This window comes from Nyctereutes procyonoides, unplaced genomic scaffold (assembly GCF_905146905.1).
Source record: "Nyctereutes procyonoides isolate TBG_1078 unplaced genomic scaffold, NYPRO_anot_genome, whole genome shotgun sequence".
Taxonomy (NCBI): domain Eukaryota; kingdom Metazoa; phylum Chordata; class Mammalia; order Carnivora; family Canidae; genus Nyctereutes; species Nyctereutes procyonoides.
Window position 1 is genome coordinate 53193685 of NW_026575126.1, and position 103116 is coordinate 53296800.

At 39.8% G+C, this 103116-nt stretch overlaps 2 protein-coding genes across 10 annotated transcripts; one reads left to right on the top strand and one right to left on the bottom strand.

The window, feature by feature from the left end:
* Positions 1 to 26487: 26487 nt before the first annotated feature.
* On the top strand, positions 26488 to 91034 carry LOC129519982 (acyl-coenzyme A synthetase ACSM4, mitochondrial). Of its 9 annotated transcripts, XM_055340833.1 has the most exons (17): positions 26488 to 26652; positions 35077 to 35259; positions 58542 to 58665; positions 62203 to 62419; positions 66430 to 66676; positions 70119 to 70329; positions 74336 to 74543; positions 79998 to 80141; positions 80936 to 81092; positions 83083 to 83162; positions 85094 to 85217; positions 85962 to 86042; positions 86169 to 86270; positions 86944 to 87071; positions 87168 to 87267; positions 89165 to 89284; positions 90610 to 91034. In XM_055340833.1, the coding sequence occupies exons 5-17, from the start codon at positions 66479 to 66481 to the stop codon at positions 90694 to 90696; spliced, it is 1740 nt and encodes a 579-aa protein (XP_055196808.1). In that variant the 5' UTR covers positions 26488 to 26652; positions 35077 to 35259; positions 58542 to 58665; positions 62203 to 62419; positions 66430 to 66478; the 3' UTR covers positions 90697 to 91034. The 9 variants fall into 9 exon arrangements, with proteins under 9 accessions (XP_055196808.1, XP_055196812.1, XP_055196813.1 ...); XM_055340837.1 differs by lacking the exon at positions 58542 to 58665; XM_055340838.1 differs by lacking the exon at positions 58542 to 58665 and having other exon boundaries at positions 62238 to 62419.
* A 230-nt stretch (positions 91035 to 91264) lies between these two features.
* On the bottom strand, positions 91265 to 100517 carry THUMPD1 (THUMP domain containing 1). Its single transcript, XM_055340842.1, has 4 exons — positions 100038 to 100517; positions 97768 to 97942; positions 96365 to 96613; positions 91265 to 95399 (listed from the first exon to the last, which is right to left on the bottom strand). The coding sequence occupies exons 1-4, from the start codon at positions 100266 to 100268 to the stop codon at positions 94972 to 94974; spliced, it is 1083 nt and encodes a 360-aa protein (XP_055196817.1). The 5' UTR covers positions 100269 to 100517; the 3' UTR covers positions 91265 to 94971.
* Positions 100518 to 103116: the final 2599 nt, after the last annotated feature.

The following is a 103116-nucleotide window of genomic DNA, read 5'->3' on the forward strand; positions in this document are numbered from 1 at the left end:
CATGCATTCTTTCCTCGGGCCACAGGTTGATGGTTCAATCTTTCAGTTTACAGATGAGATCTAGAATATGTGACTGGCCATATGTAAATATTTAAGAAAAGAAATGTACTTAGTCATGGCATAAATGTGAGCAAAGAAAAAATAGGTGGACTGAGCAGTAAAGCTATGGCATTATACTGATATACTGATAATATAATACTGATAATTATACTTTATAATTCATAAAACTACATGTAATTAATGTAATTACATTACATGAAATTCATACAATTACATGAATTTCAATGATGAATGTAGTACTGTAGATTTCAAATAAAAATAAAGGAATCTCCATAAAGAGTAAATAAATGCCTTTTTATTAAGTCTTTTTTTAAGTCGTCACCACTGAGTGGGTGAAGGAAGGAAGCTCAGGCCCACGACCCCTCCAGGCTCATCAATTCCAGAGAGGGGTGGAAAGGATGAGGGGGTGGGAGGGTCTGCAGTCAGGGGAGGGGCAGGAACTCCAACTGTCATGGGGACAGGTGCCCTGGCTGCCTGGGGGCACCTGAGGAATACACCCTCCTGTCACCCTTTCAAACAACCTGCTGTCCTTAGGTAGCTCTTGTGATTCTCTCCACGACACACAGTGATCACCCACAGGAACTGGAAGGATGCTGTGTAGTTTCATAGCAGCAATTGGGCTGCTGCACTTCACAACGTGCCCCCTACCTCTCCCTGGAGGGTTCTGCATCCCAGGTCTTCCCGGTATCAGTACCTGCCTCCTGTGTCTCTCAGGCAGCATCTTTCCTTCCAGTATGCCCAGTCTTGAACAGATAATGGATATCTATAAGAATCACAACACCACCAACTCTCCTGACACTAAACAGCATAGCCGTCCTCCCACAAACACCCGTGACAACACCCATCAACCTCCCATACCTGTGTTTCAAGTAGGCTTTCTCCCTGCTTTACTGCGCTATCTCCCTCTCCCAAATCCAAGCCTTGACCTGGGGGAGAAAAACACCTCCTTCAGTTGTGCCAGACTGTGCACCAAAGAGGACAAAAAAAGCAACCACTTACCCAGTTGTCTTGAGCATCCTTCTCATGAACTGCAATCTGAAAAAGCCAGCACACCAAAAGCCCGTGGTTAAGGACTTGATGAGCCACTGCTGTCCCCTGCAGGAGATTCCAAGGGTTCAGCATGGTGGGCAGAGCTCAGATTACCTGGTGTCTGAAGGTCAGCTCTTGGACTTGTTGCCTGTGAGTTACAATAGCTTTCATCAGATAAAGCCCATTATTGGGTAGGATTTTAAATAACCCGCCCATGTGGCTATCCTCCTCTTATCTGTCCCCCTCATCCAATTTATCCTGACACAGGAAACACTTGTCACATGATTACAAATGTATAGTTGGATCAAAGTTATTGTTACATCCTTCCCTTACTCACTTTCCCACACTTGCAGGGTTCAGAGTTGATATAATTTCCTTACCTGTCTTCAATCATTCCCTAATTTATCCTGTGGCAAGTGTCTTTTGTCATAAAGCTCTTCTCTCCTTTAAGTTCTATCCTTACCATGTTTCCCAGGGTGGCAAAGACCAGGGCCATCAGATGGCATTACTGTGTTTTGGGTATGATTCAACCTACAACAAATGCTTTCCTAAAATGAGGACAATTTACGTCACCCTCAGGGACACTGGTGTGGATGAATTTTCCACAGAATCAGGTCAGCACTATGGATCAGGACATTTAGTAATGTATTGTGCTGTTCTTTCCAAAACTTCTATTTTTTGTATCTGTTAATTCTCTCTGGATAAATCTATGAATTTTTGTTTCCATTACTTGTTAACTGAGCCTAAACATTGTACAAAGGTTAAAAATAAAAAGTGGACAGGGGTTTCAGGAGCTGGTAGTATTTAATAACTGAACTCACTTGTGCTTTTCTCTTTCTTCTGTGGCTACTTTTAAAAATTCCTTTGCAGCTGACAGCTGATTCTTCTTTGCCACCAATTCAGAGTGTCTTTTCCAGTTTCCTAAGATGGGAAAGGTATTTACATAGTCCAGTAACCAAGACCCACAAGTTCTGCAGTTTTCCCTCTCAGCACTCTTGATGGCCTAGATTTGAATGTCCCTTCTTCCCTCCCCCATAAAGACACAGACTGACAACACAATCAGAGAAATTAATTGAAGGCCCCATTTAGGGTTAAAGAAAACGAAACTCTGGCTGCTGCCAAGTCCCCTGCAATCAGATCTGTCTTTACATTCTCTACTTCAATTTATTCATTATCAAGTCTTCAAATAACATTACACTTTGTGCTCTCTTAGAGTTAGTTGGTCTTTTGTTTGAGACAGTAAAGGCTCATTTCAGTTCAAAGTGAAAAGCCATGTCTGACCAACTATACCCTTTAGGATGAAGTGGGGGATCATCGTTAGTCCTACACCTTGGGGAGCCCTGATTCTCAGGCCAAGGATGAGCCTGGACAGACAATCAGCCCAAAAGAAAGCCTTTCAGAATATGGCTTCATCAGTATTGCAACTCACTCCCAGACATCTCTAGGGTTTAGAAGTACAATCCCTGCTTTCCTCCACTGAAGATCCCAGAAGAAAAGGCCAATCTTTGTGCCAGAAATATGTACTGATACATAAAATATGTACTGATACATATGTACTGATACAGAAATATGTACTGATGCATACATCATAATGATATGAACTGTCACATAGTTAAGGTGTTAACTCCTGGAAATAGATTTCAGGTAGAAAACTATCAACTGCATGGAGTCAACCTACTTTCAGAAGACGAGTTCATTGATAGTGAAGGTAGCAAAGGGCAATGCTTCTGTTAGAAAGGCTGGTTGGCTGTGTCGCCCTTACATTTTTTTGTTCATCATGTTGATTTTAAAGAATTCAACCTGACACTTGATTTACTCAAGAATCACATGCAAAAAGAAACTTAGAAACTGAGGCAAAACTCTAGACAGAGAAATACACATGCATTTGCGTCTGGTCTCTCAGGCAATCCTTCAGTAGAAGTTTTCTGGAATGGCTGTAATGTAGTTACTTGGTTTAAGGTGTTGAAGAAAGGTAGTCCGAATACTGTACCTTACCCCAAAAAGAACTTACCGATAAACAAACAAAAATGCCAGTGAGACAGAGCACCCCGTACCCCTGCTGTGTGAAGGAATAACACAAAGCTGAGTCTCCAGGGAAGAGAATGAATAATTTTACTTTTCAATATGAATGAAGGACTCTAAGGTCCTGATCTCCTCTGAGAAAAAAAATAAAAGGAAATACTGGGCAAAAGAGGAAACTTGGGAGTGAATGCACCAAATTTCTAACTAGCACATGAAGAATAGGAGAACAAGATGAAGAAGGCAGTCTTAGAGATGCCAGCCTGATAGTTGGAGCGACTCTCCCCATGGTAAGGTGTGACTGCTACCCTCATCAGTAGTTCTGGACTCATCACTGAATTCCGGAATAGGCAAGTGAACTGCAAAGAAGCTGAACAACTTTATGGGCACAAGCTTAGGAGGAAACAAGTGAAGTTCAGGGTCAGCCAACAAAGGTGAGCCCCTTTTTTTCCCCCCCTCTGGGTGAATTGTGGGGCCCTGGAAGTTTGCTCTTTCTAGCAAGTTGGGCCCGGTGGGAGGGGGTGGGGGCAGGCATCCAGCCGCCGGCGGCCCCCACCCCGCCCTCGCGTCCTTCCCAGTCTGCGGAGCCCCGGACCCTCCCGGAGCCCGGCCGCCAGGGTGGTCCCGGGTTGGAGCTGGGGATTCTCACCCGCAGGGCTGGGCGGGGGCGGGGAGGGGGGCTGTCCAGTGTCACTGGCAGGAGTTGGCGTCTACGCAGTCAGATCTGTGCCCTGTCCTGTCCTCCAATGGCTGAGCCAGGCCCACGTTTTATACAGTGTGAGGGACAAGTCATGATGGGGGCGGTGGGCTTCAGGTCTCACAAGAGCACTCTGCCTGAGATTCGCTGGGATTTGGAGTCTTCCTGTGGGGCGGGGTGAGGGGAGGGTGGGCAGCAACTTCCTTTCGGTTCTAACGAAGTACTTGGAATTACACTCAGCTCTTTGGTTACACTGCACACTTTGGTTGGTACCCAAGAGAGTGACACCTAAAAAATCAGGCGGACAGGAAATACCACAGCCTTTTTAGGGATAGAGCCTGCAATGAATGATCTCAACTGCACACTGAATGAAGGGATCCAGTACTGCGGGTGCCCCAACCTACTTTTCAGAAACAAACTCCAACAGTTTCTGCAGCAAGAGAATTCCATTTTTCTCTACACATTCTTGATCCAAGTCTTATACTGAACAACAAATTCAGGGCTGATAACTTGTAATGAGACTAAAACCTAAAGGACAATGTAGACAGGCCTAGAGGGGCTCCAAGTATCAAAGGGATTAATGCCAGTACATTCCTACTCCTATCCCAAATAAATCACATAACAACATTTGACAAGCAGTTAGAAGAGAAGGGAAAAGGCAGGTTCCAAAAATCAAGGTAGGAAGGGAAGACACAATTCTACTGAATACATTTGGCAAAAATACTCTAGATCCTATTCTAAAAGGAAGACAGTTTTCTATACTGGCCACCACATAAATTCATACAACAGTATTTGTGGAAAACCGTTTGGAGATTCCTCAAAGAGTTAAAAATAGATCTGCCCTATGACCCAGCAATTGCACTGCTGGGGATTTACCCCAAAGATACAGATGCAGTGAAACGCTGGGACACCTGCACCTCGATGTTTATAGCGGCAATGTCCACAATAGCCAAACTGTGGAAGGAGCCTCAGTGTCCATCGAAAGATGAATGGATAAAGAAGATGTTGTCTATGTATACAATGGAATATTACTCAGCCATTAGAAGCGACAAATACCCACCATTTGCTTCGACGTGGATGGAACTGGAGGGTGTTATGCTGAGTGAAATAAGTCAATCGGAGAAGGACAAGCATTATATGGTCTCATTCATTTGGGGAATATAAAAAATAGTGAAAGGGAATAAAGGGGAAAGGAGAAAAAATGAGTGGGAAATATCAGAAAGGGAAACAGAACATGAGAGACTCCTAACTCTGGGAAACAAACTAGGGGTAGTAGAAAGGGAGGTGGGTGGGGGGTGGGGGGTGACTGGGTTACGGGCACTGAGGGGGGCACTTGATGGGATGAGCACTGGGTGTTATTCTATATGTTGGAAAATTGAACAGCAATAAAAAATAAATTTATTTAAAAAATAGTATTTGTGACAATTAACACAGGAATATCTTACTTTTCTGCAGCCACTTTTCTCTGTTCATAGAATTCAACCAAGGTATCCACTTTCTTCCTCAGCTGTTTCAATTCTGCTTCCTTTGTTGTTTTCACAGAACTCAGTGTATTGCACTTGTCTTCCAGGAAGGACCTTTTTATTGTCTGCAAAGGATGCTTTTCTTCTGTGTGTGTGTGCACATGACTTGATAACTTGCTTGTGTTGGGGAAAGGGGAAGAGTGAGGACCTTGAGGGCAGGAAGGCATTCTTACTCTTCCTAATGCAAACTCATTAATCCCCACCACATGGGGATTTCTTCCCACAAAACAACATACCTTCCTGGTCACATTTCGTGGACCTCAAGTCTCTCAGCTCTGGTTCCTCGAATTTATCTTGCGACTTTAAGAGATATGAAAAAAGACATTCAAGCAATCGTGATCACAAAACAATGTGAGTGCACCTAATAGGACAGGATCATTCAATACAAGAAAGAAAGACCCTGAGCCATAAATGGAACGAGGAGAAAGTAAGGAAGGTGGAAAATAGTTCAAGTCAAAGAACTCATAAATGTCTTTCATAGTGAAAGATATATATATATAAAGATATATATGTATATAAGTGTGTACATATATGTAAGTATACACATATTTATATATATACATACATATGTATATACATATTTATCTTCCCCTATTCACATTGAAAATTCTGTGTTCATCATTAAGAGAGGAAGGGTCTGTATAATTTGGCTAGCTATCGCTAATAAATGGTTCTTTATTTCTTTATCTCTCAAATATCTTGTGGGATTTTCTATATATCTTGGAGGGTAGGGCTGAATGATGTGATAATTGCCTAGCTGTGAAAATAAACAGTCCTTGAAATAGCAAGACTCATCATGGTGGTCCTAAGTGAAATTCCAGCTCAGTGTTCAGTAGGAGTTTCAGTTCCCAGAAGCTCACTCTCTACAGTAGTAAACAGCAAGCAAATATGCTGTACTCACATCACCCAATGAACAAAAAGCCTCCCAAGCCACATTATGGTAAACTCAATAGTCAACTCATTTTTTAAAAAATTATTTTATTTAAATTCAATTAATTAATATATAGTGTATTATTAATTTCAGAGGTAGAATTCAGTGATTCATTAGTTCCATATCATACCCAGTGCTCATTACATCAGGTGCCCTCCTTACTGTCCATCACACAATTACCCCATCACCCAACCCAACTCCCCTCCAGCAAGACTCAATTTGTTTCCTAGAGTTAAGAGTCTCTTATGGTTTGTTTCCCTGAGTTCATCTTTTTTTATTTTTCCCTCCCTCCCCCTTTGATCTTCTATTTTGTTCCTAAATTCCACATATTACTGAAATCATATGATAATCTAGAGCAGAGTTTGGGAGTAGGTGGTGGAAGGGTGAGAGGGTAGCAGTCACACCTTACCCAAGAGGAACAAGCATAAGGACTACATTCCACCTCTTTTCATAAATCATGCATCAAGATATGATGATATGTTTAGTGTTAAAAGAAACATCAGACTAGAAACCTGTGGCAGTGAAATAATCCTTCAAAACACACTATAAAGTAAGAAAAACTGTCAGGGATAATGACGTGCATCACTTAAATGGTAAAAGGGTCAATTCTCCAAAAAGACATAATAATTTCTAATGTGCATGCATTAACAACAGCATCAAAATACATGAGGCAGAAACTGAAAGAATTGCTGATGAAAATAGACGAATCTATTATTACAGCTGGAAAACTCAAAATCCTCTCTCAGTCATTGACAGATCCAGCAGATACAGCAATTCCATAAGAACACAGGTGAACTGAACAGCATCATCAATCAACTGGATCCATTAACATCTATAGAACATTTCATCCAACAACAGAATATACATTCTTCTCAAGCTAACATGGAACATTCACTGATACAGGCTATATTCAGGGCCCTAAAATACATCTGAACAACCAAAGAAACAGAAATCACAGGAAGTATGTTCTCAGACCACAAATGACTCAAACTGGACATCGAGAACAGAAGGAGGGATGACTGGGTGGCTCAGAGGTTTGGCACCTGCCTTCGGCCCAGGGAGTGATCCTGGAGATCTAGGATCAAGTCCCACATAGGGCTCCCTGCACAGAGTCTGCTCTCTGTCTGTGTCTCAGCCTCTCTCTCTGTATCTCTCATGAATAAATAAATAAAATCCTTTAAAAAAAAAAAAAAGGACAAAAGGACAGGTGCAGAACAACCAAAAAGTGAATATTAAACAATACACTTCTAAAGAACACATGGGTTAGAGGGGAGATAGGTGGAGGGATGGGTGAAAGAGGTAAAGGGGATTAAGAGTACACTTATTGTAATGAGCACATGCTGAGTCACCATGTCCACCTGAAACTAATATTATACCATTTATCAATTATACTTGATTTAAAAACTGAATCACAGAAGGCACTTCAACACAACTTTTTAAATATTTCAATTTAAATGATAGTGGAAAATGAACATATTAGAGGGAAGTTGGTAGTATTGAATGCATATTAAAGATCCAGTGACTATAAAATTTTCTGCTTACTTATTATTACAAATATGTCTATCTATAAGGTATGTTATTATACTTACAGCAAGAATGGTTCTCCAGAGGTAAATTAGAAATGTACAAATTCCCAAGGAGGCAATTATAATGGTAAGGGTCCACAGAATCCGAACACCATCAGAGCCAAGAGGGAAATGGCCAGGCAAAATATGGACAAGCTGAAATAATATTTGAAATAATGAGGAATCTCAAAGACATTTACAATGTATCTGTCACAAAGAATCAACTTTACAAACCCTCAACCAGCCTCCAGGAGGTAAGCATACCTCTCAAATGCTTCCTTATGGAGGAGAAGGAGCACAGATGGATTATAAAGGAACAAGGGGAAATTGTTGGGAGTGAGAAGTATGTTTGCTTTCTTACTGTGGTGATGGTTTCATTGCTGCTTACCCATGTCAAATATCAACTAATTGTATTCCTGAAAAAGATGTTGTTATCATACATAAATTATATCACACTGAAGCTGTGGGAAACATCTAATTGGCAAATCTTAAGAGATTTTATTCTGCCTACAAACACATTGCAAATATTTTTTCTATAGTGAACAGAACTTAAGAATTTATAAGCCAACTTCAAATAAACAAAATAGTAAATGCAAACTTATAGTAGATAAGAAGTCAATGACTTCTATTGTACCTTCATGAAATATCTGGATAAACTCTGTTTGAACATTTCCAAAACTATGCCCAAAATTTATGGAAGAGTGAGAGAAAGCAAGAAGATGAAATGTACTAAAGATACAAATGAGAATGTTATATAGACAGATGTTTATACATAAGGACATAAATGAGAGAGATGGAAGGCTACTGTTATAACAATTTGGGATTATTGTTCCAACAAAAAATCATAATTATTATGTAATTTCTGAAAATATTGATGTTTCCTTTCAATGCTCACTTTGCTTCTGAATCACAACCCAAAAGATCAGATTTCTGAAGTACATGATAATTTGCATCATCAGGTGATCCTCTATATTTTGATGACACCTGTGAGATTTTAAGTTATTTGAACACCTATCTCCAAATAGCTAATGAAAGGAATTCATGTTCCTATTTCTTAGTATGGTACTTAAATCAATCAATAGCAACTATGAAATTTAATTTCTAAAAGAATACAAAATTCCTAAATATGGTCACCAAAACAAAGAACACATCTCCTTTAACAAAAACTAGAGTTAAAAGTATTTGAGGAGAAAAGACACTCACAATGCAATTCATCCTAATTCACATCAAGTTTGAATTTTGTGCAGACACACCTTTCTAGAAAGTAGACTCTGAAATCTATAACATTTTCATCTTCAGCTCTCACAGCTGAGGTCACCAGAATGTATGCTGGTGGGAAACACACACTGTCTTGGAATAGCCATGGACTGAAAGAGAGCAGGAGCTGTCAGCACAATGATTGATCATGGGAATCAAGTGCACAAAACAGCGCCCACCTTGTCACAAATGTAAAACACCCCCAGTCATAGGCACTCTTGTACATCTGGCAGCTCTCTGGATGCTGATATAAGTAGCTTACTCTTGATTAGATTACCTCCAATGGGGCCAATAACACTAGGCTCTCAGAGACCATGGCCATGAACAAGTGGAGGTGGGAAACACAAGATGAGTTAGTTTATGCAAGAGCTCAGAGATGAGGGGGAAGGGAGAACTGAACTGATCTATGAGATGCAGCCCAGGGAGACGGGAATAATTCCAATAATGCCTACCAAGGAGTTTCCTCCTTTGAAGATTCAAAAGAAACAGAATAGAGTCTGTTTTGACTGGATGTATTCATGTGGGATGATTCTGCCTCAATACAAGGGTTGTTCCTGACTACTGGGACTTTCCAGGTCCCTCTCTAAGAATCTGGTGGATGCCAATCTAAAGAATTCTACTTATTTCTATGGGTGTTCCCTATCTGGCTTTTTCTCTCTCTCCTGGAGGTACAGGTTTTGCTTTTTTTTTTTATTAAGATTTAATTTATTTATTTGATAGAGAGCGAGCAAGAAAGAGTGAGAGAGCAAAAGCAGGGCAGGGGACAGAGGAAGAAGGAGAAGCAGGCTCCCACTGAGCAGTGAGCCCGATGCTGGACTCAATTCCCAGGCCCTGAGCCAAAGGCAGACACTTAAGTGACTGAGCCACTCGGGTGCTCCCAGGTTTTCCTTTTTTATGATAGAGTAAAATATTCACACTGGGAATCAGATATTTCATCATATTTGGACACTCCTAAGAACATTCAGGCCCTTTTTGCTTGGGTAAATCAACAGTCTGCACTTATGGCCAAGGGAAAGACAACAATTCATTCACTTCCTGATCATGTCAAATGATTTTCCTATGGCAAATGTCCCAGCAGGATGTGGCCACTTAGTGTCTGCTGGGCTTCTCAGGGCTCTCATTGACCTGGCAGGACACAAAGTCCCTGGGGACAGCCTCCAAGAACAGAAGGAAAGGGCTGACTCAGAAGTTGTTTGACGTCAACAACCCAGGAAACATAGAGAACAAAGGACTTTTCACTTTTTAACACTCTAGTACCAACACCGATGCTTAAGATACCACTGTTCTCAGAGCTGCCATACTTAAGACAACATTTAAGATGATCTCTAGGGATCCCTGGGTGGCGCAGCAGTTTGGCGCCTGCCTTTGACCCGGGGCGCGATCCTGGAGACCCGGGATCGAATCCCACGTCGGGCTCCCGGTGCATGGAGCCTGCTTCTCCCTCTGCCTGTGTCTCTGCCTCTCTCTCTCTCTCTCTCTCTCTCTCTCTCTCTCTGTGCGTGTGACTATCATAAATAAATTTAAAAAAAAACATTTAAGATGATCTCTAAATCTACAAGACTTGAAGCAGGATTCTGACAGGACTTCCAGAAGTCTGTCTAATACAGTTCCTGTTACAGAAGAGTTTCTGGCAGTTTTTAAAACAATTTTAATGAGGGTGGCTCAGTCAATTAAGCGTCTGACTCTTGATTTCAGCTCAGGTCATGATCTCAGGTTCATGAGATCGAGCACCTGGTCAGGCTTTGCACTGAGCTGGAGTCTGCTTAAGATTCTGTCTGCCGCATATCAGATAGAGGGCTAGTTTCCAAGATCTATAAAGAACTTATTAAACTCAACACCAAAGAAACAAACAATCCAATCATCCAAACAATCCAAATGGGCAAAAGACATGAAGAGAAATCTCACAGAGGAAGACATAGACATGGCCAACATGCACATGAGAAAATGCTCCGCATCACTTGCCATCAGGGAAATACAAATCAAAACCACAATGAGATACCACCTTACACCAGTGAGAATGGGGAAAATTAACAAGGCAGGAAACCACAAATGTTGGAGAGGATGCGGAGAAAAGGGAAGCCTCTTACACTGTTGGTGGGAATGTGAACTGGTGCAGCCACTCTGGAAAACTGTGTGGAGGTTCCTCAAGAGTTAAAAATAGACTTGCCCTATGACCCAGCAATTGCACTGTTGGGGATTTACCCCAAAGATACAGATGCAATGAGATGCTGGGACACCTGCACCCCGATGTTTCTAGCAGCAATGTCCACAATAGCCAAACTGTGGAAGGAGCCTCGGTGTCCATCGAAAGATGAATGAATAAAGAAGATGTGGTCTATGTATACAATGGAATATTACTCAGCCATTAGAAACGACAAATACCCACCATTTGCTTCAATGTGGATGGAACTGGAGGGTATTATGCTGAGTGAAATAAGTCAATCGGAGAAGGACAAACATTATATGTTCTCATTCATTTGGGGAATATAAATAATAGTGAAAGGGAATAGAAGGGAAGGGAGAAGAAATGTGTGGGAAACATCAGAAAGAGAAACAGAACATAAAGACTGCTAACTCTGGGAAACGAACTAGGGGTGGTGGAAGGGGAGGAGGGCAGGGGGTGGGGGTGACTGGGTGACAGGCACTGAGGGGGACACTTGACGGGATGAGCACTGGGTGTTATTCTGTATGTTGGCAAATTGAACACCAATAAAAAATAAATTTGTTATTTTAAAAAAAGGCATAGAAGGCAGTAGGAGAATCTCTTACTGCAGAGATAAAATAACTAAAATCTAGTCAAGTCAAAATTAAAAATGCTATAACCAAGATGCAGTCCCAAGTCGAAGTCATAAAAACAAGAATAGATGAAGCAGAGGAGTGAATCAGTGATACAGAAGATAAAATTACAGAAAAAGAGGGAAACAAAGGTGATGGACCGACCACTAAGGTAGATTTCGGAAACTAAATGACTTAATAAAACGTATAACATTTGTAACATCGGAGTCCCAGAAGATGAAGAGAGAAATAAGGGAGGAGGTTTAGTCAAACAAATTAGAGCTGAAAAATTCCCTAATCTGGGGAAGGACACAGACATTAAAATCCAAGAAGCACAAAGAATTCCCAATCAATTCAACAAAAGCTGACCATCACAAAGGCACAACATAGCCAAATTCACAAAATATACAGACAAGGAAAGAATTCTGAAAGCAGCAAGGGAAAAAAGTCCTCAACTTACAAGAGAAGACAGATAAGACTCACAGTGGATCTGTCCACAGAGATTTGGCAGGCCAGAAAGAAATGGGAGATAATATTCAACTTGGGAATATTTTGGAAAAAATATATTGGGAAAATATATTGGGGGAAAAAAGTCAGCCAAGAATTCTTTATCCAACAAGGCTGTCATCCAGAATAGAAGGAGAGATAAAGAGTTTCCTCAATAAACAAAAACTAACGGAGTGCATGACCATTAAATCAGCCCTGCAAAAAATCTTAAGGGAGACTCTTTGAGGAGAGAAAAAAGACCACAAGCAACAAAGACTAGAAAGGACCAGAGAACATCACCAGAAACACCACCTCTACAAATAACACAATGACACTAAATTCTTATTGTTTAATAATCACTCTGAATGTAAATGGACTAAATGCACCAATCAAAAGACATAGGTAATCAAACTGGGGAAAAGGGGGGGATTCCTGGGTGTCTCAGTTGTTAAGCATCTTCCTTCAGCTCAGGTCATGATCCTGGAGTCCTAGGTGTGAGCTTTGTGTCAGTCTCCCTGCTCAGCCAAGAGTCGGCTTCACCACCTGCCTCTGATCCTCCTTCCCTGCTCACACCCTCACTCTCTCCCTCTCAAAGAATAAATAACATATCTTTAAAAAAAAAAAAAAGATGGAGGGGATCCCTGGGTGGCTCAGCGGTTTATCGCCTGCCTTTGGCCCAAGGCGTGATCCTGGAGTCCCGGGATCGAGTCCCGCATCGGGCTCCCGGCATGGAGCCTGCTTCTCCCTCCTCCTGTGTCTCTGCCTCTCTCTCTCTCTCTCTCTCTCTCTCTCTCTCTCTCTCTATGTCTATCATAAATAAATAAATCTTTAAAAAAAAGGATGGATTTAAAAAAAACAAGATCCATCTATATTCTGCCTACAAGAGACTTGTTTTAGACGAAACCTACAAACCACCAAAACTGAAACAGGAAAAAAACAAAAATTTCACAGATCCATAACCAGTAAAGAAATTGAATTAGTAATTCAAAATCTCCCAGTAAATAAAAGTCCTGGGCTGGATGGCTTCCCTGGAGAATTCTAGCAGACATTTATTTTTTTTTAATTTTTATTTATTTATGATAGTCAGAGAGAGAGAGAGGCAAAGACATAGGCAGAGGGAGAAGCAGGCTCCATGCACCGGGAGCCCGACGTGGGATTCGATCCTGGGTCTCCAGGATTGCGCCCTGGGCCAAAGGCAGGCGGTAAACCACTGCGCCACCCAGGGATCCCTCTAGCAGACATTTAAAGAAGATCTAATACCTATTCTCAAATTGTCCCAAAAAATAGAGATGGAAAAAAACTTCCAAACTCATTCTATGAAGCCAGCATTACCTTGATTTCAAAATCAGACTAAGACCCCACTAAAATAAAGAGAATTACAGGCCAATATCACCAATGAAAATGGACGCAAAAATTATCAATAAAATACTAGCAAATCGAATTAAGAGGACATTAAAAGCATTATTCACTACCATCAAGTGGCATTTATTCCTCGGATGGCTCAATATTCACAAATCAATCAACATGATACATCATATTAATAAAAGAAAGGATAAGAAGCACATGATCCTCTCAAGAGATGCAGAAAAAGCATCTGACCAAATACAGCATCCTTTCCCCATAAAAACCCTCAATAAAGTAGGGATAGAAGAAATATACCTCACCATCATAAAGGCCATAATTGAAAGACTGACAACTAATATCATGCTTAATGGGGAAAAACTGAGATCATTTTCCCTTCAGTCAGGAATGAGACAAGTATGTCCACCCTCACCATTACTATTTAACATAGTACTGAAAGTCTTAGCCTCAATAATCAGACAACAAAAATAAATAGAAAGCATCCAAATTGGCAAGGAAGAAGTCACACTTTCACCATTTGCAGATGACATGATACTCTATCAGAAAACATGAAAGATTCCACCAAAAAGTTGCTAGAACTCATACATGAATTCAGCAAAGTCACAGGATATAAAATCAATGTGCAGAAATGTGTTACATTTCTATATGCCAATAACAAAGCAGCAAAACAAAAAGAGAAATCAAAGAATAGATCCCACTTGCAACTGCACAAAAACACAATGATTCCTAGGAATAAATCTAACTTAAAAAATAAAATATCTGAAAAAAAAAGAAATAAAATGTCTGCACTCTGGAGAACTATTGAACATTTATGAAAGAAATTGAAGAAGACATAAAGAGATGGAAAAACGTTCCACACTTATGGATTGGGAGAACAAATATTATTAAAATATATCTATACTACCCAAGGCAATCTACACGTTTAATGCTGTCCCTATCAAAATACCCAGAATTTTTCATAGAGCTAGAACAAACAACCCTAAAATTTTTGTGGAACCACAAAACATCCCAAATAGCCAAACAACCCTGAAAAAGAAAACTAGAGGTATCACATTTCCAGATTTTAAGCTATATTAGAAAGCTGTAGTCATCAGGACAGTGTGGTACTGGCACAAAAACAGACACATAAATCAAGGGAACAGGGAACCAGAGATAGACCCACACTATATGGTAAACTAATCTTGTGGACAAAGCAGGAAAGAATATCCAATGGAAAATGACAGTTTGTTCAACAAATGGTGTAGGAAAACTGGACAACAACATGCAGAAGAATGAAACCAGACTACTTCCTTACACTAGACACAAAAATAAATTCAAAATGAAGAAAGACTTCAATGTGAGACAGGAAACAATCATCCTAGAGGAAAACCAAGCAGAAATGTCTTTGACCTCAGCCACAGCAACTTCTAATTAGACATATCATCAAAAGAAGCGACACAGAAGCAAAAATGAATTACCGGGACTTCATCAAGATAAAAAACTCATGCACAGCAAAGGAAACAATCCACAAAACTAAAAGCCAGTCAAATACCTGACAAAGGATTAGTATCTAAAACCTATAAAGAACTAATCAAACTCGGGGATCCGTGGGTGGCTCAGCGGTTTGGCGTCTGCCTTTGGCCCAGGGCGTGATCCTGGAGTACCAGGGTCAATTCCCACATCGGGCTCCCTGCATGGAGCCTGCTTCTCCCTCTGCCTGTGTCTCTGCCTCTGTGTGTGTGTGTGTGTGTGTGTGTGTGTGTGTGTCATGAATGAATAAATAAAATCTTTAAAAAAAAAAAAGAACTAATCAAACTCAACACCAGAAAAACAAATAATCCAGTTAAGAATTGGGCAGAAGATATGAATAGACACTTTCCCAAAGAAGACATCTGCATAGGTAACCCACACATGAAAAGATGCTCAAAAAAAAAAAAAAAGACAAGAGTCATATGATCCTCTTAATAGATGCAGAGAAAGCACTTGACAAAATACAGCATCCATTCCTGATTAAAACTCTTCAAAGTGTAGAGATAGAGGGAACATTTCTCAATATCTTAAAAGCCATTTATGAAAAGCCCATAGTGAATATCATTCTCAATGGGGAAAAATTGAGAGCCCTTCCCCTAAGATCAGGAACACGACAGGGATGTCCACTCTCACCATTGTTATTCAACACAGTATTAGAGTCCTAGCCTCAGCAATCAGACAACAAAAAGAAAGAAAAGGTGCTCAAATTGGCAAAGAAGAAGTCAAACTCTCCCTCTTCGCAGATGACATGATACTGTGTATAGAAAACCCAAAAGATTCCACCCCAAGATTGCTAGAACAGCGATTCAGCAATGTGGCAGGATACAAAATCAATGCACAGAAATGAGTAGCATTTCTATACAGTAACAGTGAGACTGAAGAAAGAGAAAATAATCAATCTCACTTACAATTGCACTCAAAAGCATAAGATACCCAGGAATAAACCTAACCAAAGAGATTAAGGATCTATACCCTAAAAACTACGGAACAATTCTGAAATAAATTGAGGAAGACACAAAGAGATGGAAAAACATTCCAGGCTCATGGATTGGAAGAATAAATATTGTGAAAATGTCCATGCTACCCAGGGAAATTTACATGTTCAGTGCAATCCCTATCAAAATATCATGGACTTTGTTCAGAGAGTTAGAACAAGTAATCTTAAGATTTGTATGCAATCAGAAAAGACCCCAAGTAGCCAGAGGAATATTGAAGAAGAAAACTAATGCTAGGGGCATCACAATGCTGGATTTCAAACTGTATTACAAAGCTGTGATTATCAAGACTGTGGTACTGGCACAAAAACAGACACATAGACCAATGAAGAGAATAGAGAACTCAGATATGGGCACTCGACTCTATGGTCAACTAATATAATATTCAACAGAGCAGGAAAGACTATCCACTGGAAAAACTACAGTCTCTTCATTAAATGGTGCTGGGAAAATTGGACAGCCACGTGCAGAAGAATGAAACTAGACCATTCTCTTACACCATACACAAAGATAAACTCAAGATGGTTGAAAGATCTAAATGTGAGACAAGAATCCATCAAAATCCTAGAGGAGAACACAGGCAACAACCTTTTCAAACTTGGCAACAGTAACTTCTTGCAAGGTACATCTATGAATGCAAGGGAAACAAAAGCAAAAATGAACTATTGGGACTTAATCAGGATAAAAAGTTTCTGCGCAGCAAAAGAAACAGTCAACAAAACTAAGAGACAACCTATAGAATGGGAGAAAATATTTGCAAATGACATATCAGATAAAGCTAGTATGCAAGATCTATAAAGAACTTATCAAGCTCAACATCTAATAAACAAACAATCCAATCATGAAATGGGCAAAAGACATGAACAGAAATTTCTCCAAAGAAGACATACACCTGGCAACAAGCATATGAGATAATGTTCCACATCACTTGCCATCAGGGAAATACAAATCAAAACCACAATGAAATACCAACTCATACCACTGAGTTTGGCAAAAATTAACAAGACAGGAAACAACAAATTTGAAGAAGATGTGGAGAAGGGGGAACCCTCTTGCACTGTTGGTAGGAATGCAAACTGGTGCAGCCACTCTGGAAAATAGTGCGGAGGTTTCTCAAGAAGTTAAAAATAGAGCCACCCTATGACCCAGCAATTGCACTACTGGGTATTTACCCCAAAGATACTGATGTAATGAAATGACAAGACACCTGCACCCCAATGTTCATAGCAGCAATGTCCACAATAGCCAAACTGTGGAAGGAGCCTCGATGTCCTTTGACAGATGAATGGATAAAGAAGATGTGGTATATGTATACAATGGAATATCACTCAGCCATTAGAAGGGAAGAATACCCACCATTTGTTTCAACATGGATGGAGGGTATTATGCTGAGTGAAGTAAGTCCATCTGAGAAGACAATCATCATATGGTTTCACTCATACGTGGAATATAAGAAATAGTGAACGGGATTATGAGGGAAAGGAGGGGAACTGAGTGGGAAAAATTAGAGAAGGAGACAAACCATGAGAGGCTTCTAACTCTAGGAAACAAACAAAGGGTTGCAGAAGGGGAGGCGGGCGGGGGGTGGTGGGATAACTGGGTGACAGGCACTGAGGAAGGTACTTGATGGGATGAGCACTGGATGCTATACTATATGTTGGCAAATTGAATATAAATTTAAAAAGTTAAAAAAATAAATTTAAAAAGTTATAAATACTAAAAAAAAAAAAGAAAAGATGCTCAACATCACTCATCATCAGGGAATACAAATCAAAACTGCAATGAGATACCACTTCTCACACCTGTCAGAATAGCTAAAATTAGCAACATAAGAAAGAACAGGAATTGGCAAAGACGTGCAGAAAGGAGAACCCTCTTGCCCTGTGGTGGGAAAGCAAAAGGGTACAGCCATGTGCAAACAATATGAAGGTTCCTCAAAAAGTTAAAACTAGAATGACCCTATGATCCAGCATTTCCACTACCAGATATTTACCCAAAGGATACAAAAATACAGATTCCAAGGGATACATGCACCTCAATGTTTATATCAGCATTATCAATATAGCCAAACTATAGAGAGGGCCCAGAAGTCTATCAAATGAGGAATGGATAAAGAAGATATGGTATAAATTACAATGGAAGGATGCCTGGGTGGCTCAATGGTTGAGTGTCTGCCTTCGGCCCAGGGTGTGATCCTGGGATCCTGGAATTGAGTCCCGCATTGGGCTCCCTGCATGGAGCCTGCTTCTTTCTCTGTCGTGTCTCTGCCTCTCTCTGTGTGTGTCTCTCATGAATAAATAAATAATATATTTTTAAAAATAAAATGGAATATTATTCAGCCATCAAAAAAATTAAATCTCGCCATTTGGAGCAACATGGATGGAGCTAGAGTGTATTTGGCTAAGTGAAATAAGCCAGTCAGAAAAACATAAATACCATATGATCACACGCATACATGGAATTTAAGAAGGAAAGAAAACAAACATATGGAAAGGACTGGGGGATATGAGCCATAAGAGACTCTTAATGATAGAGAAAAACTGAGGGTTGACAGAGGGAAGTGAGTGGGTGATGGGCTACATGGGTGATGGGTGTTAAAGAGGGGGCTTGTTGTGATGACCACTGGATGAATCACTAGAGCCTATTGCAGCAATCAATATTTCACTATATGTTAACTAACAAAATTTAAATTTAAAAAGGACAAACACCTCAATGGATTCTCATATCTTCACACAACCTTCCTTCTTGACATTATAAACCTAATATTTTCAGGTTTCCATCCTTGTCAATTCTACTCCATCCAGACCAGGCAGCACAGACAGGACCCAGAACTTGATGTGGACAACTGTGGCCACAAACCCCTTCAGGCTGACTGAGAAACCTGCCCTGTGGTCCTCAGTCTTCAGGAAGAATTGAAATTCTTATGAAGTTCCCATCAAGAACCCCATGAAAAAGCTATTATAAAACCACAATGTGAAATAACTCAGTAAGAAGGGAGACACCATTGATGTGCCATGTTTACTCACATTTGGGTTTGGGTAACCAGGACATAAAAATAAGAGGAGCCAGAAGAGCAGACTCTGTACCTCCATGTCCTAGTCTCTATAAAACTAATACATTTCCCCAACTCATTCAAGCCAAGACAGCTGAAAATCATTGCTCTAAAACTGACCACTTTTATTATTATGTAAATTTCTTATAAACAGGAATCATTCTAGCACTGCTAAATAAGAAAAAGCAATCTCTTTAACATAAACTTCAAAAATAAGGATAACAACAAGTGTTCAATTCTGTCTAGATGCTATTGCCTGCCTCAAGAGCCCCTGAGTGTTGCTGTCCTGATTATAGGAGATAACAGGGATGCCTGGGTGGCTCAGTGGTTGAGCATCTGCCTTCGGCTCAGGCATGATCCTGGGTCCTGGGACCAAGTCCTGGGATCGGGTTCCCCATGGGGAGCCTGCTTCTCCCTCTGCCTATGTCTCTGCCTCTCTTTCTGTGTCTCTCATGAATAAATAAATAAAATATTTAAAAAGGAGAAGAAGAAGAAGAAGACGACGACGACAACACCAGCTACAGAAGGGGTGGAGTCTAGCCCAAAAGTGAACGACAGAGAAGCCCAGTCTATAAGGGGGACTAGGGCATTCCAGGAAGGATGTCCAGGGTCACCCTAATTATAACTGGAGCAGGGACAGGGAAAGAAATAGCAGTGAACAGAGTTTGGGGCCCCCGAACAGGTGAGATTGCTCATGGGTGTGAGAAGTGTCCCCAAAGCCAGAGTCAGCCTCCTGTCTAGGGAACACCTCATGGCCCCTCCCTGGAGACAGGACCAGGAGCCTAGAGTTTGAGATCCAGCTGTGCTGCTTACAGCTGGGTGACCCTGGGCTGGTTTCCTTCTGTAAAATGGGAGTGTCCATACCTATGTCATAGGCAACTGTGCTGAAGACAAGAGGAAGCCATGTGCTGAGCACCCATGGACAATAGCATCATCATCTCCATGGGGCAAGTGTCTTCCTAGATCCAGTGCCTTAAAAGTGTCACAGCTGTTAATGAAAACACTGGTGCCAAGCCAGGTCACTCCTGTTTCAGGCCTGTGCTAAGCCTTGCCCTTTGTAGAAATCATCTCTTAGGCTCCAGATGGCAGGAGGAGGTCATAAGGTGTGGGGAGGGGTCTGGGCCCCTGGCAAGGCTGAGGCATTCCTGGGCCCTGGGAAGGGTGAGTGAGTGAGGACTCCTAGGGAGTACTGGGGAATGGAGCTCCTGGGCTCCTTCGAAGGAATGGGGGATTGGGCATCCCTGGAAAGGGCTGGAGAAGTCTTGCAGGATTCCTGGGTCCCCAAAGGGCAGATCCCTCCCACACCTATGCTGGTGCAGGCTGGGACCTGGAAGCAGCAGCAGCAGTAGCAGCAGCAACAGCAGCATTCAGAGGCAGCAGAGGCAGCAGAGGCAGCAGATCCGTGGGGCGGTGGATGGAGCAGTGAAGAATGCTCTGGCAGGCAAGTGGTCTCACCAGGCTGGGCTGCCCTTGGCCCCTTCCCCCTTCCCCAGCACCTCACTAGCTCTGGCCCTGGCCTCACCCTCCAGCAGGGCATGAGCAAGCCAGGCAGAGGTGGACCCCTGGGGCCAAGGAAGGGTCCCTCCCCAGACCTCTGTGTCCTGGTGGTTGAATGGACCCCTGGAATCAGGAGACAGACTCTGGCCCCAGAGTCCTATCTGATGGGGCTCAGGGAGAATCATGGAGGGACAGCACATAGCACCAGTTCATTCACAGAATAAAAGCACAACACAAGGTCCCCTTGGATGCTGATGTCAGTTTATTACCCCAGCCACATTCTGAGCACTCCTCGGGGACATGGAAGCAGGAGTGTAGCTGACATTAATTTGAAAGAACAAAGATGCAGGAACGTGGGCACTCCTGATGCTCTTACAAATCAACGCCCAACACTGCCCTCCTCACCCTTCTCAGAGTGGGGAAATTGAGGCAATCAGGGATTTGGCCAAGATGACACAGTGGTTTCTGAGGGTTTTGCTGATTACATCTGACCATATCCCTTTTTTCTGAAGTTCACTTCCTTTAATCTTGCAGTGATGGTTTTGGGCAGCTCTGGGACAAATTGCACCTGGTGAGGATAAAGCAAACCCTTCCTGACTTAGTCCTACTGTCATTTCCTACCGATGCTCCATGCCCCTCTTCTGCCCCTGTGCAGTTCCACAGATGGGCTGGAACCATGTGGTAGCCTCAGTAGGCTCCACCAAGCATGTCAGGGTGTCCTCTGATGAGGGAAGTTGGATGCAGCCCTGTGATGCGCTCTGACTGGTGAAATGTGAGTGCGTGTGAGGTGTGCCACCTCGAACAGAACAATGGAGGCTGGCCACCTCCTTTGGCCATCTCTCCCAGCTCCTGGAAGTTACCTATGGTGGGTTCTCTTTTATCCTGGTCCCGGGAAGACCATGTAGACATGTGGCAGGACAAGAAAGATACCTCCCTTATTAGAAGCTCCTAGGACGTGGGACTACTGGGTACTCACCGTAACATCTAGTCCATCCTAACTGGTATGCATCCTCTGTTCTGCTCTCTATGAGGCAGCACAGCCTAACATTCGAGCGTGAACTCTGTTGTCAGATACACATGTGTTTGAGTTCTAGCCCTGCCCTTTGATGCGCTCTTACTTCAGGCAATTTGGTTTGAGTCTTTGAACCTCCATTTCCACTCTGTAAAATAGATGGCTATAGGATCTCAGGTTGGGAGGGGATTACATGAAATAACAATACATGGAAATCTTTGAGTCCAGAGCCTGGAACAAACACACAGTAAATGTACAATAAATATTAGTTGTATACCTTTATGTCTTGACTGTAAGCATTCAGAAAATGCAATAATGTATTATTACAAAAGAAGGACATGTTACTTTTTGGCCTGTGTATCCCCTCAAATTTTGTTTTCAATAAATAGGATAATATATGTATATTCATTCATAGCCTTTTTTCTTAATAAGACACTGTGCTATTTTTATGTTACAAATAAAGATTTGCATATCTTTTTAAATTATACAATATCAAATACCATGAATAATTTAATCATTTCTCTATTGTTGGTCATTTTCATAGGTTGCATATGGTATTGAAAACAAGTGAAGTAGAATAAAAACTATACTAATGCATTGTAGGTTAGAATAAATGTTTTTTTAAAGATCGTATTTATTTGTTCATGAGACACAGAAAGAGAGAGGCAGACATAGGCAGAGGAAGAAGCAGGCTCCATGCAGGGAGCCCAATGTGGAACTTGATTCCAGGGATCAAGCCCTGAGCCAAAGGCAGACCTTCAACCACTCGGCAACCCAAATGTCCCTAGGCTAGAATAAATACTATTTTGTTGACTTTTGTTGATTATATATATATATATATATATATATATATATATATATATATATTGGGTTGCAATTTAGAATGTATTCCTTACTAGGACTAATGTTTGAAAAACCTGTGGCAATTGTTGACTTGAATTGTTTATTCAAATTTTGAAAGAAGACAAATAGCCTTCAGGGGCACCTAGAAGTTTATAGTCTTGAGTAGAAGGGAAGGCTCTGCCTTGGTTAGAATCTTAGCTCCTTCACTCATTAGCTGTGTGCCTGTCTCTGAGCCTCAACATGCTCAACTCCAAAATGGGGATGGTGATGAGATTTTGTACTGTGGGGCACTATTGCCTGAGGACAGAATGATTGATAAAGATCTCTGAAGCACACCTGACATAAAGCACTCCATAAACAAGACATCCTATCTTTTCTGACATTTTTTAGTTACTGCCTTTACATCTGGAATATCTTTCAGGACAAAGCCTAACCGTCGACTATGTCTCCTGATCTCCACCTTCCCCAAAAATATGCTGGTGCTCTTTCCAGTGCCGGCAAAAGCCTGGAGTTCATAATGTGTTGAGTTCAATTACTTTTTTGTTATAGATCAATATCCAGGCAATCCAGGACTCCAGAGTAGGGCGCATTACCTCTTGCAGTCCCCGGATTTAAATCAAAGCACAGAAGGACCTTCATTCATCCTCACATTCCCTCCTACTAATCAGAGGGGATCAGGAGAGATGGAGGACCCAAGGAACCCCTGACACCAGAAGGGTGAGAGTCTGGAGTCAAGACAGATCTTGGGGAATCCTGGGGAGCAGAAAAAGAGGAAGAGACACAGAAAGTGGGAACGGGGGAATGGGGGTTGAATAAGGGTGAGACTAGGACTGGAGATGAAGGACTGGTGGGCATATAGTCAAGAAGTACCCTTATGGATAAAACAGGAGTCAAAGAAAAACTTTCAAAGGATAGGACATGATACTTGAACTCAATAATAGTGCTACTGATAATGATCCTACAACAAATGTCTCCTTCCAGCCTGAGCATCCCATTTTGTGGGACAATCTTGTATAATCTCACTATTATCTATGTCACTCTATTACTTTGTATGCGTAGTTTTTAAATTTTGCACACAAATGGGGGGGAAAGTAACTTGATGCTCATGACTAATCTTGGGATCTCCCAAGAATGTGTATATTTTAAAATGTAGATTCTCTCCTGGGGCACAGAGGGACAACACCCACAACTCTTAGGAGTGGTGGGAGTTATGAGCGGATGGATCCCTCAGAAAGTGACTCTGGACAAGGATGTGAGTATAAGTAGTGTCTCTGAAAGGGTCTTCAGGAAGCAATGATAGGAGCTAAGGCTGTGAAGAAGGAAGGAGCCAACAGACAATACAAGATGTTAGTGAAGAGGTCACTGCTGTGGGCAATTCTGTCTCCATCCACTGGGAACATCCAGAAGACAGAACAGCCTTGCATCATCGTACTCAAGTGTGCAAAGACCTGCATGGGATGAGTGCTTCCTTCATGGACATTAGTTACCTGGCAGAAGTGCTCACTCGCATGGCCAAAGAAGCCAAGGAAGCCAATCAACCCTCAGGCAAAGAGCAGCAGGCAATTGCAGGAGGCAGCCACTGTGTGTACAAGATGGGGAGTGCCAGGGAAGACAGCAGGGCACTAACCCTTTCATCACATGTCTGTATTCAATATTATGACCCATGAGATCTGAAACACTAAGAAATTAGTGTAGGACCCCACATCGTAAGTAAAATGATTATCATGGTTCCTTAAATTTATTATCATTTATACTTTCAACACTGACACCTCTTTAACAAATAACTTCTGTCCCATGAATAACCCCAACCCCACCATTTCAGTCTTAGAAGTCTCAAGTCAAGCACACTTTCTTATAAGCACTCTTCAAAACTTGCCAAAGACAAAAGCATAGTTCAAGGGATAGAGTGCTACCAGGGTGTATACTTTGCACGTAGAACAGTGAACACTTTATTCCTCCACGAAAAATTTTCCCATTCCTTGGCATTTCAGAAGGCATGGGATCTGAAGTTTAGAGTGCTCCCTATCCTTGAAATCAGTGTTACAGAGTATAGTTTTCCAAGCTTAACAGCAACTGAATAATATGCTGCACTAGTGACAAAATAAACATCTACTCACATTCTCTTCCTATAAATATTAACAATTAACTGTGTGTCTTTAAATCAAATATATATTATATATAAGTATATATGTATTTATATATGTGTGTGTATGTGTGTGTGTGTATATATATATATATGTACATACATATACACATATATACATACATATATTGAGAGCAAGAGACAGGAGGGTGTCAGTTGTGGGGAGGGCCAGATAGAGAGGGAGACTCTTAAGCAGGCTCCATGCTAAGTGTGGAGCCCGATTTGGGGCTCAATCTCATGACCTGAGCCAAATGAAGAGTCAGATGCTTAGTTGATCAATCCACCCAGGCACCCTCAAATCAAGTATCTTTTATTTCCTCTAATAATCTCTGTATAGAATTTGTTGGTGTTATTCTATTATGATAATCATTATTTTTCTCTCCATGAATATTAATTGGCCACTAGAATGGTAGGCAACAACTTTATAGAACACCAAATGATAACACATCCATCGTAGTTCAGAAAACTACATTATCATATAATACATAATGTTATATATATGTGTGTGTGTTATCTTAATGTAAACTATGTAAAACAGATCTTTCTGTGACTTTTATATAATTGTGTATTATTCAATTACTGTAACATAAATGCTATTATTTAAATAAAACAACAGAACAGAGTATGTGTCAATGACTACTAGGACTAATTATGCAGCATTATGTGTTCACAAATAAAACAATGGCTACTAATAAACTTTCCATTTTATAATAGGTTTAGTTACCAATAGATCAAATAGGAAAAACAGTACAGAGCATTTCCATATACCTAATGCTTAGTTTGCCAACAGTTTTTCTTTTATTTTAATTCCAGTATAGTTATTAACATACAACATTACATTAGTTTTAGGTATACAATATAGTGATTCAACATTTCCATGCACTATCCAGCGCTCATCACCCATGCTCCCAACCATGGTTTCCCTCTGGAAATCATCACTTTGTTCTCTATGGCTAAGAGTCTGTTTCTCTGTTTGTCTCTCTCTTTCTCTTCTTCCCTTTACAACAGCCACATTATGGAAGTCCCCAAGTGTCCATCAATAGATGAATGGATAAGAAAATGTGGTAATACACTATACAATGGAATATTACCCAACCATAAAAAGGAATGAAATCTTGCCATTTAGAATGACAGGGACAGAGCTAGAGAGTAGAATGCTAAGCAAAATAAGTCAGATAAAGACAAATACCAGATTATTTCATTCATGTGGTAAATTCCAAACAAAACAAAGGAGCAGTCTGCCGAATATTCACATTGTATCAATCGGTGCATCTTCATAACTAATACCCAAAATTGATAGAGTATTATTAACTAAAATCAATAGTTTTACTCAGATTTGATTAGGTTGTAAACTTTTCTGTTCTAGGCTTATCCCAGCTGGCACACTACATTCAGTCATGTTATCTCCTTAGGCTCCCATTGACCATGACAATTCTCAGACTTTCCATATTTTTCACCATCTGGAAAATTTTGAGGAGTACGCTTCATGTAAATTGTGGAATGATCCTCAGTTTGTATCTAATGTTTTTTTCTCAAATGATTAGACTGCATTTCTTGTTTGGGAGTAGGAGGGAGATCACAGTGACGAAACATCCTTATCACTTCACATCAAGTATATTTACTCTCAAGATGATGTTTATCTTTGATCACCTGGCCAAGGCTGTGTTGCCAGATTTCTTCTCTGTCCATAAGATATAAGGTATGTTTCCTTTCTTTTTTTTAAGATTTTTTACTTATTTATTCATGAGAGACACAGAGAGAGAGGAAGAGACAGGCAGAAGGAAAAGCAGACTCACTGTGGGGAGTCTGATGCAGGACTCGACCCCTGGGCCCTGGGATCACATCCTGAGCCAAAGGCAGATGCTCAACCACTGAACCATCCAGGTGGTCCTTTCAGGTACGTTTCCTCTGGAGAAATCACTATACACACATCTCAAAGAGTGGGAAGTTATGTATCGCCTCTTTAAGACCTACGTATCTAAATAATGCAAATACTTTCTGCATAGAAAATATTGCTTGATTTATCAAAAAAAATGCTCATTTTTTTTGGTAAATCTAAGCCTATTTTGAATTAAAAGTTTATTAACAGTAACCATTTTATTTTTTCTAACACATAATTGCATAATTAGTTCTACTAGGATTACTAATAATTGACCATTATTGTTCTACAATTGTTTTATTTAAATAATAACATGCATGTCAGAGAAAACTGAATACACCATAATATATAAATCACAGAGATCTGTACCACATATTTTATGTTAAGATAATAACACATATATAACATTATGTAAATACACAGTTTTGTCATCATGAAGGAGTGTCATTGATTAACTCTGTATAAGGCCGGTCATCTTAGATAATGGGAAATATTTGGATTTACAGCATGTGATATTTCACACCATGGCTGAACCTGTTCAAAAAATGTACAAACGGGGCAGCCTTGGTGGCCCAGTGGTTTGGCGCTGCCTTCGGCCTGGGGTGTGATCCTGGAGACCCGGGATTGAGTCCCACGTGAGGCTCCCTGCACGGAGCCTGCTTCTCCTTCTGCCTGTGTCTCTGCCTGTCTCTCTCTCTCTCTCTCTCTTTCTCTCTCTCTCTCTCTTTCTCTCTCTCTCTCTCATAACTAATTTTTTTAAATATTTTTTAACAATGTAAAAATGGCCAGGTGATTCATTGTGGCTGGCTCACTTGTTCTAGGGAATCCTTGTTTTTATCTTCTTCCCATTCATCATCTTTAGCAATAATAGAACAAGCAAATTCACAAATTTAAAAAGACAAAGACTGACAGAATGTATAGTAAGTTCAATGAGTTTCAAGGTAAAGGAAAAAGATGTGACCATGGAGTGGCAATAAATGCAACAACCACTTTCTTTGGGCCACTGACAGGTTTCCAAGAGGGGAAGTCCATCACCGTATTAATTTTTCCAATACTGGGGACATTGAAGAGGGTGCTTATATGTCTGAGTGATGTCTTTCTGTAGCCTGGGTTGGGGATTCTCTGGATCAGAGACTTAGAAGGCCAGCAGTAGTTTAGGGTCTTTTAGAGCTGAAGAGTTGATCTTGATTGATTGATTGATTGATCTTACTTATGATTAGGAAATGTTTCACAGGATGTGAATATAAGGCAGGCAGTTAATGCCTAAAAAATCTACTCTTCAGGAGTATGTTTTTAAAAATTTGATGTGTAAACACTAATTCTGAGTTTGGCACCAGCAGCAAACTTGTGAGCTAATGGTACCAGCCTACCGATACACAGGGGCCATCTTTGGCTCATTGATATTACAGAATGGAAACAGAATTGGTTACAATGAAGATATAATATTTCATCATGATGTTCTTTAAAACAAAGGGGTTCAAAAATTACTCAAACTCATAATTTATTGCACTACACTTTGCAGCAAGTGAGAAAAAGATTTAAAAATGAAAGAATATTTTGGGAATGATTTAGATGTTAAGCTTTGTGCAATAAACCATTTACATCTTAGAGGATCACAAGAAAACATTGAAAGCCCAAACATGAGAAAGATTCTGAATTTATTTTATTTTTTTAAAGATTTTATTTATTTATTCATGAGAGACACAGAGAGAAAGAGAGAGAGAGAGAGAGAGGAAGAGACACAGGCAGAGGGAGAAGCAGGCTCCATGCAGGGAGCCTGACGTGGTATTTGATCCCAGGTGCCCAGGACCACACCCTCGGCTGAAGGCAGCACTAAACCACTGAGCTACCTGGGCTGCCCCAGATTCTGAATTTAGAGTATTACAGACTATTATAATGTCTATACACCTAATCATATAGGTATTAATAGATGAGATCTGGTCTCATTTACGTAATAAAATTAAAAAAGAATTTGTCACACTACTACGAAATTATGTTAGACCCAAAACACTATTGTGAATATTCAAAGAAAAATGCTTCCCCTTGGTTATTGATGGTAAAACAGATGTAGGGATGCCTGGGTGGCTCAGTGGTTAAGCATCTGTCTGCCTTCCGCTCAGGGAGTGATCCCGGAATCCCGAGATCGAGTCTCACATCAGGCTCCCTGCCTGGAGCCTGCTTCTCCCTCTGCCTAAGTCTCTGCCTCTCTCTCTCTGTTTCTCATGAATAAATAAAATATTTTAAATAAATAAATAAATAAATAAATAATAAATAAATAAAACCTTTAAAAAGAAAGAACTGTATCATAAGAACAAATGACAGGCTTGTTGATTTTCTTATGGAGAAGAAAAAGTGATGTTTAGTTCATGAAATTAATAAATTGGAGGGCAGCTCGGGTGGCTTGGCAGTTTAGCACCTGCCTTCAGCCCAGGGCATGATCCTGGAGAGCCGGGATCGAGTCCCACGTCGGGCTCCCTGCATGGAGCCTGCTTCTCCCTCTGCCTGTGTCACTGCCTCTCTCTCTGTGTCTCTCGTGAATAAATAAATAAAATCTTTAAAAATAAATAAATAAATAAATAAATAAAAGATAAATTGGAAAAACAAGATACTGTCATAAGTGTGCTCATATCCACACACTGCATGTAAACTAAGTAGAATTTTTTTTTAAGATTTTATTTATTTATTCATGAGAATACACAGAGAGGAGAGAGAGAGAGAGAGGCAGAGACACAGGCAGAGGGAGAAGCAGGGTCCATGCAGGGAGCCTGACGTGGGACTCCATTCCCGGTCTCCAGGATCACACCCTGAGCTGTAGGCGGCGCTAAACCGCTGAGCCACCGGGGCTGCCCCAAACTAAGTAGAATTTAAATAAAAATTTGAAAAGAAAAAATAATTGCTAATATCCAGATATATAATAATGGAGCAACTGTAGCATGTTTGTAAAAGAATAGAAAACATTGGGGATCCCTGGGTGGTGCAGCAGTTTAGCGCCTGCCTTTGGCCCAGGGCACGATCCTGGAGACCCGGGACCGAATCCCACGTCGGGCTCCTGGTGCATGGAGGCTGCTTCTCCCTCTGCCTATGTCTTTGCCTCTGTGTGTGTGTGTGTGTGTGTGTGTGACTATCAAAAATAAATTTTTAAAAATTACAAAAAAAGAATAGAAAACATTATTTCATCCCCCAAAATGATTATGTCCACTTGCATCTTTCTCAGGAAATATCCTTAAAAGGCAAATAATCTCTATTTCTGAATTCAAATATGCTAACCTTTAAAATTTCATACTTAGGGTGTGGGTGTGTCTGGGTGGCTCAGTCAGTTAAGCATCTCCCTTCACCTCAGGTCATGATCCTAGGGTATGGGTATTAAATCCCATGTCGGGGGCTCCCTGCTCAGTGGGGAATCTGCTTCTCCCTCTGCTACTTCCACTGCTAGTGCTATCTCATTCTCATGCTCTCTCTCAAGTAAGTAAATAAATAAAATCTAAAAGCATTCATACTTAGGATATATACTTTTTTTTTCAAATTCAATGAACTTTGGAGATATTTTCATGTTTTAGATATATACATAAAATATCAAATGAAATACACTGTCATGAAATGAAATCATATTGATGCAATACATTACATGGTTTATAACTTGTCCAAGTGGGGTGATATTTTTGAATGGGTGTGAAAAGGTTAATAAAGAGCTACAACAACAAGTCCTGAAGTTATACAAAGCTGCATGCTCATCATAAGGTCTGTCTTCTTTCTTACAAGTGACAGAAAGGAATCTAGAAAGTACACTGATGAATGTAAACTCAGGAAGATATATGAATATATCTGAATTAGAAATAAGCAACCAAGGAAAAGTCTTTAAAAGTTGGCAGTGCATGAATCAGTAGACATAAGCATGAATTCTAATATATTTTAAAATGCCACTTTTTCTTCAAACAGGGATTCACAAATTTTGCTTAGTACAATCTCCTACAAATTTATAAGTATTCTTGCACAGAAGGAGTCACAGCAAGATTCTGGGAATGAGCTTTTTGTAAACCGCAACCAATTTAAAACTATTAAAGACTGTCAAGAGTCCATGAGAAATTATAAAACATGGCAAATCTCAATTGGAAAGGAGATAACCTGGGGCACCTAGCGTGGCTCAGTTGGTTAAGCACCTGCCTCAGGTCATGATCTCAGGGCCTTGAAATGGAGCCCCTTGTGGAGTGTCCCTGCTCAGCAGGGAGGCTGCCCTCCTGTCCCACTGACCCTCCCCGCTTCTCATGCTCACTCTGTCTCTCAAATAATTAAATAAAATCTTAAAAAAAGAAAGAGAAGGATATAAGGTGAAGATTACATTTTAAAGATGTTATTGATGAGTGTCGGATGAAGACACAAAAGGGTAATTATAACAAATTCTCTTTCAGGTGTAAATATTTGTTAAATAATGCAAGGTTTATGACACCAGGTACCTGTCAGGTTTTCAGTTGTTCCAAGTACTACAACATTGTTTGAAAAACACAAACAATGAAAAAGTAATACAAGCATGTTTAAGTGGACAGCAGTTCGTGCTTTCGCCTCAGGCTCCGGTTCCAGGAGGACACGGAAAGCGGGACCCCAGCTCCCCATTCTCGGAGGAGCTGAGAGTCAGCACTTCCTGTATTTACGTCGCCGCTGAGTGTGGCTCCAGTTCCTCTGATTTGGGGTCAGGATTTCTCCCCGGGAACGAGCCTGCATCTGTAATAAACCAACCACAGCATCTCCGACGTGGCGTCGAGGGACCCCCCAATCTCCGGATCCCTGAGTAAAATACTTCTTGTTCAAACACCCTCAGGGAAAATGAGGACCAAACGACGCGAACAGCCCAGAAAACACAAGGGATTGTGCTGCTCACCCACTGACCAGCGTGTCCCCGGGGCAAGCCCCCCAGAGGCCCCTCCTCAGCACTCAGCCCGACAAGGCAGCTGCTGTCCCGCTCGTACCTCAGGAGACGCCAAGTAGCTGCAAAGCCCCCAGGGTCTCCCCGGGCGGCCGGCAGAACCTGCTGGAAACGCAGCTCTGGCTCTGTCCTGAGGCACCTGCAGTGCACTGGGCCGGATCCTCCTGTGGCTGCACAGGCCCTTCCCGCCCTGAGGCGCCCTGGGTCAGCGAAGCCGATGCGCGCCCTCTGCTGGCCGTGGCTGCGCACGCAGAGACCCTGCCCCTCCCCGGGGGTGGCGCGCGCGCGCCCTCTGCTGGCCGTCCTGGGAAGCCCTGCAATGCTCAAGGTCCTGGCCCCTCAGCTGGAGGCAGAGAGGGTGCTCTGCTCCAGCCAAGCCATCTCTCTATGACAGATGCTGAGGCTGGGCCCCACAAATCCATGCAAAAAGGAGGTGCTCCCATCTTCCCAAGTGAAATGACCTCTGCAAAGCTCAGCCCCAGGAAGGTGGGAGCAGTGGACTCAGGGAATCTGATGCCCAGAATTCCTGCCTCTACTGGTCCCAACACTCAGATCCCCTTCATTGACCCCTCCATCCTCGTCCGTGGTTCCCCCTCCCCACCCCTGGACCAGGAAAGCCCGTTCCTCCTTGTAATTCCTCCTTACCTCTGTTTCTCCCTACCCCATCTCCTTCTCTTTCTTCCTCCCACTTTCTAGAATTTGCCCCATCCTCCCACCACTCTCTCAGTGTCTCTCTCCCTGACAGTCTCTTTCTATGTCTCTCCCCAGGCCCTCAGGCTTTCTGCTCTGTGCAGCTCTATCCAAGACCATAGAGTCCCAAATGAGTGTGCATCTGTATGTGAGCTCATTTAAAGCAGATTTTCTTTTCCTAAAGCCCTCTGGTTCTTCAGGGAGTAAGCCCTATTTCTTATAAGGCCAGATGCTTCAGAGGCTCTTCTTTCTAGAATATATTCCAAGATTTGGGGTACCAGATGTGGGTCATAAACCCCTCATTCCTCAGGGACATCCTCTGTATTGAGATCCTCCTGACTGTAGCTCACCACATCCATGGTAGACTTTCTTGTGAGACCATGTCTCTGCTTATCCGACCTATCTCCATGTGATTCTTTTATCCTTTGTTGTGAAGACACTGTTCAGCTAGTTTTCAGGTTCTTTTCAGAGGAACGATGTATGGAACATACGTTGTATGGAACATATATTGTTCCATTTGTAGCTATAGAATTATTGTAGCTGTGTGAGGAGGTAAGTTCAGGACCCTTCCATGCTGCCATCTTAGCCCCAGCTCCATAGTTCATAGTCTTAACCACATGTAAAATAATACATTTTAAAAATATTTTATTTATTTATTTGAGAGAGAGAGAGAGAGCACACATGAACGAGTGGGAGGGAGGGGCAGAGGGAGAGGCAGACCCTCCACTGAGTAGTGAGTGTGACTTGGAGCTCAATCTCATGTGCTGAGCTGATGGCAGACGTTTAACTGACAGAGGCACCCAGGTGCCCCGTAAAATAATACATTTTTTAAACCACTATTTGGGCAAATAGCAATGATATGTTGTTTGGGAGGTTTTTTTTAGAGAGAGAGAGAGTGTGTGTGAGAGAGTATGAGTCATAGGGGAGGGGGCAGATGAAGAGGGAGAGAGAGAATCTTAAGCAGGCTCCATGCCCCAACACAGAGCTCAATCTCACAACCCTGAGATCATGACCTGAGTCAAAATTGAGTTGGGCACATAACTGACTGAGCCACCCAGGCACCCCTGATATGTTTCTTCTTAACACTTATTCAGAAATGTCATCAAAAGTCTAGAGAATGAAATCACTGACCTAGATGCTGGTGTTACAAAGGTGAATGAAACAATATTCTTACCCTCAGAGAGGCTGAAACACCCCTAAGGGAGATGAGATCAATGAAAGAGCAATTTAATGCAATCAGGAAAGTCCTAGATAAATTGCTAAGGAATTCAGAAGGAAAAGAAACTCCTTTCGCCTAGAGAATCAGGAAAGAATTCTATAAGCAGGTAGGTCAACATTTACACTTCCACTGCAAATAAGCCATCCTGAGGGACTATAGCTTTGTTTTAAAAGTATTGTCTCTGCTTAAAAATATTTTAGGATAATTCTTTAGGAAAAGGTCACCAAAAAAAGCAGCCTCATTCCTTTAAAGCTTATTTTTGTATTCAAAAATATATTCCCCCATTGGAGATTTCTATGTCCCACTTTTAATCATCAATAGAATTCCTAGACAAAAGAGAAACCAGGAAATAGATCAACTATGCTGACATAAAACATATGAAAAGTTGACAATTTATTTTATCAACTAGAATGAAGAGATCTATAGAACACTCTACCCCACAACAGCAGAACACACATTTTCCACAAGTGCACACACAAAAAAACCACTCTCCAAGACAGACCATATGTTAGGCTAGGAGGCAACTCTCAATAAATTTGAAAAGATTGAAATAATAAAAAGCATATTCTCTAATCACAATGGAATAAAACTAGAAATCCACAACATAAAGAAATTTGAAAAATTTACAAATATGGAAAATCATCATGAACACACACTACTAAATAGTCAATGGGTCGAAGAAGAAATTACAAGAGAAATTTGAAAATACCTTGAGATGAATGAAAACAAAATACAATATGCCAAAACTTATGGTACAACACTAAAGCAGTGCTGAGAGAGAAAATCATGGTTGTAAATGCCTCCATTCAAAAAACCATGAAAGATCTCAAATCAATAGCCTAAACTTTCATTTTTTAAAAAATGGGGGAAAAAGAACAAACTAAACCCAAAGCAAGCATAAGGAAGGAAATTATAAAATTCACAGTAGGAAATAAATGTAATAGAAAATGAAAAAAAATAAGGAATATCAACTAGAGTACAAAGGGAGAAAAAAGGGATGTCTGGGTGGCTCAACAGTTGAGCGTCTGCCTTCAGCCCAGGGCGCAATCCTGAGGTCCTGGGATCGAGTCCTGCATCGGGCTCCCTACAGGGAGCCTGCTTCTCTCTCTGCCTATGTCTCTGCCTCTCTCTCTCTCTGTGTGTCTCTCTCATGAATAAATGAGTAAAACCTTCAAAAAAAAAAAAAAGCAGGGGAGAGGAGAATAAAAGAAAAAAAATCAACTGAACAAAAGTTATTTCCTGAAAAGATTAACAAAGTTGACTAAACTTTAAATAGGATGACTCAAATTATTAGAGTCAGGAATAAAATGCAGGTCATTACTGACCACATAGAAACAAAACAGATTATAGGGAAATACCATGAACAACCGTGTATCAAAACTGTATCAAAAAGTTAGGTAACCTAGATGAAATAGACAAATTCTTAGTAAAACACAACTTCCAACAGAGACTCAAGATGTAATTAAAAATCTGATAGACTGACATCCAATAAAGAGATATACTGGAAATCAGAAAACCTACCACAAAGAAAAGCCCAAGCCTAGAAGCCTTCTCTGGCAAATTCTACCCACTGTTTAAAGAAGAATTAACATCAGACTTTCACAAACTCTTCCAGAACACCTGAGACAAGGATTTTTGAGGACTGGTCTCAAAATAAAGCCATAGAATGAAGTCATCGTCTGAGGCAAGATTAACCTGATACCAACAACCAAAGACATCACAAGAGAAGAAAACGACAAACTGTATAAAAAGATGTCAGAAGTCTCAACAAAATACTAGCAAACCTAACCAGCAACATGTAAGTGGATTGTACACTGACCAAACGAAATTATTCTGCCAATACAAGGTTGGTTCAACATATGAAAATTAATCACAATAATATACCTTCTAGTAGAATAAAGGGAGAAAAAAAATCACATGATTATCTCAGTAGACACAGAAGAAGCATTTGATAAAACCCAACACTTGATGGGAAAAACCATTAACAACCTTAGAATATAAGGGAACGTCCCCAACCTGATAAAAGGCATCTACCAAAAACCCACGGCTGACATCACACTTCATAATGGAAGACTGAAAGCTTTCCCCCTAAGATCAGCACTCAGAAAGATGTTTGCTCTTGCCATTTTTATTTAACACAGAGGTTTTATCTAGTAATTTAGTGAAAAAAATACATCAAAAGCATCCAAATTAGAAAGGAAGGAGGAAAACTATGTCTACGCACAGATGACATGATCTTGTATATAGAACCCACCCCCCACACACACACACACACACTATTAGAACTAATAAATCAATTCACCAAATTTTCAGGATACGAAATCTATATACAATCTATTTCTATATATTAGCAATGAACAATCCAAAAATGAAACAGAAAATAATTCCACTTACAATAGAATCTTATTTAAAAAATATATTCTCGGGATCCCTGGGTGGCGCAGCGGTTTGGCGCCTGCCTTTGGCCCAGGGCGCGATCCTGGAGACCCGGGATCGAATCCCACGTCAGGCTCCCGGTGCATGGAGCTTGCTTCTCCCTCTGCCTGTGTCTCTACCTCTCTCTCTCTCTGTATGACTATCGTAAATAAATAAATAAATAAAAATTAAAAAAAAATATATTCTCTATTCATCTAATTTATTAGATTTTGCCTCCTTTTTTTCCTCCAAAAATAAAAGTTTGCTTTCAAGGGATGAAGATTTACTACTTGTGAAGGAAGACTTTCTGGCCATTAGGGCTGGTGGTTCCTACAAAAAAAAATTCCAAAATACACTACAAGGATAATAAATCTAGAATAAGTATGAAGACAGCTTTCCAAGGTAATAACTTGGAATTGGTTGTGTCTCTAACCATTTATTCTAAAATGTAACCAAAACATGAGAGAGCCAAGACTCAGTGTACTTTTTAACTTCTGTCACATTGCTTCATGGTCGTGCCTTTGTTTAGGTCAATAATGAAGCCACTCAGCTTAAAAGCAAAAAAAAAAAAAAAAAAAAAAAAAAAACTCTGTTTTCATTCCATTTCTATTCTAGTTCTATTTACTCCTAACATGCCCTCTAATCCTTACTAGGAAAATACACCACTACCTCCCACACTGCCAAAAACTGCCAATCTCTGCTTTAAAGCTTTCTTTACATTCTTTTGTAATACATTGGATGGATAGATAATTAGGTGTCCTGGTTTGAAAGGCTTTCCCTGGAAGCCCTCGATTTCTTATGCTTTGGACTACCAGGCATATTTCATCTTCATTTCATCCTCCAAACAAAGCTATGTAGTAGGCACTTTTACAACCAGGTCTTATGGTCTGAAAATGGCACAGAGTGAAGATTCAAACCTTCACTTCCTTCCAACTGTGGCACCCTCTCACTGACCACTGCACCACGAGGCCTCTTAGACTATTCAGGCTCTAGGTACACCAACCAAGCAGTTTCCTGAAACCATGAATGGGAGTAATAAGCCTTGAGTTTACATCTTGTGGTGTTTTCAGAGCAGCACAAATTGTTTATAGGAAAAATTTCTTTAATATTTATCCAATTTTAGATTGTAAATGAAATCTCAAATATCCTACCTCTAAGGGGAGAAGGAAATACTGCAATCTGTATAAAATTCAACCAACCTGCCTCTGCCTACTGTCCACACATGGTAAGGGAAATTTTCCCTATTTTTAAAGAACTTTCATTGTTACTATTTTTAAGTTAATTTATTTATTCATGAGAGACACACAGAGAGAGGTAGAGACATAGGCAGAGAGAGAAGCAGGCTTCCTAGGGTGAGCCTGATGCAGGACTCAATCCCAGGACCCTGGGATCATGACCTGAGCCAAAGGCAAGTTGCTCAGCCACCCAGGTGCCCCTAAAGAACTTTCATTGTTACTATTAATAATGATGTCATAATTATACCCTATGACTTTCCTAGTACTTTTGTTTCAACTTTTAATTTTGTAAAATCAAATCTAAAAAAAGGCTGAAATACACACTAAACCTGCATACCTTCCACCTATATTAACTTAATATCAACACCTTGGCTCATTTACTTTGTATTTGTACATTTGTGATGAGTCATTTGTGATTTGTACATTTCTGATGAGACACTTTTTCCTTAAATATTTCAGCACATCACCCCTAAGAATAAGGACTCTCTAATCATCAGTGCCATTACATTACAAATAAAATTAAAAATAATTCTTTAGGGGGTACCTGAGTGGCTCAGTCAGTTAATCATCTGGCTTTGGCTCAGGTCATTATCTCAGGGTCCTGGGATCAAGCCCCTCACTGGGGATCTCTGCTCAGCAGAGAGTCTGCTTTCTCCCTCCCCCCAACTTGGGCTTTCTCTCTTGTTCTCTCTCTCTCAAATAAATAAATAAAATCTTTAAATAATAATTCTTTAATATTATCTAATATCTAGTCCATATTTGTATTTTTCTCTTTCTACTCAAAATGTGGGCACCTGGGTGGCTCAGTAGTTAAGTGTCTGCCTTGGCTCAGGTTGTGATCCCGGGGTCCTGGGACTGAGTCCTGCATCAGGCTCCCTGATGGGAGCCTGCTTTTTCCTCTGCCTGTGTCTCTGCCTCTCTCTCTGTATGTCTCATGAATAAATAAATATTTTTAAAAATTTTTGTTAGCTTTTCTAAATCCAAAATTCAATCAATATTTGCACATTTAATTGTTCTTATAGATGATTAGTTCTTTTCATCTAAAACAAATTCCACCAACTTTGTTTTTCATGACACAGTTTTAAAATACAGGCCTGTTGTCTGGTAAGATGCCCCACATTCTAGAGTTATCTATTTTTTCCTTATAATGAGATTCAGGATAAACATTTTTGGCGAAAACTCTAAATAAGTGATGATACATATTTCTCATTTCCTCATATTGGGGAAAACATTGTGTTGCTCTGCTTTGGGAACTGTTAATTTTGGTCCTTTGGTTAATGAGGTACTACCATTTCTCTCCATTGTAAAAGTATATTTTCTCTTCTACAATTAGTAAGTAATTTCTGGAGTAACAATTTGAGACTCTGTGAGTATCTTACTCTCCAAACAACTTTCACTCAATGATTTTAGCATGCACTGATGATTGTTTCCTAAATCAATTATTAAAATGGAAGATGCAAAATGGCAGTTTTCAACCTACCATTCCTTATGTATTAATTAGGTGATATTCCTCTATAAAGAGCTTTCCATTTTTTCTGTAAAGGGAATCCTCCTTTTAATTATTTTTAACATAAATGTTATTTATTCAACCTTTCTTTTTTTTTTAATTTTTTTTGTTTTTTTTTTTATTTATTTATGATAGGCACACAGTGAGAGAGAGAGAGGCAGAGACATAGGCAGAGGGAGAAGCAGGCTCCATACACCGGGAGCCCGACGTGGGATTCGATCCCGGGTCTCCAGGATCGTGCCCTGGGCCAAAGGCAGGCGCCAAACCGCTGCGCCACCCAGGGATCCCTTATTCAACCTTTCTAATAATAAACTTGATCTAAGTTCAATTATAGAAAACTTTGAAAAACTAAGAAAAAGACCAATGAAAATTCTTTTCACTCAGGATGTCATCATTACTCAATGTTAACATCTGGATATATATCCTTCTCTTATTTTTCTATGAACATATATCATTTTATAAAATTGGAATTACATTTTATCTGCTGGCTATGAATCTTGTCTTTTTACTTATGATTTTCACATATGGGTAAATTTTCTTATATAACAGAAAATGTTTTTAATTTCACAGTATCCTACCACATGGAAGTATCATGATTTATTTAACATAAATATTGGAAATTTGGGTCATTTCCAATGTTTTACATTAAAAACACTTCTTCAATGTGTGCCCTTGTTAACTCTTTAAATGCCATTTTGATTATTTCCTATGAAATATTTTTCAAAAGTAGAATTTCTGAGTTAAAGGCTAGGTAATTTTTTTTCTACTTCTTTGTATTAGTTTCAGGTATACAATTTAGTGAATCAACACTTTCATACAACACTCGTTGCACATCACAAGTTCATTCCTTAAGCCCCATCATTTATTTCACCCATTCCACTCCTACTTCCCCTTTGGTAAACATCAGTTTGTTCTCTATAGTTTGTTCTCTCCCAAATATAAAGATTCCAAATAAGATATTCTGATATCTCATACACCTGTTTGAATCATTGTGCTATTTGAGAATGAGTTGCTTAAACAGAGTTTTACCAAATTCAGCAGAACTATAATGAATTTTTTTTTTTAGATAAAAAAACTAGACAAACTGGTCTTGTGGTTTCAATAGCAGTCAGAGTCAAATGCTGTTAGAATCTGTTGGTATTCTACAGAATGATCAAGCAAAATTAGGCTGTCTACGCATAGGGGTATTTGTACTAATCACTCTATTGTGTTTCCGGTATAATAAAAACATTAATCCAAAGTCACCCTCTCATAGAAAGTCATGGGCGTGTGGAAATTAAAGGCACAATTCAAGAGCAGTGATCATGTTTGATGGATGATGAGCTTAGGAAAACAGAAGCCTGGGGATCCCTGGGTGGCTCAGCGGTTTGGCGCCCGCCTTCGGCCCAGGGCCCGATCCTGCAGCCCCGGGATCGAGTCCCGCGTCAGGCTCCCAGCATGGGCCCTGCTTCTCCCTCTGCCTGTGTCTCTGCCTCTCTCTCTCTCTCTCACTCTCATAAATAAATAAAAATAAAATCTTTTAAAAAAAGAAAGAAAAAAAATAGAAGCCAGCATCCCTTCCACACAATTCACCTGGCTTTATACTAAATGCTACACTTGCATTGCATCATTTCAGTCTCAGAAAAAAAGCTCTGAGTAAAGTATCATCATGATTCCTGTCTCAAGGTATATATTTTTTTAAAGATTTTATTTATTTATTCATGAGAGACACAGAGAAAGAGGCAGAGACATAGGCAGAGGGAGAAGCAGGCCCCATGCAGGGAGCCCGATGTGAAACTCGGGACTCGATCCAAGGACCCTGGGATCACGCCATGAGCTGAAGGCAGACGCTCAACTGCTGAGCCACCCAGGTGTCCCGTTTCCAGATTAAAAAAAAAAAAAAAAAAGGACCTGATGCTAAGAGAAGTCACCAATAAAGGTCTCTGTGTGTTTTCTCTATGGGAAGCATTTGGAGAGGGGAGATTTTGTGTTATTTTTCTCTCTCTTTAGGGCTAATGCAGTGTTCAGGGCATACCATTAAATGATTGTCGAAGTTATGTAAATTTAGGTTTCTGCATTTGTTCTTCTCTCAGATGAGCTGGGAAGAATATGCTTTAGCAAGAGTCCACATGGCTTACCTCAGAGGGGACAGAGGGATCATGGATATAGTTACCTCTGGTGGACTGGTAGAGCTGATGATGTCACAGATGTGTTGGGGTCAGAGGTGGTGGCTTGTGGTTACTGATTTGATCCTGGAGGCTATAGTGTCTGGGGAGGGATCTGGACCACCCCAGAGACATAAGCATTGTAGAAAGTTTAGAAAATGCAAACAAGCAAAATAAATAAATAAATAAATAAATAAATAAATAAATAAATAAATAAATAAATGTCATTCACCATCTCATATTTTAGAGCACATTCTTCCGGTCTTCTTCCTGCTTATATAGAAATATTTTTTTCATAGAAGTGAGCTCAGGGATCCCTGGGTGGCCAGCGGTTTAGCGCCTGCCTTTGGCCCAGGGCGCGATCCTGGAGACCCGGGATCGAATCCCACCTCAGGCTCCTGGTGCATGGAGCCTGCTTCTCCCTCTGCCTATGTCTCTGTCTGTCTGTCTGTCTCTCTCTCTCTCTCTCTCTGTGACTATCATAAATAAATTTTAAAAATTAAAAAAAAAAAGAAGTGAGCTCAAGGAGAAATGTTCCAGCATAACTTGTCTTTTTCATTCAGCAATATAAGAGAAATATTTTTCTGTGCAATAAAGCATACTTACATAATACCATTTTTAAAGTTTTAATTAAGTAGAAAATACATTCAGTAAGTACACAAATCTTACATGAACAGCCCAATAAATGTTTACATATTACACCCTGTAATCACCATCTAGATCAAGATATCCCAGAACCCTAATAGGCTTCTTCATGTCCTCATGCCTCTGTGAAAACTGAACTCCTGGGGATCCCTGGGTGGCGCAGCGGTTTGGCGCCTGCCTTTGGCCCAGGGCGCGATCCTGGAGCCCCGGGATCGAATCCCACGTCGGGCTCCCGGTGCATGGAGCCTGCTTCTCCCTCTGCCTGTGTCTCTGCCTCTCTCTCTCTCTCTCTCTCTGTATGACTATCGTAAATAAAATAATATATATATATATATATATATATATATATATATATATATATATATAAAAGAAAATGGAACTCCTTGTATGGACTTGGAAGTAAATTTCTGTGCCTAAAAGTAGCTTCAAGAACTGAGAAAAGTCAGTTAAATCCCCGGAGCAATAAATTCTGAGTAGCAAATAATTACAAGAATGAGCCATCCTGATTCAGTTTGCCAGGCACAAAAGTCACAGGAATGTTAAATATGACAAGCAATTTGAACATCCCACTCTCTAAATCAGCAAACTTGCTTTCCCAATATTTTGATTCAATTTTTAAAACTCGACTAAATTTTGCTCAGGAAGTCTCTCCTCTGAGCATTCCCTACTGTTAGTAACTCTGAATGAAGTACTTGCCTTTACCTCTAACTGGTCTCAAGTTTTACTTTTATTCTCTCTTTCCATCAGTAACCATTATTCTGACTTCTAAAACCATAGATTAATTTTGCCTGCTCACATACACAAATGGAATCATAACAGTCTGTACCCCTTTTTGTCTGACTTCTTTCTCTCAAAATGATGCCTGTGAGATTTATCCATGTCGTTGTCTTTGTCTCTATCAATAGCTCATTCTTTTTCCTTGCTAGATAGAATTCCATTGTACAAATACACCTAAAATTTATTTATCCACTCTGCTTCTGATGGGAGATTGGGATTGCTTCTAATCTGGGATAACATCAATAAAGGTGCTATGAATATTATTCTATATGTCTGTTGCTAAATATATGTAGAGATTTATGATTGATATATATCTAGAACTGGAGATGCTGAAATAAGGTATGCATATTTTAAGCTTGTTTAAGATATTACCACACCATTTTCTAATTCTCAATTTATACTCCTACCACAGTGGAAGCTGAATAAAAGTTGACTAAAAGTTGAATAAAGGGGCAGGTGGGTGGCTCAGTGGTTGAGCGTCTGCCTTTGGCTCAGGTCCTAATCTCAGGGTCCTGGGATCAAGTCCCACATCAAGATCCCCGCAGGGAACCTGCTTCTCCCTCTGCCTGTGTCTCTGTCTCTCTGTCTCTCTCTCTGTGTCTTTCATGAATAAATAAATAAAATCTTTTTTTAAGTTGAATAAAAATTCCACTTATATAATCATGCTTAGTGAAATAAATCAGAGAAAGACAAATACCATATGATTTCACTCATACGTGGAATTTAAGAAGCAAAACGTATGAGCATAGGGAAAAAGAGAGAGAGAGAAGCAAACCAAGGAAGAGACTTAACAACTATAGAGAACAAACTGATGTTTACTAAACGGGAGGTTGGTAGGGAGATGGGTGAACTAGGCTAGGTCATGGGGATTAAGGATTGCACTTGTTGTGATGAGCACTAGATATTTATTGTATGGTAGTGTGGAACCGCTAATTCCTTTTTTTAAAATTTTTTTTAATTTATTTATGATAGTCACAGAGAGAGAGAGAGAGAGAGGCAGAGACATAGGCAGAGGGAGAAGCAGGCTCCATGCACTGGGAGCCCGATGTGGGATTCGATCCCGGGTCTCCAGGATCGCGCCCTGGGCCAAAGGCAGGCGCCAAACCGCTGCGCCACCCAGGGATCCCAAACCGCTAATTCCTATACCTGAAACTAACATCAAATGTTAACAAGCTGGAATTTAAAGAAAAACTTTTGTAAAAAAGTTCTATCTGCTCCACACCCTCAACACTTGTTGTTATGAATCTTATAAACTTTAGTTATCCTGGTAAGCATGTAGTACATTTTTCATATAATTTTAAGGGCCATGTAGTAGTTCTTCTTTTTTAAAGATTTAATTTATTTATCTGAGAGAGAGGAGAGAGAGAGAGAGCAGGGGGAGGAGCAGAGGGCTGTACATCTCAGTCTCTCCCTGGCTGCAGGGAGGTGGAGAGGAGTGGAGAGACACCATAGTTTACATGGTACTCACTTGAATCCTCAAGCTCTCTCCTCCCTTCTTTACAAAACAAAGAAAGAAAGAAAAGGGTGAAAGTCAGAGGATGTGTTTGGTTAAAAAACAAACACCAAACTCCTTTCCCTGCCTATAAAGTAAGGGTGATAGGGCTCCAACATCTCTTATCCACCATTCCAAACTCTGAGAAACTCTAAAAAATAAAAGTGCTTTTCATATCTCATATGGTAGCAAAACCTGACCTAACAGGAAGTGAAAATATCTATAGTCTTTATTTATCATAATCAGTAGTATTATGAATATATGAAATATTCATATACTTCAATGCAGAAATATTTCTTAGTATGCCTTTAAGATGCAGCTCCAGATCCTGCTAGGGGAGCAGCATAGTTCTATATACCATATGATCTTTATTTTTTAAAAAATATTTACTTATTTATTCATGAAAGACACAAAGAGAGAGGCAGAGACAGGCAGAGGGAGAAGTAGGCTCCTTGAAGGGAGCCCGATGTGGGATTCGATCCTGGATCCTAAGATCACACCCTGAGCTGAAGGCAGACCCTCAACCGTTGAGCCACCCAGACACCCCCATGTCATCTTTATAAAAACTAAAAAATAATGAATTCTAAAACATACTAGCCATATGGGTTTCAGGTAATAAATAATAGTCAACGATATTTCGTAAGCTGCCGTTGGGAAAATGTTCACAAAGCACCCACAACAGTGCCTGACATCTGAAAAACAGGATTTCCATTTTCTTCTGCCCATGTTTTGCTTGTGTAAATAAGGAACCCTTCTTCAGAAATTAGCTCCAGGCTGGTTAAAGGAGGGCAGATATTACAAATGAGGTACTGAGTAAAAATATTTGCAATTTACATAATAGACATAGAGCTAATATCCCTAATATATCCAGAGTTCTTAGAAGAAAAAGACCAAACTTGGTAGGAAAATAGGCAAAATACATGTATAAACAGTTTACAGGAAAAGATAAACAAATGTTCCTTAAACATTAAAAAAAATGTAACGTTAAATTTGATTTGGAAATTGTTTTTCCCAGTTGTGTTTGTTAAAAGGTTCCTCAAAACAATGGTATCTAATAGTAATGAATCAACATAGAGTCTAGATCATGACTTCTAAATACTGTTTCCTATTCAAGGAGATCCTATGAGAAACTGATGTTTTCAGGTATAGAGCAGAGCAAATACCAGATAAGCCTGGGACCTGTTCTTATATCAGAAAGTAAAGAAGTAATCAGATAATGATGGGGGCATGTCCAAGGGACACAAAAGTCTCCTGAAAGGACTCTCATTGACCTAAGAAAGTCTCTCTCCCAGGAAAGGCAGAAATACAATGAACATGGTTTTTGAGAAAATCTACGCATCAAAAAGAATAATCACTGCAGCTGGTTAAAATATTGAAGTTTTAAAATTCCATGACTCAGTAGTGTTACTGTGGGTAGGGGAAAGAAGGAAAGTTCTTTTTAGAGAAAAATGGCTGTTAGTTAATGCAGAAAAATGACAGAATTTGGAAATCAACATTTTGCAGCCTCCAATGCAGTGACTGATTCAGATAAGGATCATTACTGGATGCTCTATATTCTAAATGGAAGTTATTAGGAAATAAGATATTCACGCAGAGTCAAGTATTATCCCACAAATTGCATGCTTACCCAAATGTACCTTTAATTGAGAAATGTGTCTGATACTATCTAAACCAAGTAAACCAATGTAATATCATTAACAGTGGAACAATCTGACAGCCTATGCCTAGTGACAGGATGCAATGTGTTGTATGTGGATTGTGTATGAAACGGTCTTGTCAAAAATATTGATCCTGAATCTGATCTATTCCAATCTAAGCCTAATCTCCAAATCATATTAACAAGTTAAATGATACCATGAGTGCCTTAGTCCATTTGGGAAGCCATAATAAAATGCCACACACTGGATGGGCTTATAAACAACGGAAATTTATTTCTCACAGTTTTGGAAATGAAGTTCAAGATCAAGTTGCCAGCAAGGTTGGGCATGGGCCCTCTTCTCATATCCTTGCACAATAGAAAGGGCAAAAAACCTCTCTGGGCCCTCTTTCATAAGACTGCTAATTCCATCCATGAAAGCAAAGCCTCATTAAAATAAACTATTAGCCTCAAAACTAGTAGGCTCATTAAACTCTAGGTGATCCCTAATAACCTCCCAAAGTTCCCACCTCCTAATACCATCACCTCAAGGGTTAGGATTTCAACCCTAGGATAAATTTGGGGTAGGGGATGCAAATATTCAGACCACATTGATGGATGAGGAAACAATCACACACATCAGTATGTGAGATATTCAACAAGACAACTCACCTGGATTCAAAGGCAATGTTATGGGAATAAAAGTAGAAAATTCCTCCAGGTTAGAAAAGACCAGCAAGACATAATAACAAAATGCATTACATGGATCTTGTTTGGATCCCGTGTCTTTAAAAAAAAAAAAAAAAGACATTTTGAGACAACTGAGAAATTTTCAGTGTGGAATGTTATTTAAGAATATGGAATGATATTTAAGAATTATAGTTTATTATCTTAGGTGTGAAAACAGTATTATTGTTATATAGAAGAATGTCCTCATGTTTTAAGTATGAATGCAGATGGCTTTATTTTTTTAAGTATACATTTTTTAAATTTTACATATTTTTTTAAATTGGAGTTCAATTTGCCAACATATAGCATAACACCCAGTGCTCATCCCATCAACTGCCCCCCTCAGTGCCCGTCACCCATTCACCCCCACCCCCCGCCCACCTCCCTTTCTACCACCCCTTGTTCGTTTCCCAGAGTTAAGAGTCTCTCATGTTCTGTCTTCCTTTCTGATATTCCCTCTCATTTTTTCTCCTTTCCCCTTTATTCCCTTTCACTATTTTTTATATTCCCCAAATGAATGAGACCATATAATGTTTGTCCTTCTCCGATTGACTTATTTCACTCAGCATAATACCCTCCAGATGGCTTTAAATGTGAAGAGAGTAATGTCTGCAACTTACTTTCAAATGGTTTAGAAAGAAATGTGTGTGCTTATACATACACACACATATATGTATGTATGTGTATATGTAAATAATGAGAGAAATAATGCAAATAAGGCAACAAGTTAAAGTATGCCAAAGTGATTCTGATTCTAAAGATCCCCAAAATAGAGACACCTGGGTGACTCAGTGGTTGAGCAGCTGCCTTCAGCTCAGCGTGTGATCCCAGGGTCCTGGGGTTGAGTACCACATCAGGCTCCCCACAGGGAGCCTGCTTCTCCCTCTGCCTATGTCACTGCCTCTCTCTGTGTCTCTCATGAATAAATAAATAAAATCTTTTTTAAAAAAAATAAAGATCCTCAAAACATACTTTGAAAACCATTAAGCTAGGCAATGTTCAAACTGGATTCCCCAAATTAGTATTTCTAATGGTGGCTGGTGGATGCTCCTAGAAGCCAAAGTATAATCCGTCTTTCCATATATGTCTCTCCTAGTGCCTCAACTCAATCTGGGTAATATATCTGGGGTTTCTTAATGTAGCTTCATGAATGGACTTGTTCCCACTGGTTCTCTTGTCTAGCATGTTGTAAAAGCTTTTATAATCTTAGATCCTGCTCTATTTCTCCTGCTTTTTGTTTTTAATCTTACAGTAAAGACTTCCTTCAACTTGTATATCAATACAGAGAAAGTCTGATCTGCCTAGAAATGTCTGTCTCAGGAAAGTCAGTAACTCTTAACTGCAATTGAAATGTGGGAGCAGGTGACTTTTTCCTTTGATTTCACAACCTCTCGAGGTAAATAGATTATTTCCTTCTCTTCTGTAAGCTAAAGGATCTGGAACTCTATGGTGTCTTCTACCTCTACTTCCTTCAACACCAACTAATCCAAGAGAAAACTGTGCAATGAGAGAGCATGAACAGCTTCCTAAAACATGAAAATAAAATGCATACATTTTTTTAAATTTTTTTTTTATTTTTATTTTATGATAGTCACACACAGAGAGAGAAAGAGAGGCAGAGACACAGGCAGATGGAGAAGCAGGCTCCATGCACCGGGAGCCCGACGTGGGATTCGATCCCGGGCCTCCAGGATCGCGCCCCGGGCCAAAGGCAGGCGCCAAACCGCTGTGCCACCCAGGGATCCCCAAAATGCATACATTTTTATACAATATTTTAGAAGAGTAGGATGGTTCGGTAGAAGAGATCAGAATTTAGCTTCAGAAGACTGAAGACTTCACCAGTGTGATCCTAATTTAGTAGTGTGGCCTTGGACAGCTTATACCTTAACTTCTAAGTTATAGTAAGTTATAACTAAGGCTATATAAGGTTAAATAACTTCTAAATGGCCAGGCTAAGAGTGGACAAACTTACTCCTCACTCGAAACACAATTTCCACCCTCAGAAGCAAAGGGCAAGATCTAAGACAGCTGAATATTCTCTTTGGTAAACAGGTATTTATGACCACCTAGGTAATGTGGCAGGTACAAAGGGAAAGGAGGAGGTGACTACCAGGCTCTGAAACTGTAAGGATGTTTTCACAAAGGTTTCAGGTATATTTTGTTACTCACTCTGCACAACTCCTATGTGCATTGTGATTAGCCTCATTTTAGAGATAAGAAAGTTGAGCCTGAGTGAGATGAAGTAGAAGGCAAAGGGTATCTGCACTTGCTTGACTAAGGGGGAGATTCTTACAGAACTACCTGTATAAAAGCAGTGACATTATTTCATTATTTCATCAGAATCCCAACCATTCATTTATTCAGGTGATTTGTCTCAAAAAGCCTCAGTCATTTCTAAGTCAGTGCAGTGATCATATACTGGGAACCATGAGGAAGCAAGAATGACACTTTAAGGGAATTGAGAAACAGAGGAGTCTGGTAATGGCAGGCAAAGGAGCTACCAGGTTCCCAAGAAGGGCAGAAATACAATGAACATGGTTGCCCCAGTAAGAGGCTTGGCTAGAGTATGTTTATGGCCCAGAGGAGGGAAGGATGGATGTAGGAAGACTGAGAAGGAGGTCCCTTCTCCCATTCTTATACAATAGCAAGAGGAACAGAAAGAAAATGGCAAATCTAAGTGGCATTTGAGTGGTATATACTTTTTAAATGTATTTGCTCAATTGCCACAAAATACAAGGTAATTTTACCTACAGCTTCTCATTTTTAAAAATATTTTATCTATTTTTTTAAGATTTTATTTATTCATTTGAGAGAGAAAGAGAACACACGCATAAGCAGGGAGGAGAAGCAGAGGGAGAGAGAGAAGTAGACTCCCCACACTCATCAGGAAGCCTGACATGGGGCTCCATCCCAGGACTCAGAGATCATGACCTGAGCCAAAGGCAGATGCTTAACCATCTGAACCACCCAGGCGCCCCTAGATCTTATCTATTTATTTGAGAGAGAGAGAGAGCAGGAGCAGGCAGAGGGGCAGAGGAAAAGGGAGAAGCAGATTCCCTGCTAAGCAGGGAGCCCAACACTGGGCTCAATCCCAGAACCCTGAGATCATGAGCCAAAAGAAGACACTTAACCCACTGAGCCAACCAGGTGCCCCTCTCAATTTATTTTTACAGGTTTTTTTGTTGTTGTTGTTTTTGTTTTGTTTTGTTTTAGATATGAGCTATTAGTGTCCTGACTTCATTAATAGGCTCAAGGAGGTTAAGTGGTTTTCCCTGATGAGCTGCTGAGTCAGAATTCAAACTCAAATCTCCGACTTCAAATCCCATACATTTTCTTCTTCTTTTTTTTTAATTTTTTTTTTTTAATTTATGATAGTCACACACACAGAGAGAGAGAGAGGCAGAGACACAGGCAGAGGGAGAAGCAGGCTCCATGCACCGGGAGCCCGACGTGGGATTCGATCCCGGGTCTCCAGGATCGCGCCCCGGGCCAACGGCAGGCGCCAAACTGCTGCGCCACCCAGGGATCCCCATTTTCTTCTTCTTAATTATCACCAGAGAGAGGAGTTTAAGGAGAAGAAACCTCAATGCTTTCCAGCCCAAGAAACCTTCAGAATAATGGTAACCTGTAAGAGAAAAGAAGTAGAGGCAAAGGGAAACTAGATAGGGCAAAGGCCATAGTATATGATGATCACAGTAACAATGGATATTTATCCAGTGTTTCTTCTCCTTTCTCCCTATAACAAATTGTTAAACAATATGAATTGTGTAAAGAGACATGAGACATATAGAAGCTGCAAGTCTTGCTTATAAGGAAATGACTGTTTTGTGAATATATCATAAGAAATGATTGTTAAAATGATGTCATACAATGATGTCAGTGAATGGCAGACAAGAATAATTTATTCAACAAATCTTTAGGTAAGTACCGTAGAACAAATACTGTTCTAAGCCCTGAGTATATAATAGTGAATAAATTAGATAAAGGCTCTACCTTCGTAGATCTCATATAATAGTGAGGAAATAGGCATTGAACAAGCAAATAAATTAGCAATAGCTCAGGCAGCCTGAGTGGCTCAGCAGGTTAGAGCCGCCTTTGGCCCAGGGTGTGATCCTGGAGACCTGGGATCAAGTCCCACGTCGGGTATAGGGAGAAGCGTGGAGTCTGCTTCTCCCTATGCCTCTTTCTCTGTGTCTTTCATGAATTAATAAATAAAATCTTTAAAAAAAAAATTAGCAAAAGCTCAAATTCCAGGAAGGAAAATAAAGGCATGTGACACTCTGAAAATGTGACATGTGAGTTGATACCTGATGAACAAGAATCAGTTATATGAAAATTTGAGTTGCTGCATTCCAGGTTAAGGGAACAGTGAATGCAAAGGCCCTGAGTAGAACAACTTTATATGTTCAGTGAACAAAAAGGATGGCTGGAGCATGGTGGACAAGGGAGAGAAAAGTGGTAGTAGGTGAGGCTGGAGAGGTGGGCAAGAGCAAGGATATGAGGAGCAGTGGTTCTCAATCCTCTCTGCTCATTAGACTCGCTAGAGGTGCTTTCTAAAAATATAAATGACTGGGTCCACTCTCTCAAAGAAACCGATTTAATTGGTCTGAGGTGGGACTCAGACATAGGTGCTTTGAAAAAAACACCCTGGAGATTCTGATAGATATCCAAAGTTCAGACTTTAAAATATTAAGACTTTCAGAGAGTCTGAAATAAGGATAATATGTGTCAAACAGTGTGGGTGAACAAAGAAAATTAGTGATATTTAAACAGAAAGCTGGAGAATCATTTCAAAGAACATTCTCCACAGAGAAATGTGAGCAATCTTAATTGCCTGACCTCTTGAGAACATAAAAGCATTGTCTGCCAAGAAAACTTAGCCCAAGAGGCACCAAGTCATAAAATATCAAGACATTCCAGGGGTGCCTGGCTGGTTCAGATAATTAAGCATCTGCCTTGGACCCAGGTCATGCTCCAGGGTCCTGGGATTGAGCCCCCCATTGGACTCCCTGCTCAGTGGGGAGCTTGCCTCTCCCTCTCTCTCTGCCATCCCTCCCCTGCTCATGCTCCCTCTCACTCTCTATTTCAAATAGATAAATAAAATCTTTAATAAAAAGTATCAAGACATTCCATCTTTCAAGCTAGCTACCATGTACTGAATCTGAAGATGTGTCAGACATTGTGTGCTCAGCACTTCTGTACAGAATTTCATTTTATCTTCAGAATAAATTCATCATATCTATTAAGTATTTTTGAGATGATAATACTAATTTGGAGATATTAAGTGTTTTACATAACACCACACAGCCACTAAGTGGCAGAGCTGAAATCTGAACTTAGTTCTCTCTGATTCCAAAAAGTCTATGATTGTTACCACTCTTCTGTATGTGAATTCTAGTTTGCTAAGGTTACAAAATGATCAGTCTTCTTTTTTTTTTTAGAGTACTGCTCCTCTAGGAAAGTTCTCTTGAATTATATTATGAAAGACTTCCAGAAATAGAATGAATCTAACATATTCTGGTAAAAGGACAACTATGGTAGTCATTATCCAGCTACCCACTCCCAAGTAATGAGAGAATATGCCCTCTGGCCAAGTGACAAGTTCTGGCCAATGAATGGGAATGATGTCTATCATTTCTTAACTAGAACAAATAATTGCTCATTTTCCACAGCTACTGGCAACCCTTCAAATAATGGTTGTTCCATCAGCCAGGTCACAAAAGACCCATGATAGGCAAGTAGCAAGAGCAAAAAATTAGCAAACCTTTGTTCTATACACCACTGAGATCTGGGTGATTATTTGATATACAGCATAGCATAGTTTTGGTCTCAACTAGATCCTCTCTGAGTTTTACTAGAGAGGATAAATTACTAGTTTTACTAGGGAGGACAATTCATTTGTTCTTCTTATGTAAGATACATGCCTACAAAGAGCATATGTATGTGTGTATACATGTGTGTATATGTGTATGTATGTGCATGTTGCTAATAAGTATATTGAAAATTAAAAACTCGGGATCCCTGGGTGGTGCAGCGATTTAGCACCTGCTTTGGCCCAGGGCGTGATCCTGGAGACCCGGGATCGAATCCCACGTCGGGCTCCCGGTGCATGGAGCCTGCTTCTCCCTCTGCCTATGTCTCTGCCTCTCTCTCTCTCTGTGTGACTATCATAAATAAATAAATAAAATTATAAAAAAAGAAAATTAAAAACTCCAAATCCATTAGTGGAAAACATTCTTCAAATATTTTTCCAGTATAATCAGTTATTCAAACTGACAAGGCAGTTGGTAAATGGAAGATCAAAAAACAGCCACATTCAGACCACAAACACTCTCTTGGAAGGAAAATGTGTATGTGAGCCAAGCAAGGACAAAAAGAAGGTCCCCCCCCAAAAAAAAAGTCTCCCGAAAAAGAGCCTACCCACATTAATATTTCTGTGGTAGAAATATATGAATTCAGTCAACAAATACTGGGAAAGCTACTGTGTGCCAAGCATTATACAAGTGCTAGAGATAGAATAGTGAACAGAACAGCCCCAAATCCCTTCTTTCATGAAGCTTATATTCCAATGATGTAAGGGGGAATAATGGCATGGCTCCAAAGGCACTTAATTGTGCTAGTATTCTCTTCTTATTTCTCATGATCTGAACATCCATCTGAATAAAGGGGAAAAGCAGCAAGCCAAAAATCTCCCTATTGCTTCAACATTTAGGGTAAAGTGTGAAGCAATATGTGTAATAATGTAACCTACACTGTCTGAGGCCCTGAAATGCAGGTCATTAATTTGGCTTAACTCTTAAATACTGGTTTTCATTTCCCTTCATAGGAAACAATAGCTCTTTCTTCTTCTGGCTGCACCTGGTGCCCAGCCCACTGGACTAGAGAAAGAAACAAGAAACTGAGTCAATGTTTTGATCATTACATCTGGCATCTAGGGTTCCTTTCATCCCCTTGGGAACCCCTGAAGAAATTACTCTCCCTAGGGCAATTATCCACTCAGGCCAGAAGGCTCCAGAGTTTAAAGTAAATGGTAACACCATTTTTTACTTTAACTGGTATCTTTGCATAGAAAATACTGCTGCTCAAGGTCAGCTATGGTTTAATGTATGTGCCATCTCATCCAAGGGTGACAAAGGCAATAACAATCCCAATTCATTTCTTTTATTCTAATAATTAGGAGCTGTGTGAATCTGTAAGTTGTGTTTGCCCAAGACCCTGCACAGAGTCTGGTACAAAATATATTAATGAGTAAATATTTGAGGAATAAAGGTGCCCTAAATAATCATAAGGGTGTGTACGTGTGTGTGTGTATAAATATATATAATTATATATTTCAGTTTATAATCTTACGTTAAAAATTTATTAGTCAAAAAATTCATTAGTCATCATTACAGGTTATAAGAGCACCAACTCATTGTGCTGACAATTGATGACAACAACAAAGAAAAAGAATCAAGCATTAAAATACATGGCCTGAGGCAACTCAGAGTTTTGGTTTTCTCATTTATAAAGTAGTACTAGTAGAGCCTACTTCATGGGATTTTTGTGAGGATTACCTGAAATAATAGCATATGAGATCCCAGGAAAATTATAAAGTGCTGTAAACATATAAAGGATAGCTGTTATTACCATGTGAACAGTTTCCATGCAAAACAGATCTCTGAGGATTTTTAGACTCCTAACGTCTGGATTGTTGTGCTTCTACAACCATAAGGAGTGATTCAACATTCCCAGCCTCTGTTCCAAGCAGTTTACCAAAAGGGTTAAGTGTAGATTCTCTATTCTGATATAATTTGCAATTTCCCCCTTAAAACCTATGCTGGATTATAATTACCATCTCACCCTGGATGAAGTACGCTCCCTAAAGGCACAGCTAATGGTCCAAACTGTGTGTCCATATAGTCCCTGAGGTCTTTTGCATAACAAGGTCCCTGGCGATTGTCATCACTGGGAGAAATTTTAGCCTTTCTAAAGGAACCATTAGACAGCTAGTGGCAATTTAACTGTGGTGGGTTGTTATCTTGCCTTCCTAGCTTAAGTTAAAGGCCCTGTAAGGACACTTGTGTAACCAAGTAAGAAAGCATAAAATACATATTGCCCCCTTGTGGAGGGGAGAATCCCAAGTGACTATGGCTGGATGACTGTGCCTCAAATTTTGGATGAAAGCACTAAGGAGAGAGAAAATATCTGCAAAGTGGAATTCAGGAGTTTATTGTCCAAGAATTAGTGGTTGTTTTTCTTTTTTATGTAACTTTATTTTTTATTGGTGTTCAATTTGCCAACATACAGCATAACACCCAGTGCTCATCCCGTCAAGTGCCCCCCTCAGTGCCCGTCATCCATTCACCCCCACCGCCCGCATTTCACTCAGCATAATACCCTCCAGTTCCATCCATGTCGAAGCAAATGGTGGGTATTTGTCGTTTCTAATGGCTGAGTAATATTCCAATGTATACATAGACCACATCTTTTGTTGTTGTTGTTCATGTTTTTTTAATAATAAATTTATTTTTTATTGGTGTTCAATTTGCCAACATACAGAATAACACCCAGTGCTCATCCCATCAAGTGCCCCCCTCAGTGCCCATCACCCAGTCACCCCATCCCCCGCCCTCCTCCCCTTCTACCACTCCTAGTTCGTTTCCCAAAGTTAGGAGTCTTTATTTTCTGTCTCCCTTTCTGATATTTCCTACCCATTTCTTCTCCCTTCCCTTCTATTCCCTTTCACTATTATTTATATTCCCCAAATGAAGGAGACCATATAATGTTTGTCCTTCTCCGATTGACTTATTTCACTCAGCATAATACCCTCCAGTTCCATCCACGTCGAGCAAATGGTGGGTATTTGTAATTTCTAATGGCTGAGTAATATTCCATTGTATACATAAACCACATCTTCTTTATCCATTCATCTTTCGATGGGCACCGAGGCTCCTTCCACAGTTTGGCTATTGTGGACATTGCTGCTAGAAACATCGGGGTGCAGGTATCCCAGCGTTTCATTGCATCTGAATCTTCGGGGTAAATCCCCAGCAGTGCAATTGCTGGGTCGTAGGGCAGATCTATTTTTAACTCTTTAAGGAACCTCCACACAGTTTTCCAGAGTGGCTGCACCGTTCACATTCCCACCAACAATGCAGGACTGTTCCCCTTTTTCCACATCCTCTCCAACATTTGTGGTTTCCTGCCTTGTTAATTTTCCCCATTCTCACTGGTGTGAGGTGGTATCTCATTGTGGTTTTGATTTGTATTTTCCTGTGTTTTTCATGACATCCTTGGGAGAGAATATTGAGTACTGTCTCACATCCCCAGATCCTGCTTGTATAACAAGCATTTCATAGATGAGGCAGATATATACCTAGCAACCAATCTCTGGGAATAGCCTATCTCCTCAACTATAAGACTATCATGACACTGCCCATATGTAGAAACCTGGAAAACACTACCTCAGCCAGGTGATCAAGGTTAACATTATCAGTGGTAAGTGAAGTTAATAGCATGCACCCTTGGGGATCCCTGGGTGGCTCAGTGGTTTAGCACTTGCCTTTGGCCCAGGGCATGGTCCTGGAGTCCCGGGATCAAGTCTTGCATCAAGCTCCCTACATGGAGCCTGCTTCTCCCTCTGCCTATGTCTCTGCCTCTCTTCCTGTGTCTCTCATGAGTAAATAAATAAAATCTTAAAAAAAAAATAGCATGCACCCTCGATAAGGTGCAATGAGAATGACACTTCACTGTTGTGACCTTCTTCCACAACACCAGTGACCCCAATCTAACCATGGGAAAAAACATTCCCCCTGGAACTCTCTGTACTGCCTTGCATTTGCAAATTTTCTATAAATGAAAACTATTTTAAAGTAAAAATTATTATTAAAATTTTACTCAGGGGAATAAAGAGTGGATTCAATCTCTTTTTTTAAAATAGATTTTATTTATTTATTCATGAGAAACAGAGAGACAGAGGGAGAAGCATGCCGGGATCCTGACGTGGGACTCGACCCCAAGTCTCCAGGATCATGTCCTGGGCCAAAGACAGCGCTAAACCGCTGAGCCACCCAGGCTGCCCTCAATCTCTTTTTTAAAAAACTGTATGAAGGGCAGTCTGGGTGGTTCAGCGGTTTAGTGCTGCCTTCAGCCCAGGGCGTGATCCTGGAAACCTGGGATCAAGTCCCACGTCAGGCTCCCTGCATGGACCCTGCTTCTCCCTCTGCCTGTGTCTCTGCCTCGCTCTCTCTCTGTGTCTCTCATGAATAAATAAATAAAATCTTTTTTAAAAATTGTATTAAAATCATTGTGGAAAGGGAAATGATGGTGGCTATTGCCAAAATGATTGATGCCAAGATTTGAGGAAGTTGTGCATTGCCTAACAGGTAGATACTCCCACCAGGAAATAATTGTGGTTATTGAAATATGGAATAAAATATTTTTCTTTAAAAAAGAAGCTGAGGAAATGAAGATAAATACAAAGTTAGGGTAGAAAAGCATGATCAAAACTAGAGTAAGATGAGGACATAAAACACATGCCACAAAGACCTTTCCATTTGCTAGAAGTGTGCCAGAAATTTGCTAGAGCTTTCCTCCATCTGGCTAAAAGAAGGAAGCATGATTGATAACATGTAGTGTCCACAAAACAAATACATACCAGTACTGTGGAAGGAGCCTCGGTGTCCATAGAAAGATGAATGGGAAAAAAAAAAAAAAGAAAGATGAATGGATAAAGAAAATGTGGTTTATGTATACAATGGAATATTATTCAGCCATTAGAAATGACAAATACCCACCATTTCCTTCGACGTGGATGGAACTGGAGGGCATTATGCTGAGTGAAATAAGTCAATCGGAGAAGGACAAACATTATATGGTCTCCTTCATTTGGGGAATATAAATAATAGTGAAAGGGAATAGAAGGGAAGGGAGAAGAAATGGGTAGGAAATATCAGAAAGGGAGACAGAACATAAAGACTTCTAACTCTGGGAAACGAACTAGGGGTGGTAGAAGGGGAGGAGGGCAGGGGATGGGGTGACCGGGTGATGGGCACTGAGGGGGGCACTTGATGGGATGAGCACTGGGTGTTATTCTGTATGTTGGCAAATTGAACACCAATAAAAAATAAATTTATTATTAAAAAAAATACATACCAGTTGTCTAGATATTTAGGCCAAAGAGAAAGTTTTCTCCTCTATCTTACTGTGAATATCATCTTCAATGTCATTCCCACACTAAATTCAGCAATGAATTTATCTTTGGTTCATTTCTATACTCAAGGCAATACAGCATTTCAGCAATATAGAATTTAAAAAAAAAGAAAATTCTATGAAGGTTTAGGAGCAGAGATGTAATTGGACCATAACCATGAAGTCCAGATAGTCTGCTGAGGTGGAAGTTGGATTGACGTCCTCTTCAGAAAGTCAAGGAGACTGATAAGGACCATATCAACTCTACACAGAGACAGGCTAAGGGGCACTAATAATCACTGGACACTACAATATTTCAGGCTATGCACTAGGAACAGAAGTGTCACAGATGAATAAGACATGGTGTCTGTCCTGGAGGGCATTACAGTCTAAGGAAGAGATAGGTAAAAAAGTTAGTCTCCAAAGTTTTGCAGGTAGCATGTGAATGGGCATAAAGAGGGAGTAGTTGATTATAGCCTGGCGGTGGTAAGGAAGGCAATGTGTGAACCAGGAAATGTTTTTTCAAAGAAGAGGTATTTAGGATGGTTACTCTGGTAATGTAGTAGATACATAGGAAGTGAAGATTCCAGGACACACAGAAGTTGGGGGGTGTTCCAGAGGTGAAATAAAAAGATTGGTTGGCTTCTATTTCTAGCCCACATGAAACTGAAAGGAATCTATATTTTACTGGTCAATTACTTTTTGGTTCCAAGTAGCAAAATCCCAATCTATACAGCTTGAGGGGAGAAAAGGATTTACTGGCTTGGTGAATCAAGAATGTATTGCTAGAGGAGTACCTGGGTGGCATAGTCAGTTAACATCTAACTCTTAGTTTTGGCTCCGGTCTTGATCTCAGAGTCATGGAATTGAGCCCCTCATCCGGCTCACATTCAGCACGAAGTCTACTTGAGCTTCTCTCTCCCTCTCCCTTTGCCCTCCCCCTTGTGCTCTCTCTCTCTCAATAAATAAATCTTTTTTAAAAAAGAATGTATTGTTAGAACTCATACGTGAATTCAGCAAAGTCGCAGGATATAAAATCAACGTGGAGAAATCTTTTGCATTTCCATATACCAATAATGAAGCAGCAGAAAAAGAAATCAAGGAATTGATCCCATTTGCAATTGCACCAAAAACAATAAGATACCTAGGAATAAACCTAACTAAAGAGGTGAAAGATCTGTACTCTGAGAACTATGGAACACTTATGAAATAAATTGAAGAGGACACAAAGAAATGGAAAAGCATTCAATGCTCATGGGTTGGAAGAACAAAAATTGTTAAGATGTCTGTACTACCCAAAGCAATCTACACATTTAATGTTATTCCAGTATTTTCACAGGGCTGGAACAAATGATCCTAAAATTTGTATGTAACCACCAGAGACCCCAAATAGTCAAAGCAATCCTGAAAAAGAAAAACAAAACTGGAGGCATCACAATTCCAGATTTCAAGGTATGTTACAAAGCAATAATCATTAAGACAGTATGGCACTGGTATAAAAACAGACACATAGATCAAGAGAACATAGTAGAGAACCCAAAAATGGGTCCATAATTAATGGGGGTCAATTATGGTCAATTAATCTTCAGCAAAGCAGGAAAGAATATCCAATAGAAAAAAAAAACAGTCTCTTCAACAAATGGTGTTGGGAAAACTAGACAACATCATATAGGAAATGAAACTGGACTACTTTCTTACACCATACACAAAAATAAATTAAAAATGGATGAGGCAGAGGATCCCTGGGTGGCGCAGCGGTTTGGCGCCTGCCTTTGGCCCAGGGCGCGATCCTGGAGACCCGGGATCGAATCCCACATCGGGCTCCCGGTGCATGGAGCCTGCTTCTCCCTCTGCCTGTGTCTCTGCCTATCTCTCTCTCTCTCTCTCTGTGACTATCATAAATAAATAAATAAATAAATAAATAAATAAATAAATAAATAAATAAATAAATAAATAAATAATAAAAATGGATGAGGCAGCCCCAGTGGCTTAGCGGTTTAGCGCTGTCTTCAGCCCAGGGTGTGATCCTGGGGACCTGGGATCAAGTCCCACATCGGGCTCCCTGCATGAGCCTGCTTCTCCCTCTGCCTGTGTCTCTGCCTCTCTCTCTTTCTCTCTCTCTCTCTGTGTGTGTGTGTGTGTGTGTGTGTCTCATGAATAAATATATAAAATCTTAAAAAATAAAAAAATAAAAATGGATGAAAGACCTCAATGTGAGACAGGAAACCATCAAAATCCTAGAGGAAAACACAGGTGGAAAAATCCTTTACCTTGGCCTCAGCAACTTCTAATTAGACACATTGCCGGAAGCAAGGGAAACAAAAGCAAAAAAGAACTATTGGGACTTCATCAAGAGAAAAATCTTCTGCACAGTGAAGGAAAGAGTCAACAGAACTAAAAGGCAACCTATGGAATGGGAGAAGATATTTGTAAATGACATATCCGATAAAGGATTAGTATTGAAAATCTGTAAAGAACTTACCAAACTCAACACCCAAAAAACAATCCAGTTTAAAAATGAGCAGAAAACATGGATAATTTTCCAAGGAAGACATCCAGATGGCTGACAGACAAATGAAAAGATGTGCAACATCACTCATCATCAGGAAAATACAAATCAAAACCAGGATGAGATACCGCCTCATACCTGTCAGAATGGGTAAAATTAACAACACATGGAACAACAGGTGTTAGCAAGGATTTGGAGAAAGGGGAACCCTCTTGCACTCTTGGTGGGAATGCAAACTCCAGTGTGGCCACTCCAGAGAACATTTTGGAGCTTCCTCAAGAAGTTAAAAATAGAAGAACCTTATGATCCAGCAGTTGCACTACTAGGTATTTACCCAAAGGATATAAAGATACAGAATTGAAGGGGTACATGCAATTGAAGGAGTACATGCACTTACTTAGATGCTTAGAGCAGCATTATCCACAATAGCCAAACTATGGAGAGAACCTAAGTGTTCACCAACTGATGAATGAATAAAGAAAATGCAGATAAAGAAGATGAAATACTACTCAGCCATGAAAAAATGAAACCTTGCCATTTGCAAGGACATGGATGAAGCTAGAGCGTATTATGCTAGGTGAAATAAGTCAGTCAGAAAAAGATAAATACAGGGATCCCTGGGTGGCGCAGCGGCTTGGCGCCTGCCTTTGGCCCAGGGCACGATCCTGGAGACCCGGGATCGAATCCCACGTCGGGCTCCCGGTGCATGGAGCCTGCTTCTCCCTCTGCCTGTGTCTCTGCCTCTCTCTCTCTCCCTCTGTGACTATCATAAAAAAAAAAAAGATAAATACAATAGATCTCATTCATACGTGGAATCTAAGAAAGAAAACAGATGAACTATAGGAAGAGGGGAAAAGAAAAGAAGGAGAGAAGAAAACAAGCCATAAAAGACTGTAAACAGGAATGCCTGGGTGGCTCAGCGGTTGAGCATCTGCCTTCAGCTCAGGGCATGATCCTGGAGTCCTGGGATCAAGTCCCACATCAGGCTCCCTGCATGGAGCCTGCTTTTCTCTCTGCTTATGTCACTGCCTCTCTCTCTCTCTCTCTCTCTCTCTCTCTCTCTCTCTGTGTGTGTGTGTGTCTCATGAATAAATACATGGAATCTTTAAAAAATAAAAAGACTCTAAACAATAAGAATTAACTGAGGGTTGATGGAGGGAGTTGGGGTGGGTAGGTGGGCTAGATGAATGATGGGTATCAGAGATGGCACTTGTGATGAGCACTGGGTGTTGTAAGTAAGGGATGAAATACGGAATTTTGCTCCAGAAACCAATATTGCACTCTATATTAACTAAAATTTAAATTTAAAAAAAGAGGGAAAAAAAGAATATATTGATCAGCCAAATCATAGGAAGATCCATATGTAGCTGTGCCTTCTCCATGTTGTGGTCCCTATCTGAGATGCCTATTAGCTCTCCTTTCCACCTACTCATAGTCTTGCCGTCTTCTAAAGCCCAATTCAAATTCCATCTCCTCCAGGAACCTCTCTGCACCCAATCCTCCCCACCCCACACACACACCAGCTAAGCCTGTGTTAAGTTCTATTGTTTCCTAAAGGAATAGGGGAATGGAATGCACAAGGGAGCAGGATGCCACCTTCTAATGAACACTATTATTAGTTGAGCCTGTGCTATTGGCCAGGTGCTATCTTCCTCTTATTACATCAGACCCACCCAGATAAGCTAGGATAATCTCCCCATCTCAAGGTCCTTAACTTAATCATGTCTGCAAAGTCCTTTTTTGCTGTATAAGGTAACATTCACAGTTTCTGGAGGTTAGGACATGGATATTTTTGGAGAGCCTTTTTTCAGTCAACCACACTGGGCTTAGCCTTGGAACTTCATTCATTAGAGGACCAAGGAGACCTATTAATGTCTGAGCCCATGAGAGATACTCTCTTCTGCATATACGTGGGGTACCAGTGAACTCTGAAGGTGAAAAATGGCACTGGTCTGATCTCTGTCATCAATAAGCAGCAAGCAACATGTAAGCACAGACTTCACTAAACCCAATTCCTGTTGCCAGCAACTGCCATTCACAAAGACACAAACTGGCAAAGTTTGTGTTCAAACCAGTCAGCAACATCATCTCAAAATTATTTCCAAATGAGTTCATGTCAAGACAGACACATTGTAGTGACTAGCACATAGTCAATGCTCAGTAAAAGCCATGAGTTTGAAGGATTTCTCATAATTTAATCAATGAATTGAAACTTCAGATACGATTCCCTTAGCTGTCCTTGCTAGGATGCCAAGCTATATCCAGCTATGATGCCATAATAGTCCAGCTATACCATAAGAGTCAAGCATGCCAATATCCCAGGCTCCTTGAAAGTCATGAGAGGTCTGATAATGGGCTATGGAGCAGTATGGATCTTGATATCATCAGCTCCATGGACAAGAATAGTCCACTAATGTGCTGGGGCTTAGCACTGAACCGTAAGAGGAAGTTGCTCCTGCATTTCTTCTTTCCCCTCCCAGCTTTGTCTTATAGGTTGCTGTCGCTTTAACCACAGGGTGTCCAGAGCAACTCTCCTCCCAAGGGACTATGATCCTTCCAACTGTGCACCAGAGACTTGGGACTATAATAGCATAGATCCCACCACAAGAAAAGAAGGAAGGAACCAGTTTTTTGGCAGATACGGAGCTGAGTTTTGTAAAGGAGTGGAAGGACTTTCTGGATCAATACCATTTTCTGGTAAGGAAAAAAAAAACGCATGCAGTAACATGGTAGTGACTCCAGTAATTGAGAAGTTCTGAAAGTGTATTATTTAAATGTAGAGAACAGCAGTAAGAGTCATGTCACCTTGCCATAATTGGGTAACTGCTGATCCAACTCTAGATAAATGTCCCTTTGACAGGAAAATGGACTGTTCTACTTTATGAAAGTTGTTAGAAATATAGCAGAAATCTGTGATAGCATTTTCTTGCATTGGCTTTGGAATTTGTGCTGCTTGCTCCACGAATGGCTTTTGTTAATTATTCACCATTCAGTGCCTCATTCATTTCATATGTAAAACAAAATGCTTAGGGCACTTTGGTGGCTCAGTCTGTTAAGCTTCTGGACTTTTGATTTCCACTCAGGCCATGATTGCAGTGTTAAGATCTCAGGAGTCACTTGCACTCTTTCTCTATTTTAGTATATGTGCTGCCGAAGTGAGCACGCACTCTTTTTCTAAAAAAAATTAAAAAATAAAAATAAGACAAAAGTCCTTCTCTGAAGGGTGTTGAGAGAATTAAGCAAGATATTACATAAAAAAAAAAACAAACACAGTGCTGAGTACACACCAATTGCTCAAACATCTTTCCACTGGCAAAGTTTCCCTTAACACACTGGAAATCACTAAGACTTTAGAAATCACCTACTTAAATTCTCTTACTTTTATAGCTACCTTCTGGAAATGTTTTGCTAAACACGTGTAAATACAATTTCTATCTAAAAGAGTCAGTGATTCTCAGATTTGATCCTGGAATCATGTGAACTTCTCGCAGGATCCAAAGTCAGGAAATAGCTGTGCTGAATGCAAAATGACGGCTCTTCAGTTTCATGGTCTTCCTAACGGCCTATCCGTACAAATCTACCCAGAAAATCAATAGCAGACCAAAGAGATAGAAAGAAGAAATGGTACTGGCAAAAAAATTTTTACAGTTTAAATAAAAATCCTCCTCTGAGATATCTTGATTTGCATTTTATTAGTAATGATTGTGTGTATATGCAAGACCTATTTCACTGATGATGCACATAATGCAGGTAATGCTGAAGTGTATATTCAGATCAGATCTATTTTATGATATTTAGTTTTAGACTTGTTGGTATGTTAATTTGATGATATGGCAAATTTATCTATGGAGGTATGGGCAATCAGAACAATTCATCAAATTGATTAAAAAAATTCATCATTTCTTAATTTGGAGAAGAGATTTGCATTAAAAACTATGTGCTCTGTTAGCTGCACTATTCTCCTTAGGAAGCAAGAATTTTCCAGGTGTCCCATGTCTTGAAAATCTTTCCAATTCATCATTAAACTGGGTCAAAATGATGGAAGTGAAGACTAGAATGCCTCAGACTGATGGGGCTGAGTTCAGCCTGGAGCACAGTAACAGGGCATTTTTTAAGGCAAAAATAAGCTACCAAAATGTTGGTGGCTCCAATCCAATAGCTTTTCTAGTTCTTTTCTGGTTTTTTTTTTATCGTTGTTGTTGTTGTTGTTGTTGTTGTTGATATCAAACAGTGAAAGCCTTCTGCCATAAACAGTTTTGAAGTTTGATTTTTAACATGCAGGGTTTACTGAGTCCTAGCTACCCACCAGGCACAGTGCTAAGGCACACTTAAAACCCACAACTACCAATGAAGAAGGTACTACCATTACTTTCATTGCACAGATGAAATGAAACTTGAAGATATTAAGCATCTTGTCGAAAGGCATCCAGAGAGACAAATGTGGATGCAAGTATATATGTGGTCTATGTGCTCGCACGTGTGTGTGTATGTGTATACGTGTGTGTGTGTGTGTGTCTGTTTAGGAGAGAAGTGGGGTCTCACTTTCAGCAAAATGCTAAATCATAAGCACAGCCCTGCTACTTTCCTTTTCCCCACCCTTCTCTACTCTTGCTACATCCACCACACTTGCCCAGGTGGTCCTTTTTCTTTCTTCCTTGTGGATCCTTGACATAATGGAGATTTTAATACCAATGATGTTGCCAGAAATGTTGCATTTGCACCAGATGGGGCTCTTGCTTCTCCAGACATCACCCTGAGCAGCAAAGAAGGCTTGACAACAACAATGAGGGGATGGTACACCTTACATCCTTTGTTCTGAGGCACACTCAGACACCCTTTGCACCTGAAGATTTTTCCATTCCATACAAGGCAACTAAGTTGGAGGACCAAAAGGCAAAAAGATAAGGGTATTCATTTGCAGCAAGAAACCTTTATTAAAGAAGGCAACACAAGGAGGCTAAATAGCAGAGAGGTTGAGTACACAAGCTCTGAAGTCAGATCATACAGGTCGAAACCTGGTGTCTGCCACTATGAGATGAATGACCTTAGGCAAGTTACTTAAGTCTACATAGGTCTCAGGTTCCCCATCTGTAAAATAGAGATAATAATGGCACCAACTTCACAATATTGTCATGAATACTAAATAATATCAGAAATGCAAAATGCCTGGTCTACAGCAAGCACTTAATAAATAAATACTGGCTTCTATTATTGAAGACAGCCCTGTAAATCATGTGAAGTGCTAAGGATAAAATACATAGTCTCTACTCACACCATCTAGGTAGGTTAGGGAGACAAGGTATATATATTGAAAACAACAATTAATAATTTTAGGCAAAAAACTGTCATGTGAGGAACATTTTTAAAAAATATTTTACTTGTTTATTCATAAGAGACACAGAAAGAGAGGCAGAAACATAGGCAGAGGGAGAAGCAGGCTCCTTGCAGAGAGCCTGATGCTGGAGTGGATCCCCAGACCTGGGATCACGCCATGAGCTGAAGGCAGACGCTCAACTGCTGAGCCACCCAGGCATCCCTCATGCGGGGAATATTGATGCATATTATGGAAATTCAAAGGAAGAAATAACAGTATTATGAAAATAATGTTAAATTACAGATGGCAGTAGGAAGGTGACTTACCAAGGTCACATAAAGCTAGTTTTGAAAGAGTCCAGAGTAAAGTCCAGGTCTCCTGATGTATAAAGTAAAACTATTTCATGAACTTATGCCACCATAGTACTAATGAAAATAATATCTTTTTTTTAAGATTAAAAAAAATTTATTCATGAGAGACACAGAGAGAGAGGCAGAGACATGGGCAAAGGGAGAAATAGGCTCCCTGCAGAGAGGCCTGATGTGGGACTCAATCCCAGGACCTCGGATCATGACCTGAGCCAAAGACAGATGCTCAACCACTGAGCCACCCAGGCACCCTGAAAATAATCTTAACAAAAGCATTAGTTAAAACTTTGAATGTACTGTCTACATGCTGAGCATTTTTACACACATTATCTGATTAAATCTTCTTATAACCCTAGGAGAGAGGTATTATATTCCTCCCCTCCCCCATATTACAGGTGAGAAAATTGAGGTGCAGGAAAGGTAAGTGATTTCCCCAAGGTCCTACCTTCAGAAAGTTGCTGAGCCAGGACTTAAATCAAGGTTTGTAACCAATTGTAATGAAGAACTGAGGGGAAAGGAAGGCAGGAAAGCCAGAAGGAAGCAGAATGACAAACTAAATCTTAGGGCTAGAAATGGACATTCATGGAAAGTGAATGGACTTCTTTTACTGGAAGAGGAAATTCAAGAAGAGGAGTTAGAGAATAGTTAGAATCGAGTATGAGACAGAAGCAGGGTTTGAATGTCCACTGTGGCAACAAATATTCTGTTTGTTTATTGTTTGGTTGGAGAAGAGGATAGGGACAGAAGGTGGGAGCTTGACAAATCTATAGTCATCAATTTTGTTTTGTTTTGTTTTGTTTTTAAGAATAATCTGATCATAGACAGAATGAAGAGAGAGAGGCCAGTGGTGGGGAGACTGATCAGCGGCTGACTGCCACAACTCTGAAGACGAATGGGTCTTTTTCAGGTGTTCTCCAGCCTCCGGCGGGTGTGGGAGGGGTGGCACACAGCTACAATTCACTCCCCAATTTCACCACAGAGCATTCGGAGAGAGACTAACCCTCTCCACTCATCTCTCCCCACAGGCTGCTTAATTTCCATATTCACATCAGTTGACAAAGCCCTTTGGGAATCATGATGTTTTTCCGCTACCAGTCATTCAGATTCATCTGGCTTGCCAAACCAACAGGCCGGTACCTTCACAAAGATCACCAGCTCTGTGCCTCTCTGACTCTTGCTGACTTTGAAGCCATAAATCGCTGTGAGAAGTCATTGCCTAAGAAATTTAACTTTGCTAGTGATGTGCTGGACCAGTGGTCCCAAAAAGAGAAGGTATGACATGACAGGCTTCCTTTAGATGCTTGGTATTCACATATGTCTTAGGCTCCCATTTCCTTGTCCTGTGGTCCATTTCCACCCTTAATTCAGTTCTTTCAACCTTTTTGCTTTCCTTTGTTTGTTTTCCCCTTACCCTTCTCTCTCCCAAGGGAAGATCTTTTTTTTTTCCCCCAAGGGAAGATCTTTGAAACGAAACTCCACATGCTGTCTTTCTGTGGAGCCTCCTCAGTCCAGCTCATGGTGGTCACTTATAGAGTCCTGCCTCTTTTTCCTTCATTTTCTTCAAGTCCCATGCAGCAGCTCTTTGTTCTCTATTCATTTGTTTGGGCTGGCCATAGGCTTATCCAAAAAGCAGTCATTTGAACTTTGATTTTATAATGACAGTGATTAGGAGAGAATCAGATGTTGAAAAGAATAAAGCAAAAAGCCTTGAATGTTTGCAGTGTAGCCTCAGGTCAAGTCCCTGCTTCCTGACCCCACCCCACCCCAGTCCCTGAGCTAGACACTTACCCACCAGTGATTACCAAAATTCACTGCAAGGAGTTGTGCCTCAGCAAATGCAGGCACAAGATATACAAGACACCAAATAATGTTGAATCAATCTTTCTTATTAAATTGAGGGGAAAATCTTCCTTTAAATCTATTTACATCTTTAACAGCCTCTCTTATTCTTGCTAAACTCTTTTTTGAACAGAAAGAGCAGGTAGTAGTTGAAAATCTCTGGACAAAACTTAAGGGCATACTTTGTTTTTAATGTACTTATTTTTCAGTAACCTATTTTTCACAAGTAGTAACTGGTTCTCCAGTTATGGTGATGAATAAATGCATTTTCTTTCTTAAGTAAATGTACATAAGAAAAATGAGCGGATGTAAAGAAAAATACAAAGAACAATAGCACAGGTGTGGACAGATCTGGCAAAAAATAGTGATACTCCAATGACTAAAGATTGAGAAATACTGGCCTATATTATTTCCTCTAATCCCCAGTACCACCCTGGGGGGTTGCAGATAAAGAAATTAACCTCATAGAAGTTAAGCTTCTTATCCAAGGTCACCAGTCTCAAAGGTACAGGAACCAACTCCTGATTTTAGGGAGCTTATACCCATAGGGCAGGGCCTATATCACAGTGTCATGGAGTCATCTAGCATTTGAGCAAAATGTTGCAGGAATACAGCACAGCTGAAAGAAGAAGAGGAGGTTAAGAAAAGCTTCACAGAGGAAGTAAAATGGAAATTGAGTTTTGAAATGTTTTCCAACCAGGGACAATAAAAGCAACGTTCCAGATATTCCAGATAGGGGAAGAAAGGAGGAATAATTTTTTTTCCAGGTAACACATAAAGCAAAGAGGTATTGCAGCATGGACAGTGTACTTTGTAGAATCATATGAAAAGTTTCCTCCAGGAATCAATCACTTGGTGAGCCTCCCCCGAAAAGCCCACCATCTTATTCCTTGTTACCTATGAAATCCATACTTTAGCCTTTTGGGTCAAAAAAAAAAAAAAAGATGTTAAGTTCCTAATCAACCTTAGTACAAGTGGGGTTATTTGGATGGAACAGACTGTTAACTTGAGCAAGAAAAAAATTTATTGGACATGGGAGTGCTCATAAAACTGGGTTGCAAGCCATACAGTCTCAGCAAGACCAGGAACCAGGACAGCTCCCTGGGGATATGTAAGCACCAAAAGCCCAATGAATAATTACCCTGATGGGTTGTCTCATCTAGGCTGTATTCTTTTTTTTTTTTAATATAACCAATTTTAATAGTTGTATCTCTTTAATCTCACATTGCAAATCTTATTACCTAATAACATTAAGTAATATTTATATTATAAGAAAATAGATTCAAAATAAAAATATCAATATTACTATTGGCTATTTGGTTACCAAATGAAATTTATATATACTTATTGCTCTATTTGCCCTTAGAACATGTATCACTAGGGACGCCTGGGTGGCTCAGCGGTTGAACGTCCGCCTTATGGCTCAGGGCGTGATCCTGGAGTCCCCAGATCGAGTCCCACATCGGGCTCCCCTCATGGAGCCCGCCTCTCCCTCTGCCTATGTACCTGCCTCTCTCTCTGTGTGTCACTCACAACAAACAAATAAAATATTAAAAAAAAGCATGTATCACTAATAATGTAGAGTCAAAATAGCTGTGATTGACCTCCTTGAAGTAATCTCCTTTTTTTTAGTGGTTCCTCAATTCGTTTTTTTATTTTTAGAAATTGCTTATGGGGATCCCTGGGTGGCGCAGCAGTTTGGCGCCTGCCTTTGGCCCAGGGCGCGATCCTGAAGACCCGGGATCGAATCCCACGTCGGGCTCCCGGTGAATGGAGCCTGCTTCTCCCTCTGCCTGTGTCTCTGCCCCTCTCTCTCTCTCTCTCTCTCTCTCTCTCTCTGTGTGTGTGTCTATCATAAATAAATAAAAATTTTAAAAAAATTGCTTAAGTTTACTTTTGAAATGTCAAAGTTTTCTATGTTTCCAAAGTTAGAACTACATAATAAGGCATATTTGGAGAAGTATCATGCCCATTCTCTACCTCCTTTTCCTATATTTAAACATTTTAGTCTTTGTTTACAGGATTTTTGTAAATATAAGTGAATACATACACAAATATAAATAGAAACAAAAATGTTTGTGTTTGCTGTCCTATCATTACACTAAGTATAGTGTTCTGTAACTTCCTCTTTTTTTCACTTAGTAATATATCCTGAAGATCACTTAGTATTAGTATAATTAAAGAATGGAGATCTACCTCATTTTTTTTTGACAAGTATGGAGAATTCCAGTTTATTGATTTATCATAGTTTCTTCAACCAAACTCCTTTTGATGGACGTTTGGGTTGCTGTTACCCATAGAGTTAAACAGTGAATGACCTTTTATGTAAGTAATTTAACTTTTTTTTTCCCCCAGATATTACCAAAGTCCTCTCTATGGGATTCTCAAAAGTAATATATGAGAGTGCTCTGCATACCTGGGTCAAAAGAATATTCTATCATATTTTTTTGAATTTGTGCCAATCTGATAGAATTGGTATAGCAGGGATTAGTTTTAATTTTCATTTTTCTTATTATGAGTAATAGTGAGCTTATTTCATATATTTGCCATTTAAAAAAATTTTTTTTAAAGATTTTACTTATTTATTCATGAGAGACACAGAGAGAGAGAGGGAGAGGTGGGCTCCATGCAGGGAGCCCGAGGTGGGACTCGATGCTGGTCTTCAGGATCACGCCTGGGGCCAAAGGTGGCGCTAAATGACTGAGCCACCGGGGCTTAGGCTGTATTCAATAGGAGAGTTCCCCCAAAGACAAACTGGGGTGCTGTTACTGGAATCTACCAGCACAAATGCTGAGGGGAAGTAATGGCAGATGTCCCATCTATTTGGTAGACCAGTCATTTAAGTCTTCTTTCTTTCCCGTGTCCCCCTTGCCAGACAGGAGAGAGACCAAGCAACCCAGCCCTGTGGTGGGTGAATGGCAAAGGGGATGAAGTCAAATGGAGCTTTGAAGAACTAGGCTCCTTTTCCCGAAAGGCTGCCAACGTGCTCACCAAGCCCTGTGGCCTAAAGAGAGGAGACCGAGTGGCCGTGATTCTGCCCCGTATCCCAGAGTGGTGGCTTGTAAACGTGGCTTGTATGAGAACAGGTCAGTGCCAATATTTAACATTTGTTTTTATTTTCTTAAGATTTTATTTATTTATTCATGAGAGACACACAGAGAGGCAGAGACATAGGCAGAGGGCGAAGCAGGCTTCCTGGAGGGAGCCCGATGTGGGTCTTGATCCCAGGACCCAGAACCCTGACCCAAGCTAAAGGCAGATGCTCAGCCACAAGCCACCCAGGTGCCCCAATATTTCTTTTTTCAAAAAGAGAGAGAGAGAATGAGAGTGCACAAGCAAGGCAGGAGGGAAGGGCAGAGGGAGAGAATCTCAAGGCGATGTGGCACTGAGCACAAGCCAGACATAGGGCTCCACCTCATGACCCTGAGATCATGACCCAAGTAGAAACCAAGAGTCAGATGCTCAACTGACTATGCCACCCAGGTGGCCCGATATTTAACATTTTTAAATTATGCAGAAACAGAAAGAAAATGAAATTTGAGTTTTTTCTGAATTGTTCTGACTGAAGCTATGCTTAAAAAGAACAAAAATATAAGAGTTGAGATGAAGAGCAACCATGATGGAATAATAAGAACAACTATTATTATTAATAGGTGGGTATTGCAAAAAGAAAAAAAAAAGAAGTTTGCAAGGAGGAAATTGAGGTTCAGAGATATTAAGAAGTTTATCCAAAGTTGCACAGCTAGAAAGTTTTGAAATTGGGATTTATTTATTTATTTATTTATTTATTTATTTATTTATTTTTAGAGATTTTATGAATTTGTTTTTAAGAGTGAGACAGGACTAGATGGGGCAGAGGAAGAGAGAATTTCAAGCAGACTCCACACTGAACATGGAGCCCAGTGGGGAGCTCAGTTGCACAACCATGAGATCATAATCTGAGTTGAAATGAAGAGTCAGATACTTAACCAACTGAGCTACCCAGGCACTCTGCATTTGGGATTTAAACAGAGAATTCTATCAAAGCAAATGTGGATAATAATGCCTCTTGGCATAGCTGGTTATGATACATTTATCTAGATTATCAAGAATTTACTTTCTTAAATATATTTGGATTCTCCCTGATAAAAAAATACTAATGAAATAAAAAGCATTTTAGAATGTAAGGACATTTAAGAATATGACTTTGGATCCCAGTTGGAAAACCTCGGCCTCTTTTCAGGCAAAAAGATTAATGTATACATTTTCTACCAAAGTAGTAATTTTAATGTACCCCAAATAAAAATTATATAGTATTGTTTTCCCCTCTAGGACAGAAGTTGGCAAAAACTATGGCCTACTATTTTCATAAACAAAGTTTTAAAGTTTTAATGGAATACAGCCATGCTTGGACATTTACATGTTGTCTATATAGTTCTTTTTGCTCTGCAACAGCAGAATTCCTAATTGAGACAGAGCTGGAATGGCCCACAAAACCTAAGATATTTACTATCTGATATTTGCTATCTTTACTCAAAAAGTTTGCCAATCCCTACTCCAAAGCATGATATGTTTATAAATCAATTAAAAATAAATAAGAATACCAAAGGAAAAACTACTGTAGAGAACACAAAAATGTTTGTTACAATATCATTAATAAGATAAAAAATTCAAAACAACTATATAGAAATGATTAAATAAATTATGACTTAGCTAACAAAGATTTAAAGAGGTATGTTCATTGTTAGATGAAATTATGATACCTCAAGTTGACATGATATCATTAAAAAGACAATTATAAGGATTTCATAATAGGGTTGAAAAATGCTCTTATTGACAATATTAATTTTTTTAAAAAAAAAGCAATAGATAAAATTCTTTTTGCATTCAAGATAAAAAGGAACTTGGAAATGTGAAACCACTTGTGGGTTGGAAGGAGATTAAAGGTGGTTTGTCATTAAAAATGTAATCAATATTACTTAACGTAAATTAAGCAATTTGCGAAATGCCAAGATTAAAAACAAACCCACAAGCTGAATAGTCAAAACATTCAGTTACTTAAATATTAAGCAAGCAGCTGAGGATTGTTTTCTAATTCAGAATTATTAAATCTCGAGTAAATATTGAGATGCTTGTTTTGTACATGGCAAAATATTTTGCTTTTACTATAAAGTGTGTACAGCCTGAAATCCACAAGAGAATTTTTCCTTAATCCCCACTCTATCCACTAAACACATTCATGTCACAAATCTACCAAGAATATTAATAATTTCTGAGCCATTAAGAACAAGTGTTTGCAAAATAAATAATCTTATATTTTTATATAGATTGTACTGAGATCCTACAAGGTATTTTCTTAACTTCCTTAATGTCATATATTTATTCCTTTTCTCAAGAGGTGATGACATATGAGAGTTTTAAAATATATTCAATGAGGGTGCCCCAGTCGGTTTGTTAAGTGTCTGCCTTTGGCTCAGGTGATGATCTCAGGGTCCTGGGATGGAGCCCTTGATTGGGCTCCCCACTCAGCAGGGAGTCTGCTTCTCCCTCTCCCTCTGCTGCTCCTCCTACTTGTTCTTTCTCTCTCTCTTGTCAAATAAACAAATAGATAAAATCTTTGAAATATATTTTTTATTGAATATATATACATTCAATGTATATTGTCTCCTTTCTAGGAATTCAAATCCACATCTCCCATTTCACCAGGAAATTCTCCAAGAAATAAGTAGTCTGCTATATAGCACAGGTCTTGGGAGCCTAGGAAAGGTGTCTTTGAAACCTGGTTCTACCTCTTACTGACTTTGGGACCCTTGGGCCAGTTGTCATGTCTCTGTCCTGGGATTGATTTTACATGAGATAGCAGACACATAATAAGTGCTTAATAAATGGTAGTGGCTATTCGTAACACTATATACATTTCACTTTTCCTTGCTGATTCACGTTAGAAAGTGCAAACCACCTTCTCTCTGTCTTTCATCTAATTCTCCCATATGATTTTCTCATAAGGAACAGGTATTTTAAAAGCAGGGCCATCTCAGGCCAGTGTTTAGAAAGGAGTGAAAAGTGAGATATACTAAGCATTGAGAAAGGAGTATAGGTAAACTTTGATAACTCCAGACCACTGGGAAGACCCAGGTTTGAAAACTGACTCTGCCACTCACTGGCTGTGACTCAATATCATATCCCAACTGCATGGACCAACATGGCTGCTTGTAACAGTGGCCTCTAGGCTCTTCTGATTGCAAAATCTATCAAGAAAATATTTGGGATACACATCATCCCATCTGGATATAATTATTTTTATTGTTCTTCTGTACAATATAGCATGCATGCTATAAAATATACACAAGATGAGATAAAAATATAAAGAATACTAATATCTCAATAAAAAATATTTTAATTCTAATTTCTTGGGACACCTGGGTGGCTCAGCGGTTGAGCATCTGCCTCTGGCTCAGGGCGTGATCCCAGGATCCAGGATCAAATCCCACATTGGGCTCCCGGTGAGGAGCCTGCTCCTCCCACTGCCTGTCTCAGCCTCTCTCTGTGTGTCTCTCATGAACAAATAAATAAATCATTAAAAAAAATAAATTTATTCTAATTTTTCTTCTCATCTTCAGTGGATTACCTTGCAGAACTCACTTTGAGGACCATTGGTTCAGAAGATTGAATAATGTTCCTGAAAATGTGTTATGAGCTATAAAGTGCTATTTAAGTATGACATAATAAGATTCAAATATTCCACAAAAATGTTACATAATGATAGCCCACCATTATAATGCCTATTATATGCCAGACACTTACTATTATTTTCCCCATTTTACAGATAAGGAAAGGAAGGCACAGAGAGATCAAGTAACATGTTCAAGGTCACAAAGCTAGTAAGTCACAAGGACAGAATTAGACTCATAGACTGTCAAACTCTGAAGCCACTGCTCTAAGAGATCTCCCTCTCTAAGGCCCTGTGGAATGTCCCTGGGGACCAAGACAGGAGTAACCAAAGGCTGTATTTCATAGCTCCTCCCCACCCAAGCACAAAGCCCATGTCCATAGTCCACAATGTTACCTAATGGACAAGATTTCTATTTCAGCTCAGGGCTCTCTCTTTCCCAGGGCTGGTCTTCATGCCAGGAACAACCCAGCTGACAGCTAAAGACATTCTCTATCGGCTGCAAGCATCCAAGGCCAAGTGTGTTGTGGTCAGTGAGGATGTGGTCCCAGCTGTGGAGTCCATCATGTCAGAGTGTCCCAACTTGAAGACCAAACTCCTGGTGTCCTCACACAGCCAGGATGGGTGGCTCAACTTCCAGGAATTATTTCAGTGAGTATTTTCCCCACCTCATCTGCAGTACCAGCAATAACACCAATCACAACTGTATCTCAGTGTCACCTCGCCTCCAAGGACTTAACAATAGTGTCAGTTGATTTAGACTCCTTCCCATAAAAGAATCACCTAATAGGAGATTTTTAAGGACAGAGGAAAGGATGTAGCTCTGCCTCCATTTCCCTACCTCCTACCATGGCTTGTGATGAATATCCTGCATGGTTTGGCCCTGGCCTAATTCTAGACCACATCTACCACTACACTCACAGCCTTGACTCCCTCTGGCTACCTTTTTATTCCTCAAACATGCGCCACCCCAGGGGCTTTGCACCTGTTGTTTCTTCTGCCTGGAATGCTTTTCCCTAGTCCTCTTTAAGGACTAGGTAAAGTTGATTCCTTCCAACAGACTCTAGCTCAAATGTTTTATTCTCAGTGAGGCTGTCTCTGACCATCCTATCTACAGTAGAATTCCAAGCCACTCTATCATATCACCCTGTTTGTTTTTTTTTTACCTTGTTTTCTTCATGCACTCATCACTATCTGAATATCACATCCAGTCATCTGTTCCCTTATTTACTGTGTTTTTCTCCTCTATAGTAAAGGTTGCCAAAATAGAGCCCATGGGCCAATTCAGGCTCAGCACCTGTTTTTGTAAATAGGGTTTTATTGGAACATAGCCACACCCATGTGGCTGTTTCCTTCTTATAAGAATAGAGTAGTTGCAGCAGGGACCATATAGCCCACAAAGTCTAAGATATTTGTTATATGGCTCTTTATAGAAAAGGTTTGCCAACGTCTGATCCAAACTGTAAGCTCCAAGAAGGAAGAGGCACTGTTTATCTGTTTAGTTGATCACTCTACCATATAGTTGGTATATTTGGTACTTAAGAAATATTGCTGAATAATTGAATGAACAAAACAGATCACTTAACCTTAAGTTTCCTCATATGTAAAATAGGGATAATTATGCTGCACATATCTCAAGTGTTGTTTTAAGGCTAAAATAAGCTAATATGTGGGAAAGTGCTTCCTAAACTGTAAAAAAAAAGGGGGGAGGAGGGGGACTAAAAGGTCAATGAATGATATTATCTTTCAATAGTTTCTTTTTAATAAACTATTTCAGATAAGTTTAAAGAAAGAGGGCTCCCTGTGAGGAGCCTGCTTCTCCCTCTGCCTGTGTCTCTGCCTCTCTCTGTGTGTCTCTCATGAATAAATAAATAAATCTTAAAAAAAAAAAAGTTTAAAGAAAGAGATCATGAATGTAATAGGGCAGGGCTTTTTGTTTTTTTTTTTTTGTTTTTGTTTTTGTTTTTTTTTTTGGTTTTGTGCTGAAATGAAATGTTATACTACTAATTTTTTTTAAAATTTATTTATTTATGATAGTCACACACACACAGAGAGAGGCAGAGACACAGGCAGAGGGAGAAGCAGGCTCCATGCACCGGGAGCCCGACGTGGGATTTGATCCCAGGTCTCCAGGATCGCGCCCCGGGCCAAAGGCAGGCGCCAAACCGCTGCGCCACCTAGGGATCCCCACTACTAATTAATATAAACCAAATTCTAATGGTCAGTCCCAAAATTCTCTCCCAGAGAATGGTTATGCCAGATAATCCTATTACTGTCTTTTATAAGCTGCTAGATGATAGATAGATAGATAGATAGATAGATAGATAGATAGATAGATAGATATGTAACTTTGGATAAGCCAAGTATCATCTCTGAAACTGTATCTTATCCACAGAATGGGGATAAAAATAGTATATACTTCACTGGGTTGTAGAAGAATTAAATGTGATGATGCATGTGAAGTTTTAGCATGACACCTGGCACAGAGTAATCACTCCATAAATATTACAGTAATTTTAATTACTCTTATTATTTTCAAGTTAATAAAGTCATTCAGAAGTGCAGTGATTCCCTAAGGTAATGGTATCCAGATTATTTGAATATGGATCTCCAATAATAAAATATTTTTAACACACTTCCCCAATACATGTATTATAAGTTATATATGTGTACTTTTGTGGATGAATAGAATACATATCATTTGAAGTTCTAGTTTCTTTCTCATCCTAGGTGTCTTATATACCCCTGGGCAGCAAGCACCCCTACTTCAGAGGCCCCTGCCCTCAACAACTCTATAACATGCCATGGAGTGCCTATGAAACCTTAAAGATGCCACAAAACTCAGAGGAAAAAAGACTTCTAACTCACATGAATTTCAAATTGAAATCTGCACGTTTGAGGGACAGTTTTCAAGATAAAGGGAATCCCTATTTCAAACAACTTTGGAACATCACAACTCCAAAAATGCCATAGATTGTTTCTCAAAAACTAAGGAAAAGAGAGCTATTATTGCCAATATTTAGTCTTTCAGAAAACCCCATGTAGCAAAACTAGGCAAATGTCATCATTGTTAGTCAGTTTTCTACTCAAAGGGTCATTTGTTCTCCTTCTAGCTCCCAAGGATAGAAGTCCATGAACGTTTTCTAAAATGTTCACATTAGGATGAAGAAAAGGTCAAAATTATGGGCCAGACTGATGTTTCTCTTTTCCTATCCTAGTAAAAAGAGACCCTCCCTGTGGGTCTAAGACCCTGGATTCTGGTCCTGAGGGGACTGAAGCAGTGTTTCAGGCAAGGGAACAATGAACAAAGATATGGAGGCAAAAATAATCCTGAGGTGTTCAGTTTTGGCTGGAGGACAAAATATGAAGTCAGAAGGGAATCCAGAAGGACAAGCAGAAGCCAGATTATGGCCTCTCCTATAAAGATCTCATATGCCATGCTAAAATCTTTAATGTGACCTACAAACAAGGGAAGCCAGCGTGACAAGTTTTAAGAAATGAAGTAGGGTCAGTTTAGGGTTTTAATGCAATTTCTCTGGCAGCTGTAGAGAGGATGAATTTGAGAAGAATCGAATTGGAATTAGAGAGGCGACTCTGGGACAAATCTAGTGGGGGAGAAGATGTGGGTCTGAATCCGTGCTCTGGTGAATGGGATAAGGGAAGGAGGCAAAGTAAAGAAGTAGCAGGACTTGAAGATTGATTGGATTTAGAGAATAAAGGAAAGAACCAAGGTTGATCTGCTTTTTAAGGTAGATGACTAGATGGTTAGGTAGTATCAGCTGGAGAAAGAGCTGAAAGTTGGACATACTAATATTAAGGGGTCCGTGAACACCCAAATGTCCAGCAGGAGGTAGATACAGGAGTCTTAGACTCAAGGAGCTAAAAATACAAATGTGGAAGTCATCAACATATAATCAGTTCTGGAAAATCCAGAAAAATAAAACTCAGGTGTCCAACAAGAGTCAGTCAGACAATGAAATCACTAATTGAAAATCTCCTTGTCACCCACACATTGCAATGCATCCTCTTTTGGATAAAAGAAAACAGAAAATTTAAAGCCTTACATTAAAATTTTCCACACTGGGTGAAGAAGCATTAAAAATAATAGTGGTTTTTTTTCCCCACAGTATTAAATATTGTGAAAAAAATCCCCCTTTTTCCAGTTCCCACACACAAGTTGATATATATATTCCTTGAACATAATTTGATGCTCTTTTTTTTTTGATGCTCTTTATTGACTGCTGAATTACAGTGTATCTTTAAAAATAATTATTGAGGGGCACCTGGTTGGTTTAGTTGGTAAAGCATGTGATTCTCCCACTCACCCATGTTAAATACACACACTTCCTCATGACTCTTTTTAGAACAAGGAAACATTTTCTTTCCTTTGGTTTTGGTTTTGTTTCTTTAATTTAAATTCAATTAATTAACATATACTGTATTATTAGTTTCAGAGGTAGAATTCAGTGATTTATCAGTCTTTTTAAAAAATTTTACTTACTTATTCATGAGAGACACACAGATAGAGGCAGAGACATAGGCAGAGGGAGAAGCAGGCTCCCTGTGGGGAGCTGGATGTAGGGCTCAATGCCAGGACCCCTGAGCTGAAGGCAGATGCTCAACCACTAAGCCACCCAGGTGTCCCAGTGATTCATCAGTCTTATATAATATCTAGTGCTCATTACATCACCCAGTTACCCCATCCCGAGAACCCCCTCCCCTCCAGTAACCCTCAGTTTGTTTCCTATGATTAAGAGTCTCTTATGGTTTGTCTCCCTTTCTGATTTCATCTTATTTTATTTTTCCCTCCTTTCCCCATGATCCTATATTGTTTCTTAAATTCTACATATGAGTGAGATCATATGATAGTTGTCTTTCTCTGATTGACTTATTTCACTTAGCATAAAACCCTCTAGTTCCATCCATGTCATTGCAAATGGCAAGATTTCATTTTTTGATGGCTGAGTACTATTCCATTGCGTATATATACCACATCTTCTCGATCCATTCATCTGTTGGTGGATTTCTGGGCTCTTTCCATAGTTTGGCTATCTTGGACATTACTGCTATAACATTGGGATGCAGATGGCCCTTAAGATCACTACATTTGTATCTTTGGGGTAAATACCTAGTAGTGCAATTGCTGGGCCATAGGGTAGCTCTATTTTCAACTTTTTGAGAAAACTCCATACTGTTTTCCAGAGTGGCAGCACCAACTTGCATTCCCATCAGCAATGTAAGAGGATTCCCCTCTCTCCCCATCCTCACCACCGTTGCTGTTTTCTGATTTGTTAATGTTATCCATTCTGACAGGTGTGAGCTGGTATTTCATTGTGGTTTTGATTTGTATTAAGGAAACTTTTTCCATAAAGCCTTTAAATTTCATTGACCATAACTGTACCATGTGCCCATTCCTAAATCAGTTTCTGGTATAAGAATTACCACAATTAGCTTAGGATAATCAAGATTCACTCCCTGGAGCTATATAAGGAACAGTCTCCCCTGAAGCATATGACTGCCTGATACCAGAACAAAATGAGAGTTTTATCAGTGCAAGGAAGAAGAATGGGATGCTATATGGTAAGCGCATGACTGTGTCTGCCAGTGATGTTGAAGATGCTGAATAATAAGTATTAAAAAGTTTGATTCAAATCCTCTTTTAGAGAAGATCTAAAAGATCTTCCTTTAAGTATAAAAACTCCTGAAATGTTAATAAACAATTCATAAAGATTCATTATTGATTTTTTTAAATGTAGATTTAAAAAAAACCTTAGAAAAAATGCTTAAGTAAATAAAAAACACATCCTTTTGTCATTGATATTGAAAGTCATCTTGGCTGTCAACGTGGCCTATACAGAGGTGGTGCTTAAAAAGAGAGAGCAATGAATTATTAAAGCTTAGCAAAGATCTACAAAATCCCTTTAGGATTTATTGAGAAATTCCTATCAAGGAGGTTTTGGATTAAGTTTTGTTCTATTAACTGCTTTCTGGTATCAAAGGGGCATAAGTAGCAGAGAGAAAAAAAAATATATATGTATATTTATAATCTCAGAGTTAAACTGGTCTGCCATCTTTAGCTACCATACTAGGACCCATATTTTACAGATCCGCCTCTTCAGAGCACAATTGTGTGGAGACAGGAAGTCAAGAACCAATGGCCATTTATTTCACGAGTGGGACCACAGGCTCTCCCAAGATGGCCCTACACTCTCAGAGCAGCCTCGGAATTGGGTACACCATCTGTGCAAGGTAGGGAGTGAAACTGTTTTTGCTAAACTCTCCCCTGAGCTGCCAATATGTATATCCAACTGCCTAGCTGACACTTCCACTTGGATGACTATTAGATTTCTCCAGTGTAACATCTACAAAACAGAACCCTTTATGCCCCTGCCCAGCCTAATTAGGCTCAGTAAATGGATCTCACCAACTGATCAAGCAAGAATTTATGGGTTAAATAAGTGATGTGGATTAAGGAGTTCACTTGTCACAATGAGTACAGGGTGATGTACAGGAATCAACCTTGACCCCATGTCCACAATGGCTTGTCTGGTTCCTTCTCACTGCCAGGTAAACTCACCCACCCAGAAAGGCCTTCCTAGGTATCCTAAAACTATCACATTTTCCTATTTTCATCAGAGCACTTATCACTACTTGAAATTACGATACTGATTTATATTCTTATTTTATTGTGTGTTTATCTACTATATGTCTTCCTAAAGTAAAAGCAAATATCTGATGGTATATCTCACTCACTACTCTGCCTAGCATATATTTGCACAATAAATATTTGTTGCATCAATGAACAAACTCAGAATATCATGTCAAACCCAGCCTCCCTCTCTACTTTGATTACCTAGGATTCTGAAAAAGTCCTCTAACAAAAGTAGGTTAGAATCGCTTATCCTGCCTTCAGGCTTCTTTTGGCTCTTCTCTGTAGCCATTGAGGTTCTGGCCAGTTTTCGAAGATATGAGTTTGTTTGCTTTCCTGCTTTTAAAATTTTGTTTTGGGTTTTTTGGTCTTGTTGCTTCCCCATATCATTTAGGTATTGGCTAAACCTGAAGTCCTCAGATATTATATGGAATATGTCTGACACTGGCTGGATCAAGGCTGCCATTAGCAGTGTGTTTTCGTCCTGGCTTCAGGGAGCCTGTGTCTTTGTACATCAGATGGCACAGTTTGACACTGACACCTTCCTGGATGTAAGTCATGGCTACTAGCTACTACATCTTTCCCTTCGTTTCCCTGCCAAAACCACAAAGAAATGATTCTTCAGAATATAGTTTCCTAGGTTTCTGGAAATCATTTCTTTTTAGGAAATGAAGTATCTGGGGATTTGGCTTTTGAATGTATTTAATAGAGAAGGAACACCCACAACACTCTCCTGCTTCAAACTATTCAGGATTTGCTCACATCCCACCTGAGAGGTTCTAAATAACATTATGAGTCTCAAGTCTAAACAAATCTTTGGTTTCCGATTCAGTGAAACAAAAACAATAGGTGATAAATCCAAAACCCTGTATAGAGAAGATTGAAGGTAGAATCGCCTTTCTCCCAGAGCGGCTCCTTCCCATTTTCCCCTCACCCTGTGCTTCTAAGTTTGTGAATTCTCAGAACCCAATATTTGTCTTGAAATCAGGCATGCTTCTTCTCCGCCAGACACAGCTAGACTAAGGTATCAGATTGCTCTGATTTCTTTAGCCTTTAGAAAGATGTGATTCAGGCCAATTATCAACCATGAAAAACCAATTATGTTTAATGAAATACATATTAAACACCACACCTGTGTGTGAATAAAAGCTGTCCTCACCCTGTTATTTTGCTAACTGGTCTGATAAGATGGCTGCAGGGTCTTAACAGAAATGGTGAGTAACATAAGAACTGGGACCTCTGCATCAGGTTTTACAAAGTGCCCTGAGTAGATAAACTAACTTTGCAATTACAAAACCTGCATTTTAAGAAATAAGAATTTTAAAATAAAATACTAAATATTATATAATATTTAAGTAAAATATATAATATATTCTTATTGTAATCATCTTATTTAATATATTAAATAAGGTATATTGATAATATAATAATATGTGGTATTGATATTAACTAAGTCTATTGAAATAAGAATATTCTTAGTTAAAAAAAGGAATATTCTTAGTTTACAAAGATAGTGTATTTTAAGTGGTCTAAAAACTTTATTCTTAGTTACATGCATTTACACTTATGAAGAACAGTTGGAATCCAGGGAGCAAGTACAGACAGTAGAAATGCTCACTTACAGATCAAAAGTTTTTCTTGATCTTTGACAATCCAGATAGCCTAGAAATACATCTTGAAAGGATTCTCTCAAGTGCTTAAATTAAAAACAAACTGTCAATTTATTATTTGATGTAGTGGAATCTCTCTAGAAATAGGGCATCTAGAACATGAGTATCTCTAGATTCAACATGTGTAGGTTATTATTTTTCTTCAAGGAGCTGGAGGTAAAATGAGTGGGGCAAATCTTAAAGTTAGGGAAAGACCTGAAAAATGCCTTACTAATGCATTTAATTAATCCATGCAAAACGACTTTTTTTTTTTTAATTTTAGAGAGAGAGCACACATGCGCAAGCAGGGAGAGGAGCAGAGGGAAGGGGAGAGGGAGGAGGAAAGAATCCCAAGGAGACTCTACCTTGAAGGTGGAGCCTGCACAGGGCTCAATGTCGCAGCATTGAGATCTTGACCTGAGGAGGTACCAAGAGTTGGAGGCTTAATCTAAGACTGAACCACCCGTGTGCCCCAGGACTGATCTTTTTTATAGAAAGAGTGTTGGAAGGTTTTGGTGGGTTAGTTTACATTCAGAGTGAGTACTGTGTAGGAATATATGGGCAGGAGGTTTCAAAATCCCATCGTGAAATGTAATTTGCAGCCCTGAAGTAGAATAAACCAGTTCATACTTTGGAGTTGGTCTCAAATTCAACAATTTACTTTCAGTTGAAGTTGATTGTGTATGTCTATTACTGTAACATACACATTTTCTTTCCAATAATTGTAAATTCCCGACAGTCACTAATGACAACTAATAAATACTTGCTTTCTGATTCTTAGTAATGTCATATGATGGAAATGCCATGAAAGAGGATGAGGGGGTGCAGACAGCAGCTCTAGTTGTGGCCTCTAATTAACCATTTCTGACAATTGTCTTTCTCCATCATCCAGACACTCACGACTTATCCCATCACAACCCTGTGCAGTGCTCCCACTGTGTACCGGATGCTTGTGCAGAAAGATCTGAAAAGGTACTTGAGTGGAAACCTCCATTTGAAGCATAAACAAAAGCTGCAGTCCAGAAGCACAGATCTCCCCCATTTCAGTGCAAGTTTCCTCAGTCTTGCCACTGTTCACATTTTTGGACTGAGTAATTCTGTATTGTTGGGGGCTGTCTTGTGTACTGCAGGATGTTGAGCAGCATACTACCCAGCCTCCACCTACTAGATGCCAGTAGAACCTCCCTGGTGACCATTAAAGATGTCTGCAGATATTGCCCAAATTGCCTCTCAGCTTCCCCTAGAAATAGCCTCTAAGGGGCAAATAAATGTTTTTTCAGGGAAAATCAGAACCCTACAGTCCAAGAACTAACCTCCCTCTACCCCAAAATATAACTGCATTTATACTGCCTTGAAGAGAAGTTAATGTAAGTCTTAGGACTTGAGGATTGTAATCAATTTATCCAAATCACCTGAACCCCTAGTGAACTTGCAATGTATATATACTTAACCAATATGAATTGACTGCATGAAAGAGAAAGGAAGAGAGAAACAATTTAAGTAGTGCAGCCTCACCTGTCCTCAGTCCCCCCAAGTATGGACACCCAGGAGAGAGTGCTGTGAAACAAAATAAAGCAGATCTGAAACCTCACTTATCCTAGTCAGGGTTAACTCTTTTGTGGCTCTCAGTATGTGAGCATCTTTGTTTTCTTTAAGATTTATTTATTTATTTATTTGAGAGAGAAAGAGAGAGAGAGAAGGAGCATGTGGTGGAGGGAGCAGAGGGAGGAGAGAGAAACTCAAGCAGACTCTGCCCCCCAGAGCATGGCATTCAACACAGGGCTCAATCTCACAACCCCAAGATCCTGAGACCACAACCCTGAGTTCACAACCCTGAGATTACAACCTGAGCCAAAACTAAGAGTCAGATGCTCAACTAACTGTGCCACCTAGGCATCCCTCAAAATGTGAGCATCTTGCTCACATCTCAAGAGTAGTTTGAGGGCTTTCAAGGGTTACTTTGAATAGGCACAATTCCTGTCCTGCCCCTTGGAGACCTCAATCCATCAGAGCCCAGCTGTTTCAGATTTTTCTCACTTGAGAAAGTGGGCAGCAGAGTAGTAAGGCCAGTAGTGAAAAGCTTAATCTCCAAAGTTAAACAAATGGGGCTGTACTGCTTACTACTAGTGAGGCCTCAAACACTCAAGATGATCTAAGTAAGTATCCCTTAATTCTATCCATGAGAAAGGATTAAGAGCTGCCTCATGGGTTTCTGGTGAGAATTCAATGTAAGTGGCCCACTTGGGGAGACACTACAGAAATATTAAGTGCAGAGTAGTCAACTCTGCCTTTCATGAGGCCTCTGGCAATTTCTTTAAGTTCTCCCAGCCTCAATGTCCTCATCTGTAAAATACGGACATGAGGATTATGAGAGTGCTCCTAAAGCCCTCACAGCACAGTAAATGCTCAATTAATGTTAGCTGTTTTTATCACTTGGTTCATAATAACTGCTTAAGATTATTATCAGCATTTTCTCCTACTTTCTCCCGTAACAACCTGCTAAAATGCAAGCTCTGTATAGAAATTTTTTTTTAAGATTGTATTATTTATTCATGAGAGACACACAGAGAGAGGCAGAGAGGGAAGCAGGCTTCCCCCAGGGAGCCTGATGCAGGACTCCATCCCAGAACTCCAGGATCACGACCTGAGCCGAAGGCAGACACTCAACCACTGAGCCACCCAGGCGTCCCTGGAAATTTTACTTTAATCACTAACATGCCCCACATAATCTACAACCATGTCTGGCAAGATAGTAGGTGCTCAAAAATATTTGCTGAATGAACCTTCCTAACACTTGCCTTCTCTAACTCAGTTGCTTGTTGTTAGAACTTCCTAATAATTTTTTAATGAAGGCTACTCAGACTTCTTCCCCCCAAAGACCCCATGAGACTCTGTGTCTGCAGATATAAATTCAAGAAACTACAGCACTGCTTGACTGGAGGGGAGCCACTGAACCCAGAAGTGCTGGAACAGTGGAAGGTACAAACTGGGCTGGAGCTGTATGAAGGCTATGGACAGACAGAAGTGGTATGTTTAATGGGAAATGTTGAAATTTTAGCATATTGGGAGACTTTCAACTCCAGAATGAGCCCCTGAAGAGCCCTGTTGGTGCTCTAAATTTTTATGGAGTTTCCTAGAATACTTTACCTTGCCATTAACTACCAGAACTTCTGAATTGCCCAATTAGGCTTGGCTAGAGGGGAATTAGGATTATTCCCTGCAGTCTTTCTGTTTTCTCCCCATTCAGAAGTCTTAAAAGCTAGGTTGGAGAGAGTCAGAATCATGTGGCTCATCTTCTCAGCGGTACTGAGGACACCAGAGGAGCCCCAGTGGGGAATTTATCCCAAGATGGCACCACTAAATGGCACCCTTAGTCTAAAAGAGCAGTTTTCAAAGTATGGTCCAAAATCCAGCAGTATCAGCAGCATGTGGAAATTCGGTAGCAGTACAAATTCTCAGACATCCCACCCCACGCTAGCCGGAACTACTGAATCAGAAACTCTGGGATGGAGCCTGGCAATCTGTGCTTGAACAATGAATGTTCCAGATGATTCTGACATATACTCACATTTGAGAAGCACTGTTCTAAAATAATATGTGTGTGTGTATATGTGTGTGTGTGTGTATATATATATACATATATATATGACAAGCATGCATGCCGAGAAAATCAGTCCAGTCAAAACTGACTCTTATGTTGTATTGTCATGATATAAATAGCTACAGAAAATGAATTTTTATATTCTTATATAAAACATGTTCTCTCAATAGGGAATAATTTGTGCCAATCAGAAAGGACAAGAAATTAAACCAGGCTCTATGGGGAAAGGAGTACTACCCTATGACGTCCAGGTGGGTAATATCTGTTTCAACAAAGAATGTTTTACAGTTTTCTGCTATTCAGTGTACAACTATTCATAACCTGTTTTCATTTTGTAAAAAGAAAATTTTAGGAACCTAAATTTTCTTTCATTCTAGATTATAGATGAAAATGGCAACGTCTTACCACCTGGCAAAGAAGGGGAAATTGCCCTCAGACTGAAGTCCACAAGGCCCTTCTGTTTCTTCTCTGAATATGTGGTACAAGAATGGAGAATGTGCTACTCATAAGTTAATAGAAAGGTGGTATTTAGACTTGGGTATAAATTTCATATCCACCATGTGTTGCTGTGTAACCTTAGGCAAGTCACAAAATCCAAGTCTATTTCATCAACTGTAAAATGGGGAGAATATCACCAATCTCCTATGGGTTGTAAAGATTAAATTCTATGTGTAAGAAACCAGTTGTCATGCTCGTCCCCAGAAAAGACAACTAGGCAAGCTACGGAGAGCAGGGATGGGGTGATATGGGACAGAAGAGGTGGAAGTGGGGTTTCCTTTTCATTATACTCTTGAACCTTTAGTATTCTACAGTAGGAACCACCTTTTAAATTTTTTTTTCTTTTTTTAAGAATTTATTCATTTAACAGAGAGAGAGAGAGAGAGAGAGAGAGAACACAAGCAGGGGGAGTGGCAGGCAGAGGGAGAGGGAGAAGCAGGCTCTCCTATGAGCAGAGAGCCCATGGGGCTTGATCCCAGGATCCTGAGATCTGAGCCAAAGGCAGATGCTTAATGACTGAGCCACCCAGGTGCCCTAAAAAAAAATTACATTCTTTTGGAAATAGTATGTGCAATGTACTAGTCACTGCATGGGTGCCATATGCCTTTTTCTATCCTAACCAAATTCATCCCCAAAGTCATCTTTGATTCCTAGGACAATCCAGAGAAAACTGCTGCCACAATAAGAGGAGATTTTTATGTCACTGGAGACAGAGGCATCATGGACAGTGATGGGTATTTCTGGTTTGTCAGCAGAGCTGATGATGTCATTATATCTTCTGGGTTTGTATATTTGCCACTCTTACAGAGTAACAGATTGCCAGGAGAGATCTCCTACTTGAGTGATATAGTGATCAAGGGCTTCTTTTCCTCTTCTAGGTACCGTATTGGGCCATTTGAAGTAGAAAGTGCGCTAATTGAACACCCAGCAGTGGTTGAATCAGCTGTGGTCAGTAGTCCAGATCCAATCAGAGGAGAGGTAGAGTAAATGTCATTAAAGTAGCAATTTCATATTTTCCAATTCTATCAATTTGACCACTCTGGAGAGTGAATCAGGAGTAGTCATGTAATTCTTGTTTTGAAGCACATGTGACAAAAATGTATACTAGGCACTCAACTTTACAAATGAGTTGTGTCCCAAGGGGGATGTATTAAGATTCTTTTAGTAGTGACAGAAACTCAACTCAAACTGACTTAAGTTTTAAAAAAAGGAATCTATTGGCTCACATGTAAGTGAGGTTTTCAGGTACAGCTACATCCAAGGATTCATGTCAAGTTAGCAAAACTCTGTCTTTCTTCATTTCCTGGCTGTTGTTCTTTAGGTTGGCTCCATTCAGGTAGGTTCTTCCTACTTGGTAGCAACCGACTCCAAATGTACACAGCATAACAACCAGTAAAAGAGACAGCTCCTTTTCTAACAGTTTCAAGCAATTCCCAGAATAACATTTGCCTATCTTAGATCACATATCTAACCAATGTGGTCCAGGGAATGGTATATGCTCACTAGCCAGACCTCATTGGAGGTAGAAGTTAGCGCCAACACCTCCAGAGAGAGAAGTTAGGGTAATGCTCCATAGGAAAATCAGTGTACTATTACTAAAAGGGGCCATTAGGTGCTGCATAAGAAAAAACAGATTTTACTGTGTGTATGACTGTCATGGAAATCAAACTACATTTTTTCACAGAAACGATGAAAATAGAAGGTGGTTGCTAGGTTCCCAAACAAGTCCCACAAGCCTACTTAGGACCTAATGAAAGGGAACTTGGGGGATGACAAGCCTTAGTTTTAGGAGGAAGCCATGTAGTATGGAAGGGAGACATTTCCTTTCCTCAAGGAAGTTTCTTACAGACTCAGCAAAATTTCAAAAACAGCTTGTGTATCAGCATCCTTTCACATCTCCTTCTCTGATGCCATTTTTTTTTTTTTTTTTTGTTAAGACTTTACTTATTTGACAGAGAGAGAGAGAGAGCACAAGCAGAGGAGTGGCAGGCAGAGGGAGAGGGAGCAGCAGTCTCCCCACTGAGCACGGAGGCCAGTGTGAGGCTCTATCCCAAGACCCCAGGATCATGACCTGAGCCAAAGACAGAGGTTTAACCAACTGAGCTACCCATGCGCCCTTTATAATGTCTTTTACATATCAGTGAGCCTCTGCAGTGACTCTATCGATCCCATACTCAAATCTCCTGTACCACCTCCACACTCAATGGATTCCATTCTTCAAAGCATTTTTTCCTGCCACCATATTCTCATTCTCTCAATATATTTGATTTCATCTGAACATTAGAAGTAAATACCAACTGGAATCAGTGTATGAATAATTGATAATTTAAATTATACTTAACTAATCTCAGTAATTATCTAATTGGTGGGTTTTGAATAGTATTCAGAAGAGAAGCAAAAAATATTTAGCAGAAAAGACTTTTCAGAGGTAGATGAATCCCTCCTGAGAGTTCATCTCACAGCATACAAATCCCTCCACCAAGCCTCCCCAAATCCCTTTCAAGCCATATTCTCTGGAACCATTTGTCTCCCTATTACATGCTTCTAACAGTGTAGGTTTGAAGCGGTCATCTGTAAATCAAGAACTGCCTGTATAATATTAGGACCCCGACTGAAATGTTAAATACATGTGTGACATGTAAATAAAACTCAACTTTTAGCTTTATCGAAACACTGTTCTCCTCACACTCAAACCATTTATCTGGCATTAGATCTCAAAACCTGACTTGTATCCAAGCTCTTTTCAGAGGAGATCTCTGGATTTGCATCAAGCTGCTATTAACAAATAATTTTAAATACCTGTGTTCAGCCTTGGTTCCAACTCTTGATGTGTCTGAAAAACAAACATCAATATAAATGGACTTTTCTTCTGCAGGTAGTGAAAGCCTTTGTTGTCTTATCTGCACCCTTTAAATCATCCAACCCAGAGAAATTAACTCTTGAACTTCAGGATCATGTGAAAAAAACAACTGCACCTTACAAATATCCAAGAAAGGTAAGTATTTTTTGCCCAGAAGTGAAGTGTGTTATCAAACAAGCTCTAAGCTATTAAGTACATAGATTTTATCAGCTTTTAACTTTAGGGTAGCTCATTATGTAAGTAGAAGACACCTATTTTAACTTGTTTAGCCCTAATAATTTTGCTTTAGAAAATTTATTTTAGGACACTTAATGTTTGATAAACTAGTTTTGATCAACTCTGCAACACTGAGTATCTACTTTATAAAGAAACTAATCAGTTTACCTTTATAAGACTAATCAGTCCCATTCCATGAGAAAAAAAAGTGGTGGAAAATTTTTAAAGACCATACCTGATTCAGCTATCATATGACCCTCAAGCCATAATACTCTTCCAAATTCAAAGCACAAGCCTTTAAGTATCAAGTGACCAAACTTAGGTTGGTCAGAAAAAAGATATTATTCAAAGCTGTAAAATCTCTTCCGAAACCTTCAAGGAAGGTTTTGAGAATAATTTTACATAAAAACATAGAGATGGTGGGCAGCCCCGGTGGCGCAGTGGTTTAGCGCCGCCTGCAGCCCGGGGTGTGATCCTGGAGACCCGGGATCGAGTCCCACGTTGGGCTCCCTCATGGAGCCTGCTTCTCCCTCTGCCTGTGTCTCTGCCTCTCTCTCTCTGAATAAATCAATCTTTAAAAAAAAATGTTTTAAAAACAGAGATGGCATTGCAATTTCCTTTCTTCTCATCCTGGAATCTTGTTGATACTGATATGAGCATTCCATTTCAATTGGTATTTCAACCAAAAGGGTCATTAACTTCAGCCGAAGAACTAGCTACATTTTCTCCATTAAATTTACTAAATCAGTCACCAGTTGATTTTCAGTAATGTTGAGAAAATTTTTAAATAGTGACATCTCAAGGGAGGGAAACAGATTTTACCATGAGCATGAAGGGAAAATTGTTTGTACTCAAAATTATCTCTCAAAGTCTCCTTCAGAAACTGTTGGACACAGGTCTTAAAAGCCCAAAACCCATGAATTAACTGGTTTCTCTGTGCATTTAGGTGTGGCCTCTCTTTCCCTGGGGTAGTAAAGGCCTAGGTCTAGTTGGAACTGAAAGGGAAGCAATAGAGTAAAGGTATTATTATATTCTTCTGACAAAGCATATAGCCTTTGCACTAAAAACTCATGATGTAGCTCCAATGTCAACTGGACTGTATAAACACAAGAATTTTAATGAGCTTAAGCCAAAACAACCCCCAGACTCAAACTCGCCAGTTACACAAATGTTCTCCCTATTGTACTGACAACTGGGATTGTCACATGGAATTGTGTCTCATAGTATGTTTCTCTGTTAATCAGGTGGAATTTGTTCCAGAACTCCCAAAGACAATCACTGGGAAAATCAAACGCCACGTTTTGAGAGACCACGAATGGGGTCGGACATAGCCTGATAAGAAACTATGGCATTAAGTAGTCATAGGCTTGCTTTCTTTTATTCCTGGTTTCCTGATAATTTAGTGACTACTCTATTACAATGCTGAAGATTTTTTCTAGTTGAAAAACCCTATACTTTGTTCTGTACTTAATCAAAAATTAAATCAAAAAACATCTAAAAATATTTGGGAAGAAAACAGTTATAATGACCAAAGTGACAAAGGCAACGATTTTAATGACTTCCAGGGTTTAAAATAGAAAATGATTACTTAGAAAAGCACAGTGGACAATGAATGTATCTTGTGCCTGATTAAGTCAAAATAAAGATTAGAACAATTATTCTAAGAAAAGTGTTCAAGATAGAATTTCTTCTGCTTAAAAAAAAAAAATTTCTTCGGCTTAACATCTTATATTACTAGTTCTTCAAAGTGAATTAGAAGGGTACCTAGGTGGCTCAGTTGGTTAGGCACCTGACTCCTGATCTTGGCTGGAGTCTTAATCTGAGGATGGTGGGTTCCAGCCCCACTTTGGGCTCTATAAGCATGGAGCCTACTTAAAAAAAAAAAAAAAAAAAGTGAATTAAAATATTAATTTTAAAATAAGGAATATAAGTAATTCAAAAGCCAATAAGTAAATTTAATTAAATACTGTATTACTGTATCTTTTAAGGATGTTTATTTTAGAGAGGGGGAGGGGCAGAAGGAGAGGGAGAAAGAATCCCAGACTCCCCACTGAGCAGAGAGCCCAACTAGGGGCTAGAGCTAATAACCCAGGCTGAAATCAAGTGTTGGACACTTAACCAGCTGAGCCACTCAGGTGCCCTATACCTCCTTTTGAAGCAAGTTGACTGGAAAATATCTGAAGTTTGGATTACTTACAAATAATTAATCAAGAGCAATTACTAAAAGTTTTATATCATGTATATCACCAATGTACATAACTTTTGATATATAATTTGACATATAAGCATCAGTTATGAGATATCTATTATAAAGCAAGAGCTTTACTAAGGCAGGAAGAAAGAAAGAGCACAGAGCACCAATCTTCAGGGAACAAATTTATTTTGATTTTTCTGAAAATATCAGGAACTATGAAAAACAAGCGAAATATTTGGCCATACCAAAAGCAAAGTACAAGTAAAACAACATTTGGAAATGATCATCTTAAACAAACATGTTTCAAAAATACCAAGTTTAACACTCTTTCCTCCAGAGCAAATCCGCTTTACTAAATCACAACACTAGAGTTTTTTAAATGGACATAACTTAAAAAATAAAAAATTAAAAGAAAGAAACCACTCCATTCCCACCCTGGAATCTTGTCATTTATAAAACATGCTTAACTGTCAATGACAATAAAGATGAGAAGCCTGAAAACACATCAATGAATGAATTCAGATTCCAACAGAACACAGTGCTTTACAGCTAGGGAAGAACACTTGTACTCAGGTCTTACCAAATACAAATAAATACAAGATTAAATACAAACTACTAAATCAAAATCTTTCTGTAGAGTAGCAGCTTTCACAAAGTAAGGAATCCAGTTCCATAGAGTTGGATGTTCTATAAGCTTATGGCCGATTTTATTCCCACAGTCCCAGAGTCTTGAACTATCAAAATAAAATTATCTTTGTCTTGGAGCAAGTCTGATGAAGGCACCAAAGTCCTATCCTCCGTGTTCATGCAAATGACACTACAATGCTCTTAACATCCTTTCAAGGTGACTTCAACCTATTAAGAGTATCTAAGTATCTAAAAAGATTTAGAAGGAAGTTAGAGCCTCATCTGCATTACCAAGGTCCAGTCTCTAGTCTTTACCCCTCCCCAATTCTTCCAGTCTGGACCACTAGTTTAGGAGGATAAAAATACATTCCCATATCCCCTAACCATTAAAAAAACAGAGATATTGGTGCAGGAAGACTCAACATTTATAGTACTTCTGAACTTTTTAAAACTTAATAAACCCATCTCTCAAAGTAAATTTCACAGCCTCTTAATATTTATTCTCAATCTGGACTTAGTATGCAGCTCTCTTTGGTGTCCGTCTTTTCCAACATTTTTCAGTTTACCTTGGAGGAAATCTTGAAAAAAACTTCCAAATTAAGGGAACTCTCATGGCATGCAAGTGTGAGCACTAAGTTAACAATACTCTTATTTCACAGAAACCCAGAACTATCAGACTATGACTTAGAGTTCTTTCTATTCTCCCAGAGAAAATCTTAAACTGAGATTCAGAGAAGAGGTTCCTCACCCAGTCATAAACCAGTTTTAGGAAAAGGAGGGGTAAAGCTATTTAATTTGGTTTTGTAGTTCTTCATGGAGAGTTTTAGTTAAGACTGCAGACTTATTGCTATCTTTTCTTCATTCTCAAGCCCAAGTGGCTATGGAAACATTTCAAGAGTTCCTTTGGCAAAGTGATAGTTCCAAAGAGTCTGTGTCTTTTTAATCTGAGAACCTTATTACTTTCAAGAAAACAATTTTCTCCAGAACCTTGAAGAAACTGGTCTCATTGGTTCATGTGATGAAAAATGTCTACTAAATAGACTAGTTTCTGTAGCCATCTTTCAGCTCCAAAGCACTCAGCAAAATCTGGCCAGTATTTCCTTGTGTGTACTCTGGCAATTCACCTTTCAACTCAAATATCCTGTTGAGAACTCTTCCTCTGACAAGCCACTGAATTTCTGTATGATGATTTATGTGCTCCTTGTTCAGACTTTAGTTTTGTTTTTAAACATTCTTGCATACATGGGTCTTTAATAAAGTTAACAATTTCTATAGCATTATCCAGAACTTTCTTCACTTCATCTCCTTTTATATATCAGCACCTCTCTGTGAAGAAAGTAGTGTGCTGTAACATCAACATCAGGATTTTCTTTTACCAAAATAAGGCAAAACTTGTTATGGAGGCAACCATGAGCACCAGGACTATACATGACAGACCTTCAGTCCTCAGATATGAAAACCCATGAAATTTTATTGCCTTTTGTTTTGAGAGGCTCCTCACAGAAAAAGCCTTCTTGAATTTTAATCTTACCAAGGCTACAGTATGGCAAATATTCATGAAATCTGCTGACTCATCAACCCAGATTGAGAAGCTGCTGCTTTTCAGGTTCTTGTACAGCTTTCTGCTCTAGCGTTTAATGTTGTTGGTATTAGTCTCACCAACTATGTGAGTTTTTCTTTTCGTAGTGTAATTGCTGCTACTAAATAATTTGCTTCCTAAACCTTTTACTGAATGTGATTTTTTTTGTTTAAAATTTTATTTTTAAGCAATCTCTACACCCCATATGGGGCTTAGACCTACAACCCCAAGATCAACAGTCTCATGCTGTACAGACTGAGCAAACCAGGTGCCCCTGAGTGTGATTTTTTTTAAACAAAAGTTATTATTTTGATATTACATGATGTCATTTTAAATAATGAACATCTTTATCATCAAATGGTTATGATTTATAGTTCCAATTGCTGGAGCAAATACTAGGTTTATAAGTTCCATTCCACAGACAATGTATAATGCAAGAGAATGGCTTGGATTTCAATATAAAGAATTTGTCTCTCTTGTTGCACTGGCATCCTGAAGAAACTCAGAAGACTAACTCTTTATCACTAACCTTATCAGAAATGCCTGTAGTTCTATGCCTAGAATGGTCCTCTTCTACCTCACCCATGCCTTCAAAAATTGCAGCACTAAATCATCAGAGATGTTTGTGACATGTTAATACAACAAAAACTGGCATAGTAACAAAGTAAGAGAATCACACACACAAAAAGAAAAACTTCACAAAAACAGTTCACTTCTAAACCTCTAAGACCTTTGTTTTTGCTATGTTTACAACAAAGTGGGAGGGGACAGCTGAACTGCAACACATAAAAATTCCTTCCTTGGAATGAAAATTCCCCATGAAACTCTCTTTTACAGAGTTAGTTTGTTCCCATAAGTCAGGTGGCAGCGCAGCAGGGGGAGGCTGGGGAGGTTAATCAAGAGGGAGAGGCCAACAGTATCTTCCTTCCACCCTCCCCTCCAGGCAAGTGTTCATCATTTATCCACAGCTTCCCCCAGCGCAACCAAGTGTACATTGGCCTAATTGCACACTGGCATATGGGGGTGAAAAGATCTCCAACAGAATTATTAACGGAACTGCTCAATCACTGTTCACTACTGTGAGCTCAGCATTATATAGTGCACAAAGGTAAAAAAACGATATACTGTCAGTCACAATTTTATATGGAATCCTAGCAATATCTCACCAAACGCCATCTGAGAAACCCACCTGCAACATCAAATGAATTATTTTTCCTCTGAGAGGTCATTTTCATTTGACTCCGATCTTTCTGTGACTTGACTTTCAAGTTCAGGTTTAGCTCCTCCCTCATTCACCACCTGTATCTCAGATCTTGGTTTTGTCTGCCCCAGGTCCTCATTATTTTCGGGTACCACTTGCTGGTTTTTTCCTTCTGCTGGGTCATTTTCATTTGATTTGTCACCAGATTCCAATTTAGCTTCTTTCCCATTTCCTGCTTGTGCTGGCTGCTTTGGGTTAAATTGTGATGGGTCCTTAGCACTCTTCACCACCTCCTGGAGATTATACTTTCTGAACAACATATAATCTTTCACAACACTCAGGCAACAGACAGCTTTAATGATTTCTACTACCACCGTGTATTGTGGATTGGAAAGATCCACTTTATTTTCCGAATTGAGGCTGCCTACTATTCCTGCAACAAAGAGTAAGAAAACATTTAGAGGGAGAAGTATATCATAAGCTCAACAGATACAAACAGAGTCCTTCATCTTTTCATTTGGGACTTGTTAAGCCAGTATATATACTCGTCTACTCTTCTACATGGACTTCAATCAAATTCTGTGAACTCTGGGGCACCTGGGTGGCTCAATCATTTAAGTGTCTGCCTTCAGCTCAGGTCATGATCTCAGGGTCCTAGCATGGAGCCCCATGTCAGGCTCCCTGCTGAATGGGGAATCTGCTTGTCTCCTTCTCCACCCACCTCACCCGCTCATGTGCACTTTCTATCTCCCAAATAAATACATCTTAAAAAAAAAAAAAAACTCTGTGAACTCTTTCAATAAATAAATACTAATGAAATCCTGAGACATTTATTTATTTATAAATTTATTTTTTTATTGGTGTTCAATTTGCCAACATACAGAATAACACCCAGTGCTCATCCTGTCAAGTGCCCACCTCAGTGCCCATCACTCAGTCACCCCCACCCTCCGCCCACCTCTCCTTCCACCACCCATAGTTCGTTTCTCAGAGTTAGGAGTCCTGAGACATTTAATCAGAGTACTTTTTTCCCAAAAAATTCAATCTTGATTTGGAAGATTTCATTTCTACCTACCCTAGAGTCTCATATCCAACATACTGAAATCAGTTAGGTTTGATATTATTTTAAGGGCTTTTTTTTTTTTTTTAAATAATCTCTGCCCCCAACATGGGCTTGAACTCACAATGAGATCAAGAGTCACATGCTGTATTGGATAAGCTAGCCAAGCACCTCTATTTTGAGGATATTTTAATATACTTCTTTTATACCCAAAAATATAAGCCTTAAATTGTAAAAAAAAAAAAAAAAAAAGAAAAGAAAAAAGGAAAAAAGAAACATAAACTCAAGAGCAAGTATTTATAATTGCATACTAATATAAATCACTAAGAGAAACATACCTGCCAATTCTTTGATAACTTCTTCTCTATTCATGTGACTATTATTTCGAGATTTATATACAATCTGAAATGTCCCTTTGTTTGGAGCTTTAAACCAGGGTTCCAAAAATGTTTCTGCATATTTTTTCATATCTTCTAAGAAAGCCTTGCACGTGCCTGAAATGGGTAACATACGTAGAATAACTCGAGTCTTCTTCTTCTTGGTTTGGTACATATCCTGGAGAATATGATGTACCAATTTCTCAGGTTCTAAAGGAAAAAAGAAAAAAATTCAGCAACAAGTAAATTAAGCAAACAAGTAAATTAAAAATATAAATTCTCGGACGGTTTAGAACCTCCTCAAACTCTTTAAAATGAATTTTCATAGGCAGTGACCTACGTATAGAAGAAATCAGCATAATAAATGTTAGTAAGTCTAATCCAACCTTTTTTCAACTTTCTTCACTGCCTGTAATGAATATTACTACATCTAATATGGTCACTCCTCAGCATTATTATTGCTTTCACTAAAAACAATTGTTCATGAAGACACTGGAGTTAACATTTTTGTGATGTCTCATTTGTCCAACACCACCATACTATTTTCCTACAAAAACAGCAACTACAAACATAACATTAAACAGTACACTTTTTTTTACAAAAATAAAACAAATTTGCAAGTCACTTTAAAAGATTTAATTCATCCATCAGTTAAGTTTGCATAAAAATCTAGATCCCAGAACTCAGAGGGGCCCTAAAACCATGATCATGATGTGGTCCTTAGGCCATCCTCACTATCTACAAGTCTGTTTGGAGCTACTCAGTATTTTCAATATTTTTAAGCTAGTTAACTGGGGATGCCTGGATGGCTCAGCAGTTGAGCATCTGCCTTTGGCTCAGGGTGTGATCCCAGAGTCCCAAGATCAAGTCCCACATGGAGCCTGCGTCTCTCTCTGCCTATGTCTCTCTGCCTCTCTGTGTGTCTTTCATAAATAAATAAAATATTTTAAAAATAAATAAATTAGTTAACTGTATTAAAAAATCTAGGAACTTCTCCAGATTTCCCACTTCTTTTGAAAAATCAGGAGATCTGGCTCTATAGGACTACATTCCAGATGGCTGGAGCCATTCCAAATTGGCTGGCACTGAAGAGCAGCTGTTCCTCTTAGACAGAATATGTACTCTTCACCTAAAGAAACATACAGAGAAAGAGGCAAAGCCAGGTTTCCACTCGTAAGCCAATGTGATGTTCACCACCCCATTCTACCTTTCCATATGCCTAGTGCTAGAACAGTGTGGAAAAGATCAATCAAATGATTAACTGAGCCATAACCATGAAGCCATTTTGTAGGCAGTGTTCTGCGGCAAGGAGAGGTCCAGATATTATAGGCTCAATAATCGTAAGGCTTATTATTCAGACACACCTATCCCAAGTGTCCGGATGAAGACTACATTATTTGCTCCACTCTCCACTGACTGGAATCTTCTTAGCTTCATCTCTGTAGAGGCTTTAATATCACCAACTTCTTTCCTCAAGGCAGCCTCCACATCATCGTCTTCTCCCTCACTTCCAGAGGGCTGTTGATCTTTGTCCATAAACTGCATGAAACAAATGAGCAGAAATGCAAAAACAGCTCATATTGAAAGCTATAATTAACGATGTGAAATGTCCAGTAGCAGATGGATCAATACTGAACATAGGCTTTTTATTAAGAAACTGATACATGGCTCCCTACAAAATGTGGAGGAAAAAGGGAGTTCCCTCAGACTAGGGCACATAAAACTTGAAAATGCTTTCAAAAGTACCTTAACATTCTAGAACACTGGGTAATGTGCTCAACCAGATGAATTAATTCAAGATAGACCTTAATCCCATCAGAGATATCTTTGTGCCTAATAAGACAGTCTTCTTTTGGTGAGATTATGATGAAGGAGCAGAGGGCGAGGTGAGGGCAAAGCCCAAGCTGACGCCCCGCAACCACCCCCTACAGGTGGGATATGTAGGACATTCCTCAGGCACTCTGGCTGCCCTAAAGTTAAGGGAAGGAAAAACAAATGGCTAATAGAGATCAGAGTTCTGCAAGACAAGAGTTTCCCTCAGTTTACAAATGTCTTCGTTAATTCGGGGGGGGGGGGGGGAGCATTCTTATCAATAATCTAACTTCCAGAAGGAAACTCCCAACCAACATTCTATTATTGCTGTACTAGAGGGAAAAAACAACCCTAACTTGACAATGACAAGGTCTCTATCTATATTGTAGGTCTTCTTTAGCATTAAAAAAATTCTTTTGAAAACCTCTTTTCCTTTACCTCCCCCAACTTCCAAGTATATAGTCAGTCACCCCTCATAACTATGGTGCAGCAGCTGTTTCTGCCAGTGGGCCCTATCTTCGTGCTTTAATAAAACCACCTTTTTGCACCAAAGTCTCAAGAATTCTTCCTTCTCCCTCAGCTTGGATCTTACCTACATTCAAATACTACATCAATTAGACCAAACAGTTATGGCATTAAAAGACAACAACAACCCTTACTTCTATTTTACTAAGGAACAGGGAACAGAAATAGTCGAGAATTTGCTCAAGGTACCAGTGTGGACAGGACACTCCTCGCCCAGTTCTCTGCCCCACCATTATTAGTATGCAAGTCAGGTGCTAATAATAATTATACATAGTTAAGGACCTTTATTATATGCCAGGCTGTATTTTATATGCATAAGCCACTGTTTTTAGTCAACATTCTAAGATACACTTTCATTTTTCCCTTTTATTTAGCTCAGCATAATTAAATAATATGCCCGGGGCCCAAGCCTTAGAACTAGTAAATAAATACATTTTGAATCCAAATCCCCAAATCATCCTTCCCCTTTTAATTCGTTGAGGGTGTTTGTGTATGTATTAGTCCAGATCCTAAGCCAAGAATAAAATGATTTCCAAACTGTGTTGTGAAAATTTGTATGCGTACAAAACTTTTTACTTTTTTAAAGATTTTATTTATGCATTCATGAGAGAGAGGGAGAGAGAGAGAGGCAGAGACACAGGCAGAGGGAGAAGCAGGCTCCATGCAGGGAGCTCGATCCTGGGTCTCCAGGGTCATGCCCTGCCCTGAAGGCAGGAGCTAAACCCCTGAGCTACCCAGGGATCCCCCTAAAAACTTTACTTTTTAATTGCATTTACACACGCATTTGAAAAAATAACTAACACTGGTACTAAACTCACGATTTCAGAGACAAGGCTTAGGAGAAACATATGATAACCGTGGCGTAAAAGTCGTGGTAAGATATGCAAAAACTAGGAGGACAAATTAAGTTCCCCGTATGAATGTGGACCGTTTACTTAACTTGCTTGAGCTTCAGTGTCCTCGTGAACATTAATTATTCACAAGTGTACTGGAAGCAGTAAACGTTTGAGAGCTTCAGAAACACAACACGCGGACCGCGGAAGCAATCTATAAATAGGAGCCACTATGACTACTAATGGGGAGGGGAAAAAAAAAAAAAAAAACCAAAGGTGCACGCTTTTCAAGCCCACGACCCGGCAGGGGTCTGCAACCCAGACAAGGGAAAGAGGCGGCAACGCAGACGAGGCCACGCCCTTGGCTAGCTCCCCCACAAAACTCGCGCACGCGCACGGAGCAGCCGGCCTTTCGAGCATTGCCTCGTCCCTCCAAGGCCGCTTGCACGCTAGGGGGCCCGTACCTTTTCGGGCCCATACATGTCGTCGCCGTATTCATTGAGCAGGCTGTAGGCCTCCTCCACGCACTTGCGCTCGTTCATGTTGCAGGTAATGAGAATGCCCTGTAGCCCGGGTTCCAGCTGCCGGGGCCCGCCGCCGTCGCTGCGCCGAGCCCGCTTGGCCTGCACATACTGAGCTTTGCCTTTGCGCTTTCCGCCGCTAGACTGAGGAGGCTGCTGGACGGGGGTCGCCATGGCGCGCGAGCCGAGGCTAGCGAGAAACGTGTCTCTCCCCAGCTCCGGGCTTCCTCACCTCTGCGGGCGCGGGCTGGTTACGTCGTGTGCGCGCCGCGGCCTCCCGTAGCCCCGCCCCCAAGTTTCTTTCTGTGCTGCGCCGGGTCCTAGCGCCGGTCGGAGGCAGGCTGTGGAGAAGAAGTAGTCCTACTGCTCACCGGCGCAAGGATGCTCGGACTTCCTGAGAAAGCCGCTTTCCGGGAGAGCTGGTCTGTAAACTTACACGATGGCTTCCAACTGGATGTAGACCGTGCTTGCGAAGAACCGTTTCATTTACCATCCATATTCATTGATTTATTCAGTTAATAAATATTAAGTACCTGAATGCTAGTGATGGACCTAAGTACTGAGGTTGGCAAAGCAAGACACACTTCACATACATCTTGCCCTTATAGGCCAAGGTTTCGTAGAAGTCACTGGGGCCTTCCAAACCATCCTATTTATTTTTTGGTCCTGGTAAAATGTGCATAATCAAGAGACTTTATACTCCTGTTGAGGAACCCTCAGAGGTACATAGAACACAGAGTATACAGAACTCATAAGTCTCAGAGACTTGATTATCAGCATGAGAAATATAAAGTACAAGGAAACCTGAACACCCTTTTTTTAAAAAAAATAATTTATTTGTTTGACAAATAGCACACACAGACATGAGGAGTGGCAGACAGAGGAAGAGGGAGAAGCAGACTGGGAGCTGGAGGTGGGGCTGGATCCCAGGGTCCTGGGATCATGACCTGAGCTGAAGACAGATGCTTCACTACTTAACCACCATCCAAGGGCCTCTTGGACATACTTCTTAGCATTAAATTGTCACTATGGGAACATTTTAATTTGTAACGTATTTTTATATTCATACTCAAGATATTGTCCCTTTCCATTTCTTTCCACACTTTTGATGCTGATGTCCTAACAAGTGACATTTTGGTGAATTATTGTTTCAGGTGCACTTGGTTTGGATAGGAAATCACATCCTCACTTCTTGAACAAAATCGTGGAGAGCCAAAAGAGGGTTTGTCCTTTTTGGCTCCAGGAAGAATCAGCTAATCCAGTGACCCAAAAATGTGGAGTGGATGGTAGTAGAAAGTCAGGAATAAAAAAAACCTCTTAGTTATTGTAAGGCCTGCATCTCTCAGATTGACATTCTTGTGACTCCCATGACAAAGTCATGCTGATATGAAATAGTAGTCTAGAAATCCATAACATATAAAAGAATTTTTGCTGATAGGAAAGGATTCTTCTTTTATTCAATGAAATATCCCTTGCTGTTTTCTTCATGTCTGGCCCCCAAATGTTTAAGAATGCAGTCATTAGTCTAGATAGGTAAGCAATCCCTTCATAGTTAACATCATAATATTCCACATACCCTAAAGTCCAGAATCCAACTCCTTATATAAGTTCATGTAATTAAGTCAACTTGAATTTTATGAATCCCTTGTGTTGGTGTTCCACCTTTGATGGTGTATTACTTTGGTGAGCAAATGCAGGAGTACTGTGCATTTTATTGATGGAGATATTTCAATCTCACATTTGGAGATCTAATTATTATGTATGAAACAACAAAATACTAAGAAGAGGAAAAGTAATTAGCCTGATGTTGAACTTCGTGGTTAATTGGGTTTTTTTCTTCACTATATGTATATGTAAATACATATGTATGTGTATGTGTATAGTTGTATATATATACATGTATGTATATATGTGTGTTGTGTATATATATTCCTCACATAACCTTATCTTCCCTTAGGTTCTTTTGCTTAAATTACTAATATTAATACTAGCATTCCTGATTAGTTCTAGGTATTAACTGTCCTATTCCACACTGCAGTGTAGGAAAAATGGAAAATATTAATTTCCCTTTCAGGGTGCCTCCTTCTGGCCAAATATGGAAGTGATTTCATAAGAAATGGAATCCTTGAGGAAGTATTTTCCACTATGTCTTTATTAACTACTATTATTCTAGGGGATGGAGGCAGAGAAATAATGAGATTCTATCACCAAGAGGGGAAGACTGGGGTAGAACATATACAATGACTACCTATGATTACTTCCTCTTTAGTTTTTGTCTACGTATGGTTGACATTTATTGTTTTTGTTTGCTCAATAAGTGAACCCCCTTCCTTGGGGAGGAGGTGGAATCCATCATTGGATGAGTCTGAGTGGAAGCAGGTCCCACCTTGCATTGTGGAAGCTTGAAATGTCAGGTATCCCTTCTTCCCACCCTATAATGTGAGCACATCACCTCAACTTCATCAACTGGATGCTTCTGTCTGGGACTGATAATTGGAAGCAAATGTGTAAAAGGGCAGTGCCTATTTAGAATTCATCCCACCAATGGCAGCGGCATCGCAAATCCAGTATCAGCAGCATTGCAGCCACTCCAGAAGTGGTGGCAGTGCCAGACTTTCCAGAACATTGGTCTAGTTCCAGCCTCCTAGCTCCCCTAGCCATCCTTGGCACCTTTGGCCTTCCCTATAATCCTGTCAGCTTCCCAAAGCCTTCTATTAAGTACTTTTTGAGCCTAAGTTTGCCAGAATATGTTTCGATATTCTTAAAACCAAGAATGTTGGTTTCCGTATTTCACACTGCTTTCTCTGAGGTCTTTTTATCTGTAAATCCAGTGACTTCAGCAACTGCTCCCCATACTCACCCCCAACTACTCCTCAGGCACAGAGTTGCTGCCAGATTTGAGTTTGTACAAATCATAAAAGAGGTAATCTGATACTGCACAAGGGGCACTGAAATAATAGTCAGTAATCCTTGTTCTAATCCCGGATCTACCACTATTTCCAAAAATTTTGTCATTATCTTA

What these genes read in the sequence shown, in the direction of transcription:
- LOC129519982 (XM_055340833.1), top strand. Translation starts at nt 66,479, where the DNA reads ATGATGTTTTTCCGCTACCAGTCATTCAGATTCATCTGGCTTGCCAAA. An exon ending in GTTTCTTCTCTGAATATGTG is followed by an intron (nt 86,271 to 86,943) that starts GTACAAGAATGG and finishes TTTGATTCCTAG; the next exon opens with GACAATCCAGAGAAAACTGC. An exon ending in GATGTCATTATATCTTCTGG is followed by an intron (nt 87,072 to 87,167) that starts GTTTGTATATTT and finishes TTCCTCTTCTAG; the next exon opens with GTACCGTATTGGGCCATTTG.
- THUMPD1 (XM_055340842.1), bottom strand. Translation starts at nt 100,268, where the DNA reads ATGGCGACCCCCGTCCAGCAGCCTCCTCAGTCTAGCGGCGGAAAGCGC. An exon ending in ACATGTATGGGCCCGAAAAG is followed by an intron (nt 97,943 to 100,037) that starts GTACGGGCCCCC and finishes TGTTTCATGCAG; the next exon opens with TTTATGGACAAAGATCAACA. An exon ending in AGTTATCAAAGAATTGGCAG is followed by an intron (nt 95,400 to 96,364) that starts GTATGTTTCTCT and finishes TCTTTGTTGCAG; the next exon opens with GAATAGTAGGCAGCCTCAAT.